Genomic DNA, 144,179 nt, shown 5'->3' with positions numbered 1-144,179 from the left:
CACGGAATTTTTCATCTCAAATGCAAGAAATTCATCACCTGAGATCCGTGTGTTAATTTTGGTTAACTAATAACTAATATACAAGGACAATTACTGGTTTGATTGAAAAAGATAATAATAATAATAATATAGGATGAAGCTAGCAAGGCAATAAACACTTCTCAATTCATACGAGTTCTTTCGCCACATCGATCATATCAGGCCGTGCTTCACTACTGTCACTGGTGCATAACAATGCCAGTGCAAGGAAATCATGCAAGTATTGTTGTGTGTGTTTATCTCCCTTGGCCTCTCTAAGGACTTCAGGATCCACTATTGTCTCAATCTGGCCATCACAAGCATGAGATTTCACATATGGAATAATTGACTGATACTTTCCTCCCTCTTCATATCTAATCAAAGCTTCTTGTCCTGTCAAGAACACAAGTAAAAGAACACCAAAGCTGTAAACATCACCTTTTTCCGAAATGTAACCAGACCGCATGTAGGTAGGATCAACATAACCAAATGCCCTTTCGGGTTATCTTCAGCATACGATTGCTTAGGAGGTATGGTTATGGATAGTGAGAAGTTGCAGAGTTTGGGGACATAGTCCTCATCCAAAAAAATGCAGTTGTCAGGTCCCTCTGAATGATAGGGCCTCGGAAAAGCGGTATGAAGATATGTAAGCGCATTTGCAAGCTTCTTTGCAATACGCAACCTAAATTTCCAGGGCAAGGACTCATTGGCCCCGAAACCTCCTTGATAAGTGACAAATCCTTTTGTTGCATATTCATGCGTGCACTAGAGCTGGTATAGGGAACTCTAAACAGCACCCCAAGAGCTTCAAGACATTCTTATGGTTGCTCATTTGCATTGAAACGATAATACCACGAATAGCCAGGGACCTAATTTCATCCCTGGTCCCCATGAACTTCTTAACAATGATATATCAATCGTGTAGAAAACCCTTGAACACTTTCTAACCATGGTAAACATGTATAAAATGATGAAATTGACTAGCCTCAGTAGGCGTACAATTTTGTATGTTACAGGAAGGATCAAAATTGTTGGTGGCCCTGATGAGCTCAGAAGCAGAGTAATTGCGAATAGGATTAGATTTTCCATCACAAGAAGCAATGAGATCCTCTAATAAGATGCTTCCGTTGTTGAAGAATGCTCTACCCCTTTCTGTTGGAGAGGAAAGATCTCACATTGGAAAAGTGACAAATAAAATATAACTCATAAGTGGGTGGATCACACCCAATTGTACCAAGGCCTTTTTGTGATTATAACCCAACACCTATCGGGTGGTTAAGTTTGGACAGTATCGGTACAATGGTGGACCACGGGCCACGCTTGTCGCTGTTTAACTTGGTATCAGAGCAAAGATCCGAAAAGGACTGTGTCTCTTTGTTTTTTTTTTTTTCTCTTAATTAGAGGAAAATATTTTAAAACCCTATTTGTTTGGGTGTTATCTCCAACCAGACGTCAGCCTTCATCTTTCCAAGATCGGCGTGGTCATCAGTCCGCTTTTCTCCAGGTCGGCGTCATCATTCATCCATCCCAGACCGGCGTCATCCTTCATCCGTCCCAGATCGGCTTTCTCCAAGAGTGGCGGCGTCGTCAGTCCGGCTTTCTCCAGGTCGTGACTGATCCAAGCTTCCGATCAACCGGCTACTCTGCTGCTACCCAGTTTCCGGCGTAGCTGCCACTTCGTACCGGTCGCTCGCATCACAAAAGGCCTCGGATCGGCTCCATCTCCGGCCTCTTCTCTGGTCGGGTTGCCTCCATCTCCAGTCAGGTCGCCCCAATCATTCGACTTCCCCAGTCGGACAGTCTGATCGTCTCAACTGTTAGGTACATAATTACCTAGTAATTATTCCCCTAATCTTGCACTTTTGCTTAGCCTTTGTGTTTATTTATATCTATTTATTATGTTTTCCTTATCATGGTAGGAAATGATGGAGAAGCTGGGAAATGCACTAAAAAGTCAGCCTTAGGACATTTTCCTACTCCGGCTAGGAGAAACAGAGCTAGGAAAGGAAGGAGGAGCGGAAGACTAACCAAATGAACTCCGAATGAGTTGAACCTTTCCATATCCATTATAGACATCCTAAGAATCATTTTTTATGAAGAGTGTAAGAGCTAGTTCGGAGTGGAAGGCCTTCAAAAGATCGGTGCAAGTTTCTAACTAAAAGACGAAAACTACAAAATAGGAGCTGTAATGATTCCAGCAGCATTTAGGGCCACATCACGGTGAATTAAGCTCTGACATTTTACCAAGATGATCTACACTCATGGAGGAACATTTGTTATGAAGAAACCGAAGGCCAATTCTGAAGTCTCCGTGGGGATTCAATTGAAGGAAGAAAGGAGAACAAAATGCGCAAAAGGACAAAAAAATGGGTCAATAGAGGTCAATGCCGAATTTCCAACCATTTCTAGCCAAGGACATGTGTGGAGGGCATGGAACAGCTGTTGACTAGGGTTAGAGAGTTTAGGTGGGAAGAGTTTAGGTGTAGGTTGTTTTGAAATCCAAAATTTGAAGGATGACAAGTGGTCCTCCTCTTACATACCTTTGTCTCCCAATGACCCTTCTATCTTTACTTTATCTCCTCCACCAAAATATCTATGGGCTTCCTAGGTCATTTTCATGTAGAGTTAAGGATTAGATCCACATTTTGTGCTTACACATTTGTTCTTTACATCTGGTCCTTCTTTTCCTTTGATCTCCACCCTCCATTCATCACTCTTGGCCTATAAAAGCACCCTCCCCTCACTTTGGACGTTTTTCATGTCTTCCTTCATCCATTTCATCTTCTTCCTCTCTCCATTTGCTCTCCATTTTCCATAATTCTTCATCTTTTAGGTAGTTTAGTTTAGCTTTTGTGTAGAGAAAAGTGTAAAGTGTCTTGGGTTTTTACCAAAAACCAAAGATCCTTTACATCTTTGATCAATCACACCTTAGTTTCCATATATACAAGCCTTGTTCTTCATAGCTTCTAAGAGTTTTGTGGATTTGTATGGCAATTTGGGTTTGAGAAAACCGAAATTTCCATACTTTGAAACATCTTTCACTAGTTTTGCATCAAGGGGAGTTAGTTTTGTAACCAACCACTTTCTCTACTCTTCCTCTCTTTTGCTTGATGTTATTATGTTTATGGGTTTGATTTATGTAACTATGGGTTGTGAGTAGAATAAATTTGGGGCTAGGGCTAAGCTCATGTATAAAATAGTGTGACGCCATGATTTTGATGAATATGCATGTTTTGAATCCTTTAGCTACTTTACTTTAATGCTTTCTTACATGTGTTTTTGGATTTGTCACCTAGAAGCATGTTGTACGAATTAATGAAATCGAAAACTTAAGCTTGACAATCTTTTGTAACCGAGAAGCATGTGTAGCTAATAGGGTGGTGGTCTAGCTTATTCTTACAGGAAGAACTAGATTGCTTGGGTCCTTACCTTAAAATTAATGCTTGGTGCCATGAGTTTAAGAGTCGAGAGGCCTTAGGCTTTACGACATCAAAGCCCTTTTATGTTTTAGCGAATGTAAATAGGACTAAGGTTGTGTGATCTAGCTTTGCTCTAGCGACATGGTTAGGTTGCATGATTAGTTGGTATCTCGGTTTCTCTAGCGAAAACCGAGGGGGGATTTATCAAAACATGTTGTTATTTGAAAATGGGTTACATTATATGCATGAGGGAGGCTAGGTGCAAAAACCTATGCTCCTATTTATCTCATTGATCAAAGTCTCTATTTTGTTTTGTTTTTATTAGCTTAGTTTATTTTTGTGCAACTTATTTTACTTTATAAAAATTAAAATCAACAAAACCGATTCACCACTTTACCATTGTAAATATCATTATTGATAGTTTTGGCTTCCAAAGGGCCAAGAATATTAATTTGTAAAAAGATAGACCCACATGTGTTTTCTAGGTTTTATTTTTGCGGTAATCTAGTTAGGGTAGAGTTACTCAATCCCTTGGGTACGATACTCTTACTTTTCCCCTTTACTAAAACTTGGCCTCCTAATCTTGGGAGTAGGTAACATCACACAAATTTGCACATATTTTCATACTCGTGATGGAACCAACAAGTTTTTGGCGCCGTTGTCGGGGATTGAGGTAAAACTCAATCTCTATTAGGTTGCCGTGGGACTAGAGAACCCGATTCTTTTAGTTTATCTTTACTTTGTTTTTATTTGGTAGTTTTTTGTGTGGTAGTTTAATTTTCAAAATTGCTATAAGTACTTTGGGTAAGTAAATTGGTAAATTGTGGTAAGAAAAAGACAAAAAGAAAAAAAAGAAAAATTTAGGCATGTCTTGCCTATTTACTATTTGCTTATTACTTGTGTAATTTCACCTTTTTGTTACTTATTTAAAATTTGTTATTTAAATAAATAGTGCTTTGACTTATTTCTTTTCAATTGGAATTTGATTAGAGCTTGTAGTTTTTAAGTAAATAGGATTTGGATTTTATTTTTGTAACGTCGAGTTTATTCACTCTTCACAAGTAGGTTCATTTGATTGGATACGATGTCTAGGTAAGATTTGAATGATAGAAGTGTACTCAAGTGAGCTTCGGCTCCACCAAAATCTCTTCCTACTCTTACCTGGTCGTATTCCATGAGGAGTTACTGAACTGTTGAGTGTTAGACAACACCCAAATTTGGATTCCTCTTCCCTTTTCTAATTTGAGTTCTAATTTTCTAGGAATTATTAAAGTTGTAATTTTGTAGTTTGTTTTGAGTTGAGGCATTATGGACCTTGTTAATGTCCTTAAACTTAAACCCGGATTGGCGGACTCCAAAATGAAGAAAAAATAATCCAAGATGAAGAATTTGGGAGTTTGGGAGTAGCCGAGAGCATGGGTTGATGTGTTCAAAGCTTAAGTGTGAGGTTCATTCGATTGGTGATGCATGGAGCTAGGGATGGCAAGTGCCTAACTTGGCCTTGTGAGGTTATCACCTATTTTGGATAATGGAGCTAAGTGGAGGATCGATCTTCACTACTCTTGATATTTCCTAGCATGATTTGTTGTTTAGTTGTTTAAGTGTTAATAAACTTGTGGCTTCAAGAGTTTTGGATGGTTATTTCACCCTTGGTCAATGGATAAGACACAAAAGATTTAGCTTTTGTTGAAAGGATTATCCAAAGTTCAAGTGTGAGGTGGCTACCCTTTCTCTCTTGCCTTGTGTGAGTTTAATTGTTTTGAATGCTAGTCTTGGCCTTTAGTGATGCATGCTCCCCAAAATGTTGATAGGATCTTAATAGCTTCATTATACATTAAGGACTATATGATGTTTTAAGTGTGAGGTGCTTATTAAGCCAATGTTTAGTTTGTTAATAAATTATGTTGACTAGAATTAGGAATTTTTATTTGGTCCTACGCTTTGCACATGATTCACAATTGTTCATAACAGCACATTGAGGACAATGTGTGATTTAAGTGTGAGGTGGTAAGGCTAAGTAATTACATTCCTTATCCTTTTCTTCATTTGTTACCCTTATTGAAAAATCCATAAAAATTGAATTTTTTTGAAAAGTACAAAAAGATTTTGGCTTGCTTGCATGGTTCCTAAACCAAAATAACCCCCGAGGATGAGACCGAACTTATTGGATTGATTGATTTTGAGCATGTTTAGCGATTGAAGATCAATGCTTATTTAATAAATGGATTTGGAGTTTTGTGCTCACATGCATTTAAACTCATATTGCCTATGTCATTTTAGATGCATTCATGTGGGAAAGATAAGGACTAAATTTGTTGAAACTATCTATGCCTAATTATGTGAGCTTTTGAGCCTAAGTAAGTGCATACAAGTTTCAAATGCACTAATTCTTTCGTTGTGTGATCAATTCATTGTGCATGTAATCTAGAACTTGCTCCAAATCTTTCGAGACTTTATATCAAAAGCATGAGTTATTATTGGGGAAAACCAAGGCATTAGGAATCCACCATGGCCAAATAGCTTTTATTCTTAATGTTAAAAAAAATCCATTAGTAAGCCATTTCGAGCCTTTAAAAAAAAAAGTGTTAGCCTTTTCATTTCTCCACCACCACAAATGTCTACCTTTATAAAACTTAAACACTTTTCCTACCCTTTTTAAGCCAAGTGGTAAGCAATGTGAAGTTTGGTGCTTGTAAATGGGTTTGAGGATATTATAAAAGAATAAGTGCGAGGTGGGGTAGAATATTTGTGTGCGTGAGCTACGGGTTGTAGCCAAGAAAAGAAAAGGGTGACCCTAGAAACATGTTCAAAGATATCAAAAGAATTATTCAAAATCAATATGGACTAGGGTCCCCAAAGAAAAAAAAATGGAAAAATAGAAAAAGTGTTGTGCAAAAATAGTGTGAGTGAAAAAAAAAATACAAAAAGAGTGTGGGTTGTACAAAAGGGAAATAATAGTTTTTTGTAGTCCTTTAGTTTAGGTTTGTGGAAAAGAAAAAGAAGATTTTACAAAGCACCTAGAGTTCTAGAGAAAGAGGAATTCTACCCTAAGAGAAAGAGAAAGAGGAACTCAACAAGAGAATTGCTTACTAGGGGGCTTAGAATTTGTACTTATCTTACCCTTGATTTCTTTAACCCCTCACCTAAGCCCCATTACAACCTAAATAAAAGACCTTGTAATCCAAGAGAACTCATGCAATGATCATGTGGAGAAAAGATGGAAGAGCAAGCCTATGGAAAGCATGTTAATTGAATTGCTTTTGAGTGCAAACACTAACCATTAAACACTTGAGTAAAAATGAGTGATATCCATGTGAGTTTGATGGTCAGACAAATGCGGTTCAAGTTAATCCCATGTAAATCATTTATGGTGGCACACATGGCATATGCATATACTTTGTTGAGCATGACTTTCCAAATCCAATTATTAGCTTTGCATTTTGAAAATTTAGTTTCTAAGTTTGCTCAATTGAAAGCATTCCACTAAGTCATGGTTCTCTAAGGGAAATGGCTAAATTCATCAAGGATGCAAGTGTGCCTTTTATTTTGTCTGTGCTAGTTTAGTTTATGTTTTTGCTTGAGGACAAGCAAAGTGTAAGTGTGAGGTATTTTGTTAGGTCCATAATTACCTAGTAATTATTCCCCTAATCTTGCACTTTTGCTTAGCTTTTGTGTTTATTTATATCTATTTATTATATTTTCCTTATCATGCTAGGAAATGATGGAGAAGCTTGGAAATGCACTAAAAAGTCAGCCTTAGGACATTTTCCTACTCCGGCTATGAGAAACCGAGCTAGGCAAGGAAGGAGGAGCGGAATACTAACCAAATGAACTCCGAATGAGTTGAAACTTTCCAGATCCATTATAGACATCCTAAGGATCATTTGTTATGAATAGTGTAAGAGCTAGTTCGGAGTGGAAGGCCTTCAAAAGATTGGTGCAAGTTTCTGACTAAAAGACGAAAACTACAAAATCGGAGCTGTAATGATTCCGGCAGCATTTACGGCCACACCACGGTGAATTAAGCTCTGAAATTTTACCAAGATGATCTACACTCATGGAGGAACATTTTTTGTGAAGAAACCGAAGGCCAATTCAGAAGTCTCCGTGGAGATTCAATTGAAGGAAGAAAGGAGAAGAAAATGCGCAAAAGGACAAAAAAATGGGTCAATGGAGGTCAATGCCGAATTTCCAACCATTTCTAGCTGTTGATATCACTTATATTACATACCGCCAAGCATAAGCAACGACCTCTTAGGTGGGCCCCACGAGATGGCTAGTCTAGCCTACGACATGCATCCGGTAGTCCGACACCCGAGCTACCTCGGTATGGTGGAGGTCGTCCGGTACCTTGTAGGGAGGCCACACTCCCATGCTCTCCAAGAGGCTTCAAGAGAAGCAATATGTATGTTGTATCCCACATTGGAAATATAGAGTAGAGTGGGACTTCCCTTAGCTATAAAGGGAAGTCCTCCCCTTCTTAAAGAGGATGGATCCATGATCCCTATACTTGTATCACTACAAAGGCTACTTGGCCTCACTACTAGTGGAATCTCTAAGTGGACGTAGCCTTGCCTCAAGGGCAAGGTGAAACACTATACATGCTTGTCTCTCTCTCTCTCTCTCTCTCTCTCTCTCTCCCTTCCATGATCCACACTTAGTTCTTGTTTCGTATTCTTCAGCAGAAACATTGGCGCTAGAAGGAGGGGCCCTAAGTTTGGGTATGAACCTCCGACCTTGAGCAAGAGTCATATATGGGTACATGAGCCATCGGGTACATGAGCAATCGGGTACCATGAGCACCTTGGTACCATGGGCCATCGGGTACCATGAACGATCCAGTACCATGAGCACCTCCGGGTACACTAGTGAGCGGGTACGCGCACACCCCGCACCCTCATTTCTACAACCAAGGTCCACTTTCAGCCGTACCCGACCGGGACTTGTTGAGAAGATCCCACTCTTGGTCCTCTTCCAACATCCCCATATCTGAACCACCGGGTACTCTGAGCCACCGCGGGTACGCGTACATCCCCGTACCCTCAACCCCACTGCCAAGCCTCACTCTTACCGGTAACATGACAAACTATCCAGGTTCCGAGCACTTGCACCCACCGGTATCACCTACACCGCTCAGGACCACCTCCACCTCCCGGTGCCCCTCAAGTCAACCTTGATCGAGTCTCTACCGGTACCCATATCTATCGAAGCTGGTACCTAGTCTCGGTGGCAACCCAACATCTCGGTGACTTTCATTATGGTACCGACAGCATCGATTAATTTCCAGTTGGTCTTGCTTCCGGTGTTCTTCTGGAGTCCCGTCGATCCCTTACTCAAGCAAAACTTCGCCTCATTCCTCATCTTGGGCACGGGCACAACAACAACTCTTGCTCATCACGTGTCACGTGGTCATGTAGCACATCACTACCTATCTAGGAATCAAGGTCCACTTGCACCTATACATACCCGGGTAGCAAGTCTTGCACACCACCTCATCTCGGAGAGTTCAACCTTACTTGAATCTGCCGGGCTAATCCTTCAACGACTCACGTACGGCTCTCGCCAACAAGTCTCGATGAGTTTCCGGCACCATCAGCTCCGAGACCCGACATATCAGTCTCGATGACTCGCAGACGGCCTCATCACCTCGGAGTCTCAATCCGGAAAGGTTCCCGGAACCCTGCTGCATGTCCTCATCCCGCGGTCCTCACCGGGATTCAGAAGGGAAGCAGAAACTACTCGATCATTCCGGGTCTCGCTGCCTTTCTCACCTCCCGGTGCCAGCAACTATTATCGGTGGCCACACCGGCAGTCCTTTTAGTTCTCAAAAGTGAGAGCTTGACGTCTCCTCCGGTACCACACAATTGCAACCCGTCCAGCATCCTCTTCAACTGGGAAAACTGCGTCAACCCAGCAGCTTCTTCACCCCTCTTGCTGACCCAACTCGGCATCTCGAGCAGTCTCCGGTACCTTCTGAACATGTCCAGGTCAAGCCAGACAACCACACATCCAGTGATCCAGGTGCTTTCGTTGTGCTCTCACTGACCCATCATAGCATCTCAGTCGATTTAACAATCTCTATCCGGGTATCGACTCTGTCTCGGAGCACGAAGATCAGAGAAACTCATCCGGGATTCAAAAAAAAAAAAAAAAAACGGGGGTAGAAAGATTTTAGGGCACTAGCAGTTCCGGATCCCGGGTTCACCCTCACCGGCATCATCTTCACACCTCGGTTCAAACCCAAGAAAAATCCCAGCTTCTCGGTAACGAGAACCTCGACGGTACCAGCTGCCCTCACCGGTACTTGCTGCCTCACCGATACCGATTCCCCAAAAAAAAAAGAGAGAGAGAACTCTGGGCACCCAAGAATCCCGAATCATCACCGGTACCCTCACCGGCAGAAGCTTCGCTTTTCGGTATCGACTTCGCTCCCCGGCAGCATCTACACCCACCGGTAGCAACTTATCATCACAACAGCACCACCCGTCCGGGTAGACTCTCACCGGTACCACCTTCACATCCCGGTCAAGTCGCACTCTCCTCCAGGTGACTCATTCCAAAGCCTCTCGGTGACCCAACCTGGAGCTAGGTTCCGGCACCCGCTGGCCTCCTTCACCAACCCATGCTCTCTCAAGTAGTAGAGACACTCCGGGATTCAAAAAAAAAAGAGAGAACGAGAGGAGAAGGAACTGCTCAGTACACCCAGCAAGCCAAACCCAGTACTCTCCCAGGTCTTGCTTCAGTGAAGAATCGAATCGAGGCTCTCAGTTTGAGCCCTCTTCCTGGAGCTTGGGCTCGCTTTGCTTCTCTGTATTCCAGATAAGTTCATTTCTTGATTTAGATTTAATCTCGCTCTGGTTTATCGAATGTCAGCATGCTTTCCTGATCTCGCACTATGCCAAAAAATGTATCAGACGACAGACCGAAACTGTTGTCTGATTTGGAGTGCCACCGTTGTAGAGCGAGCCGTTGTCTGTTGAAAATTCAGACAACGGTGGAACACAGTTGTCTGATAAACAAACAGGCAACGGGTATGTGGTATAACTGTTGTGTGATTGCTCGACAGATGGCTCGGCAGGTGTCATGCGCAGCTGCGCAGCAGTTGAAGTGCTGCCTTCAGACAACAGTGTTTGGTTTCAAGCTGTTGTATGTTAAGCATATCAGACAACATACTTTTATTTTTTGTGTTGTCTGATTGATCCTCAAACTTCAGTGCTTGGACTAGATCTGTTGTATGATCAACATTTGGGACAACGGAGTTCAATTGCAACTGTTGTATGATTTAGTTTTTGGACAACAGAGTTCAATTGCTTCTGTTGTGTGAGTATAAATTAGAACACACTACTTTGTTATAAACTGATGTGTGATATGAATGATTACAGTGTGGCTGTTCCATTTTTGGCTATTCAGACAACGTTGAGTCGTCATTATATCTATTATGTTGTCTGATCATTTGAACATCCATTCCTGAATTAAATTGGTCCATTTACCAAATGAACAGTAGTTCATCAAATGTAAACATTGCAAACCATCAAATGAGTAATCTATCCAATACTTTAAAACTTCAAAAGCAAAAATGGTGCGCATTTCCCAATCATCTAAGCCAACATTTAAACTAAAAAAGCATTCTAGTGCATGCCCATCTACTTGGGACATCAAAAGCTGATACACATTTATGTTGTTCCAAAACATCGCACATATATGGTGCATGAAAATGTACCATCTACTTGGGTCTCTTTGGGTTTTGTGGTTCTTCTTCACAATCTGCAAATGTTGCAATACAGAAGCTTGCTTTTTGAAAATGGAGGACTTGAGTTGTTAAAGACTTGAGCTTTGAGGCGGTTTTGCTCATCTAGGGAAGTGTTCCATACCTTGCCACCACAAATGAAAAAAGAACAAAAAATTTATGTAGATAGAAAAAATAAAAATTGCAAAGCACTATAGTCTCCAATGTAACAGAAAAGCAAAAACAAAAATTGAAACAAAAAAATAAAGTTACATTTGCTGGAAAAATAGCATACCTTGCCACCATAAACCCATTCCATGAATTATATGTTCTTTCAAGTCCAGTAGAGCAACTGATATCAAAGACTTACGAACATATATACCTGTGGACCGGGGGGTATTGTGAGAATTCCAACATATATGAGTTGGAATACCTGCGTTGAAGAAGATATGGCTCCAGTAGGCCTTTGAAATCTGCAACCATTGAAAATCTAAGTTTCTTCTTCATTAGTGTCGATCATGAAAGTGAAATGGCTACTGATAAAAATTGAGAGAGAGAAAATTAATAAAAATGAAGATGCAAAAGGCTGTTTTCCTGCAGCTAATATTAAGAAACTTGGTAACTTTGTGCAAGCTGCCTAGATGGATGTTCACAAAAATCTAATATTTTGAATACAAGACGTTACTCTAGTCAGACTCATTCCATATTTCCATTCAATCAGGATGTGGTACACATGGTGTGGCAAACAAGTCAGCCGCCCCATTAATATGGCTTAATTGGGTTGTTATTACAAGAGTACTTGATAGTTTTATTTTGTTCTGGAGAGAATAGCTCACATATCACACAAAATTGTTAGAATCAGTCAATTGTAGAGACACCCCATAAATCTACATTTATGTCTGCAACTCTATGCTAAATTAAAATAACATCAAGCTATTGCAGCCTAGCATAGGTATAAACCTAGCAAGGTACCAGAGGCATATGTTCAAAAACTTCAATAAGAGAACTCACCAAATCAGTAACCAAATTATAAGTCATTAAATATAAGTATTATTACCAAACACAAAAATCACTTGAGTTGCATATGGCTCCAAAAGACTTTTTCTTCACTTTATTCTCCTAAAAACGTATAAACTAAATTTTATGTTTTCTTCAAATTCCATTCAACCAATTTATGTACAAAGTATTTACAACACACACAGATCAGAGGTCTTCCATTCCAAGTAAGAAACCAAAATATTTATATGTTTCTGCATTATTAATCATATATGATCTCACAAGTATATTCAACAGTACCGCTAAACCCGAATTAGTACCTCTGGAAAATATCCCAAAGCCAACAGTGCCTGGCATCCACAGTCAGACTTGCAAATCAAAAGAAAAGTCATTAAGACCATTAATATTGCATTGAGTCGTCATATGTTCACAATCAGCAAAATGCATTCAGTTCTACCTTGCAAGAGCACATAGTTCCCACAACACCCATAAAAATTCTTCAGTGTTTGGAGAATCAAAGAAAGTCAAAATTACCATTTTACAAGGGTGATCATTGCTTTGACTTTAGCATCCATATCTGTATATATAACACCAGAGGCAGCAGAGAGTCCAACGAATTGCCAAAGACCAGAAGAGGCTTCCACAGCTTTGGCTATAGACCAAATATAGACATCACCTTCGGCAGATCCAAAATCAACCTAATTGTCATTTGATTAGACATTGTTTGGTTACACGGTTACAACCTTAATTCTGAAGTAATTTCTTGGCTGAAATCAGTGCCAACCTGATAGGCAGGAATCAAGGCCTAAGATGAAGGCATTTCGAAGCACTCCTAGCTTCCAATCCGAATGTTAAATGCCAAAAAGATACAAGAAACTGTAGTTACAATTTGCAATTACATGACAATTTAATTCAAGATAAACCTGCACATCTCAGACTCTAACTACAACAGAAATTGCATTTACATAACCGTTAGTACTACTTTATGACCGTGATTTCAACCTACTTAAAATTTCAAATCATGCCTACGGATGAATGTAACTCATAAATTAGAAATATATTAACAGAACTTATCATCACAACACTGATCATGACTTTTCCAAAAGAAAAAAATAAAGAGTAAAACTTCATAGTTCACATAGCAATTAGAAGGCCAATAATCATATGCACCTGGAATCAGATTCATTAAACTAATGCAGAATGGAGTGCTTACTTCAAATTCTATGTATCCAAATAGTTGGAACAGAGAGTACAATCCCACCTGCAATGTGCAAATAAATAACATGAGCCCATTTTCGTTACACAAACAAATATATAACATGGAGGAAATTAAGAATATCTGCAAAAGATGAAGAGTATGGTCATTTTTAGCCAAAGAGCTTCCTTTAAGCACATTGGCATATGAAAACAGAATAAAAGACTAGAATAGATAAACATAGAGATACAAAAAGGACATAAGCTAAAGTATCAGATTTCCAACAATTAAATGAATGTTAAATTCATCCACCTGCCATTCTAATGGATCAACTGATATACCAATTATGAATCAAATACGTATCAACAGTGCAAATTATTAAACTTACAAACTATTACTCCAAAACACTACATTCAAAATCCACCAGGATTTCGAATCCAAATCAACCTCCTTTAGATCGTCTAATTCACAGCCACAAACCTTGGTGGCTAGCTACTTCCTTGAATCCTTTCCTCAAGTTTACTTACAACCAGTTTGCTTAGTACAGGCCATCTGAAACACATAATCAAAATTGTTTTAACATAGATCATCAACAAATTACAAGTCCAAGCCATATCAAGAACAGATCCGAATCATACCACAATAAACAATTACCTAAACGCACAATTACCAAAATTTGAAAACATTATTTTGAAGTCCTAGCATCCAGGCGGTTCTAAAATCATGAGAAATTCATAACATAAATTAAAACCGAAAACGAACTTACTTGGCTCTGATTGAATCCATAGTACAGATGAATGGCTTGTCTTAATCTCCCAATCCAACAATCACAGGTTGAATGAAGCATGGACCAAACCTAAATCACAAAAACGAAAACACGATTGGGATTCATATGCTATTAACATTCAACACTAGCAAAAAATTACACCAATCAAAATCAACACTAACAAACCCTAACCCTAAGAGAAGAACAAGAAGTTCTAACTTACAAAATCTAAGCATCAGTGGCAAGCCCGGAGAGGCCGAGGAAGAGCCTATTGCTGACTCTATAAATCTTCTTGAAGTAGGTGGCAATTGACTGGAGCTGAACGGGAAGGCGGCGATCGGAGGCGACGGCTAAATCGGACTACCCATCGTCATCGCTTCTTCCTAGTCTTGGCTGGTGTGAAATCGGAATCTAAAGTCGGGAAATTTTGGAGCCGGCAATGTCGATTCAAGCTGCGACTGAGCCGTCATCATTGAGACTCTGTTCGGTTCCTCCGTGAAAAGAGACAGTCGAGGGAGTGAGCGGAAGAGAAGGAGGTGGTGGTGACCGTGTAAAGAGAGCGGGAGAGGAAGGAGGAGAGGGATAGGGTTTCGAGGAAGAGCGAGAGAGAAAATGGGTCGCCAGTTTGCTATGTATTGTCGAAGAGTCGAAGACAACGTGAACGAGACAAAAGTGGGAAATCTGACTAAGTGACCGTGTATGTGAAAATTTTCAACTTTGTGTTTTCCGCGTTTTTTAAAATTTTGTATTCAAACTATAGACAGTAAAAACTGATGTTTTGACTTTGTATAATCAATTCAGACAACAGATAAATGAATTTTCGTTGTCTGATAGTCTACACTGAAACTTCATTTTAGGGTCCCAACAAGCAAATCTCCCGCTTGGTGCAAATCACAAATTCATTTCTTCCGCCTAAGATTACTATCGAACATTTACACAACAAAAATAAGCAATTCCGTTGTAGGAGCTTACAATCGTGTACCATCATTTCACCCAAAAATTGGCCTTCTTGGGGCTACTCACTCTCATTTTGGGGTACATATGATTTTCTTCCAAACTTGCACGACGGAAACAAAAAAATGTGTTGTATGTTATTTTGCAACTTACTCTCATACAACATATACAACTATACTGTTGTGTAAGGTGAGTCAAAATTTCGACCCAAATTTGAGCAAGGTGAGGAGGAAATTTTTTTTACATTCAGACAACAGACAAATCCTTAAAACTGTTGTACAATAATCTTGGACCCAAAAAATTTGATGTATGACCTCCTTATACAACGCCAATCTCATTAAACCTGTTGTGTGAAGCAGTTTCAGTGATCACACAACGGAAATTTTTTTTTCGTTGTCTAAAAAGTATAGTGTGATGCATTTTTTGGCATAGTGTCGGTGGCATCTGTTATTCATGACATATGTTTGAGGCACGAACACGTGCACAATTTTGCTACACTAATGGTTGCTAGCCCACAAGCCTGATACCACGTATCAACACGAAACTACGTGATGAGTTTTCTAGCTCATACATATGTTATAGCTCACGCATAATTCATTCCACTGCTTCATCAATTATATGATTTATATCTGATGCTTGATTGGTTGTCCACCACTACACGATGCATACATTGGAATATGCATGTGGGTCACATCATTTTGAGTTTAATAAAGACAACTCTGATTTACAAATTACAAGTTTAATTATAATTATGGGCAACAAGGCAGCCAGCATAATTAACTTGTGTCTTTCCAATGGTATGATGTTACTATAAGTGCTTCACTCATATATGGTCACTCTGACCACACAATACATACAGAACTTCAATTTCTACATTACTTCTGCAAGTTCGGATAATTATTGCTACTTTGCCTTGCCATGGCTACACATGATAACTATTGCCATGCAATAGTTGTGAATTTTCGATCAGTATATATATGTCATGAATTTGTAATTTTTCTAGCATGCTCATTTAATCTTCTCATGACAGATTAATTAATCATTTCCATACTTAGCAATTCAATCCTTCAAGCTATCTAAATGGATGCAAAATTGTCACTATGCCTCTCATACCAAGTCAATTGAAGCCATGCATATGAGTGAAGCAATGGCATCACTATGGTATCGTCACCTCAATGGGCCACTTGGTTATACAAACAAGGCCAAACGAGCTACTGGCACTCACTCGCTAGCCTATATGGAGCATCATGCTTGGACAACTCCAACATAATTTCGTACTCGATTCAATCCCAATTGTCACCTCCTTCAAACGGCACAAGATAAGTTTTATCTTAAGCTCCTCCAAATTTGATTTATCTCATGCTTTATATGCTTCAATAATGATTAATTTTTTGTAGCACATCCGTTATGCATATGTGCTTATATCATGCTTCATTTAATTGCCAATCAATTAAAATTGCTACATATATACATTTGACATAACACGCGGCACTTAAAATACCTCGCCCCAGGCGCGGTACCCCCAGGGGGGAAAGCCAAGGTCATATCCTTGCATAAATCCTCTCTAATCAGGCGAGGTACCCCAACGGGGTTACATCATTCTACACGGGGCCATGCCGCCCGGTACCGGGGCCCAAGGCCACAGGTTACCCCAACGGGGTTACATCATTCTACCTGGGGTCACACCACCGGATAAAGGAGGCCTACAGGCCCTCATTCAACCCCATTGGGTTAAGGAAGCTCAAGTCCTCATCTACCGAACGGGGTTACGAGGCTCAAACCCTCACTTTATCCCAACGGGTCAAAGAGACCCATAGCTCTCAACGCCACCGGGATCACGGGCTCACTCAGCTCATCGAGTACATAAGGCCCCGAGCCTATCTACTCCACTAGGTATGCGAGTCAGCCCAAACCTCATCGGGTACCGGAGGCCAACGCCACCAGGTACCCCCATGGGGTTACGAGGCACAATTCCTCATCCTACCCGGAGCCACGCTACTGGGTACCGGAGGCGAAAGCCACCGGGTAAAGGAGGCCTACAGGCCCTCATTCAACCCTATTGGGTTAAGGAGCCTCAAGCCCTCACGTGACCCCACCAGGCCACGCTGTACAAGCCCTCATGCTACCCCATCAGGTACGAGAGGCATCAAGCCCTCACTCTACCCTATCGGGTACTAGAGGCATCAAGCCCTCATGCTACCCCATCGGGTACGAGAGGCACCAAGCCCTCACACTACCCCATCGGGTACACGAGGCACCAAGCCCTCACGCTAACCCATCGGGTACACGAGGATAAATCAAGCCCTCAACCTAACCCATCGGGTACTCGAGGCTTAATCCCTCAGCCTACCCTATCGGGTACTCGAGGCTTAATCCCTCATCCTACCCTATTGGGTACAAGAGGCTCAAGCCCTCAACCTAACCCACCGGGTACACGAGGATCAAGCCCTCAACCTACCCCATCGGGTACTCGAGGCTTAATCCCTCATCCTACCCTATCGGGTACTCGAGGATTAATCCCTCATCCTACCTCACCGGGTACACATGGCTCAAGCTCTCGTTCTACCCATTAGGTACATGAGGCTTACGCCCCCATTCTGGCCCCACCGGGTCAATGAGGCTCAAAGTTCTCATAAATCCTCTACTCGAGCCAGGTATCCCAACGGGATAACTAAAGGGTAGCTCCCTTACATAAAGCCAAGGTCCAGTCCCTTGCATCAAAATCCTCGCCCGGAGCGCGGTACCCTCTGGGGTTAAGCCAAGGTCTAGTCCTTGCTTTTGAGTCATCTCATGACAGGACCCGCCCCGGATTTCACCCCGAAATCCGGAGTGGCCCTGCGGGGCCCACCTTAGTGATAACTCTACCGAGAACTGGTCGAGTCACCCCTAAAGTGGACTACCCAAAACAGTAACCCACAATAGATCAGAGCCAAACAAAGAAGTGAGGAAGCTATTCGTCAACTATGCCTCGAACCACGTACGCACGACCTCAACTAATAACGCCTGCAAATTGGGCATTAGAAACCGAAAGGCCCAGGGGAAAGTAGATGAAAAACGTTAGCGTGAGTGGACAAAAATAAACAAATTAACAAGAAAAAGATTTCATACTTTCCCACATTTATTTCTTAAAAAAAATTCCCGATGCATGCAACATTTATAAAACGTATGTCTTTAAAACTCGGAGTCTCGTGAAAACATACCAGTCCCCGCTGGCTAAAAGAATCGGACTAGCCCCGCTAGTCAAGTAACAAATAGTAGAATATGGGGAAGGGACGTCACCATACGGGTAAAGGAGCCCCTTAGGCTCAACCTACCCTCGACTACCACTCACACATAGATTGTGTGAGGAGGAGAACTAATAACCTCGACTGCCACCCACGTGAGGAGGAGAATAAATCACCTCGACTGCCACTCACAAACACAAAGTAAGTGAGGAGGAGAATAAGCTACCTCAACTGCCACTCACAAACGCAAAGTAAGTGAGGAGGAGACCTAATCGAATGACCCGAGTATGGTGAGGAAATCATTCAAAATCCATAAAATCCGAAAGGCTTTCCCAATATCTCACGAGAAAACAAATAAATATTCCAATGACGTGACCCCGCACGCCAAATACTCTCAAATTCAGAACCAAACCCGAAAATTAGTACGAGCCCAAATTCCTTCGGAAAAATCTCATTTTCAATAATATTCCAGAATATCTCTAACTTGACTACTAAATATAATATGTAATCCAAAAATCATCTCGGTAAAATAAGTCGTCGAAAAATCTCGTAAATCATATTTCCAAATAATAATCATATATTCCAAAACCAATTCCGAAAGTCATACCGAAATAAATCATAATTAAATTCCAAAAATCAATTCATATGCTCGGAAAGTGATAGGTTAATTAAATAGAACGTACTTAAGTAAATAAATGCATGCATCACTTATTTAAAAAACAAAAGTCCACTCACAGTACTATTGGGCGACCACGCAAACGAGTTCCTTCATCGAGCAATAGCTCGGTACGTCGTCCTGTACACAATTATGTTTCCATAAACGGCAATCCGATAAAATAAATACGAACCTAAACGAAACTCGAAAATCCCTATCTCCATTACTTCTCAAATTCCACCCAAATCTCTTCCACAACACTACTTCCTCAATTTACATATTCCACAATGAAAACGAGGGAAATCCGACGGCCGGATTTCCCACAATTCCATCACAAAACTCCAAACTTCGGAAATTCACAAACAATTCCAAACTCCTCCAAAATTCACCAAACTTCACATACAAGCTCTACAACAATATACAATTTAATGGGCTAAAAACTGAAATTAAAACGCACCGGCGGCCACCACCTCCGATGGCCACCAAACTTCGGCACTAGCATCTACACAACAAGCCCAACCAACTTCCCAACTACAACATCATCCAATTTTACCTCGAAGTGGTCGAATCAAGCTGGTGAAGAAAAGCTCGAAACTTCAAGAACCCTAAAAAAAATGGAAAATTGTCAATTCGATATCTACACTGCAAATTGGATTGAACTACCTTAGGGGAAATGATCACCATCAAAAACCGAACCTTTGTTGCTAACCTGGTGGCCGGAGGTGGCCGGAATGGCCGGAAATCGGCGAAACCCCAAAACTGCAACCGGAGCAAACCTTGCTTCGATCCGAGCTTTTCCGGCCAAATCGTCGAAAACTAAGGGCACCAGCGTGACCAGGGGGAGGAGGCGACCCTGTGGTAGCCGGCTTTCTGCCGGGTGATGGCCGGACGGCGGCCAATCGAAGGGAAGAAGAAGGATCCGAAAGGGAAAGAAGAGAGGTCGGGGGAGAGGAGAGAGAAGGTAGATTTCCGGAAATGGAAATCTACCACAGTAACTTTCTATATATATAGAAAGTTACCATGAACAGTAACATTCACATTTTCGCATACGAGCTCCGATTTTTACGTACCACATATGCACGCGCTCGGTTTAACGTTCTCTACAACTTTCATGAAGAACATTTTCTCAAATTTTGACCCGAACAAAAAGTCAACTTTTAGGGCCACTAAAAGTATCGAAACAAAGTAAAAAGTGAAAGTAATTGTCGTTTACCGTCCAAATGACTAGTAAACTAGTAAATTGAGGTACGGGACGTTACATCTCACCTCCCGAACGTTCTCTATACTTGGGGGACTTATTCAAACCACTTATCACAAGTGGAGATAGTACCCGGTCGGGTACTATCATTGAGCTTCACACTCATCCTTTCCGGGTATATGCAAACGTCACGCTTATGCTTCAATGATACCTGTGAGTTTCATGCTATGGTCTATTAATGGAAATATTGAAATTTTTCACCTATTGTTAATCGCAACAATTAAATTTCTTTTACATCCCATTAATAAGACCATAGGACAAAACTCACACCCGCTCAACATGAGCGTGCTCATCTCTTATGTTCCCGTTACACATGAGCCAAACAATCGGGTTATGGCTTATACTTCCTGGTTAAGTAAGTTAGAGTTCCTTCCTCTAACCTATACTTGGGGGACTATCATGGTCACACCATAGTCTCGCTAGTATTGTCAATGGTTACTTCGATACCGGAGCTTCATTCTCAGCCTTACCGGCTTCGTCGAACGTAACCTAAATCCAAATTCCTGTTTTACAACGTGATTTGGGGGACTCGGCGAGTAACAACACTCCCGATCCTAATATGTGCATCATATGCATACAATATATACATATCATTATGTATGCATCATCGCGTTCATCACACATCTATCCATCATATGCACTTCATTACACTTTCACAACCACATACATTCTAGACTTATACGTCATATCAACACTACATTATACATACATACACACAATGTGTAACAACATCTCATATAAACATTTGACTCAAATGTCCCTTAGATTGCCCTAGCACAATCAATATGCTCTTTGTACATTCTTATCTTATTTGCAGGTACTGGCAAGATGATGGGCCCCGTGGCATCAACCTGCCATGGAAACTTCACAAGACTCGGAAGAGTCCCTTCTTACTTACGGAGTTGGGCGACTAGTATGGGTATGGCGTTCAACGAGGTCATCACTCATACTTGGCGGCATCACATTTAAACTCCCCAAACAAGAAGCGCCTCTTACTCGGGGACTTGGGGGACTTGTTGATATCACTTATATTACATACCGCCAAGCATAAGCAACGACCTCTTAGGTGGGCCCCACGACATGGCTAGTCTAGCCTACGACATGCATCCGGTAGTCCGACACTCGAGCTACCACGCTATGGTGGAGGTCGTCCAGTACCTCGTAGGGAGGCCACCCTCCCATGCTCTCCAAGAGGCTTCAAGAGAAGCAATATGTATGTTGTATCCCACATTGAAAATATAGAATAGAGTGGGACTTCCCTTAGCTATAAAGGGAAGTCCTCCCCTTCTTAGAGAGGATGGATCCATGATACCTATACTTGTATCACTACAAAGGCTACTTGGCCTCACTACTAGTGGAATCTCTAAGTGGACGTAGCCTTGCCTCAAGGGCAAGGTGAACCACTATACATGCTTCTCTCTCTCTCTCTCTCTCTCTCTCTCTCTCTCTCTCTCTCTCTCTCTCTCTCTCTCCCTCCCTTCCATGATCCACACTTAGTTCTCATTTCGTATTCTTCAGCAGAAACACTAGCCAAGGACATGTGTGGAGGGCATGGAACAGCTGTTGACTAGGGTTAGAGAGTTTAGGTGTAGGTTGTTTTGAAATCCAAAATTTGAAGGATGACAAGTGGTCCTCCTCTTACATACCTTTGTCTCCCAATGACCCTTCTATCTATACTTTTTCTCCTCCACCAAAATATCTATGGGCTTCCTAGGTCATTTTCATGTAGAGTTAAGGATTAGATCCACATTTTGTGCTTACACATTTTTTCTTTACATCTAGTCCTTCGTTTCCTTTGATCTCCACCCTCCATTCATCACTCTTGGCCCATAAAAGCACCCTCCCCTCACTTTGGACTTTTTTCATGTCTTCCTTCATCCATTTCATCTTCTTCCTCTCTCCATTTCATCTCCATTTTCCATAATTCTTCATCTTTTAGGTAGTTTAGTTTAGCTTTTGTGTAGAGAAAAGTGTAAAGTGTCTTGGGTTTTTACCAAAAACCAAAGGTCCTTTACATCTTTGATCAATCACACCTTAGTTTCCATATATACAAGCCTTGTTCTTCATAGCTTCTAAGAGTTTTGTGGATTTGTATGGCAATTTGGGTTTGAGAAAACCGAAATTTCCATACTTTGAAACATCTTTCACTAGTTTTGCATCAAGGGGAGTTAGTTTTGTAACCAACCACTTTCTCTACTCTTCCTCTCTTTTGCTTGATGTTATTATGTTTATGGGTTTGATTTATGTAACTATGGGTTGTGAGTAGAATAAATTTGGGGCTAGGGCTAAGCTCATGTATAAAATAGTGTGACGCCATGATTTTGATGAATATGCATGTTTTGAATCCTTTAGCTACTTTACTTTAATGCTTTCTTACATGTGTTTTTGGATTTGTCACCTAGAAGCATGTTGTAGGAATTAATGAAATCGAAAACATAAGCTTGACAATCTTTTGTAACCGAGAAGCATGTGTAGCTAATAGGGTGGTGGTCTAGCTTATTCTTACGGGAAGAACTAGATTACTTGGGTCCTTACCTTAAAATTAATGCTTGGTGCCATGAGTTTAAGAGTCGAGAGGTCTTAGGCTTTACGACATCAAAGCCCTTTTATGTTTTAGCGAATGTAAATAGGACTAAGGTTGTGTGAACTAGCTTTGCTCTAGCGACATGGTTAGGTTGCATGATTAGTTGGTATCTCGGTTTCTCTAGCAAAAACCGAGGGGGAATTTATCAAAGCATGTTGTTATTTGAAAATGGGTTACATTATATGCATGAGGGAGGCTAGCTGCAAAAACCTATGCTCCTATTTATCTCATTGATTAAATCACTACTAGAATTATGCCATCAGACATCACCACTATTACATCGGTCGGAATTGCACGCGATGTAAAAGAACGAGTTAACATCGGTTCATCTTAAAACCGATTTCTATTATGATTATAAACATCGGTCGTTAAATTAACCGATGTGTAAAGTTTCATTCAAAAAATTTGAAAAAATGCGGAAGGACTGACTTGAAAATTTTTAGAGACGCGGGGACCAAATTTTCGTTCCCCCCCCTAACACTTAGTACTTTCAGACAAAAAACTCTCGAACCCTAGCTAATAATGACTCACTTCGCAGCTCCTTCACCTTGGTCGACCTCGTTCTCCAAACTGACATGCTCCGAGTCGCCAACCTGGTTGTACGACCTGAGCTCGTTCTCAGACCAGACCTCGAGCTCCTCCAAAGACCCAAGCTGCCTCGACCTCCTTCACCGACCCGGAGCCGCCTCGAGCTCCTTCTCCGACCGGAACCTCCTCGAGCTCCTTCTCCGACCTAACCACTAGCTCGTTCTCCGACCTGACCACAAACTCATTCGCCGACCTGAGCTCCGACCTGAGCCGGCTCGAGGTAGTTCCGCTTTGTCTCTTCTCTTCACCACCAATGCTGATTTTCTGCCTGGTTTTGATCTAAAGTTTCAGTCTTTTTCGTCTAATTCTTGTGTATTTGAGTTGGGTTTGTTTTCGAATGGCTTAAAGCTCCGATCTTTTGAGCTAGTTCATGTCGATTCTATTTGATTTTTGAAACTTTTAGTTCTTGGTTTCGTCTCATGAATTTGGGTTTTCTATTGAAACTATGGTGCTTAGATTGCTTGGTTTGGTCTCATGAATTTGGGTATTCAATCTGTTGAAACTATAGTGCTTAGATTGCTTGGTTTGGTCTCATGAATTTGGGTTTTCAATATGTTGAAACTATGGTGCTTAGATTCGTTAATTTGGTGTCATGAATTTGGGTTCTGTTTGAACTATGGTGCTTAGATTAATCTCAGTTATTCAATTTAGTAAAGGGCTTTGCTTTTGCTAGATCGACATCATGAAATGTGTTTGATTGTTCAATTTTTGCAGTTTTCTTTGTACCTGTTTCATTATCCAAGCTACTATCCTTATCTGTGTTATATATTCTGCTAGCTGACTTGAGATGTAAATGTGTTATAAGGTTTGATTAACTTTGTTTTCGTCCTTTGTTTTTATTGTTAGTGGGGAGTTTGAAGGCTAGGACCTATTAATTTGGAATCAAAGAAGTAAAATCGAAATGCCATGAAACAGGAACTGTGTTTGTTTGGTGGTGCTCCTCCGCACCATACTGTAATTGTATTCCCTCGGTGAGACTACACCCTCTTTGTTGTATAGTATGTTTAATGAGTTGGCTTTGCCTCTGTCAATTCAGATTATAAAGTGTAGAAATTGATGTAAATATTGAAACTGGAATACCCATTTAGCTCCCGCATCTCCTTTTCCCTTTATATGCTCTGCAATATTTTTAACAGCATTGTAACTATATTTTTCTCTTTTGGTGTTTATGAAAAGTTTCTTTTGTTACGAATCAAACAAAAGGAATCAAGTGAAATGGTTCCTTTTAGTTAAATAACCTGTTAAGTATCTTTTTTTCCCACAGCTTTCTTTGATCACATAGAGCAATGGAATGATGTTTGCTTTGTTTCTTGTTTCTCTTTCAATTTCTTACTGACCATTGCTATTTTGTGGGTTTAATTCTGCAGGAGAAACTCTTTGGTTGTTGAAGCAATCTTTTATTTGGTGATTTTTATAGTAGCTAAAGTTGTGAGAATGTATGTTGGGGTAACCTGGCCTTAAAGAGATACAGAGCTGAGCTAGTACGTTTGGAAAGGCTGAAGATGCCTCTGATCATTGCCTTCTGCCAACTGATGCACGTTTGCTAGGTACAAACCAATATTTCATTTCCCTTCTGACATGGACATGCTGTTGTTAATCTTATAGGAGCTCGATTTGGATTCTTTGACATGTCTATTGGTTTTCAAATGTTCATTAAGAAGGATAGAATAAGATAACATGATTGCCACATGTTGATGCCCTAAGATACTCATTTTTTTAATGTTTTCTGATGATCTTTTCGATTCTGAAATGGGAAAAGACCAGTGGAATCTGAACAAACCTTATAATGCTTTACCTAAAAAGAAATGAAATAATAGTTACGGTAGTGGCACCAAATACTCTGCTCGAGTATTATTACGGTTCCATTTTGCCCACATAGCAAGCAATCTACTTGAGACTGTTGCTGCTTCCTTCTATCTTTAATATGACATGATGGATCAGTGCTATATGTAAAAACATGTATTATGGGTTAGTTTCTGGTTATACTTATTATACCTCGAGGAATGTGATGAATGGCATCATAGTGCCTCATTATTTACATTACCTATATGAAGGTCACAGATTAGATCAGAAGTAGTGAGAATGTTTGGATCTAATAATTGAATATGTGGCTTTGCAAATATAGGAAGTATGGTGCTAAACCAAGTGTGGCTCATTCTAAGTTGGTCTTTAGTAGTAGGAGATGTAAAAGAGTTAATGGGGCTAATCAATAAAGTCGGAATGGTGAATATGGTGTGATAATACTATGGTGTTACTAAATCTTTTATTTGGCCATGGGCTAATACGCTAAACTAGAATTATGATTTCAGTATTCTTATACCTATATTTGCAAACAAGAGCTGCATATATAGCTATTCTCTTTTTATTACTAGGTCCGAAACAGCATGTTGACAATATTACTATGAATTCCAGATCGACTTCTTTCTTTTCTACTTCAACATCAATTGAACAGTTTGACTTCCATTTGTATACTTGTTTTCCGTAAGGCAGATTAAATTTATATATGTGTGGACTGTTCCATTACTAGTCATTTGGAAATTTATATATGTGTGAACAATTACGCAGGTATATGATAAAGGGGAAGAGTAAAGAAGCTTTCATTGCATAGAAATCAAGTACGTCAACAAGGTATACTAAGTAATATTTTTTTTTAAGACCAAGTACTATTTTGTGTTACAATAATATCATTGAACTTCTCTTTTCATAGTTGCAATCTGAAATACATGTCAATATGTGCTGAGTACAAGATCAAATTTTTTCATACATAAAGCAGCCGAATAGGCCCTGTAACTTTGCTATATCCAGAATTTATAGAGGATGGCGGGCTACCCTATATCATAGACTAAAGTGTTATTATGAATTAACAGGTCATATAAATAGCAAGGAGAGGTAATTCCAACAGCAGTAGAACAAGTTCACCTCTTAATTAACAGGTCATATTAATGACCTAGTAATTATGCAGCGTGAAGACATGTGGTAAATATAATAACTTGAACCCTTTTTCTCTTTTGCATCTTTCAGTCATATTTGAAGCTGAAGAAGTTCTTGCATATAATAGAGAACTCCAAGGTTTTTCCTATTATATATGATAACAACATGTATAATATGTAGGGTACTCACTACGATTTCTCAGTTGCAATTGTTTTGCTTCTCAGGGAGAACATTCCTGCAGTGTTACGTGGGCTCTGAGTTATTTTAATTTACCCTCAGGGAGAACATTCTTACAATGTTATAAAGGTAAATTCATCACATAATCTTTCTACAAATAGCTTTTAAAAGAACATGGCTTTTGTTATAATTGTTTTTGCTTTATAGTGATTATAGATAATCTTAGGTTGGAATAATGCTGATGATATTATTGCACTTTCTCAATATGCAGAAAAAAAGAGTGCAGATAGTTTTGGCCTTTTGGGATTCCATCTCAACACAAAGTAGGTCACATAAATAGCTTATGTCCTGTTTTTAACTTTCATGAAAGAGGAAGAATAGTCCCTACATGGTTGTCCATTCCTCCATATATAGCACACAATGTATCTATAATATATGCTGCATATCCTATCAATAACTAAGACAATAACATTGATATATTGAGAGCATGTCAGTTTATTGTAATAACTTGGTGCAGTGAAGGTTTCTTATGCTTTTGTGTTTGATTATGTTTCAGGTCAATGAAGTGTCCAACTATACCCAAAGTTCCATATCCCCCAACATAAGAAGATCAAGTGCTGCTTGTCATGGAATTGTGATGAGCTCCTACTCTTGTCAAAGTGAAGCTTGAAGAAGACAAGAAAGAAGCTTACCTTATTTGTTTCTCACAGCCATGTTTATTGGATTATTATGAATAATTGATCCATTCCATTTTGTAGCCAAATTGTTTTGTAGTAGGTAAATTGGGGTTTTATTTTGCTCATTTTGTAAATTGTTAAGGATGATGATTTCAGATAAAATACTCCAATATTCAAATCACTCTTGTCAACTGTTGAAATTGCAATTTATAGCAGCAGCTGCATATTTTGTGGACATCATCTTCTTTATAGAATCTGATGTCTAGATATAAAGTTGAAATCAGTTTTAACTATAAAAACTGATGTCTAGTAATACAGATACATCAGTTCCAAAATGAAAATCGATGTTACTGAAATATACAGACATCGATTTTTTGTCGAAAACGATATGTTACTGAGTACCAGACATCAGTTCCAAAATGGAAATCGATGTTACTAAAATATACAGACATCGATTTTTTGTCGAAAACGATATGTTACTGAGTACCAGACATCAGTTCCAAAATGGAAATCGATGTTACTAAAATATACAGACATCGATTTTTTGTCGAAAATGATATGTTACTGAGTACCAGACATCAGTTCCAAAATGGGAACCGATGTCTGTAACAGTATCAGTCATCGGTTCTTAAATCAATAACGATGTTAAAACGTAAACTTGTGTTGTGTAATCTATATTTCTTTAAGCATTAAATACAATAAAATGTGGGTTTAACAATAGTAAAACATGTAAGTTTGTTATCATTTAAACCTATTTACATCAATTTATAATTAGGAACCGATGTCTACAAGAATACTAGACATCGGCTAAAAACCGATGTCTGCATTTTCTGGATCTTTCTCATCACCCACAAATACATCGGTCAGGTTTTTGTTTCTCATCGGTTTTTGGCCGATGTCTGGGGCCATAATTCTAGTAGTGTTTAAAGTTTCTATTTTGTTTTATTTTTATTAGCTTAGTTTATTTTTGTGCAATTTATTTTACTTTATAAAAATTAAAATCAACAAAACCGATTCACCACTTTACCATTGTAAATATCATTATTGATAGTTTTGGCTTCCAAAGGGCTGAGAATATTAATTTGTAAAAAGATAGACTCACATGTGTTTTCTAGGTTTTATTTTCGCGGTAATCTAGTTAGGGTAGAGTTACTCAATCCCTTGGATACGATACTCTTACTTTTCCCCTTTACTAAAACTTGGCCTCCTAATCTTGGGAGTAGGTAACATCACACAAATTTGCACATATTTTCATACTCGTGATGGAACCCACATCAACCCACCTCACTCGACTCACTGTTTCAACTCACTTCACTCGGCTCACTGTTTCAACTCGGCTCACTCGGTCAACCCATTCAATAGGTTTCAAAAAAAAAAAGAGGAAGAAGTCGCTGCACATTTTATTATTGGAGTTTCTTGTCTTTTCTGCTGCATACTCTGTGATTTTGTGTTTTCTTTTACTACTTTATTGTTGTGATGGGTGGTGAGGAAAGTAAAGGTCAGAGTTCCAAGATCAATGAGGTCCAAAAGGTTGAGGTTTCTGTTCGAAGTTCAGACGGTGGTTCTTTTGGGGGTAAGAAGCTCAATGGGACAAATTTTCGAACGTGGAAGAAGATTATGTCTGTCCACTTTCGTGGCATACACAAGATGGGGCATGTGACAGGCACAACCAAAGAACCTAGTGAGGAAGATGTAGATGCCTATACTAAATGGGAGGATGATGATGGATCCGTAATGGCAATTTTGTTCAAAGCTATGACTAAAGATGTGCTGCAATTAGTGGAAGAGCGTGAGACTGCTGAAGCAATATGGAAGACATTGGGGGATCTATATACAAATGAGTATGATTTTATACAGGTTCATGAGTTGATGTGCAAAGCTGCCAGTATGCAACAGAATGGCCAACCAATAGTTGTGTATTTCACCAAGTTGAAGAATGTATGGGCTGAGATTGATCAGAAGCGTCCTTGCAAGATCAAGAATCAGGAAGATCTTCTGTGGTACCAGAAGGAGAAGGAACTTGAAAGGGTTCATGTATTCTTGAGAGGGCTTGATGAGAAGCATAGCAGTGCCAAGGGAGAATTGCTCAGAATGACAGACCCTTCTAGTCTAAACACAGCTTTGACCTATGTACGCAAGGATGAGTCTCAGCAGGAAAGTGTCAAACATGCACAGGTTGAAGTGTCTATCCTAGCCATTTAGGCCAAGTCACCGGCACTTTTCCTTCAGCATCAGAATTCAGTCCCACTTCATCAGCAAGGTCCTCTACAAGGTTTCACCAACCGCCCTCGTCCCCAGTGCTCTTATTGTAACGACCTTGGACACATTCGAGAGACTTGTTGGAAGCCAAATGGATACCCTAAGAAGAAGGGTTATCGTCCTAAGGCAAAGGCAGCTGCGGTTCAGTTGGTCTAAGAACCAGACTTCTATGGTGTGGCCGGACATGATCATCGTACGACAGGTGGGGCTACTCCTACAGCCTCTATAGCTGGTCGTGGTAAGATTGGTATAGCTTTAAAGGTTTCTAACTTTGTTGGTTCTGATACATGGATTATTGATTATGATGCCTCCGATCATATGACTTATGATAAATCATATTTTACTGAATTATTTTCTCCACCAGTGACCTATGTAACCAATGCCAATGGTGAGGCCTTTCCTGTGTTAGGGTCAGGGTCAGTTCGTATAACCCCCACCTTAGAACTTCATAATGTGTTATATGTGCCTGACTTGTCTCATCATTTGATATCTGTTCCCCAGTTGAATACTGAGTCTAAATGCTCTGTAACCTTTTATCATATGTATGTGATTTTTCAGGATCTTCTCACCATGGAGATATTCAGTCGGGGGTATCTGAGGGGCAGGTTGTTCCATCTGGATCAGATATACGCAGGAGAGAAACCAGGAGCACAGTCCCGCGCCACTTTGACTTTGAGTTCTTATCAGCTAAGTGAAATTTGGTTGTGGCATCGCCGTCTAGGGCATCCCTCTTTTAGTCTTATGAGAAAAACCATGCCTACTTTGTTTATTGGTGTGGATGAGTCTGTTTTCCATTGTGAAACATATGTTTTGGCCAAGAGTCATCGTGCTACTTATTCTCCTAGTATTTCTAATAAAAGTGTTATTCCTTTTAAGTTGATTCATTCTGATGTTTGGGGACCTTCTCTAGAGCCCACTGTATCGGGTATGAGGTACTTTGTTTTGTTTATTGATGATTGTACGAGATTGTCATGGGTTGCTCTTCTTAAAACCAAAGATGAAGTATTTCCCGCTTTTCAAACCTTTCGTATTCTTGTTCAAACATAGTATCATAGTACCATTAAAGTCATTCGTTCTGACAATGGGGGAGAATATGTTAATCATGTTTTCCAAGAGTTTTTCAAAACCCATGGGATTGTTCACCAAACTACATGTCCACAAACACCAGAACAAAATAGAGTGTCTGAAAGGAAAAATCGTCATTTACTTGATATGGCTCGTGCCCTTCTCTTTAGTGCTCATATGCCTAAATATCTTTGGGGCGATGCGGTACATGCTTCCTCCCATCTTATCAATCGCCTTCCATCCAGTGTCCTTCAGGGAAAAATTTCATTTGAGGTTCTTGCAACTCATATCTCCTTACCTTCATTTCATAATCTTCCAGCTCGTGTCTTTGGTTGTGTTGCTTTTGTTCATGTCCCTGAAAACTATAGATCTAAGTTGGATGCCCGGACACTTAAGTGTGTGTTTGTTGGTTATGGTGGCTATCAGAAAGGGTACAAGTGTTATCATCCACCTACCAAGAAGTACTATGTCACTCTGGATGTTACTTTCTTTGAGGACATGAGCTATTTTTCCTCTTCAGATATAGCTCTTCAGGGGGAGAATTCATATTTTGAAGAGTTGTATCATGGAGAGGGGGAGGAATCAGAAAGAGGAGAAGAAGTTGCACAGGCATGAGGTTTTTTTACTGATCCAGTTAAGAACACCAGCTTATCACCTCCAGAAGCAGAAGCTCCAGACATCTAGACACCAGTTTCAATCACTGAAAATGAAGTTGAAGACACCACTGCCCCTCCTACTATCACTTCTACCCCTGACCCACAACTTCCTGGTACTGAAGATCACCCATTTGAGGTATGTCCACCTACTGGTACTAGTAGTAATGATTCTAATGTTGAGCAATATGTGTTACCAAATAGGACCACTCGAGGTCAGTCAGCCAAAAGATATGAACCTACTCTTACTGCCAAATCAAAATACCCAGTAGCCAATTATATGTCCACTAGGAGGTTGTCTAAGTCATATGAATCATTTGTGAATCAAATATCTGATGTATCAGTACCTAACAGAGTGTAGGATGCATTGGGGGATCCAAAGTGGAGGAAGGCAATAGAGGAAGAGATGGAGGCGTTGCAGAAGAACAATACCTGGCAACTTGTGCCTCCACCGCAAGGCAAGAAGGCTGTAGGTTGTCGTTGGGTGTTCACTGTGAAACATAATGCATATGGATTAGTGAATTGGTACAAAGCACGCCTTGTACCAAAGGGGTTTACTCAGACATATGGTATAGACTACGATGAAACATTTGCTCCAGTTGCCAAGATGAACACTATTCGGGTTCTGCTCTCGTTTGCTGCTAGTTTAAACTGGCCACTCCGACAGTTTGATGTCAAGAATGCATTTTTTAATGGAAAGTTAACCGAGGAAGTGTACATGAGCCTTCCACCTGGGTATGTAGTTGCTTCTCTTGGTAATTTTGTATGCAAATTGAGAAAGTCTCTGTATGGTCTCAAACAGTCGCCTCATGCTTGGTTTGGAAGATTTTCACAGTTCATGCGGAAGGTTGGTTACAAACAGAGCAACTCAGATCATACCTTATTCCTCAAGCATCAACAAGGGAAGGTAACAGCTCTAATTATTTATGTGGATGATATGGTAATAACTGGCAATGATATTGTTGAGATGGACAGACTGCAGAGACAGCTAGCATCTGAGTTTGAGATGAAGGACTTGGGTGAACTTAAGTACTTCTTAGGAATTGAGGTAGCCATGGGGAGAGAAGGGATATATCTGTGCCAGAGGAAGTACGTTCTTGATTTGCTGACAGAGACAGGGTTGTTGGATTCCAGACCTATTGATACTCCTATTGAGCAGAATCATTGTCTAGCTGAGTATCCGGATCAGTATCTACTGATCGAGCTAGCTACCAGAGGTTAGTTGGGCCCTTGATTTATTTGGCTCATATTAGACCAGATGTTGCATATGTTGTGAGTGTGGTAAGTCAGTTCATGCATAACCTGAGTGAGAGTCACATGGATGCTGTTATGAGAATTTTAAAGACCTGAAGTCAGCTCCAGGAAGGGGAATATTGTTTTCTAAACACAACAACATCCTTGAGGTTTGTGGCCTTACATATGCAGATTGAGCTGGAAATTTTACAGACGTACAGGAGGTCGACATCAGGTTACTTTACCTTTGTGAGAGGTAATTTGGTTACATGGAAGAGTACGAAATAGAAAGTTGTGGCACGATCTAGTGCTGAGGCCGAGTATCGAGGTATGGCTCACAGAGTGTGTGAATTGCTGTGGCTGAGAAATCTGTTACGTGATCTGAGTTTCAAACTCAAAAATACTATGCAGTTGTTTTGTGACAACAAGGCAGCCATTGACATATCACAGAATCCAGTACAACATGATCGTACTAAGCATGTGGAGGTTGATCGTCACTTTATAAAGGAGAAGCTAGATGCCAAAATTATCAGTTTTCCTTTTGTTCCAACTGAAGAGCAACTTGCAGATATACTTACCAAAGGAGTTTCCAGGAAAGCTTTTTATGACTCACTAAGCAAGTTGGGCATGGTTGATGTGTATGCGCCAACTTGAGGAGGAGTGTTAGCGTGAGTCATGGTTTAGCATTAGGAATAGAATATATTAAAATTATTTTGTAGTTACTACTTACCTATTCTATGTGTGGTAGAGAATAGAGACGTAAGTTAATTGTATTCATGTAATCCTCTATATATACCTCCACTGTGAGATGAATAAGATATCCAGAAATTCATTCTCTCAACCTTGTTTTATTTAACATGGTATCAGAGCGGGTCTCTCTCCAATTGCGTCTCCAATTGTCATGGGCCCGAATTTGGGTTCCTTATATTGCCATCGGAAAATTCCGATTGAATTGTTATCAAGTGTCCGATGTGGGCCTTGGATTGTTATATTGGCCAAGTCTCCAATATGAGACTTGTGTCCCAATTTCCAATGTGTGAATTGGATTGTTAATTAATTTCACGTGCTAAACTAGAGTTAGGTTGCACGTGAGGGGGCATGTTGGAGAGGAAATATCTCACATTGGAAAAGTGACAAATAAAATATAACTCATAAGTGGGTGGATCACACCCAATTGTACCGAGGCCTTTTGTGATTAAAACCCAACACCTATCGGGTGGTTAAGTTGGGATCGTATCGGTACAATGGTGGACCACAGGCCACGCTTGTCGCTGTTTAACACTTTCGTCCATTAGATCTAAAACTTGCTGCAATTAGAACCCTTCCTCGTACTTTTTCCAGTTATATGGAACAAACAATGGAAGACTTTAGCTTTCCTTAAATTTGGGAATCATTCACAAGAGAGTTTTGATTTAACCCTCCTTCAAAAACTATGAGGTTGATTAAAATCTTACAAAATGTTGTCAAATAGAAACCAAAATATATTTCTAGCTAGGAACAGGAACATCTTAAATCAGGTAAAGAAAGATACACATTCATACATAGCTTATACATTAATACAGATCAAAACCATAACTTACAAGTTAATGAATGAGACAGTAGTTTGTTCTTTCCATCACTCAGTGGCATGCAGCTCAGAATTGGGTTCAGATTTCACCAAGTAAACAACAGTTTGTTGATTTCGAATTAAACCTGGAGTCCACCATTGGAGATTGAGTCACTTCTGCAGGCAGCAGTTGTGGTTTCGTATTTGAGAATGAGGACAGTTATTACAGTATGGTTGCAAAGTCCATGATAAGACTGGTTGGTGGATAGAGTAGCTAAATTTTTCTTCTTGGTACATACGGTATGAATTTTTTGTTTTTTTTTTTTGGTTAATTATATTGGAGAGGATCAAATCTCCAATCTAGTCTAATAATTTGATTCCCAACCCTTCATCACCACTTAAGCTAAGCCCAAGGGTTTATACAATGTTACTGCGGTGCTTACAAGGATAGTGATGTAGGACGAGATTTTAGCCAATTTCAACAAAAAATCTCGAAAAGAAAGAAGCGTCTTCACATTAAGAAGAATAATTTAAATGTTGGAAATTGGTATTCAAATAGGCTTCTTAATGATGGAATTAATCATAAATTACTCTTTTGGATATATCGGGATTCTTGAGCAAAATCTTGATTGGGATTCGAAGCGTAATATTCTTTAGTATCTAGGATTCTGTTTTCGATTTTTATTTAATCAAGTTCAATTAGGATTCCTAGTTTTAATCTAAAATAAATTGTTCTTTATGTTTTCTAGTTGTATTATGTTTATGCTATGTGCCCTATATAAGGCACCTCTTAGATTGTAATTTTCATTCAAGTTATCAATAAAAAAAACCAACTATTAGAGAAGTTTCTCTCTGTTTCTTACGGCTATGTCTGTAATTGCTAGTGGATTCTAGCTCATCTCATATGGCTTTCGACGCTTGACAGAGCCTTTTGCTATCGTGTTCACGCTTCCCGCATCAGATAGTGAGCCAACTGATCCAGTGGGTCGATAGGCAGATACATCTCAGAGGGTCAGTCCCGGAGAACTTGCAAAAAAGAAATGTAAGAGAAGCGAATGTGTACCAGCCAACCGTCTTTTGATACTAAGTTAGCTGAGTGACGGTTATAGAAGAGGAACAATGTTAGAACAGAGAATAATACCTAATTTGCCGGCAAACGATCTTTTTTTTCTCTTATTAAACCATCAGACGCGTTTCGAATCTTGAAAATGCAAAATTCAATCTCTCGTTTTCATTTTGCAAAACAGTTTCCAAAAGACCATTTTGTAAAACGTTACCATACTCGGCCGAACTGTGCTTTAGAAAGTTTTCTTACTAGAACTGTTAGTATTTGTCTAGCTGGTTAGCTAGTTAGCCCAGTTAGCATACAAAAAGCAATTTGGTGCTCTATTTCTTGTACACGCAAAGGATCAGCCTTTCATGACTACTTGTGCAATACGATAGAATACTCATATTTCCTTACAGAGAATAATATATATTACATTCAAAATGTCTAATTGTCTCTATTACTGATCTGATTCTTCAACAGAATTAGATTTCCTCAACTGACTTCTTAAACCCTTTAATTGGGTGTGGCAATGTTCAGGGGGCACAAACAGCTTCAACAGATAATTTTTTCAGCATGCTTGGACATGGATCCATCCCAAAATTGGCATCTGATATGGTCAATGAACATTTCTGCTTACCTATACACTTCTGCAAAGACAAAATAGCAGGAAAAAAAAAAAATATGAAAACAATATAAGAATCCGTTCCATAGTTCAGAATCTTGGACAAATCATTTTAGTGAACGAATTTGGTGACCCTTGCATTAGTGATCTTGAATAGGTAAAGAATGTAAAAGAGTATTAAAACTGGGAAAATTTGACCTCAACTGCAATAATTAGGAGCAGTCTGAAAAGTACCTTCTCAATGACAGCCTTCGAGTTTGGAGCGTGACATGTACCGTGCTGAAAATTCCCACAGCTTCCAGATGGAGTTCCAAAACTTGAAAACTTAATAGCAGAAATGGAGTATCCATCCGTACAGTGTAGGCTCATTATAGGCTTCTTTTGCTCTTCCAGTTGGCCACGGCTCTCAGTATGCCAATTCCTATTATGTGGGTGATTTTCAGAAACCTCAGCACAAACAGTGCTCACTGAACGTTTGACAAGAGCAATCTTTGATACATCCCCACCAATCTCCTCAAAAACTACCAATAGGTTTTTAGATTGCTTTAACCAGGACCTAGGAACATGGTACCTGAAAGGTAGGACAATAATCCCATATTATTAAAGCAGTTTGTATTTTGTAAGGCTTTTTCTCATTGATTTCTCAAATTGTGGTATAAGAAATTTGTACGTACCATTGTTGAGTTGGATGGTTACAACCATATTAGCACTTGTTCTTAGGCCTGAAGGTACCAGAATAGCTACACGCACTGCAATCCCCGTTAGCATAAGTAGTCCAGTATCTTCCAATGCTTTGCCCATTGATCCATAGTTGACCCTTGCCCATACTTCCCATGTCCAAAGCCAAAGGTTCATCTCCTTCAGGTGCATCAAAATTGACCTGAGAGTTCAATTATAACTGTTAACCATCAATACTCCATGGTCTAAAGACATCAATTCCAAGCTAGTGTTGGTCTGTTGGAGCATAAACCAACTCTAACACATCCGTCTTCAATCCTTCGCTGAGAAAGTTTTTCTTTAAAAAATAAATAAAACATAAGAAAGAAAAAAGCACTACCGTTTAGTCAAGCTTCAGTATCTGAAGTTTCATTTTCATACCTTAAACCATGTCAGTGGCTGTTGATTCTTCGCCGCTAAGGACACCCTCGTCCAATCCACTGTCGAGATGGAACTTGGAGAACCCAGGTTCATGGCTTCTCCTTTTAGGCCCACCTGTAATTGGAAACAGATATGAGTGGGCATTCCTCGAGTACACAAGCAAGTGACCAAAATCAAATGAAAGTAGTATTTATAGACCTTGTGTGACCATTTCTGCCATGATAAGTCTCTGCTTCCTTGGTCTAGTCCATGTAGAGCAACTGGTCCCAGTACTCCAGCATTCCGTGTCTCAAAGTGAGGACCATTGTTCTTTGACAACATCAATAACAAAAAAGTTCAGATAAATTCTTCTAAGAAAATAAAATATGGCTAGAATAATTAAGATGTGAGAATTTGGGATTCATTTCATAGACAATATCAAAATCCGGCATGCAGTGCCATTTATGAAAAATATTCCAAATTCATTTCCTTTAAAGTCAACATTAAAGTGAAAAACATTTGATGACTAGAGAGGACTGCTGACTAGTCATGTCATGCCATCTGGAGGGGACTGCCGCCCAGATGACGCATCGGAGGGGACTGCCGACCGGAATTTAGGAGGCAGTGGTTAGAGGGGACTGCCGACTAACTACCTCATGTCATCTGGAGGGGACTGCTGACCAGATGATGCACCAGAGAGAATTGCCGACAGGAATATTCTGGAGGGGATTACCAACCAGAATATTGTCTGAAGTGGGCTGCCGACCAGACCATTTCCTTGAGGGAACTACCGACCAAGTAATGTACGCATGCGTCGAATAGTAGCCTCCTTGTCAACTCATTCCTTTTTAAAACTCTTTTCTTTCAACAAAATCACATTTTAAATAATTAATCATTTTCAAATCACAATTTAATCCCATGCTTCAAAATCTACACTGCATGCATAAATTAATGCAAAACAAAGGTCCACTCACAGGTGAGCCTCGTCGCTAATCCTGCTACTTGCCAGTGTCCTCCTCGCTCAAGGGCTCAGTACGTCCTGTATAATTGGCAACATATAAATAATTGTAATAAGGGAATAATTAAAACTCAAAAATTCATTATTCCCTCGAAAAAAAATTAATAACTCATTACTCATCAACTCCTCTAAAAATTCGACTCTTCAATCTAGGATTTACAAATCTCAAATTCGGAATTCTTAACGATTTCAACGCCCTCGAATTCACTTTAACCTTCACAAGTACTCTTTCAACAACTCAACTGATTTAATTTCAATTTCTCAACTATAAATTAGTCAACATTTTAAAAATAAATTTCCTTCCTAATTTTCCAATTTCTCTCTTAGTATTCTTTAACCCATTTTTACTTCTCCAACCTCCCAACGATTTCAACTCATCACAAGAATCATAACAACGAGTTCTCCACCTCAAATTACAATCTTAACATTCTTAAAACAACATCCAACATCAAAGCCACAATAACGATGGTTAACAATTCCCATAAATTCAAAATTAACACTCCAATAGTAAACGAAATGGGATTTCCTTAAAACCAAGTGTGGACAAGGCCTCCACAACACAAGATATACTCATACGCTAAAATTATGAATTTTTGGATAGCTTAACACACCTCTATAGGCTACCAACAGTGGCAGCGCGTGGCTTCACGCGCCACCACTCCAACACCCATAACTGGCCAAGAAATTACACCAACACAATCTTCACATCAAGCCCAACAATAGTTGTACCTACAACAACAGTTCCAAGAAAAAATGGCCAGAAATTCAACCCAAAATATATATTAACCAACGGTTACTGTTCACGTTCACAATCACCTTCAATTCTTCCTCCACAGGCCAAATCGAGCTGCAACAAGGTTAGGAAAACGTTTAGCACCTCACTAGCAACCAAAACCCCCAAGAAATCTTGCCGGAAACCGGAGATCGGAGCAAATCTCTGATTTCCCATTTCTGGGAATTTCCCTTCGAATCTCCAAAAACAATGATACCCAAGGTGAAAAACTTACATGAATAGGAAGATGTTAGGTCCATAATTACCTAGTAATTATTCTCCTAATCTTGCACTTTTGCTTAACTTTTGTGTTTATTTATATATATTTATTATGTTTTCCTTATCATGCTAGAAAATGATGGAGAAACTTGGAAATGCACTAAAATTTCAATCTTAGCATATTCTCCTACAGTCTAGAAGAAACCGAGCTAGGCAAGGAAGGAGGAGCGGCAAACTAACCAAATGAAGTCTAAACGACTTGAAACTTTCCATATCTATTCTAAACATCCTAAAGATCATTTTTTATGAAGAGTACAAGAGCTATTTCGGAATGAAAGGGCTTCAAAAGATTGGTACAAATTTCTTCACTAGAAGACAAAAACTGTAAAACCGGACCTGTACGGATTCCGGCAGCATTTCCGGCCACACCAAGGTGAACTAAGATCTAAAATTTTACTAGAATGATCTACACTCATGGAGAAACATTTGGTATGAATAAACCGAAGGCTAATTCTGACTTATTGGTGGAGTTTGAATTGAAGGAAGAAAGTGGGAAAACATGACTAAATGAGAGTCAACGCCGGATTTCGCCCAAGTTGGCTGGCCAAGATCATGTGTGGAGGACAAGGAAGAGCTGACAAGGGTTAGAGACTTTAGGTCTAGGTTATTTGGAAATTCAAAATTTGAAATATGACAAGTGGTCTCATTCTTACACCTTACACATTTGCCTCCCATTTATTATCTTGTTTCCTTACATAATGACCCTTCTATCCTTACTTTTTCTCCTCCACCAAAATATCTATGGGCTTTCTAGGTCATTTCTATGTGGAGTTAAAGACTAGATCCATATTTTGTGCTTACACATTTGTCAATCACATCTAGCCCTTCATTTCCATTGATCTCCACCCTCCATTCATCACTTTTGGCCTATAAAAACACCCTCCCCTCATTTGGACGTTTTGGGATGTCTTCCATCATCCATTTCATCTCCTTTCTCTCTCTATTTCCTCTCCATTTTCCATAGTCGTTCTTCATCTTTTAGGTAGTTTAGTTTAGCTTTTGTGTAGAGAAAAGTGTAAAGTATAAAGTGTCTTGAGTTTTTACCAAAAACCGAAGATCCTTTACATCTTTGATCAATCAGACCTTAGTTTCATCATTTCAAGCCTTTATTCTTCAAGTTTCTAAGAGATTTGTGGATTTGTATGGCAATTTGGGTTTGAGAAAACTGGAATTTCCATACATTGAAACATCGCTCACTAGTTTTGCATCAAGGGGAGCTAGTTTGGTAACTAACTACTTTCTCTACTCTTCCTCTCTTTTGCTTGATGTTATTATGTTTATGGGTTTGATTTATGTAACTATGGGTTGTGAGTAGAATAAATTTGGGGCTAGGTCTTAGCCCTAGCCAAACTCATGTATAAAATAGTGTGATGCCATGTTTTTGATGAATATGCATGTTTTGAATCTTTTAGCTACTTTACTTTAATACTTTCTTACATGTGTTTTTGGATTTGTCACCTAAGCATGTTGTAGGAATTAATGAAATCGGAAACTTAAGCTTGACAATCTTTTGTAACCGAGAGGCATGTGTAGCTAATAGGGTGGTGGTCTAGCTTATTCTTACGGCAATAACTAGTTTGCTTGGGTCCTTACCTTAAAATTAGTGCTTGGTGCCATGAGTTTAAGAGTTGAGAGGCCTTAGGCTTTACGACATCAAACCCCTTTTATGTTTTAGCGAATGTAAATGGGACTAAGGTTGTGTGATCTAGCTTTTCTCTAGTGATATGATTAGGTTGCATGATTAGTTAGTATCTCGGTTTCTCTAGCGAAAACCGAGGGGGAATTTATCAAAGCATGTTGTTATTAGAAAATGGGTTATATTATATGCATGAGGGAGGCTAGGTGCAAAAACCTATGCTCCTATTTATCTCATTGATCAAAGTCTCTATTTTATTTTTATTTGCTTACTTTATTTTTGTGCAACTTAATTTACTTCATAATAATTACAATGAACAAGAACGAAAGACAACAATAACGCGCTTCAAAACCTTAGGCTTGTTGCTGGTATCGTGCTTTCTTGTCCGGCTGCGCCGCAACGCCTGCGATGGCCTCTGGCCTCGCTATCGTACTGGGGTTGTGGCCGGACAAGAGTTTCGCTTTGTGAGCAAGTCTATTGCTCGGAGATAGGGGCTGGGAGGAGTTGCTCATTGTTTCTCCGGTAAAGGGATTGGTTGCATTTGAGGAAGAGTTAAGGCGGTGGAGGGGGATCGGAGAGGGACCGGATCATATTCGGATTTGGGCAGGGACCTGTCACCGTCGTGGAAGGAGGAGATGAGATTGATGTTTTGTTTGGTTGGTGATTGGCGGCGATCTGGCATATGTCTTGGGATCTAGTATCGATCCATGGTATATTTGTAGGTGGTTGGGTGGTGGTGGTGGAGCGTTGAGACCGGCCGTGCGGAAGAAGGGGGATGGTTGGGACAAAGGGTGTTATGGATCTGGACCCAGACAGCAAGGGGCACCGGCGGTGCTGCTTGGTGCCGCGGGCCATTGGGTCCTTTGCTGCAGAGGTATGTTGGTGGTGGGGGTCCAACACAGGCAGTGGGGCAGTGGGTTTCGAGACGGGGTAAAGGTGGTGCTGCAGCTGCTGACTTGAGCTCAGAGAGATGGGCTAAACAAGCTCTTTGTGGCCCTGATTTTCTGGGTCTGGAATTTGCTTATGGGCTTTGTTTGCATTTCTGCTAGTTTTTTGCTTCAGTTGTTTATTTCCTTGATGTTGTTTTGTTTAGTGTTTCCAATAAGTCCCCATCTAAGTATGGTAGGTGAATGTAGGCGTTGTCCCGGTTTGCACACTTAGTGTGCCTTGTCTGGCCTAGTGAGACGGCTATCCGTTGTCAAATGGAAGCAACCTCCTAGTGGCAGGATGAAACGAAGTGTCGCCGGATATGATTCCGTGCGGCAACATAGTAGGGAAGCTACGCTATTGGTTATGATGCTTCTTTTTAATAGAGTTATCTTTCTGTTATGTCACCGCTTTGTCAAAGCAAACAGAGTAGTCATTCGTGCACTCTTTGTTAACTAGTGCATGTTAGAATACATTACTTATTGTAATTTGGGGTTTAGGCTCTATGTCCCCCCCCCCCCCCTATATTCTATGGTTTCATTAATCAAGTCTTGAGGGTAGCCGCACTGGCCCTCCTTAAAAAAAAAAAAAAAAAAATTTAATCAACAAATCTGATTCACTACTTTACCATTGTAAATATCATTATTAATAGTTTTGATTTCCAAAGGGTCGAGACTATTAATTTGTAAACTGATAGATGTGTTTTCTAGGTTTTATTTTCGCGGTAATCTAGCTTAGAGTAGAATTACGCAATCCCTTAGGTACGATACTCTTACTTTTCCCCTTTACTAAAACTTGACCTCCTATACTTGGGTGTATGGCACATCATCCACAAATTGCATACACTTTCATACTCAAGGATGTCTCCAACAGAAGAGGAGGAAGAGAAGATCGTGCCATGGTGAGCAACATGTCCTAGGGTGGCCGGACGGCAACGAATTTGCCAGAGAAAGCTCGGCGGCGAAAGAAAACGAGAGGGGGAGGGTTGGCTCGGGTTTGTCCCGATTTAGGATATGTTTTTCCACTTTCTCTCTCTTCCCAAAATGGAAACTCCTTTTAAAATGTCAACTATGAATAGTAACTTCTATTTTTGATCATAACTTGCCCGTCGTAACTCCGATTTAAACAAATTACGTGTCCACGAACTCGATTTTTCGTGTACTACGATATTCTCAAAGAAAATTTCCTAACTTAACGGACCAAAGAAAAAGTCAACTCCTTGATCATTAACAGTAAAACGTAACTTGTGAACTAATAATGCCCTTAGTAACGGTAACTAAATAATAAGTTAAGATTCTAGGGTGCGTGGTATTACAATAAACTTATATTGCCTTCCAATAAAAAGTTCTAAATTGACGTAATCTCCTCATTTTCTTCTTCAATCAAAGTTTTATTTGTCCAATTTTAGGGAAATTAGTCCTCCTTCTCCATGGCCAAATTTTATTAGTTTTATTGGCCCCCAATAATCCACTATAAACTTTTATTCCCCCCAATAAAAGGTTTTAAATTGATGTAATCTCCTCATCTTTTTCCTTAATCAAAGTTTTGTTTGTCTAATTTTAAGGAGATTAACCCCTTCCTCCAAATAAACTTTAATTGCCCCCCAATAAAACCCAATAAATTTTTATTGCCCCTCAATAAAAGGTTTTGAATTGATGTAATTTCCTCATTTTCTTTCTCAATCAAAGTTTAATTTGTTTAATTTTAGGGAGATTAGTCTCTCTTCCTCCCAATAAATTTTTATTGCCCCCCAATAAAAAGTTTTACTAGGCAATAAAAGTCTCCAACTATCTATCCGGTCACCTATGAGATATCTGATGACTTCTTTGGGGACTTCCGGCGACCTTCGACGATCAGTGACCGAAGTCTTGTGAATTTCGGTGACCGAAGTCTCCGCTGACTTCTCTCTCTGCATACATGTCTTTTTTAAACTTATATTATCTCCAATAAAAGAATAAAAAATAAAAACTAATATTATCGATTAAACTTCCATATATTTTTCTCTCATAAAGCCACCAAAGTATAAGAACAGAGAAGATGGAATAGAGAAATAAGGTCTTTTATGATTACTTGCGGTCTGTATAGAGAGTTAAATATCACTTCAGCTGGTATGATTAAATATGATTAATAATGTCGGCTCTTGTAGATTAATTGTGGTTGGCGAAAAGAAAACTCTGAGGGTTTACAATATAATTGTGGTCTCATCTAGTATAGAACATCTTTTGTTCTGCAATTTTTTTTTTTAGTTAATTACTGTTTACTCCCTATACTTATAGGGTTTCATCGTTTCAGTCCCTGACCTTCGAATTTCACCTAAAAGGTTCCTGAACTCTCAGTTTCCTCCCATTTCGTCCATGCCGTCAAGCTCCGTCCAAATTGTCCGTTAAATTGCTGACGTGACATTCCTCAAGCGCTGAAATGTCTAAATTACCCTCACTTAGTTTTTTTTTAATTTATTTATTTATTTTCCTCTCTCTCTCTCGTTTTTTTTTTTTACCTCTTCTTCCAGCTCCCTATCCTCCTTTGGGTTTTTTTAATTTATTTATTTTCTTCTCTCTCTCTCTCTCTTGTTTTTTTTTATTTTTACCTCTTCTTCCAGCTCTCTATCCCCCTCTGGGTTTTTTTAATTTATTTATTTTCTTCTCTCTCTCTTGTTTTTATTTTATTTCTACCTCTTCTTCCAGCTCTCTATCCTCCTCTGGGTTTTTTTAATTTATTTATTTTCTTTTTTATCCACTTGCATCAGTGCTGATGGATCTTCAATAGGTAATGACTTAATTGGTAGCTGCAAAAGGATGACCAAATGACACAAATAAAAACCCGGATGCATGGACATAAACTTTGCTTTTCTTCTTGACTATTCTACTATATGTATCACTTAACAAGCCCCTCAAGGTACAGATAAGTTTCCAAAAGAAAAGGACTTTCAAAAATCTTCGCTCGCGGGTAACAAGTGGTTTCAAACCAAATAGAAAAGCAAGCAAAGTTCTAAACAATCTCCACTCACAGCAAAAGCAATCAATTGTCAAGTATCAACTCATCTATAACCGTTTTTTTCCCATCACAGTGGCGGTGTCTACCGAAAAATTCATAGTCAACCAAGCACAACCTAAATCTGGCAATTACAACTTGGACAGAAAATTGCACTGCACCAAATTCGTAATACTTCTTCCAAGAGTGAAAATGCATAACTTCATCATCCCAAAACCCTAGTCCCATTTCCAGACCTCACATTCTGACCAATACATAAAAATCAATTCTTGCATGTCAATCTTTCAATAATCAAACTTTCTACCATTTCCTTTGAAACAAAAAACCGACTCAAAAATCAAATTCCAGAACTCAAAAGAGAGGAAATTCACGAAAACCCAGTCACAAAAAACCACTTAGAATTCACAAAATTACATAATACAACAACGATTACAACAATTCAAGTTCATCTTCTACGAATTTCAACGTGCCAAAAACCAATGGCGACGAGATTAACAACATGCATTTGAATTATCAAGTTCCCAATGCTACGATTCTTTCAAATTCTTCAAAAACAGAAACAGTGAGAATTACATAAACCTAATCAATCTGTTCTCGCATTTTCTCAGAGTGAAGAGAAATTTGAGAGTGACGACTCACCTGGTTGTTGTTGTTATTGTTGGGTTGGAACATCTTTCTTCTTCTCCTTTCAAGTTGACTCAGTGAGTCCGCTCTCCCTCTCTGACTCGCTCTCTCTCACTCTCTCTCTTCCTTCTTCAACTGAAATTTTAGCTATCAAGGGGAGGAGAGAATCTGAAATTTCATTTCTTCCAGCTCTCTAAAACCGGGCATCACCATCCTCTTCACACTCTTCAACCACGCAAGTTAGCGCCACAACCACCACTACAACAGGAAACATCATTTCTGACGGCTAAATTCGGTCGGAAAAGACATTTTTTGGTCGGAAATACGTGTTTCTGACCAAAAATCTCCGTCGGTGGTGGTCGGGAATATTCTCATCATAAATACTCTATTACCAACTAGTCGTCAGAATAACAAGCATTTTTTACCACATTTTGCCGTTGGTGGTGGTCGGAAAGATTAATTTTTCCGTCAAAATATTCCATCGAAAATATTTTAATGCCATCAAAAATACATTATGTAAACGACGACTCATGTATTTCCGACAACATATTTATGACGACTTACTTAGTCAGAATAATTATTTCTGACTAAAACATTTTACTATTATTGACCAATAACATTCGTCAAAACTAACCATTTTTGACAATAGTATTTCCAAGGATTTGGAATAAAATAAATTATATTTTTAAGCATTCTTTTTGAATAAAAATAAATATTAAAAAGATAAATAAGATTCCACAACAAAAAAGATTAAGTTACATTTTATTGAACTAAGAAATTCATCATCGAGTCTTAAAAAATAGAGAAAGTCATAACAACCATAATTGTAAAAATACTAGGGAATTAAAAATAGAACATGAGCAAAGAATAGTGGAGAATAAAAATATTCGGTTCTTAAACCATATCTTCATTCTTCACTGCTTCTTACTTTTGGATAGATAAGTCTTCTACTGCTTCTTACTTTTGGATAGATAAGTCTTCTTGTAGCTATCAATTATCCTCATGGTCTGCCTCTGAAGTTCTTGTAGTATTTCCCTAATAAATAAGCAAACAGAAATAATAGTCTCACTTCCTGCATATTATTACAGGGGCATATTGTTTGATTATGGAACTCAAGTAAACTAATATCATATGTAATATTGTGTTGATTTAAAAGTGCACTAAGATCAGTTCACTTAGTTGCACAACTCATCAGATAACCATAAGGTAAAACTTGTGCATTTTGCAGAGATTGGAGTACAAAATTATTTAAAACTTAAATGAGTAAAAGAAAAAAGAAAAATTAAAGTTGGGAGAAGTTTTTATGGTAGTGTTCTGTCATTAGAGAATAGAGATAGAAAAACAGAAGGAAACAACTGTGATTCTTCCTTTGCTACAAGTTCCATTATGCTAAAATCATGTTCATTTTATCCTAATTAAACTCAAAGATCAGAAGCCAAATTGTTTATGTGCCTGAGTGTGCAGACGAATACTAAAAGATGACAGTTACCACTTCTCATTCCATTAGCTATTTCACAGAAATTACATGCAAAAGACACATCTTGATAGTCAGAAATGTTACGTACCAGATCATAAATATAGACCAAATGATCACTAGATCCAGTGTAGATGTACTTTTGTCCATTGCTGCAATAAGCAAGATTAAAAGTAAGAAACTTATCCAACATGCCAAAATATTGTCAACAGGGCAAACTAACTATTGCATAGCATCAGATGAAATGATGCCCTATAACCAAAACAATAGCAAATAAGATGTTGGAAAGATTTTCAAATTATAAAGAAGATAAATTGAATTGTGACTGATCACCACAATTCAAATTTCAAAAAGGATCTCAGATATAGGAAGCAGCTGGACAATTATATTGGTGAAGCATTGTGTTGCTTCACAAGCACCAATCTGTTGTTTAAATTAAGCAAACGTTGTTAACTTGTTAACTTCTGCTGGTGACTTCTTGGGATATTAATTACATGCTTTAATCATCATCTTTCATAAATGAAAGGTTGCCACCCTTACGGAAGGGTTATCCCAATTAATTGAAGAGGCATATACATCCCTATATAAAGGGGTGATACCTGCAGATTAAAAAGATAACTTAATTCATATATCTTGAGATACTCTCTGCTTTATTCTTTCAGTTCCTCCAATCCATTACTTCCCTGCTTTACAAAACAAATCTAGAAACTATAAACTGCAGTTTTAGTTCCAGAAACCTTGAGCCTCTTGTAACTTTCAATTGAGTGTTTGGTTGATCTTCGTAAGTGCAAGACGTCGATCAACAATAGCAGGAATGCTAGGCTTCATTGTATCCTAAAGGCTTATTTGATCAAACCCCTTTGCACACTTGTTGTGGGGAAAATAAAGTCTAAAGGAAAGCGTAAATTCATACGTGCCTTTGAAGCATTTTCCTTCACTAGCCATAACCCACAGACACAGAAACTCAACATAAGATTCTGGGTAAAGGGAAACTAGCTGTTTTGCTAGGCCAACTTCCCATGACCTGACATAATAAACAATGGACTTAGTAGAATCAATAACATAACTGTAGATATCTCTACTAGCAAGGCTAGTATCTATGTCACCAAGCATAAACAACACCCTCGTGGGGGGGCCCATGAGCCATGGTGGGACCCAATGACGATATGTATCCCGTAGCCCGACGTCCAAGCTACGCCATGATGGTCGGAAGTGCTCAAGAGCTTGTCGGAAAGTCAAGTTCCCAACCTTGCCAAGTTGCCTTCACAACATGCTTTTCTAGACTAGAATAGTTGTTTTTGTATCCCATATTGGAAACAAGTGAAGGAAGGAGCCTCCCTTCCCTATAAAAGGGAACTCCTTCCCACTTACTCATCACTCCATTACAACTCTTGTAGTCTTGTTGAGCCTCAAGGCCTGACACATAGTAAAGCTTTAAGTGGACGTAGTCTCCCCCAAAGTGGGAGATGAATCATTATACTTGTTGGCGTTATCCCTCTCTCTCTCTCTCTTTTTTAAACGTTAATTAGAGTCTTCAGTTTCTAACATTAACATTTGGTGCCGTCTGTGGGAAGCCGATACAAAAGGCTTCATCACTTACCATTCGTTAAGTCATTTTAATGGAGCTTAAGAAAACTTCTTTTCGTTTCTTCTTTGAATTATCAATCATCTTTGATCAACAATCCTCTTTTTCTTCTTGGATTATCATCAGCTCCCAATGGCTTCCTTCATTACCGTTAAACATCCTTAGCGGAAACACACAAAAGAATCCAAAATTAAGTTCCATCCTTGGCGGTAACTTGCCCAACCATGATCAACATTATCCCATCCTTGGCGGTAACACACAAAAAAAAAAAAACTATCCCATCTTTGCCGGCAACTTCTGCCTAAGTCATGGCGCCTTTGCTTCTTGTCACACGGCCAACACAAGGACCACCGCCATATTTTCTCTGGACACCCAGAAATGTTGGCGTCAAACTATTCTCTCTTGTTGGCTCATCTACAACAAATTCCATCTCTAGTCAACCTCATGCTTTATGAAGCCAAAGCCAACTGGGCACCCTTGCAATCCGTGCGGTAAGCAATTATCTGCCATGGATAGTCCGTCATTCGTCAAGCTTCGAATTTCTGTGGCGGTAAAAGCCTCCGACAATTTTGGTGCCCATCTACTCTGGACACCCAGCACCGCCAAGCCTCAACCCCTCCTCCTTGTTGCACTGCCAAGCTTCATATTTTTGTCTTTCCGCGCATCATTACTAGCGTCAAGGCAGAACGTATCATCATCAGTGGTATCTACCAGCGCCCGTGCAAGCCACGTCAAACAAAGCACCGCCAAGAGGTAGGGAATTGCGTCAAGAGGCCAATCTATCACCATGATTCAATCATCATCCCCTGAAGCACCGCTAGCGAAGCCTTGACGGAGCATCACAGATGCCCAACCTTCTCCTTGGTTTCTTACTCCGCCATCTTCTTCGATCAAAGCACCGCTAAGATCAATGTACCGCCAAGAATCATCCGCCAAAAACCTCCGCCAAGCAAAACCACAGCAATACAAAAATTGATGCAGATTTGCGGAAATTACTCTAGACACCCACTCATGTGACGGAACCTCACGATTTGGGTTTTTACGGAGCCTCGTCTCCCCGACTTCCTTGTCACACACAAACTCACTGCTCTTCCTCGTTGCATCACTCCCCAGCAGCAATAACACCAAGTCTTACACCGCCAAGCTTCAAGTTGCGCCAAGCCTCATCAAACTCCAAACTTCATCTCCTTCGTAAAAAATGAGTTGACGGCCGCCAACCTCCTAGCTTCATCTCCTTCGTCAAATAAGAGTTGATGGCCGCCAAGCTCCAACACCCAGCTTGGTTTGGTCACCGTCGTACAAGGCTCCAGCGAACTCCAACATAAAATTTGACGCAGCTTTGCTTCTTGTCTTCTCGCACCGCCAATAAGAACCACCGCTTTGCTTGTCGCACCGCCAACAAGAAACTCAGCTTTGCTTTTTGTCGCACCGCCAACAAGAACCTCCCGACATACCCATTCCTTGTGGTCGTCACCGTCAACTGAACTTAACGGGCTCGTCACCTCCATCCTTTCATCATCGTCAGTTCGTCAGCTCATAACTCTCATTCAACTATCGGATTGGAACACCCATCTCATTACTCTTCACACCCAAAAACTGATAAGTACACCATCAAGGCATCAATTGCAGCTTCAATCATCCTCAGCTGCCCAACACCTAGGCCTGGCATTTAAACCCGTAACCCGCAAACCCGCACTATACCCGCACGCTAAAAACCCGCACAAACCCGCCCGTTTATTAATCCGAGCTAAAAAAAGCCCGCACTCAAAAAACCCGCAAATTAACGGGTTTTGCGGGCTAAACCCATTGGAACCCGTTAACTAAAAATCCTTCCCAAAAACCCATTTCCCATTACACATACGATTCCCTTTTTTTTTTCTTTTTTTTCTTTTTTTCTTTTTTTTCAACCAGGGCATTTTTATAATTTTTCTTATTCCCCATGAGGATCCGACAGTTGGATCTTCGTATTATTGTGAAAAGACGATTCAAAAGGAGATCCGTGAGGATTCGACCGTTGGATCGTCATATAATTTTGTGAGGATGATTCTAAAGGCGATCTGGGACGATCCAACAGTTGGATCTTCGTATAATTGTGCAAAGATGATTCAAAAGGCGATCCATGAGGATCTGACCGTTGGATCGTCATATAATTTTGTGAGGATGATTCTAAGGGCGATCCGGGATGATCCAACCGTTGGATCTTCGTACAATTTTGAGAGGATGAATCTAAGGGCGATCCGTGAGGATCTGACCGTTGGATCATCGTATAAATCGGTAAAGATGATCATCTAGGTGATCCGTGAGGATCTGACCGTTGGATTGTCGTATAATTTTGAGAGGATGAACCTAAGGGTGATTCGTGAGGATCTGACCGTTGGATCATCGTATAAATCGGTAAAGATGATCATCTAGGTGATCCGTGAGGATCTGACCGTTGGATCATCTTATAAATCGGTAAAGATGATCCTCTAGGTGATCCGACCGTTGGATCTTCGTATAATTTTGAGAGGATGAACTAAGGGCGATCCGTGAGGATCCGACCTTTGGATCATCGTATAAATCGGTAAAGATGATCCTCTTGGTGACCTGTGAGGGTCCAACCGTTGGATCATCGTATAATTGTGATTTGTGAATTATTTTTTGTCAAAAAAGGAAAGGAAAAAAAATCTAAAAAGATAGAAAATAAAAAATTTCAAAATAGAAAACCAAAAAAGTTCATATAGAGAAAATGGCATGTATATATATATATATATATATATATATGTATGTATATAAGTCTTAATTGGTTTTAATTGCTTTGATAAAAAGTTAAAAATAAAAAAAAATGTTTGCGGGTTTTAACGGGTTCCAACGGAAAACCCGCAAACCCACCGGGTTTGGCCCGCGAAACCCGTTAAGTTAACGAGTTCTTACGGGGTCGGCCCGTTAAAAACCCGCACTATACCTGCACGTTGCCAGGCCTACCAACACCCTTCTTCTTCAATCATCTTCAATTATCACAAATGAGATAAGCACCTTCCTTCGTGTACTCTGTTTACATTTCAGTCATGCTCTGCGGTTTTCATTCTTATTTCCTAAGCACAAATTAGTGCATGAGTTATAAATATGGAGCTGCAAACGACTGTGCCACTCCAGACACTTGCCATGTTTTAACTATATGCATGATCAGTTATGCTAGCTACTATACTAAATCGATGCCACGTATCAATGGCATGAGTAAATTTGTCTACACACACACAATCATCCCACCATTTCATGAATGCTCTTGTATATACGATCTCTACTTCATTCAAGCATGCATAGCCATGCCTAGTGACACATGCACAGGCCTACAAATGTTTGAACTTTTGCCTTCGAAGTGATTATACATTTCTGGCTTCTTTAGTTCATAAGATGCCAACAGAAACTCAACCTTCTAACCTTATGTATATGTATAAACAATATGTATAAGTGGCTACATATGCATATACACTAAAGGGCTATCTTACTTTTACCATATGATTTAACGGGTGCATCTATCTAAGAACATAACCTAGTTGCTATGTCTAACTATTACACATAATGAATCTTGTAGGCCTTCCTGCCAATTTTAAAGTCAAAACAAATTTGAGTATGGGTTTGTCGTCAAGAGACCACATAGATTTCACTACTTTCTTAATTACTTGTGCCTATCCCATGTTGTCTACCAAAAACAAGCTAGCATATGATTATTTATAATCTTGTTCTACACTTCTACCACAAACAACTGAACGGCGCTCAATAACTTGATGTATCCATAGCACATATCCATTGTTGTGTTTATTATTATCAAGCTGCACCATCAGTGATTATAGTCTTATGTGATTGCCCACGGCATGTCAGTGCAAATTTGCTCACTCAATTGACCTCACTGCCTTTTGAAAATGCATGACATGTGCACATATTAGCTAGTAAACTCACATAGCTACTGTATATATGTATACATATGATTAAGGCCATATGTTATATACGTTTTTCGACATTATAATTGCACATTCAAAATACCAACCACTCTTGGTCCAAACCTAATTTACTTATTGCAATTCGATGTTATTTTGGTACATGTTTATATAGGCTCCAGCGCCTAGTGCACTTATGATGACCAGTGCCAATATCAAAAATAAAAAATAAAATAAAAACACATTAGGAGCACACAAATACAACACGTCATTTGTTATCAACTACTACACTATTGTATTGTTTGTACACTGTGCTCAATTGATACATATATTCAAATAATTTGCCTATTTTATCAAAGCACTTGTGCTAGTTGTTAATGTTGATTTCACAAATTCATGTATTAGTCATCCTTTTTTTTTTTTAAGGAAATCCAACTCTCATATCGAGCATTTGCCTTTGCAAGGAGTACCTTGATGACGATACTCGTATCGATACGTGGGCAACTTCAACATGGAGCGTCATGCTTGGACAACTCCAACATGATTTGGTACTTCCATTGATTTCAAAATCCAACTACTCCAAGTCGGCATAAGATAAGTCACAATATCTCACTACATGCTCTTTTAATTAGAGCTATTGCCATGACAATCCCATGCCTTAACATGCTTCTATGCATTTTAAGCATACTTATACCAAATGTATCAATTTTAGTAGCACACTTACTATGATTACATACTATTATCATGCCTTAACATGTCTCCATGACCCTTAATCATGCCTACAAAAATACAAAAATGTTACTAGTAACTTTATTATAAGTACATGCTATACACATATGCCATACTTCTATTTAATTGCAACTCAATTAAATAAACATGTTACACTCACTTAAATAAATTATGTCATGATTAGAAGCTTGTGACACTTATGACTTAACTAAAACTTGCTCGGATTGCGACTTGTTGGGTTACGACTCGCTTGTGTATCAAGTTTGGCCACGACTTGTTTGGGCCAAGCCCCGCATGCTCGAACAACGCCAACCCACTCAACTACACCCAACTTGCTCGAACACAACCCAACTCACTCGAACATATCTAACATGCTTTAGTTAAGTCCTAGTAGTTCACTACGCTTCATACTATTCACGGGGAACTTACCCTCAAATTTTATATGGACACCCATTACACTTGCCACTATCTAATACGCGTGTCACATGGTCATAAAGATCCACATAATATTACTTGCTATGCTTATTTGTTATTGTTCATACAATTAGAGAAATTTACATGTACTCTATATGTAAGCATATTTTGTCATGCCTCTAGGCACCATACTTTGTCAAAACCCTCCCTACGGGAAAAAGACCTAAATGCGTCTAGACTCCACAAATCCATGGTCCACGACCAACCGCCAAGCGGTAAGGCAATGTCTCATAATGACAATGACCACTACATGGCATTGCAGTCAAGCTTTTCTCCTCCGGGAAAGAGTAAAAGGATCGGTTAACGCAGCCCACGGCAGCCATTGATCCGGTAGTTAACCCCCAATGCTTGGGTATCAAAGATTAGGTTTGCTACCTAACGCCCACTGCTCAAACGCAGCTCCCCTCATCAAACAATTTACCGACCATACGGAGGTCTATAGCCAGGAGTGGGGGCTCAGTGGAGGGCCTAGCAGGGGCCAACCCGAAAGGGCATAAAGCGTTCGCTCTGACAAAATTCTAGATGGACAACGCACTCGCACTCATTATGCTCAATATACGGCACAAAGCTACGCTTTGGTATCAACCTTGCAAGAAAACCCTCCTTGACTGGGGACTTCAGGGACTTGTACATACGGCCCAGCATAATTAGCAACGGTTACTCTCATGCCTCAAGGCATCACCTTCGAGTTACCCGTTAATGCCTCACGACATCCCCGAGCTCTAACGCTCTTGCCTTCTTGGCATCCCCGAGTTTCCATGCGCTTGCCGTCCCGGCATTCCCGAGTTTTACACTCGCATCTCCTCGGCATAATGCACATTAATGGAACATTGAATTCTTCTACCATTTGTCATTTGCCACAAATCGAATTCGTTTCACGTTCCATTAATACGAGTGAAAACCAAACTAACATAAACGTTCACATTTGAGTTACAAACTCTCGCATTCACAGCATTCGTGCAACTGACGCCTCACGGGTGTAACCTCATCAACTCGACCTCGTTAATTTTCTTGCGCGCATTATGCAGTCATCATATGCAATTCATATGCTTATTCTTGGTATGTTCACATCACTCATGCAACTTACACCTCATGAGCGTAACCTCGTCAACTCAACCTTGTTCGTTTTCTTTTGCGCATCATGCATTCATCATATGCTCATTCTTAGTATGCTCACACAATCATGTGCATTCTCGAGTCATATGTCATAAACCGATCATACTCGGCGCCATTCATATATATATATATATATATATATATCAACATGTATCATGCACCTCGTACATTCGGGTATGCCAATGCATATCAATGCAACTCACGTACGTTGCCCAATACAATAAGCATTCTACATATGCGCATTTTTCTTGTCTTTGTTGTGCAGGTTAACGAGTCCCTTCTTGCTTACGGAGTTCGGGGACTTGTAGAGTCTAGGCGCCTCTCGGACATTGTTTATGCTTGATAACATCGTGTTTATAACTCCCCAACCAAGAAGCTCCTCTCACTTGGGGACTTCGGGGACTTGTAGATACCTCTACTAGCAAGGCTAGTATCTATGTCACCAAGCATAAACAACACCCTCATATGGGGGCCCACGAGCCATGGTGGGACCCAACGACGATATGCATCCCGTAGCCCGACGTCCAAGTTACGCCATGATGGTCGGAAGTGCTCAAGAGGTTGTCGGGAAGTCATGTTCCCAACCTTGCCAAGTTGCCTTCACAACATGCTTTTCTAGACTAGAATAGTTGTTTTTGTATCCTACATTGGAAAACAAGTGAAGGAAGGAGCCTCCCTTCCCTATAAAAGGAAACTCCTTCCCACTTACTCATCACTCCATTACAACTCTTGTAGTCTTGTTGAGTCTCAAGGCCCGACACATAGTAAAGCTTTAAGTCCGTAGTCTCTCCCAAAGTGGGAGACGAACCACTATACTTGTCGGCGTTATCCCTCTCTCTCTCTCTTCTCTTTAACGTTAATTAGAGCCTGGTTTCTAACATTAACAATAACAGAGAACCAGAATACTGCATATGGAACATGTTAAGCAAAATTCAAAATATAGGACAAGAATATATACATCACTTAAAATTACCTATATGCTAAAGAAAAGTATCAAGGAATTAAAGTGTGCAGGACTGAATGGTCTCTATATGTAGCCAATGACTGATCCAAGGGATGTCTCGAAGTTCTTGCATGAGCTGGGTACTCCATCCATCTGTAATCCCAGTCATGATCTGTAATCTTTGGACTGTTCAAGAATTGAAATATTAGTGCTACAAAACTGTACATGTAGGCTATATATATTAATAGAAAATTGATCATGTCAAAGATGATCAAACCTTCGAAATCAAGGGGCGGCAAAAACACATACTTGTTTCGGAACAGATCTGGAATGGAGGCACCCCTGCAAAGAAAGACCAAGAAGATTAGAGCTCAGGTTAACAAGAAGATATAGAAAAATAAGACGTTCGGAGAAGAGGAAAAAAAAAATTAGGCAACAGAGAGACAGTACGATGAACAGAAGCTACAGGAATTTTAGGGGTTTTCTGTTTATGGGAGTTTATCGCTAAAGGTAGTAGAAGAGTAGTGGGTAGGGTGCTCAGAATTTTAGGGATATGTGTGAGTGATCAAATTTTGGCCAACGAAAAGTGTTTTAGTAGCGGCAAAAATTAAAATTCATTTTTTTTTAATACAAACCCCAAACCCTAATCCCTAAATCCTAAACCCCTAAACTTTTAATATATGATTTTTTACAAACGTCAAGATAGCTCCAAGAAAGTCGGTGCAGAAAACCTTAGAGCAAAAGCCGTCTACTTTTAATGCCCCGTCCGAATGTCATCAGACAGGCAACCTGGTCTTGTGAGTCTACCAGCGCGGGACAGTGGTTTTGGAGCCGGATCAAGAGCTTGGGAACGCCTACGGAGAGAGTTTGGCAGGCAGTTGTGCAATTCTGATCTGCTCATAGGCGGAGGATGAGAGCAAGGGTGGAGTAACGGAGGGGATTTGGTGTATGCTCGGATAAGTATTTACTTTCCGATATGTCACCATCTTTGTATAGCTAATATAGTAGCCAGAAGTGCACTCTTCGCTAATTAGAACATTTTAGAATATATATTCTTAGTTGAGACGCCTGTTATTATTTCGGGTGATTCTCTTGATGTTTATTGTAATTTGGGGTTTGGGCACTAGGGTTTCATTAATGACCAAGACTTAAGGGCAACCGTTCTGGCCCTTCCTCAAACATTAAAAATAATAATAAAAAAAAAACTTTTATTTTATATTGTTAAAAAACAATTATTGTTATATGTGTTTGTGTACAAAATAATTCGACAATTATCAAAGATTTGCGGAACATTTAGAAAGGCAAGACCCTTTAATGCTCAAATCCTTTGTGCGGGGGGGGGGGTGGTAAAGTTCATGCTCAAAAAACATCTTAATGATCCTAAGTAGCGTTAGACATTATCATTAACTAATCTCACTGCATGTTAGTCTAGAAAATGACAAAATTTAGGCCTTTGATTTATTCTCAGGGGCTGGTTTGATGTTGAAAGGTAGGAAGGCCACTCCACCCATGAAGTTTCGTAACACTTCTAATACCTCAACACGTTAAATTCATCAATTTTTTTTTTTTTTTGTATTTCCGACGATGAGCATTTTGGTAGGAAATATTGGATATATTTTCCGACGAGAAAAAAGGTCTTGTCGGAAAATGACCTATTATTTTTTGACGACATCAAGCGTGGTCAGAAAAGTAATTAGCGGGAAGTCTTCCCGCCACATAATAATTATTTATGACCAAAATCTATACGTGTTCCGAGAGATTGGTGGCCGTCGGAAATAATGGCCATCACAAAAATGTATTTCCGACGAACAATTTTTTTGTCGGAAAAAATGCTATTTTTGACCAAAAGTACTTGCCGTCGGAAAAACATGGTCGGAAAAGACCATTATTGTTGTAGTGCACCACCACTACCATGGCCTCCTCTCGCCCTCTGCCGCTGAAGCCTCCCGATCTCGACCTCACGATCGTCTCGGCCAAGCACTTGAAGAACTTCAACTGGAATAACGACGACCTCAAGCCCTACGCTGTCTTTTGGGTCGACCCTAACCTCCGCCTCACCACCAAATCCGACGACTCCAGCTCCACCCGACCCATCTGAATGAGCGATTCACTCTCCCCCTCTCCTTCTCCCTCCACGACTCCTTCCTCACCCGCAAAATCTTCCACTCCAAACCCTTAGTCGGCTCTCTCCACCTCCCCCTCAAAGACCTACGCGACCCGGAAATGGAGGAGGAGAGAGATGGAAGAAGAAGAGGTAAAAAGAAAAAAAGCAAAACAAAAGAGAGAGAGAGAGAGAGAGAGAGAGAGAGAAGAAAAAATTAAAAAATAATAATAATAATAAGTGAGGGTAAATTAGACATTTCAGCACGTGAGGAATGTCACGTCACCAATTTAGCGGACAATTTGGACGGAGCTTGACGGCAGGGACGAAATGGGGGGAAATTGAGAGTTCAGAGACTTTTTAGGTGAAATTCAAAGGTTAGGGACTGAAACGACGAAACTCTATAAGTATAGGGAGTAAGCAGTATTTAATCCTTTTTCTTTTTCCTTGGTCTGCCTCATTGTTTTTTTTTTTCTTGGTCCGGAGATATAGAGAAATGGTCAAGACAGCGACGACCAAAATTTAAACAAGTTTTAGGAGAAGGGCAAATTGTGACAAATTTTGACCGGCCATCACTTTTAACGGAGTTGAAGGCACCGTCAATCAATGGCCAAATTTTGGGCTCGTGTTCAAAGCCACTAGCCCACTATGCCAAACATTTGGAGGCAAGGACTGAAAAATCGAAAATTTCGGCGAAATTTCGTCGAAAATTTCATTTTTTTTAGGTTCCGATATATCCGTAACCTACCAAGCAACTTTCGGACGAAATTTTGGAAATTTTCCGATATATCCGATATATCGCCGAAATTAGCGATATTTCCGAAACTTCCGAAATTTCTCATGATTTCTCTCCATTCTTGCATGATTTCTCCTTTCTCATGATTTCTCTCCAAACTTCACACATGCAACACAAGATAAAGATCATGGGAGTAGGAGAGCAGGAACGGGTATTGGTGCTATAGGAAAACACTATAGACCAAGGAAAAGAAGTCAAGGAAGCATGTCAAGGCATGAAGATGATTCTTTATCTCCCACTTTTGACTCATTTGATGTGGGGGGAAGCAATTATGGACCTTACTCTTATGGGCAAAACTTGGCAATGCCTTACCCAGCATACATGACGCCTTATGGGATGCAATCAAGTGACAACTCATGGACACAATCTGAAGGACAATCTTCAAATGATTATGGTTATGGCCAAAGTCAAGCAATGCATGATCCCTACTATAACTACCGGCACCAAAACCCGCAGCCAATCCCCCCGGACCCATATGGTTGGCATGTAAGTCAATACATGCAAAACTACAGAGGCGAGGTATCATTTAATAACTATTCTTCACAATACACTCAAGACTCTACATATAGAGATGATGAAGATAGTGAAGATTTTGTACCTCATAGGTCTTCTACGTGGTTCTAAGTTACTCATGTAATTCAAGGTGTAATGTATGATATGTATAAAGAATGTATATAAGGCGTGATGGTCTAGCCTCCCATTAGGTTTCCAGCCATCAAAAAAAAATTAGATGTTTATTTCAAAAAATTTCAGAGTTGTCGACGATTGAGCAATGACCATTTTATGTTAAATTATAACAAATTACTATATAACAATGTTTATTCAAGGTTTTCTTTTCATATATAGTAGACAACTGATAAAACAAACATATCCAAAAGTTTCACTTAAAATTTCCATATTTTTCTTCAAATTTCCATCATTTTTCTTGATTTTTTATCGAAATCGATATATCCTCGAAATTTCCGTTTTCGGGACCATCGATATTTCCTTGAAACTCGATATTTTGGTCCTTGTTTGGAGGCACCCAAAGAAGTTGGATCAATACATGCTAGGATATCGTTGCCGATATATGGGGAAACTGAAGTGGCACTCTGCTTACAGGTTTGATATAATTAGCTGCCGCTCATGGCAAATATGATAGTCAAGATGAGAAGTTTTAATATACTGTTGGATTAACTAATTTCATTTTAATAGAAACATGAGTTTTTTCTTATAAAGAAAATCAATAAATAATGCTACATTGCTACAGCGCTCTTGAAGAACATAATAGTCTGTATGCCTCTCTAGACATATATAACTCACATTTCTTACAATGGAGCCAAATTATACAATGAATGAAATTCTTTAATTGGAAGCAGACATCATCCATATATGGAGAATTTGTTTTTTAAAGCCCCACAGAATTTCATAGTATTCGTTGATCACGTACAATGCATCTGGTAGCAAGTATTTGGCATCAAGATATATTAGAAACCAACCTCAAAGATATAAAGCCACTCGATCAACTAAGACAGATCTTAAAATTCAGATTCATCTACTATTTCTTTGATTAATAAATTGTGGTTCAGAGATCTGCTCCGGATACTTGTGAATATTGCAATCTTCCCATAGGCTACAATGGTTGAAGTTTTTTATTTGCTTTTAGTCTACTAACGTACTTATTGAAACTCAACTCGAATCAGCTTTGGATATTCTCAGTCATTTCTACCGAGATCATGGATTCAGTTGATAATGACCTTAATTTGATAAGGGAAACTAGTGAAGCACATATCAAGTAACAAGTAGTGCAAGTAATGATAGCTAATTTTTGTGCCAATAGTAATGCAAGGGCATCCTGGCCTACACCAAATCCACCATACTTGCAGGCTCTTCAAAAATCTTTCTGTCAACACCAATTCTGATTATGTGGGGAAAGAAGAGCCAATTGGCAAATTTAACATGCACAAGTACGCATCATTTTGATAATCATACATGAACATGCAGATAGCAGGTCAATAACAAGTGTATTAGATAGCTAATTAACTCTTCTGCCAATAATACAATGGGGAAATGTTGGCCTTCACAAAATCCACCATACTGGCACACTCTTCTAAACTCTTTGCATCCGCACCAGTTCTGATTATGTGAGGGAAAAGGAGCCAATCAGTAGTGACAATCAAAAACACCAACGTCAACAGCCCTGAAACTAGCGGGTGAAACCGTACCCTATGAGCCAACGCCTTCTTCACCTCTAGTTCAATTGCCAAGCACACACCTTGTAGGACAAAGAAGCACATCATTTCCCCTGTGGGACGCGCACGAGTGACGTAGTAAAAGAAGAGCTCGTGCATTAGACCCGAGATGGTGAAATAAGAGATGACCGGCAGAACTGGAGCCCGCGGAGGTTTTGAGGTATCTATTGGCTCGTAGGTGGCTCCACTCTTGCCTGTAGATATACGCCTTATGGGATGGTATACAAGGGGGCGTAGAGTGTTTCAGACTGCAAGGTTCCATCTACGGCCCCAAAAGTCCTGAAGAGAGGTGGAAAAGTAAGGCTCGTTGAAGTGTGGCTCGAGTTCGAACCCAAACATGGCTTGAGGCAAGGCTACACTCAGAGCAAAGCCTATTTCTAGACCAAGGTAGAGGTGGGAAAGGGACAAGGATGTGAGTACATAGGGATGTAAATTCTGTCTATAATCCTTGCGTACATGAATTATTTCACCCAAAAGCAAGGCCTTCAATGCCCACAAAGCTGTCTTGTTTGGCACCAATTTTGTGATAGTGTAACCGTAGCGAGGCCTTTTGGGGAGTCTCTTAATGTTGATGGGAAGAAGAGCTATTGAAATGAAGGGGAGAAGTCCTTTTGGGGGTGGTGATAGAGGACCAGAGTCAAAGGAGAAGAGGAGGAGTTTGAAGATGGCAAGACAACCAAGAAAGAAGGCTGAGGGGGCACCAAGATGGATCGAGTGGAGGTTCAAGGGGAGCATGAGAAGTAGGTACAAGATTGGGAGGAGAGAGATGAGCCTCATCATGCTCTTTGTTGGGATTCTTGCTGCTACGTAATAACAATAACATTGAGATGCAATGGCTATGATCCATACCTTGATGAAATTTTTGATTCCATCACCATCCATTTTCGATCTCTTCTGGTCTTTTCTTCGCTGGATCGATCGACTTCTCAATCTTATATAGTAGAAAGGGTAAGTGTGGACGTTGAAGTAGTAATGTCTTGGTGGTTGTCTAGTGTGGTACAATGAAAAATGCGTAGGTTACAATGTTACATGCAGCCATAGCCGCCGTTGAAGTCAATACTCTATTGATGTGATTATAGCTCTACCACTCCTTATCTTCCTATCTATTAGTTAGGTGACTGCTGCGTAGGTTATGTACATACAGAAATGGCCGCCCATTTCCTCTGTATTTTCCATTGAAAGTACTTGATGCTCCGTTGATGTGGTTGAAGTTTTTGTTTTTTTTGTTTTTTAATTTTTGTCGATTACAGTGGTTGAATTTATAGAAAATTATATAGTAACACATGACCAAAGATATAAATACAGAAAACTCACCCTCAATTTGTTTTATACAAATAAGGACACAAGCCCAGGCCCAAAACCAAATGAAGCAGGCCTGGCTTGAAATTTTGATAGAAAATGACTAAAATGCTCAGTTTTTATTATAATTTACGCTCATGCCACTGCCATAATTCTCACCAACCAAAACCTGAAATCCCCAAATGCAAAACGCAAAACCCCCAAACCCAAATAAGAAAACCTAAAAACTCCAGCGACAGATCCAAAACGCTTTGCAAAATCTCCATAGTAGCAGCACTCAGCTTGAAATATCAACCATGTTCATGACTCTCAAAGCTTCGCAGTTGTAAATATAATGATTGAGTCGTTGTGGTGAGGCCAAGGACGAGGTTAGCTGTGAAAAAGCTGAAGGAGGAGGAGGTGCTGCCGGAGCCGGAGAAGGAGAAGGAGAAGGGCCACGTGATTGTGATTTTGGGGAAGGAAGACTCCGATTCGGAGGGTGAAAGGGAGGAAGAAGAAGAAGAGAACAAAGCTGTGATGGCTGACGATAGTGGTGGTTTGAGTGCTAACAAGGCTGTTGTGATGGTCAATTTGCCCAAACTACTTGCTCAGGTTCGTCATCTTTTGGCTTTAATCTTCAAATTTGATTTGTTTCTCAACATCTGGTATTGTGGATTATTGAGCTTGAATATTGGAATATCATAGTTGATAGTGAAAAGGGAGACTTAGAATTTTGTCTGTCATTTTTGAAGCAACTTCACAGTCGCTGGCTTGGAAAAATTGGAGTAATTGCTTGGTTTGGATTTGATGCTACTGTGTGTTTGTGCTTATTTGGAGCTGTTACCACTGAGTCTATTATTTTCTTTGCAATTCAAAACTTTGTCTGGTACTGAGAGTTTGAGTAGCACATGATTTTACATGGCTTGGTTTAGTACATTGTATGAGACAGATTGGAAAAATATATTTTATAGTAACAGAGATAATTTTTTATATGAGCTAGTCTCAATTCGACTCTGTTTTGGTGCTTGTTTCTGCGTTATGTCTAGAACATCATGATGTTGTGTTCAGTTTATTGTTGTTATGTGCTACTGTGTTATTCTTGCATTTGTGCTACTGTGCTACTGTGTTATTGTTGTATTTGTTATGTGCTACTGTGCTACTGTGTTATTGTTGTTATGTGCTACTGTGTTCAATTGAAGTTTCTTTCTGCAGTTTATTGTTGTTATGTGCTACTGTGTTTAGTTTATTGTTGTTATGTGCTACTGTGTGCAGTTTATTATTGTTATGTGCTACTGTGTGCAGTTTATTTGAAGTTTCTTTCTGCAGTTTATTATTGTTATGTGCTTTGTGCAGTTTATTTGTGCAGTTTATTATTGTTATGTGCTACTGTGTGCAGTTTATTTGAAGTTTATTTGTGTAGTTTATTATTGTTATGTGCTACTGTGTTTAATTGAAGTTTCTTTCTGTAGTTTATTGTTGTTATGTGCTACTATGTGCAGTTTATTATGTGCTACTGTGTGCAGTAGTAGGACTGGACGAGTATGAGTGCAGCGAGGGCAGTAGCAGGATTGGACAAGTGCAGTAGCAGAATTGGACGAGTATAAGTGCAGTAGCAGGATTGGGCGATGACGAGTGCAGTAGTAGGATTAGGTGATGACGAGTGCAGTAGCAGAACACGAGTACAAGTGTAGTAGCAGAACTAAACGAGTATGAGTGCAGCGAGGGCAGTAGCAGGATTGGACAAGTGCAGCAGCAAAACTGGACGAGTACGAGTACAGTAGCAGGATTGAACGAGTGCAGTAACATGATTGGGCGATGACGAGTGCAGTAGCAGAAAACAAGTAGCAGAACTGGACGAACATGAGTGCAGTAGCAGGATTGGAAGAGTACAGTAGCAGGATTGGGCGATGACGAGTGCAGTAGCAGAAACAAGTAGCAGAACTGGACGAGTATGAGTGCAGTAGCAGGATTGGACGAGTACAGTAGCAGGATTGGATGATGAGATGAGAGTAGTAGGAGAGTGAGATTTTGTGAAGTAATATAAATGGATTATTCTCAAGGAAATAAAAGTAACATAAAGAATTATTCTCAGAAAAAAAAAAAAAGTAACATAAGGGAATTAGAAGTCAAAAGAAGTAATTAAGGGTAAAAAAGTAAATTAACTCATGGCATGAGGCAAGTGGAGAGCAAATTGTCCTTACTTGTAAAATTTGATCTTTATAAAATGATTAGAAGTTAAAAGAAGTAGTTAAAGATAAAAAAGTAAATTAACTCATGACATGTGGCAAGTGGAGAACACATTGTCCTTATTTGTAAGATTTAGTCCTTATATGTTTAATTCAATCTTTAGATGATTTATTTGTAAAGTCATCTTTTGTCAATAACTTAAATGTAATTTGTTATAGAATTTATTGCTCTGCCACTTATCCTTATCTTTCTATCTATTAATTAGTTAGGTGCATAATAAAAGGTCTGCTCACCTAAAGGAAAGTTTTTAAGGGACTGTGAGGGACAAGTAAATCTGACGGCCGAAAATAAATGCACAGTTTTAAGTTGTTATAATTTCTACTTTTATATTTAATACATGTGGTTTAGATGTATTTGTCCCTCACAGTTTGTCCCTCACAGTCCCTTAAAATTGTCTCTTAGGTGAGCAAATCTGGTAATAATAATAAGTTGAGCTCCGAATTTTATGTTTCATATAGGCAAAATAGTCAAATTACCCCCTAATTGTTCTCATGACTGTTGATTTACCCCCTGACATTTCAATTTTGATTATTTACACCCTCACTTTTCTAAATGATGCAAATTTACACCCTATAGTTAAATTTTAGACTTTCCATCCAATTTCTCCGTTAATTTGGGTAGCATGTGAGGGGCATTTTCATCTCTGCAACTGTCACTCAAAAAAAAATCAAGAAAAAATAGAAAACTTCTTCTCTATCTATCGATCTCTCAGTTATCTTCTTCTCAGCATGACCTCTTCCTCTATGTTCCTTTTATCGAGATCAATATAATACAATCCCAACTTGAATCAATCAACATGCATGACCTTCACATGCTTGTTGTAATTTTAATTTTCATATTCCATACATATAAATATTTTAGTTTGTTCGATGGCTTCTCAATCTTATACACAATACAAACCCCTCCAACTAGAAACATGGAAGATCAAATTCTCATATATATGAATGTTTGAAATATTAATGACCAGTCCGGCTTTCAAAGAAAAAGAAAACCAGAAACCTAAATGATCAAAGAATGTTTCTCCTTCACTGATATGATCATCCAATCATTTGATGTGACTAGCAAATATTAATTAAGCGATCAGTTGCAAGCTAACGATCAATCTTAAAATAAAGGGAGTGAAGAAGAAGAAGAGATGGACAAGGAAGACAAAGGGCAAGTTTTTTTTTCTTCCTTTTTTAACGAAGAACAGTTTTGTATTTTGTTTTTTATTTCTTTGACGATGTGTTGGTTTGTTTAATTTTTTTTTTTTTGGTGATTATTGAAAAGACAAAAAAAGCCCCTCACGTGCTAACTAAATTAACGGAAAATTTGATGGAAAGTCCAAAAAATAACGATAGAGTGTAAATCGGCAACAATTAGAAAAGTGAGGGTCTACATAATCAAAATTGAAATGTCATGGGGTAAATCAGCAGCCATGAGAAAAGTCAGGGGGTAATTTGACTATTTTGCCTTGTTTTATTTACAATCCAGGATTATATCCTTAAGCCCATATTCATCAGTAGTCATTGTCTTAAAAATTCTTGATTCGTTCTATCTAGGAAGCTCATGCATAACAGCATAAAGCTGATTTCAGTCTTACCATGCATCTTTATCTTGTGGCCAAATTACGATCAGTATCACTCTTAAATCCTCATATGTATAAATACCATTAGATCGATCGTCACCGTCAACCTACAAGACCGACTATCGAGCATCACCATAGGTACGTTTTTCTGCAAAACATGGTGACATAATGCGACACAACACGAACACAATTAGAACATGAATTTGGTTTATCTATTTTAACACAACATATATTATCGGAGGTGTTCATATTGCCTTTGCATCGCGAGTGTTTGTTCTTAATTAGAGCTCTTGACGCGGAGGTGTTGGCCGTGTTGGCCTTCATTGAAGCTATTAAGGGTGGCCAAGTTGAAAGACTGGCAATACTTGTGGGTCGAAACAGACTCGACTGCTGTTTTGAGGTATTTTGCTTCCCCAAAGTTGGTTTGTTAGCGGCTTCGTGTACAATAATGGTCTAAATGTTTGGCTCTTGCAAGACATTTTCATCTGCATGTTCTGCATGTTTCTCACATCTACAGGGAAGGGAATACTCCCGCTGACACTTTAGCTGACTATGGTGCCTCTCATGAGGGTGGGAACATGTGGACATCTCTACCATCATTCTTAGTTGCGGACTTTTATTCATCAAGGTCAGCTTATAGATTCTCGTAATGTTACCAGATTGCTCCATTTCTTCTCTTTGTACTAGCTTTGTTTCTTTAGTTATGTTTGCTTCCCTTTGCAATTGCCAGGATTTTTCTAGAAAGTTCCTAGTTTGTTTTCATTCTTCCATGTACTTTTGTTTGGGCTGGCATAGACTTCGTCCTCCATCCCATTTGTACGGTTTTTGAGTTATCAATAAATTCCCGATGAGTTAGCCCTCCTCTCGTTTCTTTAAAAAAAACAATTATATATATATATATATATATATATATGTATAAATGACCGATCCTAAATTATGGTACGTTGAAACAAAGTATTTCTACAAAGGCTCCTAGAGGAGCTCCCACTAGCATAGACAAGACAAATCCAATCGAACTAAAAATGACCTCTTTTTAAAAATAAAATAAAAATATAAAAAAACCTTAGGCCACCCCACCTTTACATATATAGTTGAGAATTGAACTTATGACTTTTACAATGTTAGAATTATAATTTACTAATAAGTCACAACTCACCGACATAACCAAGATTTGTCACCTAACTAACAACTAGGAAAAAATTAAAAAAAAAACTAACTAACATAATAAAATGCCTAGACGGGCCAAAGCCCACACTACCTCTCACAAAGGGAATTATTGAAACAAAACCAAAATAGGGTGAAAATAGCCCACAAAGTCCAATGGGAAAAGCCCCAAGTCCAACCGGTCTGGCCCAATCCAATCCCAGCCTCCACTCCCTTGAGCCAAAGCCGTCACACACTGTCGTCGTGACGCCTCCCGTCGCCACGACACCTCGACACAGCCACCTAGAAACAGCCACAGAACTTGTGTAGCAGTTCCAAACCTAAAGCGAATCTGGGAAACCTGTGCACTGAGCCTTTGACTACTTCCACGAAACTGCCATCGTTGCCGTTGTCGCCGCTTAGAGAGAATTGGAACAAAACCAACCCCAGCCGCTGTCCCTTGCACCGACGCCACAAAGACCTTACCTCTGAGGAGCTTCGAGTCAGAACCTGATCTTGACCATTCCCTGCTACCTCAAACTCCCTCGTCCCACAAGACAGGAGCAGGCCCTACTCCCGTCCAGTAGCAAACAACGACAACTAGGCAAAAGTTGTCGCCACCGTCGCTCTCCACGGGACGAGATCTTTGATCTCAATTGTTTGCTCTCTGATGCTCTGGCTGCGCTCTCGCGGCTAGGGTTCAGAAACTTCACATGTAAAAAATATTAATAATTTCCTTCCTGTTCAAGGAAAACCTAATTTGTGTTTAGCCCAAACTCTAGGTTACTTGACCTAGTGGTAATAAGATTTAATTAGAAGGATTTAGAATCCTAATCAATGTAGAATTACTTTCCTTGTATGATTAAGATTCTATGCATTGTAATCCTCTATATAAAGAGGCCCCTATTATCAATGAGAATACACAGCGAATTTCTCTCAATTTCAGTTTCTCTACAACACATTATCAGCACGAGCCCTAACCCTAGCCCTAAAAACCAAAACTCTTCTCACCAAAACTACCGCAAGCTCCTAGCCCTTGCTAGCCATGCCGTACGCTGCCTCTGCAGCCCTTGCGCACCCGTGTGCCGCCTGCTGCCCCTGCTGCATTTCCGCACTCCTGCTGCCCCCTGCAGCACAGCAGCATGCTCGTTCCTGTGCATATGAGTCAGTTTGCAAGCCCCGAAACGTCTAGTTCAGGACTTCAGATAAAAATTCTTCCTTCATCAAAGTTGTTCACCTCCGTCTCTTCTATCTGACTCCAAATTTAAGCCCAATTGGAGTGGTTTTGAGACCTGTACACCAATCGGAGTGGGAGCTGTTCAGAAGCGAATCTGCTCCGAATTTCAACAAGTTTGATTCGCCTAGGACTGAAGCTCGTCTGCAATCCTACAACGAGGATCGAATAAGCTCTGCAATCCTACAACGAGGATCGAATCGAATACGATTTGCAATCCTAAGAGGTATGGTTTACTAAAAGTTCCCGTTTTTGAAGTTTTTTTTTCAATTTCTTCTTCTTTTCTCAGGGACTTCCAACATCCCTTCTTCTACCCCCCCCCCCCTTTCTTCTTTATAGGGGAGACCAAAAGCCGAACTGTGGGGGTTCATGCTCACTCCAAGCTTGGAGCTTGTAGAGTCCTCCAAACTTAGAGTTTGTTGAGAAGAAAACGATCGACCACATACATCATTGTTTCGATCTAATCCAAAACCCCTCTTGGAATCGGATTTTCCTGGAAGCGACTACGCTCGGAAAAATCCCTAATTTCTTGGAAGCGACTATGCTCAGAAATTTAATAAGTTTTTCGTGGTAGCCCTTTTCGCTCCGAAACTAACCCTAATTTCTTGTTTTCTTTCAGGATGAGTAACCTGAACAAATTGGACTTTGCTCCATTAGGAACAACTGGCTCTGGATATCACAGGTGGGTTCGTGATATCCGCCAGCATCTCAAGGCTGTAGGAATCTTGGATATGATTCTCGAGCCTAGCCAGGACGTGATAACTATTGAGCAAGCTCAAGCTTTGGAAGCAAATAGAGCAGCCTTAGAGGCAAATAAGGCAAAAGTCATCATCCTAATGACTCGTCATATGGATGATTCGCTCCAGTACGAGTATATGAATGAAGAAGACCCCAGAAGGCTGTGGGTCTCACTTGAAGAAAGATTTGGCAACGTCCGTGACTCCTTGCTTCCTGACCTAGAAGTGAGATGGCATAGCCTCCGCTTCTGTGATTTCAAGTCAGTTCTTGACTATAACTCGGAAGCACTTCGCATTAAATCCTTAATGGAATTCTGTGGTAAAGAGATCACAGATGCGATGTTGATTGAGAAGACTCTCTCTACCTTCCCCGTCTCTGCATTGATGGTTGCTAAGAACTATCGAATCGATGTATATGCAAGACGGATCACAAGGTTTCATGAGCTCATTGGAGCTATGAATGTCGCTGAAAAGCATGACAATATCCTTGTGAAGAACTATAATTCGAGATCCGTGGAAACAGAACATATTCCGGAATCCAATTATAGTAGCACCTCTAAGAGAGGGCGCCAAGAGCGAAACCCTAATCTTAGGTATACTTCTGGACATTCTGATCCATATAATCGCTCTACTTGGGAAGGTAACCGCCAAAATAGGCGAACACGGAACCGAAGAGGTAAACGTGGAAAGAGAGAGGGAGGCAACGCCTCTGGCCATGTTGGTGGCGCCACCAACACTAAGAGCCATATAAATGACACTTTCAAAGCGCCTCAATCAATGGAGTTCAAGCAAAGAGATGTATGTTCTCGATGTGGAGTGTCTGAGCATTGGGAGCACATTTGTAGAGCTCGTGAAGAACTTGTCACCGCCTACAAAGCATATTGTGAAGCAAGAGAAGCTCACTATGTGGAACAAGAAGATCAAGAAGATGATCTAGAGTGAAGGGTTGCAGACTACAAATCTGGCTGGGATCAATAGATTGCCAATTCTGTTTAAGTCTTTATTTTCCAAGAGATGTAGGCGATTGCCATATTACCTTTATTGGATTAGATTTTCTTTGATCAAAGAAACAATGATGTACTCCGTTGGCTTATGAATAAAATTTCGAGTTCTTTTTATTATGACTCCATTTTGATTCTGAGCATATGACTTTGTGACTACGATGGCTAGGCCATCAATATTAATTCAAGGACATGGAATAGACCAAGTTCCACTTGCCAAATGGCACCTTGATTACAATTGTCACAGAAACTCTCTACGCTCTTAGGGCAAATCGTACCCTATGAATAGCCAACGAATTCCATGCGAAAATGCATGTGGAGAACGGAAATGAGTTCCTTTGCAATACCTTTAATGATTACGAACAAAGACGCATCTTAGAGAAGTTTATGTGTCTCTCTAGTGGACTCTATGTCACTATTCGAGCTATTAATCCAATAAAAGTTATGAGAGAAGATCTCTCGGATTTAGACACATATTGGCTTTGTCACGACAGGATCGATCATCCTAGTCATGATATGATGATCCGTCTACAAAGACTTCACACGGACATCTTTACAAAGCCCGTTCCTTAGGGAAATTAGGACTGAGACCGTCCTCTGCAAAGGATATGACAATACTCATTCTGTTCTTACAAATAATCCGTAAGGATTTTGTGGATTGATTCAACCAACTTGCGGATGCTTAAATACTTCATGATATTGGTTGACACGCAAACTCGCTGGTCACGTGTTGTGCCATTGTCCACCTATAAATGCTGCTTACGCTACACTCCTAGCTCATATCATATGACAATGGGCTCACTCCCCAGATCATCCTATTCAGTCAATTGGATTTGACTATGCTAGAGAGTTTACATAGAAAGACTTTCGATGGACATTGCAATGGGCTTGATGTTGGACATCACATTCCCATGTACACACCCAATTGGTGTCACGGAAACGACTACGATGGTAGTCCGAACATTGGTAATGCGCACCAATCTTCTTACATCCGCTTGAGGTGATGCAATATCGCATGCAGCTATGCTAATTCGTCTACAACCTACCGCCACTCAATGTACCTATGCGTTACAGCTAGTGACTGGGTACACGTATTTTGTACTTACGCACATTTGAGTGAGCTATTTATGTGCCCATTGCGCCGCCACAGCGCGCTATGATAGGTCCTTACAGACGAATGGTCAACTACGTTGGATTTGAGACTCCAACCATCGTCCGCCACTTAATGCCCTTGCTAGGCGATCTCCTTACCGCTAGATTTGCGGATGTCACTTTGATGAGACAGTCTTCCCGTCGTTCGGGGGAGATAAGAACACGAATGTTCAACAGGAACGACAGAAATTGTCGTGGCCTGTCCCCACTATGTCTCATCTCGATCCCTATTAAAGTGACGAGATCACACAAATATGCTGCAAACATGCCTGCAAGGAAGGACGTCCCTACGAGAGGACGTAGCGCCACCCTACACGGAGGTAGGCATGGCGCCAACTCCAAAGAGAGTGGCACTCTGGCGTTACAGGCCATGGCCCCAGCTAGGATGCTTGGGAGGTCCGTGGGTTCGAATGATACTTTGGCACATTCCAATCCTTTGATCATCGACACTCAAAATCCGTCTCATGAGTATCTTCCAGGTTATGGTTATCGTTGGGGGACGCCTCAACGTCAGAACCTATTCCTGAGAATATAGAGCTCTATGAAAATTACACTAGTGTACATGAGACGTGGGATAGAAACTCCATCATAATTGGTGATGCAGTTGCGTATTTTGTTGCGCATGAGTTTGTTGAGTCAGATGATATCGAACCACGCTCCGTTGATGAATGAATGCCAACGTAGAGAGATTTGGCCTAAATGGAAAGATGCGATCCAGGTTAAGATGGATTCTCTAACGAAGAGGAAGATTTTCGAGCTAGAGATGCTAACACCTCCTGACATAAAACCTATTGACTAATGGGTCTTCGTTAGAAAGCGTGATGAGAAAAAGAGATGGTAATCTCGCCTTATGGCGCAAGGCTTCTCACAAAACGCCCTGGAATTGACTACGATGAGACATATTCTCTCGTAATGGATGTCATTGCACTCTACTACCTTTTCAGTTTGGTAGTTTCCGAATAACTAAACATGCAGCTTACAAATATGGTCACTACGTATCTCTATAGGGATCTAGATACGGAATATACATGAAGGTTCATGGCGAACTTCATTTACCCAAGTCAAGAAGCTCTAGACCACGGAGCGCGTTTACAATAAGGTTGAAACACTCACTAAAGTGACTACTTGATTGGGAAGGGATATGCCCACGCGTTTCTATAACAAGTTTCGGATTCTATCGCGGTTCATGTTGGACATGATCTTCATTAGAAGTCTTTAAAGAGTTAAGGGAAACCGTTGAACACTTGAAATCCGAGTTTGAGATGAAGGATTTTGGGAGAACACGATTATGTCTCGGTTTGGAACTTGAGCATCGTGTCGATAGATGCTTAGGCATTTTGACAAGGTCAAGCCTTCAAGCACCCCCATGATCGTCCGTAGTCTTGATCCTGAAAAGGATCCTCTTCGTCGAAAGGATGATGACGAAGATGTGCTAGAGGCAGAAGTGCCTTACCTAGTACAATAGGCGCATTATTGTACTTATGCCAATGCACAAGACCGGACATCTCATATGTTGTGAACTTGTTAGCTAGATATAGCTCTGCGCCGACGCCAATGGATTGGTGTAAAAGATATCTTTCGATACTTGAGATGTATGAGTGATATGGGCTTGTTCTATCCCTACAAAGAGATGATGGATTCGGACCCATCACACACTAGGAACGCTGCCAACACTAGGCGCGTCCACTATCCCCATCCCAAAACGACATGTGTTTTGGAAGGTTTTGCTGATATTGGGTATCTCTCTGACCCACACAATGGTCGCTCCCAAACTGGTTAAGCGTTCACCATGGGAAAAGACCGTGATATCTTGGAGGTCTACAGAACAGACCGTAGTCGCTATATCTTCGAACAATGCAGAGATCATTGCTCTTCACGAAGTGGTTCGTGAATGTATATGGATTGGGTCCATAATTACGCATGTTCGAAGCAATTGTGGTTTGAAGTCTACCACAGATGAGCCTACGAGCGTTTAGGATAATGCTGCTTGTTTTGAACAAATGAGGCAAGGCTACATCAAAAGCAATTGCACCAAGCACAATCAGCAACAACAGACTCTCCTCGAGATCAAAGTGAACTAGGTTCGATCTGAGGACAGTGAGGCAGACTTGTTTACTAAGTCATTGCCCAAATCCACGTTCGAGAAACATATGGCAAGAATTGGCTTGCGGAAATTATCTGAACTCCCATAATCATAGTCATCAGGGGGAGGCGCAGACATCAGGGGGAGATGTCTACATGTTCGTCTCGAATCGTGAAGGGTGTGTTGTGCTCTTTTTCCCCTTCAACCGAGGTTATTTTTGTCCCACTGGGTTTTTTGTTACTCGGCAAGGTTTTTAACGAGGCAACGAGAGAAGCACCGCGTTTGGGCAACACAAGGGGGAGTGTTCAAGGAAAACCTAATTTGTGTTTAGCCCAAACTCTAGGTTACTTGACCTAGTGGTAATAGGATTTAATTAGAAGGATTTAGAATCCTAATCAATGTAGAATTACTTTCCTTGTATGATTAAGATTCTATGCATTGTAATCCTCTATATAAAGAGGCCCCTATTATCAATGAGAATACACAGCGAATTTCTCTCAATTTCAGTTTCTCTACAACACTTCCCTATTAATTGGTTAGGGTAGCATTTACAATATAAGGGATCCAATGGAACTCAGTCCTTCTGGCGCTAAGAAGAAGTAAATCTCGATCTCCTCTCAAAACACAAGCATATCAACAAATTGTTTTTTTTTTTTTTGGTAACATGGGGCCTAAAAAGACCCAAAAACAACCCCCACCAACTTAAAGCATTACAAACTTTCCTAAATTTAGGAACTTCACTCTAATATAAACATATAATTATACCCTTTTAATGAGGGATTCATTTTTTTTTGATATTTTAAGTAATCGATTATCAGATCAATTTTTCGATCACATATCAACATCTCCACCATTCAGTTTTTAGGTCTATATGTGTAGACCACTTCAGTAAATTTTCAGCCGAATTAATAATTGTTAAGACGTTCATCATAGTGATCATCTATAATTATAAACATAAATGATTTAGGTTGGACAGATTTGGTTCGCCCATTGATTTAATCTAGTTCGATACTTTAACAGCTGAAAATTCGCAGAAGTGATCTACTCATGTAGACCTAAAAATTGAACGGTGGAGTTGTTGTTATGTGTTCGAAAATTTGTTCTAATAATTGATCCCTTAAAATGGCCAGAAAGAGATATCCCTTAGTGGAAGTGTCCTACATATACAGTGCCTTTCTAGTGAGGATCTTTGGCCATTTTAAATGATCTATTGTAGGACCCACTTTACATATCAGCATCTCTATTGTTCAATTTTTAGGTCTTTAGGGGTATATCACTTCTATAAATTTTCAGCCAAGTTAATAATTGTTATGATGCCAACCTAGATACAATTATTTGACAAACCAAAGTTGTCAAACTTGAACCATTCATGTTCATAATTGTAAATCACGATTATGAATACATTAAAGGTTATCAATTTGGTTTGAAAATTTTCACAAGTGATTTACTCATTGAGACCTAAAACCTAAAAGGTCGAGATGCTGATGTCTGATCGAAAAGTGGGTCACACAAGTAATCCCTTAAAATAGGATTCCTTAATGAAAGGGCCACACACACACACACGTAAAATCATTAAAATATCTATCTGTCTATCTATCTATCTATATTATAAAGTCAAGCACTAAGGCTTAACCAAAATATGGATTGCCCAAAATACCATTTAGTTTTATAAAATCAGAAAAACATAAAGACAAAAAATAATTTTTAAAGAAGTGTGTGCAATTGAAGTGCCTTCGGCCAATCCCATGTGCATCGCATAGGTATAAGGCTAGTGTACATGAAAAGATACTATAATAACCAAAGAGTTGATTTGCTCTTGGTGTACAACATATTTATTCAAACTTTGAATCCGGTTTGCATATTCTTAATTATTTCTGCTGACTAGTCATCGATACAGTTGATAATGAATTTTCATAAGGGAAATTAGCATTGAAGCACACATCAAATAACAAATGTAAGTAATAATAGCTAAGTTTTGTGCCAATATATCTTGGCCTTTACCAAATCCACCATACTTACAGACTCTTTCTATCCACAGGACTTTAAATTATGTGGGAAAAGATCAACTACAAGAAAAATTGGTATATGCAAGGAATTTTCTCCTTGAAAAAAAGCCAAAAATTCCTTGCAAAACACCAAATAAAAGGAATAAATTCATTCAAAACAAATGCAAAGACATAAAATTCCTACAACCTACTGCATTAATCTAATTGAAAAACCCTAGGAGAGTTTTCTCTCAACACTAGTTGTCTACGGCCTCCTAGCCTTCCTTGATAGCCTCTATCGCTGGTTCTTTCCTCGACTACTCTCTCTTTTTGCCTATGGCCTCCATTGATGCTGTTACAGCGAGTTTCGCTGCCTCTCTTGCTCTTGTTGAAGGGGGTAGAGCCCCTGATCTGGGGAAGATTGGCAGAGGTCCTGTGCGCAGGTCTTCCCAATCTTTTCTCATTAGTAAGCCGTTGACCAGAAAGCCAATCAATATAAAGGCCTTCATGTCCCACTTCAATCGAACTTGGATGGTGGAGAAGGAATTTAGGGTTCAGGAACGGGCTGGTGATCTGTTCTTGTTCTCTTTTGCTTCTGTACGTACGTGATCGTAACAAAGTTCTCCGACTGGGGTGGGTCTGGTGCTATGATCGAGCCCCTGTCTGTTTTGAAGAATATGATGGTGTTAAGCCACTGCATGAAATTCAGTTCAAGCTTCTCCGGATCTGGACTAAGGTTTCCGACATCCCACCTTTATATGAAGAACCTGAGAATCTTACGCTAATTAGTAACCTATTGGGTGGTTTTTTGGACTACGACAAGAAGGAGTTCAGGAAAGGGTCGATTAGGGTTTTGTTCACTCACGACATCTCTAAACCGATCCTGCTTGAAAGAAGAGTTTTCCTGGATACTGGGGTTGAACCTGTTCTACAATTCCAGTTCGAGCATCTGAAAGGGAGATGTTCTCAATGTGGACTCATCACTCATGCGGGGCTTGCTTGTCTGGAGCCAATTTCCTGGCCCTTCAGCCTCTGGGGGGGCTCCTTTGCTTTCTCCGCAAAGGATAAGCGGGATCTCTTCACTGCCTCCTCGTCCATCCCAAAGAAGAAAAAGCCAGTCTTTCGCCGAGTGGAGTGTCCGAGTTCTGGTCCTCCTTCTCCTACAGATTCGGTTCCTGTAACAGCCAATCCTGTGACTGCTGATAGTACTTTGGAGCACAGTTTGGAGAGTAATGGAGCTCTCAGTGAGGAGACTATTGTTGATGTTGCTTGTGATCTACCCACAGGTATGCAACAGAAGCAGGAAGCTTTGCCTTCCAAGAAACGGGAGCGGAATGGGGATTGCAATCCCTCTCCAAAGAAATTCAAGACAATCTTGGGTGGCAAGATTCCTATATTGCAGGCAGAAGCACTCGGCCTCATTAAGGAGGATAGTGATGTTACTTTGGTAACTCTAAAAAAGAAGTCTGGCAGGCCTTTTGGAAGCAAGAATAAAATTCAGCGTGCCAACAAGAAGTCTAATGGTGCTCCTCTGAAGATTACTTATCCTACTATCACTGGATCAGTTCCCAGCCCTAGGGACAAGGGCAAAGGAAAGCTTTAGGTTTTCTATGTTTTCTTGCCTAATACTAGAAGTTGAGTCTTCTACTACTTTCATCTTAGTTTCTCTAGTTGTACACCAATTGAGGTCTCTAGGCGTCTCTGTTACTACTTCATGGGAAGTTGGTAGGGAGGATTTTGTTTCTTGCTGTTAGGCTCAATAAGTGAGCGAATGTGTTAGCAGTGAGAGTCACTTGTCATTTGCTTGGTAGCTTATACGATTTATGATTTTGGTGTAGGACAGCATTTGATGTACGTGCATGCCTTCTGGTCATGGATAAATGAATGAAATTATCTATTTTCCTCAAAAAAAAAAAAAAAAAAGACATAAAATTCCTTGCATTTGAGTTCACAAATGCACGGAATTTTTCATCTCAAATGCAAGAAATTCATCACCTGAGATCCGTGTGTTAATTGTGGTTAACTAATAACTAATATACAAGGACAATTAACATGAGTCCTTAAAGTGGTAAATTTTCTTACTTACCACATTAGTCTACAAAATAGTAATATTAGTCCTCAAAGTGGTAACATGAATCCTTAAAATTGTAAATTTTCTTAATTTACCATATGAGTCCTCAAAATAGTAATATTAGTCCTCAAAATGGTAACATGAGTCCTTAAAGTGATAAAAATAGTTGATGTATGAGAAATATTAATATACCATAGATTTACCCGATAAGATAATAAGAATAATAATAATAATAATAATAATAATAATAGAGGATGAAGCTAGCAAGGCAATAAACACTTCTCAATTCGTACGAGTTCTTTCGCCACATCGATCATATCAGGCCGTGCTTCACTACTGTCACTGGTGCATAACAATGCCAGTGCAAGGAAATCATGCAAGTATTGTTGTGTGTGTTTATCTCCCTTGGCCTCTCTAAGGACTTCAGGATCCACTATTGTCTCAATCTGGCCATCACAAGCATGAGATTTCACATATGGAATAATTGACTGATACTCTCCTCCCTCTTCATATCTAATCAAAGCTTCTTGTCCTGTCAAGAACACAAGTAATAGAACACCAAAGCTGTAAACATCACCTTTTTCCGAAATGTAACCAGACCTCATGTAGGTAGGATCAACATAACCAAATGTCCCTTTCGGGTTATCTTCAGCATACGATTGCTTAGGAGGTATGGTTATGGACAGTGAGAAGTTGCAGAGTTTGGGGACATAGTCCTCATCCAAAAAAATGCAGTTGGGTTTCATGTCCCTGTGAATGATAGGCCTCGGAAAGGCGGTATGAAGATATGTAAGTGCATTTGCAAGCTGCTTTGCAATACGCAACCTAACTTTCCAGGGCAAGGACTCATTGGCCCCGAAACCTCCTTGATAAGTGACAATTCCTTTTGTTGCATATTCATGCACCAGAGCTGGTATAGGGAACTCTAAACAGCACCCCAAGAGCTTCAAGACATTCTTATGGTTGCTCATTTGCATTGAAACGATAATGTCACGAATAGCCAGGGACCTAGTTTCATCCCCGGTCCCCATGAACTTCTTAACAATGATATATCGATCGTCTAGAGAACCCTTGAACACTTTGTAACCATGGTAAACATGTACAAAACGATGAAATTGACTAGCCTCAGTAGGCGTACAATTTTGTATGATGCAGGAAGGATCAAAATTGTTGGTGGCCCTGATGAGCTCAGAAGCAGAGTAATTGCGAATAGGATTAGATTTTCCATCACAAGAAGCAATGAGATCCTCTAATAAGATGCTTCCGTTGTTGAAGAATGCTCTACCCCTTTCGTCCATTAGATCTAAAACTTGCTGCAATTAGAACCCTTCCTCGTACTTTGTCAACCTGATACATATATGCAATGTAGGTGAAACACAGAGACCTAGATTAACAGAAATCAAACGACAGGAAATCATTGAAATCAAAATAAGCTAATCCAAATACCATTCAGCTAGCGCATTAGCGCATTTGCTTTTCATTTTTTCTTTCGAACTTCACATGAAACTCAAAGGGATATATAGCTTCTATATTTGTTACAACTGATGATAATAATGAGATGCATGACTCTATTTTTTTCCAGTTATATGGAATAAACAATGGAAGACTTTAGCTTTCCTTAAATTTGGGAATCATTCACAAGAGAATTTTGATTTAACCCTCCTTCAAAAACTGAGCTTGATTAAAATCTTACATAATGTTGTCAAATAGAAACCAAAATATACTTCTAGCTAGGAACAGGAACATCTTAAATCAGGTAAAGAAAGATACACATTCATACATAGCTTATACATTAATACAGATCAAAACCATAACTTACAAGTTAATGAATGAGACAGTAGTTTGTTCTTTCCAGCACTCAGTGGCATGCAGCTCAGAATTGGGTTCAGATTTCACCAAGTAAACAACAGTTTGTTGATTTCGAATTCGACCTGGAGTCCATTGGAGATTGAGTCACTTCTGCAGGCAGCAGTTGTGGTTTAGTATTTGAGAATGAGGACTGTTATTACAGTATGGTTGCAAAGTCCACGATAAGACTGGTTGGTCGATAGAGTAGCAAAATTTTTCTTCTTGGTACATACGGTATGAATTTTTTGTTTGTGTGTTTTTTTTTTTTTTCGTTAATTATATTGGAGAGGATCAAATCTCCAATCTAGTCTAATAATTTGATTCCCAACCCTCCATCACCACTTAAGCTAAGCCCAAGGGTTTATACAATGTTACTGCGGTGCTCACAAGGGATAGTGAGCCAACTGATCCAGTGGGTCGGTAGGCAGATACATCTCAGAGGGTCAGTCCCGGAGAACTTGCAAAAAAGAAATGTAAGAGAAGCGAATGTGTACCAGCCAACCGTCTTTTGATACCAAGTTAGCTGAGTGACGGTTATAGAAGAGGAACAATGTTAGAACAGAGAATGATACCTAATTTGCCGTCCAACGATCTTTTTTTTCTCTAATTAAACTATCAGACGCGTTTCGAATCTTGAAAATGCAAAATTCAATCTCTCGTTTTCATTTTGCAAAACAGTTTCCACAAGACCATTTTGTAAAACGTTACCATACTCGGCCGAACTGTGCTTTAGAAAGTTTTCTTACTAGAACTGTTAGCATTTGTCTAGCTGGTTAGCTAGTTAGCCCAGTTAGCATGCAAAAAGCAATTTGGTGCTCTATTTCTTGTACACGCAAAGAATCAGCCTTTCATGACTACTAGTGCAATAAGATAGAATACTCATATTTCCTTACAGAGAATAATATATATTACATTCAAAATGTCTAATTTGCTGTTAACTAACGTCTCTATTACTGATCTGATTCTTCAACAGAATTAGATTTCCTCAACTGACTTCTTAAACCCTTTAATTGGGTGTGGCAATGTTCAAGGGAAACAAACAGCTTCAACAGATAATTTTTTCAGCATGCTTGGACATGGATCCATCCCAAAATTCGCATCTGATATGGTCAATGAACATTGCTGCTTACCTATACACTTCTGCAAAGACAAAATAGCAGGAAAAAAATATATGAAAACAATATAAGAATCCGTTCCATAGTTCAGAATCTTGGACAAATCATTTTAGTGAACGAATTTGGTGACCCTTGCATTAGTGATCTTGAATAGGTAAAGAATGTACAAGAGTATTAAAACTGGGAAAATTTGACCTCAACTGCAATAATTAGGAGCAGTCTGAAAAGTACCTTCTCAATGACAGCCTTCGAGTTTGGAGCGTGACATGTACCGTGCTGAAAATTCCCACAGCTTCCAGATGGAGTTCCAAAACTTGAAAACTTAATAGCAGAAATGGAGTATCCATCCGTACAGTGTAGGCTCATTATAGGCTTCTTTTGCTCTTCCAGTTGGCCACGGCTCTCAGTATGCCAATTCCTATTATGTGGGTGATTTTCAGAAACCTCAGCACAAACAGTGCTCACTGAACGTTTGACAAGAGCAATCTTTGATACATCCCCACCAATCTCCTCAAAAACTACCAATAGGTTTTTAGATTGCTTTAACCAGGACCTAGGAACATGGTACCTGAAAGGTAGGACAATAATCCCATATTATTAAAGCAGTTTGTATTTTGTAAGGCTTTTTCTCATTGATTTCTCAAATTGTGGTATAAGAAATTTGTACGTACCATTGTTGAGTTGGATGGTTACAACCATACTGGCACTTGTTCTTAGGCCTGAAGGTACCAGAATAACTACACGCACTGCAATCCCCGTTAGCATAAGTAGTCCAGTATCTTCCAATGCTTTGCCCATTGATCCATAGTTGACCCTTGCCCATACTTCCCATGTCCAAAGCCAAAGGTTCATCTCCTTCAGGTGCATCAAAATTGACCTGAGAGTTCAATTATAACTGTTAACCATCAATACTCCATGGTCTAAAGGCATCAATTCCAAGCTAGTGTTGGTCTGTTGGAGCATAAACCAACTCTAACACATCCGTCTTCAATCCTTAGCTGAGAAAGTTTTTCTTTAAAAAATAAATAAAACATAAGAAAGAAAAAAGCACTACCGTTTAGTCAAGCTTCAGTATTTGAAGTTTCATTTTCATACCTTAAACCATGTCAGTGGCTGTTGATTCTTCACCGCTAAGGACACCCTCGTCCAATCCACTGTCGAGATGGAACTTGGAGAACCCAGGTTCATGGCTTCTCCTTTTAGGCCCACCTGTAATTGGAAACAGATATGAGTGGGCATTCCTCGAGTACACAAGCAAGTGACCAAAATCAAATGAAAGTAGTATTTATAGACCTTGTGTGACCATTTCTGCCATGATAAGTCTCTGCTTCCTTGGTCTAGCCCATGTAGAGCAACTGGTCCCAGTACTCCAGCATTCCGTGTCTCAAAGTGAGGACCATTGTTCTTTGACAACATCAATAACAAAAAAGTTCAGATAAATTCTTCTAAGAAAATAAAATATGGCTAGCATAATTAAGATGTGAGAATTTGGGATTCATTTCATAGACAATATCAAAATAAGCAAAAATTCATAGTGCTATGGATAAATAGAAGTTCCAAATGCATATGATCTAGAGAAAATCTAGAACCTCCCCTAGGATCTTATCAGAAGCAGCTAGTCCATCTTAGTCCTGCATGTGATTTTAGATAGCTGAGATATATCAACACTAAATGTCAATGGAAATGTGAGCTTCACATGGATCAGTCAAAGAATCATGCAGCCAGTATCTCACCTATTAGAAACTATGTCTACATACAGGAAGATAGGTCATCCACTAGAGTAACAATAGGAAAATTACAAAGACAGTGTCCAAACACGAAATGAAAACTTCTACTCCAATCCCCATTTCTGTATAGATCGCACAACTTCTAAGCCAAGTCAGAAAGACTTCTAATAGGTCAGAACTCATAAGATTCTCATCTTCCAGCTTCCCAGTGTTCCTCCGCTCTCTCACAGATGAAAGCCCCATAGTCATATATTCTCTCAAATGACATACACAAATTCTTGTTTAGACATATTTATAGTGACCTCCACTAGTTCGTCTTCCAAACAAACTCTCACCCAACTTACGGTTACCCAGATACAAGTTGCAATTAATCAAGGCAAATCAGACCAACTTAGGACATTGTCGACATTAAATTTTTTTGTCTTTTCTTATGTCAAAATATTGGAGTTACAACAAGAGGATATATAGAACTAACCGGCAATCCAACAGCTATACTGAGAAGTGAGATTTTATTCAATCCAGCATGCAGGATGACATTTCCTGTAAAAGTGAATCTCTTGTTTTTCCTAGTCCCATACGCCGATCCTAACATTACAGCACATCACTAACATTTAGGTACCAGTGGCATAGTTCTTTTAAACAGACTCGGAGAACTATTTGTCTTCTAAATCATATCTATATGATGTATTTCTCCTGAACATAAGCATGTCATCAATTTACCTGAGAGCTGCCCATTGATAAAGACATGCATAGCATCACCAGCTGATTGCACGGTCAGAGTTGGATGTTGACCACCACGTAGAAATGATTCAGATGATTTAATGTCGATACTATAAACATCAATTTATGCTGAATTAGTTTCACTGATAGGATTTACGTGTTCAAAGATTTATGTTCAATGAATGCAAGAATCAAGTGCTCTTATCTTACTTGGTTGTGTACCATAAGTAATCACTGAAGTCTCTGGTGATGTTCAACTGATCTAAGAGACCAATTACCGTGAGTTTCGTATTGCTAGCAACTGAAGAGATGTCTTCACTGAAGGTTTCCCATGAGCGCAACTTAGAGTTAGTAGGAAAAAACTGTTTTTGGGATGTTTGAACTCCCACCTGCAATGAAGAGCATAATGACCAACTCTTATTATTTCTGTGCGTATGTTATGCCAAATGAAAACAAACTACATGAGCTGGACAATTCTCCGAAATTTTGAGAAATGTATTGTTGGAATGAAAATATTTCATGAAGAGTGTCTGGAGAAGGCATTGGTCCCAGTTTGATGTATCAGTGTGGAAAATATAAAAATATAAATGTCGAGTAAGCAAGCACTGCAGTTAGCATTGTTTATTTACTTACTTGGGCAGTGTTGTATACAACATTTTTACAATCTGGCAAGATGCTGATGGACCAAGGTGGGAGGTGATAGTTCATCTGATTGAAAGTCACAGTTGCAGCTGACTTTGTATTGTAATTTGAGAGAAAAGCTGCACAATCTCCTGACTTGGAAGAGAATACGTGTGCCTGGAATTTGAATAAATTCAGTGAACAAGCGTGCGCTTCCATATCTTCAGAACTGTCCTAACTGTCAATTCGGTTGAAATTTACTTGAAAGAATCTTTCAGCAGTAATTGCTTTTTTAAAATTACTGGAAAGCCACTTTTAAGCCAAGTTCATATTTTTCTTGAAGATAATAAATAACATGATATGAAGTGTTCAACATAGAGCTCTTTTGACTTCTGATAGCTTTCTTAAGCTTCTCGACTAAGATGTAGAAGATGAAGCTGCTTTTAGTTTTTACTTTGTGTTGCTTTCTAGTATAGAAAATAGTACACTTGGAACCTTTAGAAAAGCCAACAAACCTGTTCATAAGTCCCCAAGGATGTAACAGTAGAATCAGTGTTTAGTAGAGCTTGCTCACATAACTTAACAGCCTTATGGAGTTCCTTTAAATGGCCATATTTAGGTTGCCTGATCAAGCCTATCATGTCAGCCAAGAGTTAGAAGGCTGCAAACTTAAAAGTAATTGCATCTTAAGATATACATTTGAAGAAAGATTACATTAGAGAAGAAATCTATTATAAGTTTTTCAAAGCCATTACGGGTTCACTGTTCTCACCATATTCGTCAATGGGAGCATCATAGTCATAACTGGTAGTAATAAATGGACCTCCTGCAGTTCTTCCAAAGTTTGTTCCTCCATGGTACTGCAGGCAATGATAAATGATTAGCAGTTTTACTCAAATATCTCCCATCTTTAACTCTGTGAGGAGTTATCACAGGATCATATCAAAAGTTCAAACTACAGCTAGACCCTAAAGTATATGTTGCCACACATAATGGTTCATTTGATTGCATAATTGTTGTATAAGAAGTAAAGAAGGTATAAGCTTCTTCAACAACCTTCAATCTTTATCAGGTGCAAGGTTTTCATACTAGGATATGGTTTCAGGATAAAATAATACAGAAATGGCTTACAGGAGCTAGTTTCCTAGTGACAAGTACTGGGTTAAACAAATTAACTCACCATGTAATAATTTATGAAGGATCCTCCATTCTGAATGAATCGGGCAACTCCAAAAGCCAAATCTTCAACAGGTCGCTTGTAAATTGGGCCACCAAATTCTGTAAACCTTTAAGGGCACAGAAATTGTAAATATCCAATGCAGAAGGTTCTGACAGCAAAGATAGATGTAAAACTTACCAGCCAGTCCAAGCCTCAGTCCAAAGTGTGGGTTTATATGGTTTGTTTGGAGAAAAGTAGTCGCAATAAAAACCATTGCAAGTGTTTATCTGTATACAAGAATATGCAAGTGTTTATCCATTCTATCTCTCCCTCACAATAAAAATTTAAGCACTTTCACATAAATTTTTTCCTTTCATAATTTAAACAAATTGAAGCTTGACTGAGGGATAACATTAGTGAAGTTAGCCATTCATGGGACACATAAAACTCCTAACAGAAAATAAAACAGAAAAAGATGGTGATTTAATGTCATTTACTGCGATCTATGCATATTGGTGCTAACACAAATTTCAAGGGTAATGTTAATATGCTCACCACTGGGTCTGGGGCATCCTCTTCCTTGCACATGACCCATGGAACACCAGTACCCATTCCAACAGCCATCTCTGCAGCCCAAGTCATGTATGCATGACCAGCAGCACCAAAAAGCTTGCTTTCTGGCTCATATTCATTCTCAATCTGCAATACATAAATATTAGTAAATGAGGTAAAATTAGACCAAGAGAGCACAATGCACCTCATTGAAGAGCCTAAATTTTTCCGTTAGTATTCTTTCTTTTCTTTTCTATTTCAGTTTTCTCATCTAAGCTGAAAGTAGTGTCAAGTGAAAAATATCTAGAAGTATTCTAAAACTAAGCTGAGGGTACTTACACAGAAATAAACAATTGTAATAAAAGACTACCTGAGAAAGGATAATGGGGCCACCTTGGGACTCAAATAGCTTTTCATGCATCATCAATTGAACAATCTTCTTGGTAAATTTTTTCATTGCTGACTGCAACACCAAGACGAGCAAAAGTCTAAGTTAGCTCACTATATTCATTGAGAACTTGAATTTCCAATCACATATCCTTCCTTCACTCCACACACACACCTTGAAAGGCTCATTATCTGTTCTGAAGCTAATGCCTGGAACATACTTGAGCCAAACTGGAAATCCCCTGCAAAATATTAAAAAAAAAAAAAAATCCAATAAATGAACATGTGAAGCAGATAGGAACATAAACCCATCACAATTCTTCAGGGAAAAGTAGTCATTACCCAAAATTCCATTCTGAGCAAATGTACGGCCCAATGCGAAGATGCACATAGAGCCGTGCCTCTTGGACTAACTTAATGAAGCGAACCAAATCATTTCTCCCTTCAAAATTGTACTACAACCCAAAAGTTAACAGACAAAGGTGGACAAATGAGAAGAAAGAAATCGAGAATTGAACAAAATGTAATGTAGCAATAGCAGAAAATCACAGTACATTGCCAGGAGATGGCTCATGAAGATTCCAAAACACATAGGTGTCTATAACATCCAACCCACCATCTTTGGCCTTCTCTATAAGACCTTCCCACATCTGCATTTCATTAAATAAAAGAGTTGAATGAAAAGAGTTTACAAAATAAAGATAAGAGTATACAAATCAATCACATTTTGTTACAAAATATGGTCCTGAAACTCCAAATAGATGGGGAGAGAACATACCTCAGGAGTACTTCTAGGATAGTGTATGGACCCAGAAAAGAGAATTCTCCTCTGCCCATTAATGATAAGAGCCTTCCTGTCATAGCTAACATTGCACTGTATCACCTGAAAACGTAGAGACAACACAACTAAGCAGAGAAGAACCCAGCTCAAAGCTGAGCTAGCTCCCATTCTTCAGAGAGAGAGAGAGAGAGAAGAAAATGTGAAAGTGGACTGGATAGGAATGTGGTCACTATTTAGCAGCAAAGGGCCAAAGAGTTCATTTGTCTTGAGTAATGGGATTACAGTATATACATGCACAGTGAGCATTGGCTCCAAAGGAGAAGAAAACAAGATTTCAAGGAAAAGGGCAGCACCCAAACTGTACCAAAAGACGAAAAAGTCACTCACTAGGCTCCACTGCGGCATTAAATAAATACTTTGTGTGCAGAGAGCCAGAGAATGTATGGAGCGCATTGGGCATGATAATGGAGACTCTGGACAAGCCCATTTCTGCTAAGCTAGGTATGGCTGAGAGAGCTGGAGACGCCTTGGTTTGTTTTTCTTGGTAGCTGCATGCAGAGAAATCGATTTGGGTAGATATTTCTGAAAGCGCCACGGCCATGGGCAACTCCCAACTCCATATTTACTATTTACTGCTGACCAGTGATTCAGTGAATTACTAGAAGACTAGAAGTCACTTTTCTATTTCTGAGATTAACATTAAAGTTGCAAGTTCGGACTTTCTTAGATTGTAAATTTACCCCTTAAAATTACGATTTAAATGTTACCCGAATCGTCAAATTTTATGATTTTTGCAAATCAAGAAGTGTTGGTTTGTAATAGGGCTGCCACTTGGTTTGGTAATTACCAAACCGACCGAATACCAACCCATACTTTAGGTTTGGTAAACCGATTTTTTGGTAACCGAAATCGAAAATTACCGAAAAAATTAGTTTGGTTTTGGTAAATACCAAATCTACCGATTTTCTAAATATTAACTTTATATACTATGGTTTTCAATACACATACATGTATATTAAGAAATAAACATAAAAGCTTTCAAAATAGTATGAACATTACTCAATATACTACATAATTAATAGTACATGTATTTTGAGTAACCTAGTCCAAGATAGTTAAATAACCTAGTTTTATTGAAAATGGCTAAAATTTGATGTCATATATACAAAAGAAAGCTATGATTAGTAGATTTTTTTATGGAAATAGGTCAGCCCTTTCATTATAATTCAGCAAGCAGTACAAAAACGAAACACCCATTTGGGGTTGACAGAAAGAATTGTTCCTTAGAACCTCATGAAACCCTATTCTAGAAGAATAAAACCCAAAAAAATCCCGAGTACATCCACCTTTTGGTAAATTTACGCAACTTTATGCTAACAAAAACCAAGAAACCTCGAAACTTACATAAAAAGATTCCAAGTAAGGCATTGGTTTTTGCGACCCAAACAGAATTAAACTAAAGCATTGGTAGAATGTGTGTAACGTCCCGTACCTCAATTTACTAGTTTACTAGTCATTTGGACGGTAAACGACAATTACTTTCACTTTTTACTTTGTTTCGATACTTTTAGTGGCCCTAAAAGTTGACTTTTTGTTCGGGTCAAAATTTGAGAAAATGTTCTTCATGAAAGCTGTAGAGAACGTTAAACCGAGCGCGTGCATATGTGGTACGTAAAAATCGGAGCTCGTATGCGAAAGTTATAAGCGAAAATGTGAATGTTACTGTTCATGGTAACTTTCTATATATATAAAAAGTTACTGTGGTAGATTTCCATTCCTTCTCTCTCCTCTCCCCCGACCTCTCTTCTTTCCCTTTCGGATTCTTCTTCTTCCCTTCAATTGGCCGCCGTCCGGCCATCACCCGGCAGAAAGCCGGCCACCACAGGGTCGCCTCCTCCCCCTGGTCACACTGGTGCCCTTAGTTTTCGACGATTTGGCCGGAAAAGCTCGGATCGAAGCAAGGTTTGCTCCGGTTGCAGTTTTGGGGTTTCGCCGATTTCCGGCCATTCCGACCACCTCCGGCCATTCCGACCACCTCCGGCCACCAGGTTAGCATCGAAGGTTCCGTTTTTGATGGTGATCATTTCCCCTAAGGTGGTTCATTCCAATTTGTATTGTAGAAGTCGAATTGACAATTTTTCATTTCTAGGGTTCTTGGAGCTTCGGGGCTTTCCTTCACCGGCTTGATTCGGCCACTTCGAGGTAAAATTGGATGATGTTGTAGTTTGGAAGTTGGTTGGGCTTGTTGTGTTGATGCTAGTGCCGGAGTTTGGTGGCCGCTGGCGCGTGGGGCCCACGCGCTGCCACTGTTGGTGGCGCGTGGAGGCTTATATGGCAGTGTTTTAATTTCAGTTTTTAGCCCATTAAATTGTATATTGTTGTAGAGCTTGTATGTGAAGTTTGGTGAATTTTGGAGGAGTTTGGAATTGTTTGTGAATTTCCGAAGTTTGGAGTTTTGTGATGGAATTGTGGGAAATCCGGCCGTCGGATTTCCCTCGTCCGGATTTCCCACGTTTTCATTGTAGAATATGTAAATTGAGGAAGTAGTGTTGTGGAAGAGATTTGGGTGGAATTTGAGAAGTAATGGAGATAGGGATTTTCGAGTTTCATTTAGGTTCGTATTTATTTTATCGGATTGCCGTTTACGGAAACATAATTGTGTACAGGACGACGTACCGAGCTATTGCTCAATGAAGGAACTCGTTTGCGTGGTCGCCCAATAGTACTGTGAGTGGACTTTTGTTTTTTTTAAATAAGTGATGCATGCATTTACTAAAGTACTTTCTATTTAATTAACCTATCACTTTCCGAGCATATGAATTGATTTTTGGAATTTAATTATGATTTATTTCGGTATGACTTTCGTAATTGGTTTTGGAATATATGATTATTATTTGGAAATATGATTTACGAGATTTTTCGACGACTTATTTTACCGAGATGATTTTTGGATTACATATTATATTTAGTAGTCAAGCTAGAGATATTCTGGAATATTATTGGAAATGAGATTTTTCCGAAGGAATTTGGGCTCGTACTAATTTCCGGGTTTGGTTCTGAATTTGATAGTATTTGGCGTGCGGGGTCACGTCATTGGAATATTTATTTGTTTTCTCGTGAGATATTGGGAAAGCCTTTCGGATTTTATGGATTTTGAATGATTTCCTCACCATACTCGGGTCATTCGATTAGGTCTCCTCCTCACTTACTTTGCGTTTGTGAGTGGCAGTTGAGGTAGCTTATTCTCCTCCTCACTTACTTTGTGTTTGTGAGTGGCAGTCGAGGTGATTTATTCTCCTCCTCACGTGGGTGGCAGTCGAGGTTATTAGTTCTCCTCCTCACACAATCTATGTGTGAGTGGTAGTCGAGGGTAGGTTGAGCCTAAGGGGCTCCTTTACCCGTATGGTGACGTCCCTTCCCCATATTCTACTATTTGTTACTTGACTAGCGGGGCTAGTCCGATTCTTTTAGCCAGCGGGGACTGGTATGTTTTCACGAGACTCCGAGTTTTAAAGACTTACGTTTTATAAATATTGCATGCATCGGGAATTTTTTTTAAGAAATAAATGTGGGAAAGTATGAAATCTTTTTCTTGTTAATTTGTTTATTTTTGTCCACTCACGCTAACGTTTTTCATCTACTTTCCCCTGGGCCTTTCGGTTTCTAATGCCCAGTTTGCAGGCGTTATTAGTTGAGGTCGTGCGTACGTGGTTCGAGGCATAGTTGACGAATAGCTTCCGCACTTCTTTATTTGGCTCTGATCTATTGTGGGTTACTGTTTTGGGTAGTCCACTTTAGGGGTGACTCGACCAGTTCTCGGTAGAGTTATCACTAAGGTGGGCCCCGCAGGGCCACTCCGGATTTCGGGGTGAAATCCGGGGCGGGTCCTGTCAATGTGAGCCATCACATTCCACCGATCCCTCCACAGCAGTAGACGTTGACGAATGAGTAGTCATAGATTCCTTAAAAGAATAAGGAAGGATGACTAAACCTAAAACATAAAAGAAAATAAAGAAAAGAACCCTAAGGGCCTATTGGACCCAAAGCAACCCAATCCAGTTCCAGCCCAATAACCAAATTGGAGTCCACCAATCCAAGGTTGCATAAACCTTAGAAGCCTCCATCAAGGTTACCTCCCAGCTGCCGCCTCCACCTTCACCGCCGCCGCAGTAGCTTCCGTCGGTAGAACCTCCGCCATCACAGAAACTCTTACACAAGCCTCCAAAACCAGACAAACAGTGATCTGGGAAATGAACTGAGAGACCCCTCAGCCACCAAGCATCACCATCGTCCACTGAGAGACAACCCTCGTCCATATAGATGTTGGGATCGCCATCATCCTTGTCCACCATTCTACCGACCAAAAAGCCAATAAGCAAATCTGGTTGGACTGCAGCAGACCACCACACCACCACCGAAGCAAACACCTTCGCCGCGTTAGGTCTTTTATCCAAATCCGAAGTGGACATCAAAATCTCAGACCCGTCGTCAAGGCAGCCCATCGGATCCCCATCACTTCCAAGAACGAAGCAATCCAACACTAAACTGTCATCAAGAGAAAATAGAACCTGAGACGATGCAGGAGTCATCACCTGCCCAGCGACCACAACGGTGAAAGCAATGAACAGCCAAAGACCCAGAGATAGGGAAAAAGGTCGACGAACCCCACCACCGCTACCCTCACTCCAACCAGAAAAGAGGAACCAGTGCCCTGCCCACCTAGTTGCAGATACACCACCATCCATGGTGATGAGATTTTGTCGAAAACGGCAGTCTTCGAGTAAACCTAGGGCTGTCAATTTCGACACGACCCGATAACACGACTCGAAACCCGCACGAAATAAAGCGGGTTGAACCCGCACGATTAAAAAGCGGGTCGGCAGCGGGTCAACCCATCATGACCCATTTAATAAACGGGTCGGCCACGGGTCAACCCGCCAACACGAAGTGAACCCATATAACCAGATTATGCTATACTTCTTCTTGAAATTTTGGACGTTGGGAGTATTTGATCCTAGGATTGAACAATTTGAAATATTTTGTTTCATCATTATTGGATTTAATTATTTATGAATTATATATAATTATTTATATTCTTCGTCATATGAAAATTTTAGTGAATTTAATCAATTTATGCATGTTTTTAGTTAAATGGGTATCAGTGTTAACCCTTAAATGGGTCATTTTGTCCAACACGACACGACCTATTTATTAAATGGGTTAAGCGGGTTGGAAACGGGTAACCCGTTTAATAAATAGGTTGGGTTTGGGTTTAAATTTTCGACACGATTAATAAATGGGTTGGGTTTGGGTTTGTCTCTTGTGACACGACATATACCTTGACCCGACACGAACCCAACCCGACACGACCCATTGACAGCCCTAAGTAAACCCCAGAGCTAGGTCAGTTCTGTGGAAAATATTGAATAAAGCTCTTTGGTCTGATTAAGAAAACACTAGTATTGATTATGCTATGATTAGTAGATGAATACGAAGTTTACGGTTATAAAATTTAAAAACCTAGTTTTGTTCATTCTAATTTATATTACAAAGAATTAGTTATTCTAAAGTTGGTAATATCGAAAACTGAAATACCGAATTTGGTAGATATGATTAAAAACTGAAAATTTTGGTTGGTAATTGGTAGCTTAATTTTGAAACCAAAAGCTTTGGTTTTGAAGTTGGCAATACTTATATCCGATTCGAACTGACCGAGTGATAGCCTTAATTTGTAATCAAGTAAAATATTAAATTAATTGGCTGTGAACGAGAACTATCTCAATAGAATGCAATTTATTCACCTCTGTGAAATCGTGCTGCCACGAATTGTTTCAGTCATCCGATAGCATTTTGCAGACTAATTGAAAGCAAAACCATAAAGTGGTACTAGATGGAACGAAAATGATCAAGTAGGGTTTTTTATTTTTGACCATATATCATCATTATATCATGTACAATCGACAGACATACTCATAATAAATGGAGCTTTTGTAAGACACACGATGCCTTTGTCTCCGTTGGCCCTCACTCTTCTTTTCGCAATACAGCTGCTTTCACCATATAAAGAAACTATTGGCATTGATTAGTGCTACACAGCAAGTTACCAACTCAAACAGCTGACCAAAATGGCCCCATACAGTCTTGGCCTTTTCGAATTTTGAGCCACATGGACATGTGTCAACAAAATTAGATCTCCATTCACATGAAAATGTCTGTATGTACACGAAAACATATATGAAATACAATCCTCTACAAAGTGAGTAAGTTCATCAATTAAATAGTTGGATAGAATGGAAATTATTCTATGCAATCTAACCATTCATTTCATTTATGTTGGTGTAAGTGCACGGCAGTGCTCTGAATAATCTCTCTGGATAGAAACCAGAGATGAAATATCCTGCAGCAAAGATCTGACAAACTCATTGTTTCAGCATCCACAGGTGCAAGCTAGGAGAGCAAGATCAAAATGTCCTTGAAGGAACTCCAACAAATGGATCAGGTGGAGCGTATTTCACATTACGCAAAGTACACATAAAATGCTTGCTCTCTGACTCTCTCTCTCTCTCTCATATCCTTACCCATATCATTCCATTTAGTTTCACACATTTGGTTCAGACGCCCAACATAACCGGTAATAATGATGTGTATCGTGAAACTCTACTGCAACTTCCTACAGAAGTTCCTGAAACCTTGAATTGTATCTAGGCGTTTCGTAGCAATTTCTTCGTAAACTACAACGCTTCCAGATCAAAACTGTTCTGCTTAAAAATATTTGCCAACAAAAGAATTCCAAATCTCGGTAATCCAGAGATACTTGCAGATAACAGAATGTCAGGCTCGTATGAATAATGTCACGTCCATATGTACACTACACCATAAACACATGGGAGGACACCAACTCATTCATAGAACAATTGCATTCTCAAGGATGGTTCCAAAAAAAATATGTGGCAAATATAGAAATATTATTACCCAAACAGTAACACAAGTTTGATGGCGTTTACAATTTGATTTGTTGCATTTTGATATATTTCCCTTGTGTGCATTCTTCCGTATCAATATCTGGAACAAAATTATTTTTCTTGTGTGCATTCTTCCATAGCAATATCTGGAACACGATTATCGGTCCCTTGTGCATATATCATATATCACAGGGGAGCAAACCCGAGCTCTTGTGTGGACTCTTCCATAACAATATCTGGAACAAGATTATCACTCCCGAGCTCGTGTGGACTCTTCCATAACAATATCTGGAACAAGATTATCACTCCCTTACGCATATATCACAGGGGAGCAAACTCAAGCTTGTGCAGATTCTTCCATAATAATATCTGGAACAAGATTATCTGATCCACAATTGGCTCGATCTACCCCACCCAAGCCCAGAAGCCAACAAACTTCTGCACGTTTTTGGCTAAGCATTTCAGCCACAAGAGCTGAGTGTAGACTGTCCTCTCCTTGGTGTAGAAGAGGAGGTCTCTTCACAAACCTTCGAGATCTCTATGGATGCCATAGAATCAGAAGGATCAGGTGAAAGGAAGGGATTATGAATCTCCCTTGTGCGTATATCAGAAAGGAGCAAACCGGAGGTCTTGTGTGGATTCTTCCATAACAGTATCTGGAGCAAGATTAACCGTCTCTTATGTGTATATCACAGGACCAAACCTAACCTCCTGGATTTTCCACAACAATATCTGGAATAAGATTATCTGTTAAAGTACTGATCTTGTGAAGTTGCTTGCAAGCTTCAAATCATCCAATTGCTTCAAAACTTTAACATTTTCTTCTACATGAACATAAGGTATTGGACAGCTCTTGGCAATATGCAAATGCAGGGTCTCCTCATCCCACCTTTGAGCAGGTTTAAAATATCCATCAGAAGGGAACTCCTTAACATTGTCATCATAGAGCTTTCTTCTTTGTTTTTTCCTTCTCATAATTGTTTCATTAATTCTCTTGTTTTGTCCTTGGGCAGGTTTTTCTATACCTTGTTCTTCATTTTCTTCACCATGTCCTTCATTTTCTTTCTTGCCTCTGTTCTCCAGCTGGATACTTATACCAGGCTGAGGTAAAACAATTTCACTAGTAGTCAGTCACATATACCCAAACTAGAATAGGCAAGTAATACTTTTAGTATGTCCACATAGGATGTAACACACATCAAGCTGGAGATCCGCATTTATGAGAAATGAAAAACAAACTCATAATTTTGGTTCAAAATATCCATAAAGTATTAGTGACAGACCAATTACTTCTCAAGGAACTCCCCTCCAACCTTGACTTACACGTATAGGCATTTCAAAGCAATTGTTCATAACTATACAGTAATTGACTATTTTCAGATCAAAATTGTTCTTCTGTGTAAAGCACGAATAGTAAAAGGCATGCAAAAGACTAAGAACCTGCAAATCTTTCTGTAGAAGAAGATTGCACGTAAAAGAATTATTTGCAAACCACACATTTAAGCTCAGTTAAATGGAGTCTAGGCATTTCAAAGCAACTTCTTCATTTTAGGAACAACATCCAATTCACCTATCCTATATAAGTTGTGTCTACCATATCCTGGAAAACCATACGAGCATGCATATTTTGATATTTAGTTCAAATAGGTACCATCATTACTTTACACACATCAATTCATGGGAAGAGACTCAAGTCAAGACTTCAACTCAGTCATATAAACAATGTCATTGTACTTGGTGAAAGTTCACATGAAAAAGACAAATGAAATAATGGAATTTGTTGCAAGTTGCAACAAAAAGATTACAACTACAGTTACCTAATTCGTACTGTAAAGTAACAACATAAGTTTGATGAGACAGCAAGTGTTATATCATTGTTTTTACCTCAATTTCTGAAATGTCCATTTGTTGCATTTTGATGTGTAGTTGCGGAAGACACCATTTGACTAGGTCTGTTGAGTCTCCCACCCGCCCTCTCATTGGTTGCGTAATATTTGTTTTCTCACACAACCAAAACTATATGCAATGAAAGAAGAAATATAATTATATTTACAATGACATACCAAAAAGAAAAAATTAACCAATGAAAATAACAATTGGATAAAATTGTATCCACTCAATCAGATAAATAGCAGGATTATATAACTTAAGTTTTTTAGTGTGCTCACTGTAGGACAATGAACATAAAAAAGATAATATCCATTCCAACAAAATAAAAATCAATGAGATGCTACTAAGCCCACAAAAATGAAAACATGCTTGAGTGAGAAAAGAATTTAAGCGAAACCAAAAGGACTACAAATGGAACCAATAAGAGCAGAGGCTAATACAGATTTAACATGTGTTTGATACGCATGCATGGATATGGAACAAGAGAACTCCAAAATCATTAATAAGAGAACAAAAATTCAGATCAAACCAAAAACTCTTATCAAAGATATAGCTAAAGAAAGAATTCTAGTTTACCTGTGTGAACTTGCATGTTGTTTCTCTTACCAACGCCTCCCATTCCAAGAATGAAAATGAGTAAAATGTGCTTCGAAATGCTCGAAAAAAATTCCCGAAGTGTCTCATCTCTTTGAAAAAGAGAGGATTGAATAACTGTTTGGTGTCCATGCACAAATCACTACTCAATAGAACAGTCTTCTTCAAATTGAATATCTGAAAATCTATCAATGAAATATGTGTCAGTTGGTCTAAAGACAAAAAGTCACCGAGAGAGAGAGAGAGAGAGAGAGAGAGAGAGAGTGAGAGAGTAATACACAAAAGTTGCAATCCAAGAAAATGTAACTAAAGAGAATCTTATGAGGGAACCATTTTCTGTTGAAACCTTTAAGCACAAATCAACGAAAACAAAAGAACAATAATGGGTTTAACATGAATCTCAAAATTGCTAAAAGGAGCTACTTTTATACATACACACCTTAACAAGTCCATCACATGTGTTGCTGGAAATAACACAGAGTTGGCAAGCAAACAGTCTTAGACATTGAAAAGGGGGGCCTTTTTAATCTGTTAGATTGTTTCTTCTCTAAATCGAGATAGAAATTTTGCAGTATCACACAGAAACAACCCGAATCAAATAACAAACAGATCGAGGTGCTTAATAGACCCAAGAAAATCAAAAATTACATGAGGGCTTCTTCATCCTCCTGATTACATATCTATATTCTTACTCAAACCCAAATTATAATGTCACTGATATTCAATCAAAGAGAAAACTACCACAACAACACTGCTGGTCTTACCCAACTAGATTAGAGAACAAGAAAAAGAGAAGTTACAGACATTGGGTGACCTCAGATTTGTAGACCTCGAATTCCTACTTCATAAAGGAAGCGAAATGAAAAGCAGCTTAAGCTGGATTTGTTGGAAACTGAGATCTGTGAGATTCAATTTCATAGCTAGGGCTTAGGGGCTGGTTGCCCAGCTTCGGGTTTTATATATATAGAGGCTCCAGGTCAACAACTAGTCCCCTGCAAGAGCATTCTGTAATTATTTTAAGTAAAAATAATTTTGGCCATGCCCAATTTTTTTTCTTTTTTGATTGAAGAAATAAAATTAAAGTTTTTTTTTTTTTTTTGATGAGTAAAATTAAAGTTACAAACAGTCTCCTCTAATATAACTTGAGCACAATAAATCATGATATATATAAGACAGTTGAAGCTGTAACGGGAAATTGTAGTAGAATGCATCAAAAGGCTGAAGTAGCAATTGAGTCCATAAGTAAGTCTGATTCTCTCCAAATGTGCTTGAAGAAATTTTGACTAAATCTTGAAGCAAGAATAGCAATGTCATGGAGAAACGCCAAGAGGGACAGGTTTTCTTTTTCTTGTTGATATTATCAATCAAGATCTTTGAATCTCCTTCTACTTGAATGAATGTAAAACCATGCAGAAGATAGAGCTACCTGAAGACCTACTCTTAAAGCAACGAGAACATCAGCACGACCAATATTCTTTGTTCAAGCCAAAATAGGGCTACCATTAACATCTCTAATAACAAAGCCTAAAGCACCTTTTTTATCAGCAAAAACTAAGCCATTAAAGTTCAATTTGACATGATTAGCCTAAGGAGGAATCCATCTAATGAGATTATGGACTTTCTTTCGTTTAAGTCTTAAGGAAACCTCATTAGCTTTGTAATACTGATTGGTCATTTTGACTGCTAAATGAAGAACTTGAGTATGACTTCTTTGAATATTCTTGAAAGTAAGTTCATTCCTATAATGTTATATATATAATATAGGTTAAATCTAGGATATCAGAAATATCATTTTTCATGACAGGAGAATTGACCACTTAGTTGTATTCAACCAATCTATATAAGTAGTATTACAATAAAGAGGATTTATGAAACTAGAAAAGAGACTCCAAACTTGCCTCGAAAAGGAGCAATTCATACAGAGATCGATGATTAACATTTTCTACATAATTGTGAAAAAAAAGGCTTCTGTCAATATGGTAAGAGGTAAACACAGAGTATCTAGTTCTTACTTCGTTTCTAATTAGTTGCTAGCTAAAAATTTTAGCTAAATACAAATTATTACCCTGTGGTTTAGGTCCAAAATCAATTCAGTCCCTGAACTTCTAATTTCATCAAAAACACCCCTGCACTTTCAATTTTGATCTAATAAGTCCAATTTGTTAGTTTTCCGACAATTGAGTTATTTAACTTGTTAATGTGGCTCATATATGGCCTATGTTTTATGATGTGGTGTTGAGGTGGTCTGCATAGTCAATTTAGGAGTGAGTTCTACTATTAAAAATAAATAGTTTTTCAACAAATAATCCAACTATAACCTGAACGGTTGAACCCATAACATAATATTAACGAATTTGACCTATTAGATCAAAATTGAAAGTGCAAGGATGTTTTTGATGAAATTAGAAGTTCATGGACTGAATTGATTTTGGACCTAAACCACAGGATACTAACTAGTATTTAGCCCTATAATTTTAGGTGGAATAAGAAGTTTCTATGGTCATTATAAGGTTAGAATAAGAATGAGCTGGAAACTTTTGAGATTGAATATCAGTAGCTGATTTAATAGAGAATTTACCATTGCTTGAGGGGCCTCAAACAAACTAATCAGGGTGATTAGAAAAAGGAAGAGGAGTTGAAGAGATTTTATGAACTATATTTATATGTACGTAGTACTGGGGAGAGTTTATGAATATTCCAAGTTTGGTTAAAGATATAGTGTTTAAGAGCAAGTCCACCCGTAGTCAAGAAATCTCAAGGTCGAAAAGTCAAGGGGTCGACCAGTTAAGAAACTGTTCACTGCCACTAGACATGGGTTTCCACCCGTTCTGTTTCTTGACCAGTCAAATTTACTGTTCATTGAAATTTTATTTTTATTTTTTATTGGAAAATTGAAATAGATTTTATGTAAATAGATAGTAATAATGGAGATTTGTATTATATTTAATGTCAGAATTGTGATTGCTATAGGTTTCTAGAAAGGGAACGACGCTAGGTAGAGAACTCGTCGCTTTGCGACGACGTGTGGGGTTTTTTGGGCTTTCGGGATCGTTTTGGACCTCAAAACTGCAATTACTATTTTCATAATATTTTCTATGGACAAATTATGAGCCACGTATAGTTACCGACGATATTTTTTGAAATGAGTGATGCCACCTCTGATAATTATTTTGAAACGCTTGAAATAACCACCGACATCTTTGAACAGACCAGATCATTTGCATACTATTCAATCTAACGGTTATTATTGATGTAATCTTATCTAAAATTTCGGATCAGATTATGTCGAACTAAGAGTGGACACATGTCCTTATCATCTGATCACGTTTTATGTGAAAATTGTAAATAAATAGAGAAAGAGGCAGCACACCATTCACACACAATCTGATATTAGCAAATCTCATTCTTTTTCATATCTCCAGATCCAACACATTTCCTCTCCTTCCCTCATTTCAATGAAGAGATTGTGGACTAAGTATCGACAATCTCGAGATGAAGATCATGAGGAGATGTGTACAACTAATGCTCTTGTGGTAGCAGCAGTCGCTAAAGCTGAATCTTCCTCTCAAACACGACGAGGGGGTTCTCGACCCGGGCGTGCACCGAATGAGGAGCGATTTAGGGAATCAAGAGGGAAAAACATGATGGAAGATTACTTTGTGGAGTGTCCAGTTTTCAGTGAAGAGGAATTCTGGACACGGTACAAGATGAGTCACAATGTTTTCAACCACATCTCCAGTGACCTTTGTCGCTATGACCTGTACTTTGTCCAGAAATCAGATGCTGCTAAGAAAGTCGGACTACTTCCCCAGCAGAAGCTGACATGTTCCTTAAGAATGCTTGCTTACGGCGCTGGGGCAGATCAATGCACTGAGTATTGTCGGATGGAAAAATCGACCTCCATCGAGGCTATGAAATTATTTACAAGAGGAATCATTAATCTGTACTCGGCAGAATACCTTCGGGCTCCTACTCCGGCCGACCTCAGAAGACTTTTCGCCAAAACTGAGAGAAGAGGTTTTCCTGGGATGATTGGAAGCATTGACTGCATGCACTGGCAATGGAAGAATTGCCCAATAGGTTAGGCTGGGAATACAGCGGTCGAAAACGTGTGCCCACTATCATCCTTGAAGCAGTCGCATCTTATGACACATGGATATTCCATGCCTTCTTTGGAATGCCTGGATCATGCAACGACCTCAACGTGCTTGGTAAGTCCCCGTTGTTTGACGAGCTCACTGCTGGTCGAGCCCTCCAGATCCAATTTCAAGTGAATAACAGAATTCACAATTTAGGCTACTATCTCGCTGATGGTATCTATCCTACATGGCCGACTTTCATGAAATCAATTCCAAGGCCCACACGACCCAAAGATATGAAGTTTTCGCAGGCTCAAGAGGGGTACAGGAAGGATGTGGAAAGATGTTTCGGCATTTTACAGTCTCGTTTTAGTATTGTTCGAGGAGAGGAGAAGACCTTCGATACATCATGCTGATTTGTATTATATTACACAATATGATAATCGAGGATGAAAGACTAGATGACAACTTTTATTTCATAAAATTTATGCTTACATAAATGAAAAACTAGGAATAAGTACAATACAATTACATAACATGCATAATTACCTAATTATTCAAATCGTGATGCTCATCCTCTCTAGGAATCGAATTTGTGTTTGAAGGATCATCATTAGAGTTAGGGTTGGTGGAATCACCCATAGAGAAAGGTGAAAATTGTGGTTGTGTAGGATATCCCCCGGGATAAGGTGATTGTGGATATAGCATCCACCGGGGTAAGGGGGTTGTGGGAATCCACCGGTGAAGGAAGATGGTGGGAATCCACCAGAGAAGGGAGATTGTGGGAATCCATCGAGGTAAGGTGATTGTGGGCATGCACTGGGGTAAGGAGGTTGTGGGAATGGACCACCAAAATTTGGTTGTGGGAATGCACCTCCAAAATTGGGTTGTGGATAACATCCACCCATAAAAGGTGGCGTCTGCTCGCCAAGATCTTCTTTCTCCGCTATCTTCTTTCGCTTTCTTAACCAATAACGCTTTTTAGTTGGTGTCATCTGACTTGTATCCATCTACATAATACACTCTTCCCTCTCTTTAATTTGCTCTTTCCTCTCTTGTAATAGGAATGCCTCTTTTCGCATATCCATTTGCAATTGGATACATTCTCGTTGATTTTCCTCTTGGAGACTTCGAGCGAATTCCTCATCGAGTTTTTTCTTGCCAGTGGTTGCCTCTTTTTGGTTGTTTGCTATACTCTTGACAACGCTTAACAAAGGACTTTGATCTTTCGCTACCTTCTTTCCTTTCCGAATTGCTTCTTTTGCAGCTTTCCTTTCCTTGAGGCCTCACATTAGGATCTGCAGTTTCACCAGCAATTACCTCGTCGACATCCATGTCCAAGTTGATGGGAGATTTTCAGCAATTGGTTATGTGTGCGTATGTTGACTTCCTTCATTTGATGTTCCTCCGGATGTATGGCTAGGGATGTCTTTAAATTGTGCAAAGCCCTCCACAACAGCGTAACAATCAAAACTCTGAAAATTGTGTCTTTTGGTCTTCTCTTTTCTCTTCATCCTGGCATGCCACAATTTATGTGCTTCATCAAGCTAGGTAATTTAAAAATAAAAAATAAAAAATGCAATTAGTACAAATATAAACGCTATTATGAAGGGTCATCTATTATAAAGGTTATAATTTTAATAACAAAATATCTCACCGTTTTACAATAAAAATAAATAAGTACAAATATAAACATCGTTGTAATTACATCATTATTTATCAACTAATTATTTTAATTATAACGAAAAGCAATTACTACAATTAGAACGATATTATAATTACTACATTATTTATCAAGTAATATTTAACTATAATGTATCAACAAATTAAATAATTTATCAACAAATACCTACCTCATCAACCGCATTCAAACCGCTCTTGTACCAATTACGAGCTTGCCTTAATGCACAATGCTACTCAATGAGTTCAACTTTCAAAATTTTCCACCTTCCCTGCAAAGAGGAAGATGATCGGTCCTTTCCTCTCCAATTTGCGACAAAGTGTCACTTCATGCGCCTCCATAGGTAATTTTTTTTCTGATTTGTGCCCACAGTCGGATCTTGGCTTACAACTTTCCAAGACTTGCACAATTGAACATCTTCCTCATCCGTCCATCTCCTCTCGGATTCGGTATTATCATCTTCACTTTGATCTCCCTCTTGTCCGGCCACTGGACATGTGTTTCCCCTTTGTTCGGCCATATTGGATATAAATAAATTTGGATGATGAGAGCTATATGAAGAGGAGGAAGGTGTAACTATGAAATCTAATTTTTTGGGTGTGAGATGTAAAAAAAAATGGTAGGTATTTATAGAGAAATTTTTACAATTTTTTTTCTTACCATTTGATTTAATATATATACATATTAATTGGTTGCCGTCAGATCTGCATGTTAATTGAAACAGACGGCTGAAATTACTTGACCGTTGGTTACAAAATTCGAATTGCACCAACGGTCGTCTGCCAAGTCGCCTCTACTTCCCCTATAATTGTAGCTACGCGACAAAAGCACATTCTCCGGTCAATTATGCCGCTACGCGACAAGTGACTCAGCTCAACCTGCCAATTCTTCTCTCCATCGTCAGCAATGACGTCAGCCACGTTAGGTTTTGGCAGAGCTGGCAGCCGGCCAAGCTAAGGTCAAAAATATAGTCACGGGCTTAGCTTTTTTCTTGGACTTGGTCAGGAAAAGCCAAAGCTTGGCTAGTCACTCTTGGGCCGGTGGAGGGAGGATTTTGCATTTGGCCAGTCACCACCTCATCAATCCCTGCTGGAGGTCAGTCAATACCAAACCGGTGGACATGCTCTAACTAGCTCATCAATATCTACTTGATTTCTAACATTAGCATCGAGAATAGTGATTAAGAGAAAGGGGTAAGTCTAGTTATAAAGCCAGAAATTAATACAATTTCCTTCACCCACAATCCAACACATACCTTTAACAAAACTGGATGAGAATCTAGTATTTATTTTTAGTCCATAGAACTTGAATTTCTTTCCTTTGTTGTTATTAGTTTAACCCACCAATTTTGAGGTTATGTTAGGATTGTCCAGCCTAATTTTACTAAGGAGCCTTATTAAAGACTGAACTTGATCTAATACCAAGACCCCCTTTATTTTTGGGAAGACTTGCAAATACGCAACCAAGCAACATGTGGAACATCCATTTATTACCCCAAAAGAAATTTCTATAAGTATTATCAATTTTAGTAGGATATACATGTTAAATTTGATTTGAGAAGAGTTAATCTTCCACCCTTTTTTTTATACGAAAAGACTATAGATTAAAGATGGAAGCCTCTCTGGCATCCTTAGTTTACAAAATCGAATATTAAGGTTCTTGAATCCTCCATAGGGACTCTATTTGTCCACACATGTCCACTAGTACAATTATGGCCTAGATTAGCTATAGCATCTGCTACAAAATTTGCTTCCCGGAAGATATGTCGAAATGAAATTGGTTAATCTTCCACCTTGAGAAAGTGTAAAAGCCTTCCAACCAGCCATATTTTTTTTTCATTTTTAGAATAAGGTATTTTATGTTGATTGGATCTTTCCAAAAGATTATGTTATGAATACCTAAATATTTGCCAATGTTCATACTGTGCTGAATATTCAAAAGTTGAGAAATGGTATTCCTAGTATGATTAGGAACACTATTTTAAAAATAAAGAGAAGAATTATAATAATTGATTTGTTGACCTGAAGCTTTTGAAAAAACATGGAGGGTTTGTAAAATACATCCAGCAGTTGTACTTGTAGCCTTTGCAATGATTAAGGAGTCATTCATAAAAACAAAATTGGATATCCTAAGTCCACAAGAAGAACTTAAAAAGCAAACTCTATTCTTAGTTCGAGTAGATAATTTACTTAGATTTCTAATAAGAGGTTTCATACATAAAGTAAAAGGATATGGAGAAAGATATCACGTGCACCTTGCGTTAGTCCTCTTGCTGATTTGAAGCAGACTTGTGCTTGACCATTCAAAATTATTGAATTATGAACAAAAGTAATGCATTTCATGATAAGAGAGATCCAAGAAGGATCAAAACTAAGCTTACAAATACAATAATAAATGTTATCTCAGTGCAGGAGGTCGTTGGTCGTTGGCTTTTCCAAGATCTAACTTAAGAGCCATGGAACCAATACGACTCTTCTTTGTATTAGAGTTATTAAAGAGTTCATGAGCAATGAGAAATGACTGAAATGTTATAAAGATAGAATGTCCAGGAACAAAGGCTTCATGATTATGAGATATACACTTTTTAAGAAGAGGTCAAGTCTATTAATGTACGTATAAAATAGGTGTATAAATAAATTCCTGCAATCACAATAATTAACAGTTGTAGTATAGGAAAGAGGGGTCTCCCGCATATGATTGTGTTAACAAAAGCAAATCAAGAATCAAAAATAGAAAATACTCTAAAATGACACTTAATAACGATGTAGATAAAAACCCTACCTAGACATAACAAAAAATTATGAAATTAAATACACAATAACTAGACTCACAGAAGATGACTCTACAAAATTTGGGGGAAGTCGGAGATGATTTACTATACTAAACAAATTACCCAAAATAGGGGACAAAAAGGAAAAGAACGCAGAAAATCCTTTTGGGGTTTTTGTTTTTGATTTGGAAATCAATAATAAAAAGCTAGCTAGGAAATACTTCTCACCACAAGACAATAATTACACCTATGATGTATTTACTAGCATGTGTCTCTTCATCTGGATGTGTTTACTAATATTGTCTCAATCATTTGGTTTTTTGGTACTTATTACGAAAGTAATTTCATTTAGGTTACTCTAGGATATCTTTACATGGCTTGATATGGACATGGCCCTTATGGGTAGGTCATGTTATGTTCTTACCTACTATCTTGGTTATTAATGGCTTGACATCCTTCTCTCAATAAAGTACAACACACTTGTCAAGATAAAATTGTTTCAATCAATCCTTGAAGAAACTAACTAGTGCTTGCACATCTATTCTACAATTGATTCGTGCGAGTACTATATTAAAATTGACAATAGAACAACAATGTTTAATATGACTTTCCTGAATTTGAAAAAAATTCTCAGATGCACCTAAACTGATTGCAAAGATCCCTCACACCCATTACCATAAGAGTGAGGACCTTTCCAAACATGGATGTAAACCTGTAAAATGACCGGATTTTGATTTGTATCTGCTCCAAATCCGTGGTTATTGAACAGGTTTGGATTAAAAATTTGATCTGTTAATGGTCTGGTACCGGTAATCTGTTTATTAAATGGATTAAACACGAATTTTGGTTGATCCAATCCGTTAATGATCCAGTTCGCTTTTATAATTATTAAATATTATTTTGTATCATTAAAATATTATTTTCCAAAATATTAAGAATACTTACTAGTTTTAAATATAAAATCATAAATATAAATATACTATAACAAAACTATTGCAGAAACCTAAAGGACGTAGTTTTCTTAATTAAGCTTCTAGTATTGAAAATATGGGATAATTAAGGGTATTGTCAGAATATGGGAATATGAAGTGGAAGCTTATTGATGCCTATGTTCCTTTTGTTTTTTTTGTTTTTTGAAAGAAATGTGGATTTCATTAACGCATGCCAAGATGACCATTACATATCCTTCTGCTGCCTTCAACTAGACAGATCAAGAAGTTGTAGTAAGAGAACCACTGTGATATATATAAACAGACCATCTATATTCAAACTAATCACTCACTTATTTAAATTGAGCCTATAAACTATGGAGAAAAGTAAGACATAGTATATAGGCATCTGCCGCACCCATCTATATTTTTTCTTTGCCCTTCAAACTAGGGCTAGAAGATTTTATCGAACACAATCGATGTCTGGTCCATAGAGAGATTGGGCCTAACAGCAGGGTGAAGTGGGCCCCACATCTGCCCAACTCCTTGATGATCCGAATTGACTTAGATGCCTCATTAATGAAGAGCCCAAACCATCAGTTTCTGCTTTCATCTTCATTTTCTGGCCCACAGAAGTGAGCCCATTTCCAAGAGCCCTAAGCAGAGGCCCAATAGCTTGGGCCTACCAATTTGGACCAGGGGAGCACCTCGGCCACAAACCATGACATCTCCGTTGCGAGGACCACCTCCAACAAACAACCTAGCTGTCCACAGGGCAATCACCATCAGGATCATAGAGAACAGGGCTTGGATTTGAGCCCAAACACAGTCCAGCCATATTGATATGGACACCCAGATCCATTTGCATGTCACCAGCAGTTCTGACGTTGTCCTCAGCGCCGGTCGATCCCTCCCAACATCACTGCTGCCAGCTGCACGAGAATAGCATGGTGCCGATCTATAGCCTCTACTCTGCCACTTCGCGCAGCACCGCCGCCCATCCACATCTCAGTCAACAACATGGGTGTTATTGAAGTCACAGAGAGAGATTGGGAGGTCTCCAGTAGCCAAACTGCGTCACCACCACCGCCATGAACATTAGTGGTAGAGCTTGAGAGATGAAGATGGGAAGGTACCCAATTGGATGGATTAAAGGACAAAAAAAAGGCCCAGACGAACATGCTCTGAGGTTGGAAGTCGGCCGAAGCCGTTGTGTTTGTCGCTACCGCAAGAAGGCAATGCTAGGAGAAGCGTTCTTAGGACGGCTAGATTTTCATCTTTAGTATTGTTCTTTTTGTTCTCTTATCCAAACACATCAATGAAGTATTGATTTGGAAATTCAATATTTTAGTTAACTCAGTTTATCATTTTAAAGAATATTTTGGTTGTGTAATTCAATTTTTGGCAATACTTTTCATTTTGTTTAATATTTTATTAAATATTTCATAAAGTATCACGATAAAAATTTAATATTATTATTTAAATTTAAAAATATTCGTTATTATAAACGGATCAAATTAACGAATAAGCTATCCGTTAATCCGCCAGATATGGATTTGGATTGCGCTATTAACGATCTGCTGGGTTATCAGATCAGGTCGAGTTGAAAATTTTTATTACTAAATGAATTCGGATTTTAGTCGATTTGCTCCAAATCCGATCCATTTATAAGTCTACATGTTGGGAGGTGCGCTTGACCATAACGCTTTCCCTCCAACCAATATCAATTGGGCCGCCACAAATAGCTAAAGCTGAAGACGCAGCGAAGCTAATTGAGAGGAAGAAGGAAAAGAGCAGGGAGAGCACGCAAGAGAGCCGCTTGGGTTTCAGCACAACTAGTCCTATCTTGCTTAATCTTTTACTATGCTTAAAAAGTAATTTAGAAAAAATGATTTCTTTTTACTATGCTTAAAAAGTAATTTAGAAAAAATGATTTATTCTGCTTTCTTTTGTTTGGGTATAAAATATTAAATCTTTTTATCTATGATCTAAGCATGACACTTGTTCACCCCACATATGATTAACTTTTCCTAAGTTTACACTCACCAATTAGCTCAGATAGCTAGTATCATATCTACATAATTTGGCATTTTACTACAGTTCGAAACGAGGTAACTTCGGTTATAACCAATGTTTAAAAGGTGAGGCATCTTGTCGAAGCCTCAAGCCTTGAAAGCATTAAGGCGTTGAGGCGTAAGTTTTTATGCTTTATAATATCTTCATTAGTTTGAATAAAAAAATACTTTATAGATAGAAAAATATCAAAACAATAATAAGTTCATTTATCCGTGAAGACCTCATGAGTAATCGATGATGCAAGAACAAAACCCTAAAATTAAAGAGTGAACTGAACTTCTATTACTAACAAGAACCAAATAAATGCTAAAATCTAAACAATTGAACAACGTTTTCATTAATTAGAAGAACAAAGAGTGATGGGAGAGAGTTTTTTCACTGAAAACCCGAGCGCCATCCCTTTGGTGCGGATTCCAGGGAGGTCCTCGTTGCTCCACATACTCTACGATGGCGCTATGCAGTAGAGCGGCTCCTTCCTCGGTTCGGGGACGGGTGAGTTGCATGTTGCTTGGCCGGGTTTGCTGGTTGGCTCAGTTTCGGGCAGCGACCATGACATGGTTTGTTTCGTGGCAGCACAGGGATGTTAGCAGCTTCGGTGTGGACCGGAGGCTGGTTCTTGCTTTAGTGGAGTGTATTGATGTTGACGGCGCTGAAGTTGTTGGTGTGGCCAATGCTCGTGTAGCCTAGATGCAGGGCCGTCCCGTGACGAAGTGAGGCCTAAGGCAAAAGTAAGAGAGGCTTTCCTTCAAAAAAAAAAAACTAAAAGGTAACAATGTCGACAAAGACAAGAAGATAAATTTGCATTTGAAGATCACTCTTCTTGCCTTTTGGGATGCAAAAATGTTGATTAAGTTAGTGTATTTAAAATTTTTGAACAATTTTCTTTCAATAGATAACATGGCTAGTCCATTCAATTTTTCTTGTGACATGGTTGATCGTAAATATGATTTTATGAGTTTCAATTTTGAAAAGCTTCTTTCAGCAGAAGCAACTGTAACAGGAATAGTTAATAGTATTCTATAAGCAATCATGGTATTTGAGAAACAATCACATCTTTGAACAAAGTGCAGAACTTCAATTGGTGTTTCTACTTTTCTATCTAAATCTTTGTTTAGCATTTCAGTTAACAATCTTAATTCTAAATGCAGCTCTGAACCATCTATATCAGAAACATTATCATGAGTAAGAAACTCTTCAAGTTTGAGACACCAAATCAGTATCAACTAATGACTTTAATTGTTTCACATCACATAAAAAACCAAAAACACTTTCATATAATTGAAATTGTTCAAATCTACTGTGAAGGGAAGATATGGCTTGGTCTACTATATATAAAAAATACTCAGTCCTAAAAGTATCTTCAACAGATAATGTTGCTTCATCATTTGCATTCTCATCAAACTGTTTTTTTTCTACAAGTCCTATGTTTTTCACGGAATATAGGTTCTATTTCCATTTCAAGTGCAATCTCTCTAGCTGAAATCATAGCAGATGTAAATCCATATTTCCTATACTTTATAAAAAAAGAAACCAAGCCTTCTAACAATTTAATAGCATCACCAATATCCATGTCTTTAGATTGTAGCTTTTTACTAACCAAGTCAACAACATATAGCAAATCATACCAAATAATCATGCCTAATAAAAATTCAAAGTTTGCAAAAGCATAGTCTGCTAACATTTCAACTTCACATTTTAGTGCACCATCTAAGTCATCTACATTTGCTAATTGTTGTAAAGCAGCTCTAATTTGTGGAGCTTGATATCTAATAGCCTTGACACTTTCTACCCGACTTTCCCACCGTGTTGTAGCCAATGCTTTGATAGTTAAATCACTTACATTATCTTCTAAAATTTTCCACCTCTTTGTTGAAGAAGAAAATAATACATATATTTTCTGTACAATTCCAAAAAAAGTTTTAGCTTTAGGACAAGAGTTAGCCATGTCAGAAAGCACAAGGTTCAGATTATGAGAGCCACATGGTGTGTAGAATGCTCTTGGATTAATTTCTAACAACCTTTTCTGGACACCTTGATGTTTTCCCTTCATGTTAGAACCATTATCATACCCCTGCCCTCTAGCATCATTAATATCAAGTTCTAGTTTGGCTATAACAATTATAAGTTCATCAAAAAGTCCTTTTCCAGTGGTGTCATCTACTCTTAAAAACTCTAAGAAATATTCTTCTAATTTTGCTGGGGTTTTTGATATATTCACACATCTCAAAATCAAAGTCATTTGTTCTCTTTTACTAATGTCAGGAGTACAATCAAGAATGATAGAAAAATACTTTGCCTCTTTTACTATTCTTAGGATTTCAGTTTTAATTTCAGAAGTTAAGAGATCTATCAATTCATTTTGTATTTTAGGTCCAAGATAATGACTATGAATTTCATCATCTTTTATACGCCGAAGATGTTCTTTCATTATTGGATCAAACTCTCCAATTATCTCAATAAAACTCAGAAAAATTCCATTGTTGTCCTCATCTATCTTCTCATTTGTTCCCCTAAATACCAAATTGTTTTTAAAAAGACCTTTAACAACAGCAATAATTCTTTTCAATACTTTTCTCCAATGAACTTTTTCTTTGTTAACTTGTTGTTGTAGAGCTCTATCAATCATCTTATTTTTTAAGAGTCTCTCTTCTAACTCAAACCAACTACACATACTAGTGACATGTTGAATACTTCTTTCATGACCTTTAAGCCTGTCAATAAGATTTTGCCAATCTCTAAATCCTTCAGTAGCTAACTGACTTCTACTATTCTTTGCATTGAATAACTTGCAACAAAAACAGAATACTCTATCTAGATCTTGTGAATAGACTAGCCATTTTCTTTCACGAATTTCACCATTCGATGATCTGCAAGTATAGTGTTTTGAAGCAAAATGTCTAGACTTTTCATCTTTAGGAAAGTCTAAGTCCTTGTGCCTAACAGGACCTTTTTCTACTAATAAATTTCTTAAGTTTGCATCAATGTTTTTCCATTGATATTTGTGTTAACATCATTGAATTGTGGCACCCTTTCTACTAGATTTGGTTCAACACCCTCTGCCAGATTTTCTTCCACACTTGGTTCAACACTTTCTGCTAGATTTTCCACTACATTTGGTTCAACACTCTCTGCTAGATTTTCTACCACACTTGGTTCAACACTCTCTGCTACATTTACATTTTCAACACTTTCTGCTATATATATATACATATATATATAATGAGGATTTTGAGATGAGACCTTCCCCAAATTGAGCCCCAAGGCCACTGCCTTGTCTGCCTTGGTCATGGGTCGGCCCTGCCTAGATGCAGTCGGAGATGGAGGCACTGGTTCTATGGATCGGATTTCTAATCCAGAGAGGAAAGTGGAGCTTTTGTTGATGGATGGTTTGGGTGCGGACGACGCCTGTGGTGAAGGATGGCCGACGGCTGCACTTGGGTTCCCTACGCAGGGTGCCCAAATCAAATTGGGGCTTCTGGAGGTTGGGCTGCGGTTAGCCCAATTCAGCTTACTGTTGGGCCAGATCTCCCTATGGGCCTGAATTTGGGACCCAGGAGGGTTGGTACATGGTTTCTTGTTCAATTATGTTGAGTTCATTTGTCCGGGTGTGCAACGTTACATTTAGGTGGACAGCTCAACTCTACATTCTATGAGAATTTTCAGTGTGATCATGTTGTGAGTACCACAATTGCATGCCTTGGCAAGCAGTGTTTTTTTTATGCTGGAACGAAGAATCTAGTTTTGATTGGTCTGTCGATTTTTTACATGCCCGGATTGCAGATTCTATCCGTTGGGTCTACAAATCTCAAGGTCGTGACAATAGTTCTATTGTTGGTAATTATCTTGAGGAGGTTGAAGATTTACCTTCAGTTTTTGCTAGTTTCTCTTGGAAAGTTGCAGAGCAGTGCTTTATTATAAAAGGAAAACTAGTTGATGTAGTACATCTACTGGTTCGTTCTATTTTAGCTCTTGCGTCAAGCTATTTTTGGTCTTTGTATGCTCCCCATTGAGATGCCCTCTTGAGCGATTTCAATCGCTAGTTTAATGAACTTTCCATTTTCAAAAAAAACAAAAAAAAGTTTTTATTAATTTAAATGCGAATTAAGTTTAAAGAGATGGAGAAAGTTTGAAACGTCAAAGAAACTCACCTGGTAAATTTCTATCGCGGCTGCAAGTCTGCAATCCCATATTTTCTCTACGAGGAGTTGTTGAGTACACCTTACATAGGTTCAACAAAACGACGTCGTTTTGCTACCAAAAATAAGAAAAAAACAAAGCACTAATGGGTCCGCCTTACTACACCTTGTATCGTCTTTACCTGGCCTTTTGGTTATAACCACGTTCTATTAGCACAAAATATACATGTATGCATAGATTTGGTTTACAAAACCTAATTGAAAGTATAAGTTAATATGTGTTAAGTTGCTACTTGCTTGTATAAAATGTTCGGAGACGCCTTATTTATTGGCTGTAACTAAGAAGAATGAGAAAATTCAAACTGGTGAGCAATGAGAGAAACGCAAGAGGTTTCTTTTATAGTCATGATCTTTGGTGACTTGTGAATAACCAATTTCACTTTGCACCATCCACCAAGCAAGTATACCAACTTGAAATGCACTACCAAATTCCATTATATATTTCTCAATGTGGCCAGAAATACATCTCTAGGTTAGTAAACATTTGTGGTAACAGTGTTCAGAACTAGAAAACGATACATGAAGGGGCAGAAGGGCTGCTTTATCCATATTTCTACCTTCATGTGGTTGAGTTCTGCGTCCAGCTGTTTTCATGATCCACAAAACGCTCGATCAGATCTTTCCGGAATTCCCACATTCTGCAATCACTGATCTCTTCTTCAACTTGAAGACCTTGGGAAAGTTGATTCATGTAGTACATAATAAAGATGCCGCAATCCAATCTGCAAATCACAAGGACATGCAAGTAGATGTTACAGTCATAAGTTAGGTCTGTTCCGATTACTATTTAAGGATACTTACGATTTAAAATCCTGTTGCGGACACTTGAGATCATTCTCTAATTTGAAGTCGATATTGTGATCCACCATCCAAGTTAGCGATCTTTTTTCATCTTCATTAAGTGGCACCTCTGTCCAACTTCCTTGCTGTCTACCTGTCATCTTCCTTTTTGTTTCTTTCAGCAGCATTTTTGGAGCTTCTTTTTGGGTTATACACAACCATTTTTGTATCATTTGATGCTGTCATTTAAACAATTTACATTAGTGCATATGCACGTATAATATGAATGAACTATGATACAATCATTACAATGCAATATTTTCTCACCATCTGCTTAGCAACCTCATAGCATGGATCAATATGAAGTTCTGATCTCTTCCTCAAAGGGTTGTAATGTGTCCATTTTTTTTCATTTTTGTTTAAGATGAGGAGAGAATAGTGGAACTTTGATATTACTGGGATGAATACATAGTCACTTTTTGCCACACTCCTCAATAGCTGATCAAAAACTAATTGATTCAATCCCATTTCATCACGAGCCTCATCTCGCACTTTATCTTTCTTTCCTTTCCTGCCTTTCTTTCGTGCATCTTGTATTGGTAAATAATTCTGCAGACGATATAGTGTAAGAACAATGAATTAGAAAAGCATTTCGCAGTTTCAACATTTGACTAAATATTTTTATCATTCCGCACTTACCCAGCACAAAGTTGATATGTATGTTGATTTTTTGACACAATTTTGTTGTTGTTGTTCCAATAACTCCATAAATGCATCAATGAGCTGGCATGAATGAGTATAGATATATTAAGAAATCAACTATTTTTCAATCATTTAAGGCAACTATTTATTGTAATCCATAAATGATTGTATCTTACATTGCTAGCAACTGCAGTGTCTTTTAGTAACTTTCCCACATCTTCACGTGTGACACTTGCATTCTTCCCTCTCCAGAATAGTTCCCTGTTGACAAATTGGAAAATGGTTAGTTTTTTAAATGCAGTTGTTACTGTTTGTTCTTATGTTCTGGTGCAGTAGGTATTATACCTCATGTCCAGCCCAATTTTCCCTCAAGTATTTCTTGAAACATATGAAATGCAAATTCTAGTTTAAAGAGCAGGAAAGAAAAACAAAAAACCTGAAAGTAACCATTTTCATCAGGAAAGACAAAAGTAATACAAAAGTCATGCTTAGTAATTCAAAATAGCTCCTTTGGTTACTGAGTATCAGTCATATGCACAGCAAAATTAGAGTAAATTCAGTACTAACACAAAATGAACAGAAAAGTCCCAAATTACAACAGCACTGTCACTAATAATCAGTCACTAACCAAAGCAAACAAAAAGAAACTATAATTCAATGCAACCTCAACTTCACTATAACCATAACAGAAACTACTCAGTCTCACAAAAAATAATCGATATGGGAAAACAAAAAACTATTAATGTTACTTACTTGGGATCTGCTATATTCCAGAATGCTTTCACCTTTTGCTGATGTTCATGATCCATTAATTTGAATACCTCATATCTTTCAAAACAGAAGCATTTTTTCCTAGAGCTCATCCATTTCCTTGGGCTCTCCTCTTCTTCTGAAACAGAATTGTCCTCAATTATTATTATAGGTTGATCTTTCTTGCCAGAAGGATCCTGAATTGATCTTGAAGGTACTGCAGGAGTTGGATCAGATAGAGCATGTTGCTTTTTTGCTTTCTTATTTTTAGGTACTACATCACATACAAAATCTGGATCCAATTGCTGCTTTCTAACTGTTACTGCAGTTCCTTTTGGTGGAGACCTCATTTCATGGCCAATTTGAGATACCTCAATCTCATCCCTTGGACTCAATTGAATTGCAGTGGAGGGGCTTTGAAAATTTAGCTGATCATTTTTAATCAACTCCTTCTTTCCATCCATATCTTCCATGTTTTTCTTCACGCTAGATAATTCATAGTTGTGTTGGAGGTTTCTTCTTTCCTCTACTTCTTCTTGTAATTGTTTGCTTAATCCTCTTCCTCTTCCTCTTCCCTTATTCTCCACCTTCTTTAGCTGGAGTGTAATAAGCAAGGTAAAAATAATTTCACTCTTAGTCAGTCAAATGTGTAAAGACCTAAGTAACATACATGTAGCAAGGTCCATTACATCTTGAGTGAAAGGGAAATACATGAATTTGGTTAAAATATATAATTCACAGTGATTTAGTTAAATCTACCTCATCTTGATCGACTTCTCCTTCCTCGTGCTCTTGTTTATCATTTTCACCTTTTGTTTCTCTTTTAACCCCATCTTGATCCTTGAACAAAAGCTGCACAGTTTTATTAGCCAAAGAAACTTGATATCAGTACAAATGATCTGCAATACATGAACTTTCAGATCACTATAATTTAGTGACACCATTGAATGTTCATTTCTCACCTTAATATTGCAAATGGCTATTTGTTGCATTTTGGCGTTCAGCTCTGGAAGGCTCCATTTGATTAGGGCTGGTGTATGTCCCTCAATTACCTCCCTCCCACTGATTGGTTGTGTAATTTTTGTTTTCTCACAAAACCAAAACTGTGCAGGAGAAACCCAGAAGATATCAAATTATTAGTATGAAAAACCCACAAGATATCCAATATGATATTTATATAGAATTGTATTGCACTTACTGGTATGAGAAGCCCGCATCCATAAATATCAAATTTGCTCTGGGCTTTCAAAGATTTGTTTAGGAACTTTCCCACTGCTTCTGCCCATGAATACTTTGAAAGGTTGTCTAAGTCTTCACAATATTTCATTAGAACACAGGTACTATCTGGTTGAGCAAACAGAAATGAGACAAATAGCTCCATGAGGGTAAGACGTACAACATCTTCTATATCTGTTTGTTCTTTCCCATTCAGTAATTTTAACAATACACTGTGCAGCGATTTGTGGTTCTGCCTTCCTCCTCTCTTGAAATGTCTGTCAATGATCTCTGGTTTGTATGATTTACATGAGCCCGGGAGATTGAATAGAACGGCTTCACCATGTTGAGGCAGTCCAAGAATCTGAGAGATGTCTTCCGTGCTTATAGTAACATCTCTACTACCAAACTGAAAACTTGTTGTCTCTGGATTAAAAGTTTGGATGATATTGAGTATGGGAGTTCGATACTCCTTACATTGTGATTCCGAAATGGTGCCATTGCGAAATGCTTCTAACAATGGCCAAAATGGAGTTCTCCGAAGCAACTCCAAGTGGCAGTCCTTAACTATCCGCATTGTTTCCAACATTGGCAGCACAGAGCAACGAATTTGAAGATATGGCTTTCTGCTCATTTTGCAATCTGCATATAGGTAAGAATTAGAACACATTGTCAAGTATATGGTCTCTGTGCTTGAGAAACAAACCACATGCATTCACAACAAAGCAAGAAAGTAACAAAACAGAATGAAATTACAATCTCAAAACCATAACTGATACGCTGTCAAAGTTACAAGAAACTCAACTGATGTACCAATGTCCTACAACGCTGGAATCGTTGTAATTTGTTTGGATCTATAATTACTCCCAACTCAAAATTCAATGCATGTTGGTAATATGGTATACTGAGCTGTTTACGGGTTAACAATTTTGCCCACTATTTACAGAACATGAAGAAGAAGAAAAAGAACTTCAGGGTTCTTCATCATACTGGTTACAAACACATATTTTCACCCAAATAACACGGCAAAACAACAAACCCGAAACCAAACCCACATTCACTGATACTCAAACGAAATCTACAAACTAAAAGAAGTTCTAAAACAATCAAAACCCACACTAGAATCAGTAAAATTACAAAGAAAACAAAGATTAAGAAGGGAAAAAAAAAAACTGGGTGCACCATAGATTTGTAGATTACTGAAGTTGAACTTGGGTGGAAGGTGAATGTGATGATGAACTAGGTTGCTGGGTGTGGCCGAATTGAGTAAAGGTAGGGTTTTTATGTATATTGGGTTATTGGGTGAGTGAGTTGGGGATGAAATAAATAAGGAATGGGAGAAAGGCAAAGTATAGGACGAGATTATTGGTGGTTAGTTGTGATGAAGGCTCTGCCATTTCTGAGTTAACGTGCAAATTTGATTTACAAAGGGAAAAGCGCCGAATGCTGAAAATAGGATCGTTCCTCGATGCTTTGGTGATCGAAAGGGCGCCATCGATTACCCAGAAGAGAAAGTAAGTATTTAAAAGGCTGGCCATCTTTTTAACCATTTGTCCAAATTATTACCAATAGTGAAAATATTGAGAGCTAGCCCCTTCCTCGTGTGCCTCTGTTTCATAGATAAGAATAGTACAAAAAGGATTATTCTGTTTTGGACAATCGTAGCTCAAAGTAGTCTACGCTAACAAAATATCACACCTCTGTAGGCAATCTATTTTACTTAATTCTAACGCCGAGTACGCAATTGTGACACGCTAAAACTAAGTAGTTCTACCAAAGCTCATAGAAACACTTTCACTAGCATAGACATTATTCAAAATAGGCCAACTTGCCAACTAAACAAATTCTAGGCCCAAACTCCGGCCCAAACAGTAGCTTCATGACTTTAGACCCAGTTAGAGGCCCAAACTCATTTAAGGCAAACCCTAGTTGCCAAGCTGGTGGCCACCACACTGACATCGCCTCCGACAAAAAACCCAGCTCCAGGCGGCCCAACTGCCCGCCAGATTGCCCTGCATGCACTGCCATAGCCTCACCAATCACTTCCAGATGCGACCCCGCTGCCATAGTCAACAGCATCACACTGCGTAGCCACCGCCGCCATTGCAGAATTTCCTGTTGATTAAGATATTAAAAATTTAATTGAAATATTATCTTTTTTCTACATAAAAGTCATTTAGCCATTGATTTAAAAGTCTTCATGTGTTTCAAATGGTAAAGTTATCACTAGAGACTGTCCCTCGGGGTTATTATTTTTGTCTGCTCCCATTAATTGTTTTAATGAATTTTTGTTAAATATTATATTGTCCAACTAAGTAAAAATATATCATTAATTTGCAAACCCGAAAGGAAAAAAATATGTTATGAATACAAAACACGAGAAATTCTTACATAGGGCAAACGTACCATGTGGCGATGGGGCAGCCCAATCAAAACTCAGAAAATTTTAAGTGTATTCCGAAACTATCCTTATTTATTAAAATGAAATACCCAAAACATCTCCTTACATGTTCACTGATTGGGCAGCCCACCAGCCACGTGGTACGTTTGCCCTACGCAAGAATCTCTTAACAAAACACAAGGAAGCATGAATAACAGAAGATTGAAAAGAACAAGAAGACATGGAATTAGAAAGAGCAATTGGAAAATATAGAGTTCATTGTGCAAGGAAAATTCACAACATGTTGTTTTGGGTTTTTCGCTTTGCTCGGGCCAAAAATCACTTTGGGTTCTTAAGCTGCCAAATAGTCGATTTCTTCACCAACCTCAAGCTAAAGAACCTCCGTGACATGCCAACCTTCGTAACCCTCACGTGATTTAAGATCAAGTGTACATCAGCCTTGAATCAAGCACATTTTCAGAAACCTAGGCAAACTCTCGACAACGTCAAACACCTATAAACCCAATTTCTTCATCAAGCTTATGAAGAATCGACAAGCACTAAATACACGTAGTGATTCATCCGCCACCAAAACTGAAGAACACTCAACCCGTGACACTACTCATGATCAATTCCAATCAAGATCAGGCTTCCACAGCTGGTGATCAAGGCTCATCTTGAAGTTCCACTAAACTAAGACAAATTGAAGATGCAACTGTTCCATTTAAGATCAAGTACTCGCCACCCTTGGATCTTTGGAGATCAAATTAGATGAATATTGTTTTAAGAGAATAGGATCATAAAAATTGTAACCTACATCCATGAGGTGAAACTAATACAAACTATTTTCTATGAATGTTTCTTGTCTATTTATTTAATTTCAAGAAATCGTGCAAGTGTTTTTTTTTTATTTCTTCTAGACTTTGGTAACTTATGAATTACTTTCACTTTGCACTATCCAACAAGCAAATACACCCACTTTACTAATCAATAATATGTTTTAATCATTACACAAGAAGAAAAGACCAGTCTTTGTAAATATTTTCGGGTAACACTCTTCAGTCAACTTTACCTCTTTTTTATAGATCACGCCAAATTTATCTCTCAAAACATCTGATCAAACTCTTTTTGGATCATGAAAGTAGCTGGAAACAGAACTCAACCACATGGAGAAAAAGGACAACTTCATGCTTTACTCAACTTTACCTCTTTAGCAAAACAAGAAGTGCTGCTTTTTCTTCATGTGGTTGAGGTCTGTTTCCAGCCATTTTCATGATCCAAAAGGAGTTTAATAAGATTTTTTCGGAATTCCCGCATTCTGCATTCTGTGATCTCTTTTTCAAGTTGAAGACCTTGAGAAAGTTGATTCATGTAGTACATTACAAATATGCCGCAATCCAATCTGCACATCACAGTATGTAAGTAGATGTGAAATATTTTATAAGTTTATTTGTTTTAAACTACTTTACATAGATACTTACGATTTAAAGTCCTGTTGCGGACTTATACGATCGTTCTCTATTTTGAAGTCGATATTGTTATCCATCATCCAAGTTAGAGTTCTTTTTTCATCTTCACTAAGAGGAACTTCCATCCGGTCTTCCCTTTTCCCCAGCTTCTTCCTTTTTGTTCCATTTAGCAGTGCTCTTGGAGCTTCTTTTTGGGTTATATGGAACCATTCTTGTATCAATTGATGCTGTAATATATCATAATTACATTCATTAGCCTACATGCGCACATATTATGGATAAATTATCAACAATAGAATGCAATAATTTCTCACCATTTGCTTAGCAACCTCATAGCATGGATCAATATGCAGTTCTGATCTCTTCCTTAAGGGGTTGTAATGTGTCCACTTTTTCTCATTTTTGTTTAGGACGAGGAGAGTGTAGTGGAACTTTGAGATTACTGGGAAGAATATATAGTCGCTTTGTGCCATACTACCCAATAGCGGATCAAAAACCAATTGATTCAACCCCACTTCATCATGAACTTCATCTTGCACTTGATCTTTCTTTCCTTTCTTTCGTGCATCTTTCATTCGTACATAGTTCTGCCAACAACATTGTGTAAAAAATAAAGTTATCAAGCATTTCACAGTTTGATTATTTGACTCGATTTTTTCGTTTTAGTTTTGCACTTACCCAGCACAGAGTTGATATGTATGTTGATTGTTTTACACTACTTTGGTGCTGTTTTTGTTCCAATAGCTCCATGAATGCATCAATGACCTGGAAAGAGTTTAAAATAATTTCAAGCAATCAACTATATAACTATTGTGAGTTATATGACAATTAAATCTTACGTTGCTCGCTACTGCAGTGTTTTGTATCAACTTTTTGACATCTTCACGTGCAACGCTTGCATTTTTCCCACTCCAAAATAGTTCTCTGTTAACATTGGACAATAGAAAAAATGGTTAGTTTAAATGCAGTTGTTAACTACATTAGTATACTGCTTTGTTCTATTGTTCTGGTGCAGTAGGAATTGCACCTCAGGTGCCCTTCAGTAAAAATATAAACAGACCAAAAGAAAGTAACCATTTTCATAAGGAAGGACAAAAGTATTACAAACTTATCAGAGCCATGCTAGAATAATTCAAAAATAGTTTATCATTTGGTTGCCAAAGGTCAGTCATACACAGTAAAAGTGATTGAGATCAGTACTCGATTAAACTCAACCGGAAAATAACAAAACCAACATTACAACTCTGCTATCACTAGTACTCTAAAAATTAGTGTCACTGAAATTTTAAGTGGGTATTGTGGCTGAGGTGCAATTCAATCTGCCCTAAGAAACTTTGTGCTTGGAATATAAGAGGGCAAACTTCTAGTCTAATAAATGGGGAAAAGCCCAAAATAAAGTAACCATTCTATAAAGAAGGACAACAAAGTGATCAAATCATAGCCATGCCCGAATAAATCGCAAATAGTTTATCAGTTGGTCACCAAATATCAGTCATATGCACAGTAAAACAGAGTAAATTCAGGACTCAACAGAAGTCAACAGAAATACCAAGACCCACATTAAATCATCACTGTCACTAGTACTCAGTCATATGACCAAAGTACAAAGAAGTTATAGTTTCACTGAAAGCTCAAATATGGTATAGTAATGATGGTAATACAGACTAATCATTGTCAAAAACAATTTAGTCAAAAACAACTATAGATTATTAATGTTACTTACTTGGGATTTGTCATACTCCAGAATGCTTTCACCTTTTGTTGATATTCATCATCCAATAACTTGAATACCTCACATCTTTCCAAAGGGGACCATTCTTTCCTTGGTCTCTTCACTTTCCTTGTGCTCTTCTCCTCTTCTGAAACAGAATCATCAACGATAATTATTATCTGTTCATCTCTCTTGCCAGCAGAATCCTGAATTGCCCTCGTAGGTACTGTAAGAATTGGATCAGATGGAGCATGTTGCTCTTTTGCCTTTCTCCTTTTAGGCACTACATTGCACACAAAATCTGGATCCAGTTGCTGCTTTCCAACTTTCACTCCAGTTCCTTCCATAGGAAGCCTCATTTGATGCTCAACTTGTGGCACCTTATTGTCATCCCCTGGACTCAATTGAATTGCAGTGCAGGGGATTTGAGGATCTAGCTGATCTTTCTCAATCAACTCCATGTCTCCATCAACTTCTGCTTTAAGTTTATCTTTGAAGTTGTTCTTCACGTTTAATTCATAGTCGTTCTTCTGTACCTTTCTTCTTTCCACTATTTCTTTTTGTAACGGTTGGTATAATTCTCTTCCCTTTTGTTTCGTGTCTTTCTTCTTTAGCTGGACAGGTATATTAGGCAAGGTGAAAACAGTTTCAATGGTAGTCAGTCATATGTATTTAGTACATATGAGTAACATGTAATATGACCAACTCATGATTTAGTTTCATTTAGAGTGAAGTACAAATGCATAGATTTGGTAAAAAAAAACATATAATTAACAGTGATTTGATTACCTCTTCCTCTTCTCCTTCATGATTTTCATGTTCAGGTTTTATTTCTAATTCGATCCCATTTTGCACCTCGAACAAACGCTGTACAGTTCATAAGCCAAAGAAATTGGATATCAGTACCAGTGATCACTGATTAAAAGTAATAATACATGAACTTTTATGCAACTATTATTCATTAACAGTGTTAGATGTTCATTTGTTACCTCAATTTCGCAAATGGTTATTTCTTGCATTTTCATGTTCAGTTCTGGAAGACTCCATCTGATTAGGGATGGTGTGTTGCCCTCAATGATCTCCCTCCCACTGATTGGTTGTGTAATATTTGTTTTCTCACACAACCAAAGCTGTATGCACATGCACGAAAACATTGCATAACAGAAGTCATAATGGCAAAACCCAAAAGATGTCGAAAATGATAATAATCATATTAGAATTGTATTGCACTTACTGGAATGAGAAGCGCGCATCCCTTAATTTCAACTTTGCTCTTGGCTTTCAAAGATCTGTTTAGGAATTCTCCCACTGCTGCTGCCCATGAATACCTTGAAAGTTTGTCAAATTCATCACAATACTTCACTAGAACCAATTGAAGATGTGGTCGGGTGAACAGGAATGTGATGAACAACTCCATTAGGGTGAGACGTACAACATCTTCTATATCCGTTTGTTCTTTCCTATTCAGTAACTTTAATAGTAGACCATGTAGCAGTTTGTGGCTCACCCTGTCTGTTCCCTTAAAATGTCTCTCAGTAAAGTCTGACTTGTATGATCTACGATAAACCAGATGACCGAATTGGACTGTGTCACCATGTTGTGGCAGTCCAAGAATCTGAGAGATGTCTTCTGTGTTTATAGATATGGCTCTAGTACCAAAGTGAAAGCTCGCGGTCTCTGGGTTAAAAGTTTTGATGATCTTTAGTAAGGGAGTTCGACAATCCTTGCATTGTAATTCTGAAACGGTGCCATTGTGAAATGCTTCTAACAATGGCCAAAATGGAGTCTTCTGAAGCAACTCCAAGTGGCTTTCCTTAAGTAGCTGCATTGTTTCCAACATTGGCAGCACACTACAACGAATTTGACAATATGGTGCCATTTTACAATCTGCATGGGTGTAAGAGTGAGAACACATTTTTATACTGCTTGAAGAATGAACCACATTCACAACAAAGCAAGAAAGTAAAAGTAAATCTAGCTGATGTCCCTCTGTCCAACAACACTAGACTTGTTGTAATTTTTTCTTGGCTCTTTTATTACTTCTAAATAACTAAATCTAATACATATTGGTCTAACAGCTGCTCATAAGTTAAGAACTAGTAACAAAAATCAGGGTTCTTCATCTTCCTGCCTGTTGCATAAATATATTCTTAACCAAATTACAAAGCCAAAAAAAAAAAAAAAAAAAAAATCCCATACCAAAACCACACTAAAATGGCAGTAATACTAAATGCAAGCTACAACATAAAAAGTTAAAAGCAAAACAAAACCCAAAACTCACTCCAAAATTGGTAATCTGTCTCATGTCCTACAGTAAAATCAGAAAGAAGAGAGAAATTATCAAGAACAAAAAGGGTGTACCTTAAATTGGCGGATGATCACTGGACCTTTAGGTTTCTTCAAGGAAAAGTTAGACTCAAAGGATGAAGCAGGGTTTTCACAATGCCGAGTTTGAGCAGAATTGAGTAGAGGTAGGGTTTGTATAGGAATGTATATATAATAAAAATAGGGTCGGAGATAAATAAATGAGGAACAGAGAAAAAACAGAGCATAGGAGGAGGTTGTGGTGATGATGGTGCAGGAAGTAGCTCTGCCATTTATGGTAGCAGGAAGTAGCTCTGCCTCTGCCATTCTGAGTTAATTTTGAAACGAAGGGAAACGCGCCGAATGCTAAAAGTAGGAGCTTCTACTCAATGCCTTGGTTATCAAAAGGACCAAAGGCGCTACCATCTACCCAGAAAAGGATATGCAAGTACTTAAAAAGCTGGCCTTCAGTTTTGGTGATTTTATTAATTACCAACCTAAATTGTACCTATCGTTGGATTTGCAAAATTAATGAGAAAATAAATTCATTCAAACTGCCTCGTTAGTTTTCAAATTGATCTAAATCCAGAAATGAATTTTTTTTTTTTGGAGAACAATAAGGGTGTGTTTGAATGAGGGAAAATAATGAAATTTAATTGAAAGTGAAAATTATATAATTCCAAGAACGGCTCTTGTTTGGCATTCTCATCTTGGAAATTTAATTTACTCCGTGGGAAAAAACTAAGGATCATTTCAATTTCCATCAAAATATATGTCATTTTGAATTTCTTTGCACTATTCAATTTCTAACTCTATATTTATTTCCAAAACAATGCTTTCTTTCCCTTTTTTTTTTTTTTTGCTTTAAATTGATTTTTGTTCAAGTAAATCCAGAATATGTATCTGGCCCAAACTCTAAGTTACTTGTTCCAGTTGTAATAGGGTTAATCTTAGAGATAATCTCGGAGATATCTTCGTAGATATCCATTTATTGTACGATTATGTTTTCATGAACAACTCTGATTCTATACTTGTAATCTTCTATATAAAGAGACCCCTATTATTAATGAAAGTACCACAAACTCTCTCCCAAATATCGATTCCCTAAAACACATTATCAGCACGAAGCCCTAACCTTGAAACCTTAAAATTGTAGCCTTCAAACCCTAGCAACCACCGCTGCACATATCAAAGCCCTCAATCCCAGGAGTCCAGAACTGGTGGCGAAACCCACAGAACCAGCCGAAAACCCACCGAACCGACCACCGGAAGTTCCTGAACCAGCTGGGTTAGCCTCGCTCTAGCCCTACACGCTAGCCTCTGCGACCCTGCGCCCTCATCGACCCCCCACGCACGTGGCTGTCAACAACTCCTCAATAGACCTCGCACAACCCTTGCTCATCGTCCGTGCAGCACCTCGACAGTGTTAGCCTCGCTCCGCGCGCAGCCCCGCACCCCCATGCCAACAGCCCAACGCAGCACTTGCGCACACCTCGCACAAGCTCTCGACAACCCCTTGCCGACAGCCTACCACATGCCAGTGCCAAGCCTCGAGCAGCCCCTCGACAGCTCCTGTGCGAACTCTACCCCACACAGCATGCACGAGCAGAAGCAGATTAGCCTCGCGACCTGTCAACGCCCAGCTAACTTCGGCCACCACCAACCACCTCTGGCCACCACTGATTTCCGGCTACCTTAGGCAAAATTTTCCAGCGACTTTATGATAATTTTTACGACGACCTATTTCAAGGTACGTTTTACTAAAAATTCTTGTTTTTGAGTTTTTATTCAATTTCTCGCCTTTTTCTCGGGGATTTGCAACCTCCCTTCTTCCAACCCCTCTTGTAATCGAATTCCCTAGAAGCAACTACACTAAGAAATTTCTAATTTCTTGTGAGCGACTGCGCTCAGAAGTTTTTATTGTTTTCGTGGTAGCCTTTTCGCTCCGAAACTAACCCTCTTTGTTGTTGTTTTTCAGGATGAGTAACATGAACAAGATGGACTTTGCTTCACTGGAGACAGCAGGCGTAGGATATCACAAATAGGTTCGCGATGTGCGCCAGCATCCTAAGGCTGAAGGGATTCTGAGTACGATCCTTGAGCCAAGTCAGAACATGCTCACTCCTCAACATGCTACCGCTTTGGAAGCGAATAGAGCTAATTTGGAGGCAAACCAAGCAAAGGCCATTATTCTCATGACACACTCCAAAACGAGTACCTTAATGAAGAAGACCTAGAAAGCTATGGGTAGAACTCGAAGAGCGATTTGGCAACTTTCGTGACTCCCTGCTTCCTGATTAGAAGTGAGATGGCACAGCCTCCGCTTCTATGATTTCAAGTCTGTACTTGACTATAACTCGGAAGCCCTTCGTATCAAGTCTTTGATGGAGTTATGTGGAAAGAACATCATTGATACGATGTTGATCGAGAAGACTCTATGTACCTTCCCAATCTCTGCATTGATGATTGCTAAGAATTATCAGATTGATGTCAATGCTGGACTAATCACAAGGTTTCAAACTAAAAAGTATGACAATATCCTTGTAAGGAACTATAACTCTAGACCTGTGGGAACCAAGTCTATTTCGGAGTCTAATTATAGCCGCGCCCCTAAGGGAGGGTGCAAGGAGCGAAACCCTAAGGAAAGGGATAATTCTGAATGTTCTGGTCCATATTCTCACTCCAAAGAGGAAGGAAACTGCCAAGATAGGCGTACATGGAACCATGGAGATCGATGTGTGAAGAGAGAGGGAGGTCGAGCCTCCGGCTATAGTGGTGACGCCACCAAGGTTAATAGCCATCCTAATCGCACCCCAAAAGCACCTCAATCAAGGGAGCCTGACCATAAAGATGTTTGTATTCAGTATGGAGTGTGCGGACATTAGGCCAAAACTTATAAAGCATCCCAAAATATTGCAAACGTGGACAAGATGTATCGTGAAGCAAGAAAAGCAAATTACATAGAGAAAGAAGATCAAGATGGCGATCTCAATCAAGATGCATACTGAGAGGGGAAAAGAGTTCCTTTGCATTACCTCTAATGATTGCGGACAAAAGTGCATCTTAGAGAAGCTTATGTATAAATCTAGTGGACTTTATGTCACTACAATTTGACCTATTGAATACAATAATGTGATAAGAGAAGATCTCTTAGATTCTGACACATATAGGCTTTGGCATGACAGACTAGGACATCCTGGTCATGATATGATGATCTGTATACTAAAGACTTCACACAGACATCCATTCTTTTGAGCGAAACGAAGCAAGAATCAAAGATTGATTCCGAGACCCAGTGTGATCGCCGCTGCTGCAGCCTCTGGCGCCGCCGCATGCCTAAGGCCGCTGCCATCCCTCCTCCTAACACCATGGTAGGTTTCTCCCATTGCCATGACACTATGGATGCCAATTCTCATGGCCATGATGCCATGGTGGGTGATGTCGTTACCAGTTTTGGTTCGAATAGCGCTTCAGATGCTCATGCCCAACCAAAATCCTCATTGGTTACTTCTAAGTCCCCTTGCTTGTTTTGCAAAGCCTAATCCTTAGGGAAATTAAGACCGAGATAGTCCTACGTAAAGGATTCCAAAATACTTATTCCGTACTTGCAGAGAATCTAAGGGGATATTTGTGGACCTATTCAACCACCTTGCGAACCTTTTAAATACTTTATGGTATTGGTTGATGCGTCGACACACTGGTCACATGTCGCGCTGTTGTCCACTCGAAATGCTGCTTATGCTAAACTCCTAGCCCAGATTATCCATCTACAGGCTCACTACTCGGACCACCCTATTAAGTCAATTCGACTTAATAATGTTGGGGAGTTTACATCGAAAACGTTCGATGACTATTGCATGTCACTGGGGATTGATGTAAAGCATCCAGTTTCTCATGTTCATACCCAAAATGGTCTCACAAAAGCTGCCATTAAGCTACTACAAATGATAGCTCAGACATTAGTTATGCGCACCAATCTCCCTGTTTTTGTTGGGGGGATATGCAATACTGCATGCAGCCACTAATTCGTTTACGACCTACTGTCACCCATTCTTATTATGTGTTACAGCTAGTGACTGGGTACGAGCCTGATATCTCACACTTACGCATATTCGAGTGTGCCATTTATGTGCCTATTACATCACCACAGCATACTAAGATGGGTCCACAAAGATGAATGGGCATATATGTTGGATATGAAGCTCCAACTATCGTCCGCTACCTGGAACCCTTGATAGGCGATCTCGTTACCGCTAGATTTGAGAATTGTCATTTTAATGAGACAGTCTTCTATCGTTAGGGGGAGATAAGAACACAAATGTTCAGTAGGAACGATAGGAATTATCGTGGTCTATCCCCACTATGTCTCAACTCGATCCTCATACGACACAGTCTGAACTTGAAGTGTGAAGAATTATCGAGCTTTAGAACGTAGCAGATACTCTGCTTGATGCGTTTTCTGATACTGCCAAAGTGATGAGATCACATATACCTGATGCAAATGTGCCTGCAAGGATTGACATTCCAAATACTAGACGTAATGCCGCTCCTGAGGTACCAGGAGATGGCGTCACTAACCAAATTGGCACTGATGTGGCGTCTATGGCCTTGCCCCTACAACAGTGTGGTTGCGGGTACTGTGCACTGGTAACAAGATTGAAGTGGACAAAGCTAGGTGTGTGGGATTCGATAACTCTTCGTAACGGATCAGGTTCCGGACGTTACTTTCGATCTCCGTTTTTTGACCCATGCTATTCGGGAACTTGTAGTTGAATGTTCATTGTGTAGTAAAGTCTATTATTCCTCTACTATTCAAAAATGACAGGTTTTAGACGAACAAAGTGAATTTTATAATTTCAAAAAGTTTTCACCTTAAAAGTATTTTAAATCTTCGATGTGCGTCTTACGAAAAGTTTATCAAACAAAAATGCCATGCGGTTCTCTAGGATGTAAGTTGAGAATTCAGTTTATGTTCTACAAACTCGCAGCACTGTGACGTGCTCAATCTGATGAGGTGCAGTTTAGGGATTTATAGAAAGTGGTATCAGGTCCCATGAGGAAGCGCGGTGGACCCGTTCGTTTAGGAGGATACTCGCCCTAGAAAGAGAGCGAATGAGGCACAAACAAATCCTTTGATCATCGATACTCAAAATCCGTTCCATGAGAATATTTCGGATTGTGATTATGTCCAAGAGACATCATTGGGGGATCCCTCAATGTCAGAACCTATCCCTGAGAACATAGAGATCTCTGTGAATTACACTAGTGTACATGAGACGTGGGAAAGAAGCTCCATCATCATGGATGATGTATTCGTGTAGTCAGTAGCGTCTGAGATTATTGAATCCGATGACATCAAACCACACTTCATTGATGAATGTCAACGTAGAGCCGATTGGCCAAAATGGAAAGAAGCGATCCAAGCAGAACTTGATTCTCTAGCGAAGATAAAGGTATTTGGACCAATTGTGTCAATACTACCCAACACCAAACCAGTTGATCATAAATGGGTATTCGTTAGAAAGCGTAATGAGAGAAACGAGATTGTAAGGTACAAAGCTTGCCTTATAGCTCAATCTCACAACACCCTATAATCAACTACGAGGAGACCTATTCTCCCGTAATGGATGTCATTACGTTCTGCTACCTTATCAGTTTGGTAGTTTCAAAAAAACTAAACATGTAGCTTATGGATGTGGTTACTGCATATCTATATGGGGATCTAGATACAGAGATATACATGAAGGTCCTAGATGGACTTTAGTTACCTAAATCAAGTGGCTCTAAACCATGGAGTGCATTGGCAATAAGGTCGAAATGCTCACTATATGGATTAAAGCAATCCAGATGGATGTGATATAACCATCTAAGTGACTACTTGATTGAAAAAGGATATGTTAACAATGAACTATGCCCATGTGTTTTCATAAAGTGAACAAGTTCCAGATTTGCAATAGTAGCGGTTTATGTTGATGACATGAACATAATTGGTACCCTTAAAGAGTTAAGGGAAACCACTAAACACTTGAAATCTGAGTTTGAGATGAAGGACCTTGAGAGGACACGGTTTTGTCTCAGTTTGGAACTTGAGCACCGTGAAGATGGTATACTGATTCATCAATCAGCTTATACCCAAAAGATGTTTAGGCGTTTCAATACTGACAAAGTTAAGCCTTCAAGCACCCTGATGGTCATCCATAGTCTTGATCCAAAGAAGGATCAATTCCGTCCAAAAGATGACGACGAAAAGGTGCTAGAGGAAGAAGTGCCCTACTTAAGTGCAATAGGTGCATTATTGTACTTAGCTCAATGACAAGACCGGACATCTCATTCACCATGAATTTGTTAGCTAGATATAGCTCTACGCCAACACGACACCATTGAACTGGTGTTGAAGATATGTTTCGATACCTAAGGGGTACGATTGATATGAGCTTGTTCTATTCCTATAGAGAGACGATAGATTCAGACCCATCACATGTCAGAAACGCCACCAACAATGGTATGCTCTCTCCATCCCAAAACAACATAAGTATTTTGGAAGGTTTTGCTGATGTTGGGTACCTCTCTGACCCACATAAAGGTAATTCCCAAACTGGTTATGTGTACACTATATATAAGACCGTGATATCTTGGAGGTCTACAAAACATACCCTAGTCGCTAGTTCTTCAAACCATGCAGAGATTATTGTTCTTCACGAAGCAGGTCATGAATGTATATGGCTTAGATCCGTAGTTACGCATGTTCAAAGTAATTGTGGTTTAAAGTCTACCACGGATGAGCCTACCAGCATTTATAAGGGTAATGCTACTTACATAAAGCAAATGAAGCAAGACTACATCAAAGGCAACAACACCAAGCACATATCGCCCAAGTTCTTCTACAATCAACAATAACAAAAGCTCCTCAAGATCAAAGTGAACCAGGTTCGATCTAAGGACAATGTGGCAGACCTATTTACTAAATCATTTCCCAAATCCACGTTCGAGAAACATGTTGTAAGCATTGGTTTGCGGAAGTTATCCTAACTCCTATGATCGTAGTCATCAGGGGGAGACACAGACACTAAGGGGAGATGTCTACATGTTGACCTCGATACATGAAGGGCGTGTTGTGCTCTTTTTCCCCTTCGACCGATGTTATTTTTGTCCCACAAGGTTTTTGTTACTCACCAAGGTTTTTAATGAGGCAATGAGATGTGCACCACGTTTGGGTGACACAAGCGGAAGTATTCAAGTAAATCCAGAATATGTGTCTATTCCAAACTCTAGGTTACTTACTCAAGTTGTAATAGGGTTAATCTTAGAGATAATCTCGGAGATATCTTCGTAGATATCCATTTATTGTACGATTATGTTTCCATGTACAACTCTGATTCTATACTTGTAATCCTCTATATAAAGAGGCCTCTATTATCAATGAAAGTACAGCAAATTCCCTCCCAAATATTGATTCCCTAAAACAATTTTATCATGTATTTTTTTTTGGATTAATTTCAGTTTACCCCCCTGAGGTTTGGGGGTGAAATGATTTCACCCCCTCTACTTTCAATTTTGAATTTTTACCCCCTAAACTTTTCAATTTCAATCAGTCATGTCCAATTTTTACTGTTCCGTCCAAATTGAACGTTAAGTTTGACTTTTGAGGGTTAAAATGGTTATTTCAACATAAAAAAAAAAATAAATAAATAAAATTCTGTTTTTTATTTTTTTTTCTGCTTTTTAGTTTTTTTTTTTTTTTTTTATTTATTTTGTCTCCAACCTATACACCACAAGTTATAATAGGTTTATAAAAACAAAAAAATACTCTAGGTAGTTGAAAGCCACTCGCTGGTCTACGATATTTGTGACATATCTCCGATAAAATGAAGAATTTAGGATATATCCCAAATAAAGTGAAGAAATATTTGTAAAAAATAATTTTACACTTTATCTGTAAATAAATATCTGTATATCCCCAATAAAGTGAAGAAATATATGTATAAAATTATTTTTGGTCTACGATATTTGTGATATATATCCAATAAATTGAAGAATTTTAGGATATATCCCCAATAAAGTGAAGAAATATCTATAAAAAATGATTTTACACTTTATCCAGTAAATATCTGTATATCCCCAATAAAGTGAAGAAATATCTGTGTAAAATCATTTTTTACAAATATTTATTTACAGATAAATATTGGATATATATCACAAATATCGCAGACCAAAAATGATTTTACACAGATATTTCTTCACTTTATTGGGGATATACAGATATTTATTTACAGATAAAGTGTAAAAATATTTTTTACAGATATTTCTTCACTTTATTGGGGATATATTCTAAAATTCTTCACTTTATCGGAGATATATTATAAATATCGTAGACTAGTTAGTAGCTTTCAACCACCTAGAATATTTTTTTGTTTTTATAAACCTATTATAATTTGTGGTGTATAGGTTGAAGACAAAAAAAAATAAAATTATTTTTAAATTTTTTATGTTGAAAAGACCATTTTAGCCCTCAAAAGTCAAACTTAACATCCAATTTGGACGGAACAGTAAAAATTGGACAAGAATGATTGAAATTGAAAAGTTTAGGGGGTAAAAATTCAAAACTGAAAGTAGAGGGGGTGAAATGATGACACCCCAAACCTCAGGGGGATAAACTGAAATTAATCCTTTTTTTTTAATGGGGAGTGAGGTAGCAAGTCTCGTTAGTTATGTTAGCGGGTTAGTAACACACTTCAATCAGTATTCAGGTTGACGTCCGCGAGGCTATTCCATCAAGCTAGACTAATCTGCCGCTGCAGGCGCATGAATCCAAAGGCTCCTCAAACCTGCTGGCCAGAAGCTAGTGGGACTTGAGACTTGAACTCTAGACATAGGGGTTCTATGCTAGGCAACTCAAGCAACCTTAACACATCAAGTGGTTATTTATCACACATTCTATATCCTAAAAAAATACAACCAAACAATAAAAATTGTGATTAATAGAATCGTAATTGATGAAATTGTAGATTCTTTATGAATTCCTATGAAGTTTTCAATTTCCTCATCCAAATACACCATTATATTTAAGCACAATTGAGTGTAAAATCAATTGACTAACTATACGTCTCTTTTTTCTTCCTTTTTTGGTAAGCAAGATAGCTAGAGCCTAAGCAAGAGAAGCTACAGCTAAACAAAGATTTTTCTTTTGAAGAGAAATAAAATTTATAAATTAAAACTTCTGGAACAACCAGAGTTTATAATGTCAAACAATAAGGTTGAAGAGGCTTCCTTTCGGACCGTATTGGTCCAAGTTACAACATCGGGAGAATTAGGTCCTAGGTTTGCTACTACGAGTAAGTCTAAGGTCTGTAGATGTTTGTCATACATCAAATTTTTAATACATATATATTAAATTAAATTACTTGGTCAAATCTGTTATACAGGTCAACAGGTTATCCACTTATAATTTGACATGTGTACTTTTGCAAAAAAAAATTACGATACTAAGTACTCATTTATTGTTTTATACATAAATTGTTCAAAAACTTATAATAAAGATCATAAATATAGTAATTACTCCAATTACAACTATAATTATCAATTGGAATATGTTCATGCTAGAGTAAAAAAAACAAAATAAACCCTAGCTGCCTAGAGCAAGTTTACGTAAGAAAAGCAAAAAACCCTAGGTTTTTCTGTGCTTGGTGTTGAGATCATGGACACTGTGGATGAGATGGCGATGAGGTTGGCGACTTCACTAGGCTTGGTTGATGGGCAAAGGCCTGTGGATTTGCTTCCACCGCAAGGAGAAGGTTTGCGGAGGACGCAAACTTACTTGGTTGGCAAGCTTTTGATTGCTAGGGCTTTCAAAAAGGATCCTTTATAGGGATGTTCAAAGGGACTTGAAGACTTAATGGAAGGTACACGGTGCAAGAGCACGAGGACATGTTCCTATTTACCCTGTCAAACCCATCAGACAGGAACATAATTCTCCGGGGTGGACCCTGCGGTTTCAATCGTGCGCCTTTGGTTCTGGCACCATATGATGGGGCAGATTGGGACAATTTCGTTGAATTTGTCGGCTTTCTGAGTGAAAATTAAAGGCCTCCCTCCAGCGTTCCACTCTTATTGGTTTCTCCGTAGGTTGAGATGAGAACTAGGGCGGTATCTGCAAAAGGATAAGACGGAGTTTGACGCAGATCATATCTGGATACGGATGGAAATTGATCTAATGCAACGGTGGTTTTTCACTGTTGCTTCACAGTGGCAGATGGAATCTATGTCATTTTGAATTTCCTTTTCGAAAACATGTATGGATGGTGCAGTGATTATGGTAGGCTCACCCATATGGGACTACCATGTTCAGGTCTACCTCTAGATGAGGCTTTGAGGGAAACAGCGTCACTGGCTCGAAGAAGTTTGGATCGAGAGCCATGACCAGACCTGACACTACACGGGTAGCTTGCCCTTCCTTAGTATTCGGAGCGCAGGTAGGATGAGATGGGACTGGCGGTTTGAATAGGTTTATGCCAGTCTCGACTCCAAAGATTTGAGTGCAGAGAGCACTTCAACCTCGACCATTCGGGGAGGGTACCTACGGTACTAAAGATGTCAATGTTGAGGATAGTCATGAGGGTCAGGTGACAGTGGAATAGGAAAAGGAATGAGAGGCTAGTGCAGATGGCCTAGAAGATAATGAGGAAGGTCAGAACCAGGACCTTTCATCTGGGGAACTAGTATTAGTTACGAAGACTCTAGTGGTTGGTTTGAGGAGGAAACAACTTGAGAAAGATAGTGTTTCTCCAAAGAAGACAAGGCTTAGTCTAGCTATTGGGAGAACTAACTTGCATAATGTCATAATGAGGTTAGTAGCTTTGAACCCTTCACATGAGAGTACATAGAGGTGTGGTTGTCCTCGAGGTGCCAAGAAAAAAGTGAAAGTTGACTGCAGGGCGGTGAAAACCTCACCCATGAAGCGAAGCAAGACTTTGAAGAAGACATAAAAATTGGTGAATGGGCTCCAGGAGTTTACTTTGCGAATTGAGAAGGGTACACCTAAAGCCGCCAAGGGTAAGGAGGTAGTAGTGGCTTGCTTTGTTTAGTTGCAGTTAGAATAATGTCTATGCTAGTGGAAACTTCTCTAGAAGTTTTTGTAGAAGTATCTAGCTCTCTCTTACCACAATGGCATGTTTGGTGAAGTAGAGTTAGGTAGAATAGATTGCCTACGAGGTGAGTTGATTTTGTTAGCATAGACTACTCGGAGCTTATGGGAGTAGTTGTTTTGCACTATTATTTGACCATGTCATATTAATTTATGAACTCTTACTTTAAAAACAAAAAACAAAAAAACAAAGCAAAAACTATAATTAGCACTAAATAAGTCAAATGTGGTGGTTGGTTGTAAAGTATCTAATCGATGATGAAATTTACAAAAGAATAACCGGATTACAAGAATAAGGACTTAAAAAATTTTAGGTGTAATATGATTAGTTACCACATCAACAAAACATTTGTTGTCACATAGGTAAATTGATCCTTTTTTTTTGTAAACGGAATCATAATTCAAGTAATTATCATAAATACGACCATATATAATCACCCACTTTACAATGTATTGTCAAACGAGTAATTATCTTATGGATGATGAGTTTTATATATGAAAAGTAATAGTTACAAAATAGAGAACTTTATTACACTTACTCACACCTCATTTACTTTATATACATAAAGTTTTACCACCTTTACAGTAATTCACTGCCATATTGGTAAAAAAGTTCTCAGACTTGTATATAAAAAATTACCACAAATAAAAGCTTGATTACTACTTTTATAACAATTCGTTGTCTCATTAGTCAAATGGTTCTTAAACTTGTAATATTGAAGAGTTACCACAAATACAACCTTGGTTACTACAATTAGGGAAGAACTTCGTTAAATAACTTCTAAAGGATAGTCATTACAAAATAGACAACCTCATTACACTATAAATGACTCACTGCCAATTTACCTATATATATGAAGTTTTATCAATATAGCAACACATTTGTTGTTTTATTGGTATAATGGTTTTGAAAACTTGTAATAGTAAATTATTAACACTTATAACAATTAGATTACCACCTTTTACCATAATTTGTTACTTTATTGGTGGTGTCCTTGAGATTCTTTTTCAAGGTCTATGTGGTGTTCGTTGAGAACCTTTGTAGATCCATGAGATATAGGTATAGTAGGGTATGCATTTGCTTTTTAATAATTTTTTTATTAACTAGGGTGAAATTGGTGCAAATGCTTTGGTAGTTTTTCAAGTCGCAAGCTCTGAGATTGACAAGTTCTAGGATTTGGCCGATACTTTAAGATATGATTATATTTGGGACGAACAATGAAGCTTTACAACTACTATTGCATTAGTTAGTTAGATTCTAGATACTGTTATTAGGCAATTTATTGCCAAGCTAAGAGAACCAACAAGCAAAATACCAATCCTTGAACCACATCATCCAATTTATATAAACAAAAAGGAGAGCACAATCAATTCTATTTCTATACCTCGTTGTGGTTTTCACTTGAATAGTCAACTACACAGGTTAACGGGGTTTGTTTTCTCGTTTTGTACCATAACAAAACTAGACTGAGTTTCTTCGTCTTCTCTTCTCTTTTTCAACTTATGGTTTTCTAAATTTTATTGTAGATATGTAATTGAGAATTTTGAAAAGAAAAAAAATGTTTATACAAGTAAGCAGGTTACCACTATTGAATATTCTAGACCGTCAGACATATCACATTAGTTATATCCAACGGCCTAAAATATTTTAAAAAGTTGATGTATGCCATACATTAACGTATACTAGAATTCATCGGCTACAAAGATATTACTCTAGTTGCTTTTTGTAATTAGGGGTTTAGGCTCAATGTCCCCCCTTTTGTATTTGACAGTTTCATTAATCAAGGCTTGAGGGTAGTCACGCCAGCCCTTTATTAAAAAAAAAAAAGATGTTGACAAAAGAAATGGAGCAGATAATACATATACACCTCGATCAATATTGTCAAAATTTAACTAACACAAAATTTATAGCAACTGCATATCCAAGCAATTGTTTTCTACTCATTTATTAAGACATTCGTCGTGGAATTTTACAAACCAACTTGTAATTAATCAATCCATTTTCTAATTGAATCTTGCCTTCCGCCACTTTTTTTGGAAGGCATTTTGATGTGAGAATGTGGATCTATATTTTGCAATCATCATGTCAAGTTTATCTGTAATATCCCATCAATTTTGTATTGTTAACCAAAATTGGCAGGTTCTATGATATATAACTGATGAGTAATAGGCATTTTTTTTTTAGGGGAAAGGAAGATATATTCCTGTGATCGAAAAGATCATACCACCGTACAAGGTCAAGCTAGGAGATCCGAATATCACCCATTACATTCGTTGCTCAAGTAGTGCACTGACTACACATTAAAATGACTACTTGCCTAGACTACTTTGCCTTGATCAATAAGAAGCTACAACACCAAAGAACCAGTACATCCGCCTAAGACCTTCTTGGTGTACATCAGTACTGACCCGTGGACACATTGTAACAACCCAAAGAAACAAGGTATACAGGGCCAAGGCCCACTGCACCCATCAGTAAAGGTGGAGCTTTATTACACAAAAGAAAATAACATACAAAAAAATAAAATTGGGCCCAAAGCAAAGCCCAGATCCAAGCACTCAAACCCTAGCCCAACTCCAAGTTACAGCAGCCACCAGGCCTCCACCACGTTGATGAGACCCTAGCCACCGCCACGAGTAGACGTCGGACGACCATCCACCCCGCCATCATCGCCAGCACGCCGACAAGAAGCACCACCTCCCCCAAAACACCTCCTCCCCGCATGGTACCGAAGCACCCATACCAGATCAAAAGACTCCAATCCAAAACGAGCCCGTCGAAGCCCCACCTCACGCCTTCCTACCAATCGCAGCCGTCGATCAAGGGAAGAGAACGCCGAAACCACCAATCTTCCACCGCTAGAGCCTTCCAACGATCAGAAGACGCATACCCACCACAGGTTTACAAGCTTGTCAAGGTCCAAGCCACACCGCCGCAGCACAGTCTGAGAAAGACCATCAAAACATCCCCGCCCGGCCGCACTCACCGTTTACCGACAAGGCTAATAGCCTGGTGCGGCACGGGAGCCGCCGGACGAGAGCCTCCAAACTTTCCAAAGGAAACCTAGCCGCCCTATCGTCCTACCTATTATAATTCATAACTCATAAAGGTGCAAAAAGTAGCGATGAGTAATAGGCATTAATTACTTGTTATATAGTTAAACCTCATCAGTTAATGTAGAGGATAAATCATGCATGGCTCTAATAAAATTTCAAAAAATCCACAAGGATCAGATGTAATCGTGTAGATAATGAGAGAGAAAGCTAAAAGGGAAATCAGAGCCGAAAAATGTAATTCATTTAGGGAAATTCGTCCAAACAGTGTCTGAACTTTTCCAGACTATTAATTTTCATACCTATATTTCAAAAAACATCAAAATGGTATATGACGATTTAAGCCCGACCCAATTTTCATACCTAGCAACAGTAAAATCGTTAACTCTGTTAACTTTTGAAGGGTATTTTCGCCATTTTACTATTCATCCGCCTATCTCTCTGCAACTTCACCCTTTGTTCTCTCTTCTGGTTTCACTTCTCTGCACCTTTCATGCTGTAGATCATAGTATTCCAACTAGCTGTATACCTTTCTATCATCTCATCGAACAATGTCCTCGCCAAAATCATATTCCCTACACGAGTAAGAGAAGAAAACATTGTAGTCCATGCAAAACATCTCTCTCAAGCATTTGATCGAACACCTTCTGGGCTTCACCAATTTGTCCCACCTTCGAATACAAATCAATCAAAGCAGTCTGAACAAACATATGTCTCTTGAGAAAAACAACCATAGAAACAAGTCAAACAAGAAAACCCAAATCACATCAACCAAGAAAAGTGAACTGATGATGCCCATTTCACAAAGAGGAGCCCGTCGTCGCCGACGGAGATGTTAGCTTTTCGGTTGATTTCCGGCTTCTCTCTAGAGATACTTGAGAGCTTCGTGGGTCTGATGACTCGGAGAAACACTGGGTGCGAGCTAGGGTCAGGGTTCTTGGAGTACTTGTATTTTCTGCGTGGAATTGAAGGGTTGGAGGGAAACGAAGGCGTGCCTATAGATTTGAATGTTGCTTCGGCGTCGAAGGAGGAGTCGTCGGTAGCGATGGTGGCTATTCTGGTAGAGGAGTCGAAGCGGCGCTCGCGGTGAACGTCATCCTCAATTTCTTGCTGGGCGCGGCGGCTTCTCGGCGTTGGCGTTGTTCCACCGCGGGAATCAAACCTCCGTAAGTGGGCTATTATGGAGCTGGTTGTGGGCCGGGTTCGGGTTCACCGGTGGTACGAAAATGGGGCAATCGAAGAAGCAGCAATCGAGAGAGATAGAGACAGCGCTTTGTCCTTGGTTTGATGAAGCATGAATCGAAGAAGAAGAAGAAGAAGAAGAAGAAGAAAGAAAGAAAGAATCAGTTATCAATAGATCTGAGAGTCTGGTTTGGTGATGGTTTCGGTGGAGGAGAAGAAGAGGATGGAGATGAGGATGGAGAAGAAGAAGAAGAAAGAAAGAAAGAATCAGTTATCAATAGATCTGAGAGTCTGGTTTGGTGATGGTTTCGGTGGAGGAGACGAAGAGGATGGAGATGAGGATGGTTTCAAATAAGATGAATAGTAAAATGATGAAAATACCCTTCAAAAGTTAACAGAGTTAACGATTTTACTGTTGCTAGGTACAAAAATTGGGTCGGGCTTAAATAATCAGATACCATTTTGATGTTTTTTGAAATATAGGTATGAAAATTAATAGTCTGGAAAAGTTCAGACACTGTTTGGACGAATTTCCCATTCATTTAAGTGGTACCAATAATCACATCAGAAAAAAGACACGAGATCCTCATAGTCATTTTATTTAGGGTCTTTTCCCGTATACCCAAAAACCTCTGTATTTTTCCCAACTGCCCAATACTTTTGTATTACACTATTCTTTTTAGTAAAAGACTAATAGGGATAGGTCTTTTCATGAAATGTTTGTTCTATCCTATATTGACCCTTAGTTTTAACAATACTAGTCGACCAAAAAGAACCTTGCTCTAAACGACAAAATTAAAAACAAGACTAGCCTTCAACATGCCTAAGTTTTTCACCTAACGGCCTCTTGCCTAACGGTTATTTTAACAGGTGGAATCACTGCTGTTTGTCCTAATTTTTGGTTTAAAACTGATTTTCTTTTGTTGAATAGTACAATTAGAACTTTTGGATTTCTACAAGATGCAAACATAATGACAAATATGAGTACTGAAACATAATGACAATTATAAGGTTTTGATGAAGTGGGGGAGTAACCTGAATTTATTTATTCAAAATGCATATATGTTAAACATTCAGAGCCTCATTCTTAGGTAAACAGCAAAAGACTGTTTAGCTATCCATGGGAATGAGAACAGATACTTACTTGAAACGAAAGCACACTTCTAAACAGGAAGGGAAACATACTGCTACTATGGCTTTCTTACTCTTTGAGAGAAGACTCTTCTGCTCAATTTTCTGATGTCTTACAAATGAACTTAAAGCTCCTTATATAGGGAGCGGAACTCAAACTTGAATTCAAAACTAAAAGATGTACAGAACAACTCCGTGATCTTCTGCTTTTCTGAGTGCTCCTGATGATGAAGGTCATTCAGGGTAAAGCAAAAGCTTTAGTAGGTGAGAGGTGAAATGTTTTTTACTTCCCTCTTTTAGAAAAACAAAAGGTGGCTTTAAGAAAAAGTCTTAAAGACAACAGTTGCAAATTTGGTGCTATTCTTCTTCACCCGTGACTTTACATGTTCTCGTCTGTTTCTGAATTATGACCAAAGACAAAGGAGTTATTGTCTGCCTGGGCCATTCTGACTGTTGTTGAGTTGTCTTCGACATCTGTATCAACATACATCTTGTAGTGGTTGTCAGTTTCAAGTCTTTCCACCCATTGCATGCATGCCATTGTCAAATCTATCTCTTTTCTGGTGAGAGATAGGAACAGGTCACTGCTAACTACGTCAGGATGATCGTAAGCAGTGATAATAGTTTTTTCTCCTGCTGCCAGGAAGGTATTGCTGATATCTTCAGAGATGATCTTTTTGATGTATTCCAAGGCCATGGCCTTCATCCAGGGGATGCTTGAGTTTGGCTGGCCATTGTACCCGACACAGGCTGGTTGAAGATACTTTCTTTGAATAATTCTCACATAATGATATGGAGAAATATACTCAACCTCTCCGTTTGCCTTCTGACTCCATTCTGGAGGAGTGGATTTGAACTTCAGATGAAGTATGCAGTCATTTTTTCTAATGTTTTTGACTGTATTGACAATGATGGGGGGAAAACCTTTTAGATCATCATTTGTTTTAGTCCACAGATTATGGACAAAGCCATTTTCAACAAGCCAAAGCTTGTGTTCCTGAGGATGTTCACTCTGAACATTGACCAAGTATCTTCCAACATATGGTCCTGCAATGATAAAGAGAGTTGGAGGAACTCGTTCTTCAGAATTATAACTTCCTATCAGACTATGAAATTCGTGCCAGTCTGCTTCATTAAGTGCCATGATAGGGATCCTAGCACTTTCTAGGCTTTCAAGGAAGTGAATTTTTTCTTTTCTTACAGCACTATGTTGTGTGTGAAATTCTTCAAATTGTGGTCTACCATTTTCATAGAGTTCCTCAGCAAGTGCAAAGAGTGCTGGAAACATCAAACCACTGCTTCTTTCCTGAAAAGCAAACAAGAGATTATCCAGTATTGCTTTCTGATGATAGGCTAGTCTCCTGCCAGTTCTGAACACAGGAGTATCGAATGTTTGAAGTTCATAATTAAAAACATTTATTACTCCAGTTGGAGCAGGTTTGCTTTTTGGCAAAGCAACAGCCTTCAACGGTCTTGATGAGCCTTTACTGTCTGCCGTTTGAGACGTGCTAGCCAATCATTTACCCTGTGATTGATCAGTTGTGGCTAGTCCTTTAAGACTTAGCAGAAACCTTTTGAGGATTTTTTCTTTGGTTTCTATGGGATCCTCTTCAGGTTCATGTTCTTTCCCAGTTCTTCTGCTTCTGGGATTGCGACCTTCTTCGTCATCTTTTCAGCTGAACATTGCCAATTCTCTAGTTAAGGCATCTGGAAGATAGTTTTTGTTTCCTGCAATTAATTCAACAACATAATCATATTGGTTAAGAAATAATTGCCAGTTAACTAATCTTCCTCTGTCAGCAGCTTTATCAAGTTTAAAATTTTTGAAATTCTTTCCTCTAGCACAATCAATGCGGACAGTAAAGGGTTTTCCAAGAAAAGCTGGAGAGTTTAAAATTATTTTTTTGACAGCCAAAATTTCTTTTTCCCCTGTGGGATAATTCAGTTTTGCAGGGCTGAACTTGCCGCTACAAAATTTACAGATCTTTTCAATGTTAGTTCCGGGTGTTTTTGCCAAAACGACACCAGACCAATAGTTATCACTCGCATCTGTTTGGAGGATGATTTCATCATTTTCCTCTGGTTGCTATAGAGGAGGGAGGTTTTTGCAGAGATTTTTTATCTGCTTCACAGTTTTTTCATCATCTTCTGTGAAGTTCCATTTTCTTTTGGAACTCGTCTTAGGAGATAACATCGCTGTTAACCCTGATATTTTGGGAATAAAATCTCTCCCATAATTTATGACACCAAGGAATCTCTCTATACTCTTAGCATCAGGAATTTTATCTGGAAATTTCCAAATCTTCTCAAGGATGTGAGGTTGGAGTTTTATCACTCCTTTTTTGATATTTATTCCTAGGAAATCAACTTCATTGAGGATAAAGAAGATTTTCTTTTCTCCTAGGATAATTCCATGCTGAACTATCAGCTTTACGACCTCATAGATGTGTTTCATGTGTTCTTCTCTGTTTTTGGAGAAGACCAGGATGTCGTCTATCTAGACGACGCAGAACTCCGCAACATGCTTGAAGATGTTATCCATTTTTCTCTGGAAGATTGAGGGAGCTTGTTTTAGACCAAAAGACATTACTAACCATTCGTAATGTCCTTGAGGTGTTCCAAATGCAGTGAGAGGTATGCTCTCAGGATGCATCTTGACTTGCCAGAAACCCGACTTTGTATCGAATTTCGAAAAGTCTTTAGCTCCTTTGAGTTGGTTGATCAGTACTCGTACTTGAGCAATTTGATAACCGTCTTTGACAGTCTTTTTATTGACATCTCGGTAGTCAATTACCATTCTAGCTTTTCCTCTTAGAGTTTCTGCATGATTTCTCATGTACAATGCTGGAGCATGATGAGGGCTAGTGGAGGGTTGAATAATCTCTTGTTCAGGAGATCTTCAATATCTTTTTTGAATTCTTTTTTATCTTCCTCTTTGTACTGAGGAATGGTTTTGACATGACAGATAGCATTCATGTCATGCAATCTTAATTCACAGACCACTGGGTCTTTTTCCCAAAACTTCTGAGGATCTACATCAATATTCTGTTCGAGTAGTTTCTTGATTTTTTTAAGAGTGGGAATTTTCTGAGACTCAAGCTTATTCTGGAAGTGCTTGAGGTTATGCTCATGGATGAAACTAGTTTCTTCATCTTCACTAGTTTCTTCTTCTTCTTCTTCAGAAGATTCTTCAACAAGTAATTCTTCTTGTTGCTTGATTTGGAGTATAGGCTCGAATTTGGGTTTGTAGGGGGTAAGATCACCACTATTCTGTTGCGATCTCTGATACTGTGTAGTAAAACCCGGACCTACTACACTTTTTGCTTGTGTAAGTCGGTCTGCCCAGAACACCCGTTCTCTTTTTCTGAAGCCTATTGTGTCTTCATCCTGAATGAATCTCTGTTGGAGAATAAAATAGTTTTCCAACAGGAAATCTGATCCTTGGCCTTCATATTGCCAAACATTATGGATGATAAATGTTCCTCCACCAATGGTGATATGAACATTTTTTGCTACTTTATTCATGGTAAGATGACTTCCATCAAATGTGACACCAGTAGCTGTTCTTTTCTTATCTTCTTTCCAGAGATCTTCTGGAATTACAAATCTTTTTGCAACAGTAAATCCTTGTCCGTTATCTATAAAGGCATGTAGATGATATTTTTTATGATCAGGGAATTTGAGTCTAATCTCTATGTAGTTGCTGTATCTACTAGCAGAGACGACTTTCGATTGCTGGAGCTCATTTTCTTGAGCTTGTTCCTTTGGAATGAATGGTTTACATTCTTTTGGAACAATTTCTGGTGGTTCAACCAGTTCAAAATTTTCATTTTCATCGATTTTTCCTTCATCGATGATTTCTTCCTTTATTTTTGAGGAAGTTGATTCCATAATTTCTTGGAACAAGGCTTCTACCTTTTTCTCTCTTTGTTCAGAGCAATATTCTTCATATTCTTGTTCTACCAATTGGCTGACAAGGCCATTCTTGGTTTTCCTTCTTGCTTCAGCTATGAAACATTCTTTGTGATAAGTCTTTTTTGACTCCTCACAAAACATAGGGAGACCATTCTTTTCATGACACAGGCAGTAGTCACAAACGAATGTACCAGGGTTCACCTGATAGGAAGACATTAATGATTCTGTCTTACTTTCTTCCCAGTTTTTGATTTTTAGAACATTCATCTGTCTTGATTCAAAGTACTCTACTTCAGAATCTGACTCAGATTCAGATGAATCTTCTTCTTCAGACCAGGCAGAGTAAACTGACCTATCGTCTTCTTCATCATCAGAATAGGCTATTTCGTAGCCTTTCATATTTGTTGTCTCTATTATCTACTCATATTTTTCAAAGAAAGCTTTAGTAGATCTTTTACCCTTATCCAGGCATTCATTGGCATAGTGCCCTTCAGCTTTACATAACCAACATCTGCAAGCTTTCTTGCTTGGTTGTTTATGCTGATGAGTATTCTTCTTTTTCTTGAAGAATTTCTTTTTAGGATCTTCACCTTGATGTTTCTTGTAATTGAAACTTTTCTTGAATTTCCAATCTTTTTTTTTATTACTCCTTTTGAATTTTTTAGAGTAATATTTTTCTTTCTTTTTTCTGTGGAATTTGGATTCATGACATCCCTAGTCTGTCGGTATATCCAGTATTCCGTAACAGAAATTTTCAACTCCTTTGAGTTGTTTCTTGGCCATCTTAGCTCTAAGATTGGCTTTACACTGTTCTTTCAGTAATTGCCGGATTCTGTCGACAATTCCTCCAACTGAAAATCTTTCAATTGGTTTTTCAGCTATGCTTTATCTCATAGCTGTTCTCCATGGTTCAAGGAGTTTTTTGTGCAACAGGTTGACTAGATCATTATTTTCTAGTTCACCAATTGTACAGTAATATTCTTGAAATTCATTTAAGTATTCTTCAAAATATCTCATGTCACAGATTTTGAGAGCATAGATATTTGATTTGGCCATTTCTTTAGCCTTTTCACTCAGATTTGAAAGATCTCCACATAACTGATCGTACAGGGGTACTGCAAGATCATAAGGAGATTTTGAATTTTTTATCTCTTCAAGCCAGTCTTTCCCTCTGGCAGTCTCTTTGAAAGAGAAATAATATTTCTTTGCTACTCCCGTGAGAGTAGTTTCATAGTACACCTGAAGATCTGGTGCTTCAAATTTTCCAAGGGTTAGAGCAGAAGCCATCATCAGGCTATCAACCCATTGGTCAAGAGTTTTTCTCTTGTCTAGAGCTTTGTCTAGATTTAGCCAAATTCCGTGGGTGGAAATTGGTATTCTGGGACAAATGTTTGAGAATTTCTTTCTCCATTTTTGCCCGTAGGGGCTTTCTAAAAAGGAAGTTTTACTTTTCCTTTTTCTCTTGTGATGATTGTTTTGGAATTGGAGCTTTCTCCTTCTTCCATTTTAATATCCTGATAGCGAAGGAGTTTTCTTTCCTTTCCTGGTTTGAACCTTTTCATTTCCTCGATTAGTTT

The 144,179-nt window shown here is 38.8% G+C and overlaps 6 protein-coding genes across 11 annotated transcripts; 1 reads left to right on the top strand and 5 right to left on the bottom strand.

Annotated features, from left to right (window-relative positions):
* Positions 1-35,985: 35,985 nt before the first annotated feature.
* Positions 35,986-86,092, bottom strand: LOC112172882 (beta-galactosidase 3). Of its 2 annotated transcripts, XM_024310378.2 has the most exons (19): positions 85,690-86,078; positions 85,466-85,561; positions 85,254-85,366; positions 85,087-85,153; positions 84,895-84,987; positions 84,528-84,671; positions 84,171-84,259; positions 83,994-84,099; positions 83,586-83,673; positions 83,329-83,447; positions 82,826-82,990; positions 82,403-82,581; positions 82,193-82,302; positions 81,948-82,057; positions 81,039-81,149; positions 80,841-80,954; positions 80,417-80,622; positions 79,977-80,313; positions 79,458-79,770 (listed from the first exon to the last, which is right to left on the bottom strand). In XM_024310378.2, the coding sequence occupies exons 1-19, from the start codon at positions 85,858-85,860 to the stop codon at positions 79,657-79,659; spliced, it is 2,532 nt and encodes an 843-aa protein (XP_024166146.1). In that variant the 5' UTR covers positions 85,861-86,078; the 3' UTR covers positions 79,458-79,656. The 2 variants fall into 2 exon arrangements, with proteins under 2 accessions (XP_024166147.1, XP_024166146.1); XM_024310379.2 differs by lacking the exons at positions 79,458-79,770; positions 79,977-80,313; positions 80,417-80,622; positions 80,841-80,954; positions 81,039-81,149 and adding exons at positions 35,986-36,165; positions 36,269-36,474; positions 36,693-36,806; positions 36,891-37,001 and having other exon boundaries at positions 85,690-86,092.
* Positions 76,947-78,764, bottom strand: LOC112172883 (serine/threonine-protein kinase ZRK1). Its single transcript, XM_024310381.2, has 2 exons — positions 78,602-78,764; positions 76,947-78,129 (listed from the first exon to the last, which is right to left on the bottom strand). Exon 2 carries the CDS (start codon positions 78,078-78,080, stop codon positions 77,043-77,045), a length of 1,038 nt encoding a protein of 345 aa, XP_024166149.1. The 5' UTR covers positions 78,081-78,129; positions 78,602-78,764; the 3' UTR covers positions 76,947-77,042.
* Positions 86,093-92,594: 6,502 nt separating the features above from the next.
* On the bottom strand, positions 92,595-96,087 carry LOC112169391. Of its 4 annotated transcripts, none has more exons than XM_024306413.2 (4): positions 95,953-96,087; positions 95,121-95,323; positions 94,539-94,670; positions 92,595-93,755 (listed from the first exon to the last, which is right to left on the bottom strand). In XM_024306413.2, the coding sequence occupies exons 2-4, from the start codon at positions 95,268-95,270 to the stop codon at positions 93,405-93,407; spliced, it is 633 nt and encodes a 210-aa protein (XP_024162181.1). In that variant the 5' UTR covers positions 95,271-95,323; positions 95,953-96,087; the 3' UTR covers positions 92,595-93,404. The 4 variants fall into 4 exon arrangements, with proteins under 4 accessions (XP_024162181.1, XP_024162182.1, XP_040365670.1 ...); XM_024306414.2 differs by having other exon boundaries at positions 95,578-96,076; XM_040509736.1 differs by having other exon boundaries at positions 95,903-96,076.
* A 2,506-nt stretch (positions 96,088-98,593) lies between these two features.
* Positions 98,594-99,633, top strand: LOC112171055. The gene is made up of 2 exons (XM_024308298.1): positions 98,594-99,155; positions 99,206-99,633. Exons 1-2 carry the CDS (start codon positions 98,594-98,596, stop codon positions 99,631-99,633), a joined length of 990 nt encoding a protein of 329 aa, XP_024164066.1.
* An 11,572-nt stretch (positions 99,634-111,205) lies between these two features.
* Positions 111,206-115,814, bottom strand: LOC112174822. 2 transcript variants are annotated; one of them, XM_040509157.1, is made up of 10 exons: positions 115,122-115,481; positions 114,300-114,958; positions 114,064-114,204; positions 113,861-113,953; positions 113,105-113,697; positions 112,528-112,612; positions 112,349-112,432; positions 111,977-112,258; positions 111,671-111,888; positions 111,206-111,591 (listed from the first exon to the last, which is right to left on the bottom strand). In XM_040509157.1, the coding sequence occupies exons 2-10, from the start codon at positions 114,948-114,950 to the stop codon at positions 111,429-111,431; spliced, it is 2,310 nt and encodes a 769-aa protein (XP_040365091.1). In that variant the 5' UTR covers positions 114,951-114,958; positions 115,122-115,481; the 3' UTR covers positions 111,206-111,428. The 2 variants fall into 2 exon arrangements, with proteins under 2 accessions (XP_040365091.1, XP_024168401.1); XM_024312633.2 differs by lacking the exon at positions 115,122-115,481 and adding an exon at positions 115,499-115,814 and having other exon boundaries at positions 111,207-111,591.
* A 1,916-nt stretch (positions 115,815-117,730) lies between these two features.
* Positions 117,731-121,755, bottom strand: LOC112169364. The gene is made up of 9 exons (XM_024306394.2): positions 121,111-121,755; positions 120,866-121,006; positions 120,666-120,743; positions 119,889-120,490; positions 119,005-119,089; positions 118,844-118,930; positions 118,480-118,752; positions 118,178-118,392; positions 117,731-118,098 (listed from the first exon to the last, which is right to left on the bottom strand). The coding sequence occupies exons 1-9, from the start codon at positions 121,753-121,755 to the stop codon at positions 117,936-117,938; spliced, it is 2,289 nt and encodes a 762-aa protein (XP_024162162.2). The 3' UTR covers positions 117,731-117,935.
* Between the last annotated feature and the right edge of the window lie 22,424 nt (positions 121,756-144,179).

This window comes from Rosa chinensis, chromosome 6 (assembly GCF_002994745.2).
Source record: "Rosa chinensis cultivar Old Blush chromosome 6, RchiOBHm-V2, whole genome shotgun sequence".
Lineage (NCBI taxonomy): Eukaryota > Viridiplantae > Streptophyta > Magnoliopsida > Rosales > Rosaceae > Rosa > Rosa chinensis.
This window is presented reverse-complemented; position numbering and strand designations above follow the sequence as displayed.

Excerpts from the sequence above, each read along its gene's own strand:
- LOC112172883 (XM_024310381.2), bottom strand. The coding sequence starts at position 78,080 with ATGGACGAAAGGGGTAGAGCATTCTTCAACAACGGAAGCATCTTATTA.
- LOC112172882 (XM_024310378.2), bottom strand. The coding sequence starts at position 85,860 with ATGGGAGCTAGCTCAGCTTTGAGCTGGGTTCTTCTCTGCTTAGTTGTG. Across the intron at positions 82,058-82,192 it reads TATCAATGGGCAGCTCTCAG|GATCGGCGTATGGGACTAGG; the intron begins GTAAATTGATGA and ends CTGTAATGTTAG. Across the intron at positions 80,955-81,038 it reads GGCAGAAATGGTCACACAAG|GTGGGCCTAAAAGGAGAAGC; the intron begins GTCTATAAATAC and ends TTCCAATTACAG.
- LOC112169391 (XM_024306413.2), bottom strand. The coding sequence starts at position 95,270 with ATGGACACCAAACAGTTATTCAATCCTCTCTTTTTCAAAGAGATGAGA. Across the intron at positions 94,671-95,120 it reads CAACATGCAAGTTCACACAG|TTTTGGTTGTGTGAGAAAAC; the intron begins GTAAACTAGAAT and ends CATTGCATATAG. Across the intron at positions 93,756-94,538 it reads TGGACATTTCAGAAATTGAG|CCTGGTATAAGTATCCAGCT; the intron begins GTAAAAACAATG and ends GTTTTACCTCAG.
- LOC112171055 (XM_024308298.1), top strand. The coding sequence starts at position 98,594 with ATGAAGAGATTGTGGACTAAGTATCGACAATCTCGAGATGAAGATCAT. Across the intron at positions 99,156-99,205 it reads CGCCAAAACTGAGAGAAGAG|AATTGCCCAATAGGTTAGGC; the intron begins GTTTTCCTGGGA and ends TGGCAATGGAAG.
- LOC112174822 (XM_024312633.2), bottom strand. The coding sequence starts at position 114,950 with ATGAGCAGAAAGCCATATCTTCAAATTCGTTGCTCTGTGCTGCCAATG. Across the intron at positions 114,205-114,299 it reads GATGCGGGCTTCTCATACCA|TTTTGGTTTTGTGAGAAAAC; the intron begins GTAAGTGCAATA and ends TCTCCTGCACAG. Across the intron at positions 111,889-111,976 it reads ATGAGGTTGCTAAGCAGATG|CATCAAATGATACAAAAATG; the intron begins GTGAGAAAATAT and ends TTTAAATGACAG.
- LOC112169364 (XM_024306394.2), bottom strand. The coding sequence starts at position 121,755 with ATGGCACCATATTGTCAAATTCGTTGTAGTGTGCTGCCAATGTTGGAA. Across the intron at positions 120,491-120,665 it reads ATGAAGGAGAAGAGGAAGAG|CTAAAGAAGAAAGACACGAA; the intron begins GTAATCAAATCA and ends ATACCTGTCCAG. Across the intron at positions 118,753-118,843 it reads ACATATCAACTCTGTGCTGG|AACTATGTACGAATGAAAGA; the intron begins GTAAGTGCAAAA and ends TGTTGTTGGCAG.